Source organism: Salmo trutta, chromosome 21 (genome assembly GCF_901001165.1).
Source record: "Salmo trutta chromosome 21, fSalTru1.1, whole genome shotgun sequence".
Taxonomy (NCBI): domain Eukaryota; kingdom Metazoa; phylum Chordata; class Actinopteri; order Salmoniformes; family Salmonidae; genus Salmo; species Salmo trutta.
Genome location: NC_042977.1, coordinates 885,463 through 1,029,641, shown reverse-complemented (window position 1 = coordinate 1,029,641; position 144,179 = coordinate 885,463). Strand labels below are relative to the sequence as shown.

At 43.1% G+C, this 144,179-nt stretch overlaps 1 protein-coding gene across 1 annotated transcript; it reads left to right on the top strand.

Annotated features, from left to right (window-relative positions):
- The first annotated feature begins 33,411 nt into the window (after window positions 1–33,411).
- mycb (MYC proto-oncogene, bHLH transcription factor b) lies at window positions 33,412–36,913 on the top strand. The gene is made up of 3 exons (XM_029703933.1): window positions 33,412–33,554; window positions 34,047–34,704; window positions 35,198–36,913. Exons 1-3 carry the CDS (start codon window positions 33,441–33,443, stop codon window positions 35,746–35,748), a joined length of 1,323 nt encoding a protein of 440 aa, XP_029559793.1. The 5' UTR covers window positions 33,412–33,440; the 3' UTR covers window positions 35,749–36,913.
- Window positions 36,914–144,179: the final 107,266 nt, after the last annotated feature.

Below are 144,179 nucleotides of genomic sequence, written 5' to 3'. Positions count from 1 at the left end.
TCCCACTGTATATTCAGTCAACACATATATTTTAAGAATATCATGGAATATAATTGAACATTTTAGTTTCTCTTAGAATAAAAACCTTAGTGTAACAGTTTTAGCAAGTAATACTGACGAGTAGTAACAAAAAATAAGTGGATTTTTCCAGGTGTGCGTGCAGGACAGAGGAATAGCAGTTCTTAAACTATTGTTCTACATTCTATCACCTTCTTCATCCTCACCATTCAGTTCATTGAAATTCAATTTTGAAGTCCTGCACAATTATCAGTTTCTATTTGGTTTATGTCGCCCATTCATTGTCAGTTAGAGACACATTAGCGCCTTGGGACCCAAAAGCATAATCAGTGCTCTAACTCCCCCTTGCGCTGGTCTGGAGCAATGAAGTAGTGACCCAGGGTACCGGACTAAACGACAAATGACCTCTAAATCCACCAGCATAATCTCAAAACCTTAAGTTGAGCAACCACTGTGTGTGTATATATATATATATATATATATATATAAATATATAAATATATAAATACAAAAAATAAAGAAAAACCCTTGAATAAGTAGGTGTTTCCAAACTTTTGACTGGTACTGTGTATATATATATATATATATATATATATATATATATATATATATATATATATATATATATATATATATACACAGTACCAGTCAAAAGTTTGGAAACACCTACTCATTCAAGGGTTTTTCTTTATTTTTTGTATTTTCTACATTGTAGAATAATAGTGAAGACATCAAAACTATGAAATAACACATATGGAATCATGTAGTAACCAAAACAGTGTTAAACAAATCAACATTTATTTTATATTCAAAATTCTTCAAAGTAGCCACCCTTTGCCTTGATGACAGCTTTGGGATGAATTGGAACACCAACTGCGAGCCAGGCCAAATCGAAAAACATCAGTGCCTGATCTTACTAATGCTCTTGTGGCTGAATGGAAGCAAATTCCCAAACATCTAGTGGAAAACCTTCCTAGAAGAATGGAGGCTGTTATAGCAGCAAAAGGGGGACCAACTCCATATTAATGCCCATGATTTTGGAATGAGATATTTGACGAGCAGGTGTCCACATACTTTTGGTAATGTAGTGTATTTCCGCTTGAACATCAGTTATGGAACATTTCAGAACTATACCTCTGAAAAATGAACTGTGACTAAAACTCATCTGGGATATCCTTTCAATGGTGCTATCTAACACCTCACACCCTTATTGTTAATTAGGAGGGTACCCTGACGGGTACTCCTTGTAACTGTCATTCCAAAAACAAAATCCAAAATCTCATCTACAAAGTCTTGGAAGACTGATGGAGGATTCATCAACCCCTACGGCATGACGAGATACTCATAATGCCCTGAGGTCGTACTGAACGCCGTCTACCACCAGGTGGTAAGCACTCCTGAGATCTAGTTTGGTGAAGAAGCGTGCCCCATGCATTGACTCAATCGCCGTGGCAATAAAAGGTAGCGGGTAACTGTACCTCACCGTGATCTGATTCAGGCCTCGGTAGTCACGGGCGCAGATCTCCCTCCTTCTTCTTCACAAAAAAGAAACTCGAGGAGGCAGGTGAAGTGGAGGACCGAATGTACCGCTGACGCAGGGATTCGGAGACATATGTTTCCACCGTCTCAGTCTGTGAGAGGGGATATACGTGACTCCTGGGAAGTGCAGCGTCTACCAGGAGATTTATTGCACAATCGCCCCATCGATGGGGTGGTAATTGAGTCGCCTTCTTTTGGGAGAAAGCGAGAGCCAAATCGGAGAGCCAAATATTCTGACTTGGAAACCGTGTTTTAGTACAAAGAGAGAGAAAGTAAACATGGAGTCGACTCGTGCACGCACCTCAGTCTCATAGTACTCTGACCGACCACTATCCAAACGCGCTAATGTTTTTCAGCCAGGGCCTGCAAAGCCACCATTCAGCTTTTTGCCGCCTTCTGAGAGCCCTTGGGAGCCGTAGGAAGTGTCACGTAACAGTAGAGATCCCCTGTTCTGGATAGAGATGATCAAGGAGGCCAAGAAATGGTCAGACAGGGTACTTCCTGTACAGAATCTTCTCAGGTTTTGGCCTGCCAAATGAGTTCTGTTATACTCACAGACACCATTCAAACAGTTTTAGAAACTTTGGAGTGTTTTCTATCCAAAGCTAATAATTATATGCATATTCTAGTTTCTGGGCAGGAGTAATAATCAGATTAAATCGGGTACGTTTTTTATCCGGCCGTGAAAATACTGCCCCCTATCCATAACAGGTTAAATACACAACCAATGATTGAGGGAATTGAAACCAGGTGTGAGGAAAAACAAGATAAAACACATGGAAAATGAAAAGTGGATTGATGATGGCAAGAAGACCAGCGACGCCAACCGCCGAGGGCCGCCCGAACAAGGAGAGGACCCGACTTCGGCGGAAGTCGTGACATGAAGTGCATAGTTAACTGCTCCATTTTTGCAAAACGTATAATAGTGTTGTTTGAAAGAATCTGCAGTCTCTTTTCCCTTTGATTAGAATTACCACAACAATTGGTGACGAGGATGGGACGCTTACTGATCATTCCCGAGGAGACCGAGGCTAACTGCACGCACGTGCTACAGTAGACGTGGCTCAGGGTGCCCACACTCCAATTAAGAGCAGCAAAAAAGGGACCCGTCTCGGACCGGCAGGGAGTGTCAGTGAGTGGATACGCCATTCCGAACCTAGGAGTTAAGGGTGAGACTGATTTTCTTAAACAAAACCTCCAATTAGGGAAAGTTCACTTTTAGAAAATCCTGTTCTAGGAACAGGTCACGTGTGTTAGAGATACTAGGAAAAAGTCCTGATGAAAGCGATTCCAGAATAAGATCCTGAGGTAGAGATACCAGGACAATGTCCTGAAGTGATATACCATGGGTTACAATCGTAAGATGTAAATGGATGAGATAGCAAGACAGGGTCCTGATAAAAGTGTTCCAGGACAAGGTCCTGAAGAAGTTCGAAAATATTCCTGCAGGTTAGAAAAACATTGTAAAAAACAATTAATGAGTCAGTGTACTGGTAAAACAGTTGGTTATGATTGGGAAACCAGAAATACATTTTAACCCTACACGGAAATGTGCATATCAACAACCATGTGGGTAGAACATTTACAATTACATAGAGTAATAAAAACAAAGTTCAATGAAGAAGAAATTACTCTTTTTAAATTATAAGAAAGGAAGAAGTTCCTAACCAAATACTATTTGTTTTGTGTGTTTGTTTTTGTTTCCTGAGTGTGTGTGTATTGGCAAGAGATTTATTTTATGGACAGTCAATGGACCCTCATTTTGGTAATATGTGTTGTCAACAACAGTGATATTTGAAGCGTGACACAATACACTTCAGTATTTTTTTCTATTAAAAGGCACAAATACCATAACTACTCTCTTGGGAATTGGGTATCACTACCTTGGAAAATTGTTAAAATTGGCAAATATTAAAACCGTGAATGAGAAAATCAAAACTCTAGACACCGTTGAGTGATGTGCAGAAATAACCGTCATAAAAAAGGTAAACTAGAGCAAAGCCATAGAGGCACTAAAAGAAGCGCAAAAGCATTCTACCAATTCGGCTCGAATATGGGAAAAAATCTAATCATGGATAGAATTGGGCAGCCTTTCCCTGCTGATGTAAAATTCCAATCGAATAAAGAATTCAGAGATGCTATTGTGAGTTGGCACAATGACATAGAAGAAAAATCAATACACCAACGTTTTGATGACAGCGTTCTATCGGCAAAAAAAGTAAAAACTATAAAACCAAAATTAGTAGCAATCAGCATAACCCCACTAGCCATAATATTTGTGAAATAAATTGAGTGTGTAGTATGCTTATTGGTCTTTTAAGATACAAATGCATTGATTATGACAGATGTTAAGAAAATGTTGAGCAATGTTATAAAGTAATGACTTTCCAATAAGTTACGTTATACATTATGTTGGCTGACAATTTGTTAATTATGCTATCCTTATGAACGGCATAGTGTATCATCACAGCAGTATGAACCGGGAATATATGTTAGCTAGCTACCTAAGATTAGTTGGCTACTAATACATCAAACTAGCTAGTATATTAACTATATGCTAACTACCTTGATTGTTCACATCATTTTTAGCTTGGCTAAATGGTATAGTCGTTGCACGTTCTCAATGGACATTGTTAATTCGAGTGCTTCGTAAATTCACTCTGGCTATCTGCTCCGATTTCAGAGCACTCTCGTCAATGTACCAGAGCGCACATTAACCGTTGAATTTACGAAGGCTCAACATCCATTGAATATGGCCGGTGTCAATAAACGTCAGGGGAAAAGAACGTCATTAAATTGGTACCAGCAACACAGTTAGTCACCAACGCTTTTGGATAACATGAAAAAAGCCTAACCAGCTCTGCTAGGGTGAGTAAAATAGTCAGAGTGAGCTGTTTGTCTGGAAGTAGCTAGCAAGCTAGCCAACTTTAGCCATTTAGCTTGGATGCTTGACTGCCTTTGTGACCCACCCTGCTTCTTGGCCAGAGTGGGCAGTGTGTGCTCTGAACGGTCTGAATTTACACACACACTGTTTGAACACAGCTGCAAAAACACTGGGTATGTGAATGCTTTGATGGCAGCTGAAAAATACTGAAGCATAGTGTTTGGGGAAGTTGGTCATTGGAAAAGTGAGTGTAGGGGCAATAGATCTCGAAATTAGCAAAATTTACCTCATGAAAGGTATTATACTTAGTGGGGACAAGGGCAGAATCGATCGCGATATGACTACTACCCATGTCTTTGAACATGGGACCAGTAACATTGATTTTGGGGTTGGATAATCCTTGCGAGAATCAAAGACAGTGGATTCTAAAAGGTAACATTAAAATTGGCAGTATATATGGGCGAGAGCATGAACAATGTTTACAAATAGTCCAACTTTGTATCACATCGCGTTGAAACAATCGTTAAGGATGTACATTTGAGGGTTCTCTGTTCAGACAGTATGTAGTAAATTTGTTAATGCCGTAAAAAGACAAAGTAACTCATATGCCAGACATCGCCACATTCGTAAACTATTTGGCAGAGCAGGGTCACAAAGCATCATATGGGAAAGTACAACCAGCGAAGCAAGAGATGACATATTTGGGGGTTTTCGATTTCGGAAGTCACAAAGCACATTACACGTGATCGAGTAGAAACAATGCATTCTTTGGCACGACCAAACACTCCTCGCAGACTCAGGAAAACCCTAGGGGTTTTAATCCTGTGAGACCTTTTATTTTGTCTTATTCTGAATAGATGTATAGAATTGATGAAAGGGAGGAGGGGTCACAAGAAGACAAAAACAGTTAATGAGTGGAGGGAGGACAGTGGCCTCCCTGTGAACAGAAGTTATCATGTTTGTTTTGACTGTAATTGAACAGTTTTTGTTCACCTGGTAAAGTAAGTTAATAGAAAAGTAAGAATTTCGAAATTGAATTGTTTTGACTGATTAAGATTTAGCAAAGTGAAAACAAACTAAATGTTTGTTTTCTCTCCCTGTCAAATGTTTCCAGAGGTTGTTGCCTCCGAAGAGCAGTTAGTGAAATTCTGCAGTTTTATAAGCATAAATGTATCCGGATCCGGCTGTAAAAGGAGCTCCTAGATAAGTAAGGCCTGGCCATTTCTTTGTTTGTTTTTGCCCTACGTTTTACCACACACACCAACATGCACACACAACCCACTGGTTCTGAATATTTGTTAGGTGTGGTTAATACCGTGTTTGATTTATTGCGTACGCAGAATGATGGAAATGTTTGAAATGTTCTTAATGGGGTCGAATGACCTTTGTTCCTGGTGAGGCCCGATCACCCTCACTAGAAAGACTGAAGACATTGGGTGAGATTTAAATGGACTACGCAAACACTAATAATTAAGAAGAAGTTCATAATGCCTTTTCTCTCATGCCTTTTCTTTTCTCATGCCTTTTCTCTCAGGAGTGTGATATTAGTCCACGTGGAGTGAGCATGGAGAGATTCTGTCCCATCTTCTCTCATGCTGCTGGTGTACTGGTGGGAAAATGGACAAGACATAATGGACTGTAAAGGACAGTGGTGGCTCAGGTGAGAGACATTATCTAGGGTCATCCACTTTGAACATGTGCCATTGGGAGGAAGAACTGAAACACTATCTGAAGAAGAACATGAAGAAATGCCAGAAAAAGTGTGCCGGGAAAGAGGGGGTGGTCAACCATGCCCGTAATTGATTTAGGTTTATCCAAAATTGTTTTTTGGGGGTATCAGGTTGATTGTGGAGTTGTGCACACTGTGAAATATATGGTAATTTAGACTAAGAATGCATTGAGGAGTTTACATACACCTTAGCCAAATACATTTAAACTCAGTTTTTCACAATTCCTGACATTTAATCCTAGTAAAAATTCCCTGTCTTAGGTCAGTTAGGATCACCACTTTAATTTAAGAATGTGAAATGTCAGAATAATAGTAGAGAGAATGATTTATTTCAGCTTTTATTTCTTTCATCACATTCTCAGTGGGTCAGAAGTTTACATACGCTCAATTAGTATTTGGTAGCATTGCCTTTAAATTGTTTAACTTGGCTCAAATGTTTCGGGTAGCCTTCCACAAGCTTCCCACAATGAATTTTGGCCCATTCCTGCTGACAGAGCTGGTGTAACTGAGTCAGGTTTCTAGGCCTCCTTGCTCGCACACAAATTTTCAGTTCTGCCCACCATTTTCTATAGGATTGAGGTCAGGGTTTTGTGATGGCCACTCCAATACCTTGACTTCGTTGTCCTTAAGCCATTTTGCCACAACTTTGGAAGTACGCTTGGGGTCATTGTTCATTTGGAAGACCCATTTATGACCAAACTTTAACTTCCTGACTGATGTCTTGAGATGTTGCTTCAATATATCCACATCATTTTCCTGCCTCATGATGCCATCTATTTTGTGAAGTGCACCAGTCCCTCTGGCAGCAAAGCACCCCCACAACATGATGCTTCCACCCCCGTGCTTCACAGTTGGGATGGTGTTCTTCGGCTTGCAAGCCTCCCCCTTTTTCCTCCAAACATAACGATGGTCATTATGGCCAAACAGTTCTATTTTTGTTTCATCAGACCAGAGGAAATGTCTCCAAAAAGTACGATTTTTGTCCCCATGTGCAGTTGCAAACCGTAGTCTGGTTTTTTTATGGCGGTTTTGGAGCAGTGGCTTCTTCCTTGCTGAGCGGCCTTTCAGGTTATGTTGATATAGGACTCGTTTTACTGTGGATATAGATACTTTTGTACCTGTTTCCTCCAGCATCTTCACAAGGTCCTTTGCTGTTGCTCTGGGATTTTTTGCACTTTTCGCACCAAAGTACGTTCATCTCCAGGAGACAGAACGCGTCTCATTCCTGAGTGGTATGACGGCTGCGTAGTCCCATGGTGTTTATACTTGCATACTATTGTTTGTACAGATGAATGTGGTACCTTCAGGCGTTTGGAATTTGCTCCCAAGGATGAACCAGACTTGTGGAGGTCTACAATTTTTTTTCTAAGGTCTTGGCTGATTTCTTTTGATTTCCCCATGATGTCAAGCGAAGAGGCACTGAGTTTGAAGGTAGGCCTTGAAATACATCCACAGGTACACCTCCAATTGACTCAAATGACGTCAATTAGACTATCAGCAGCTTCTAAAGCCATGACATCATTTTCTGGAATTTGCCAAGCTGTTTAAAGGCACTAAACTTAGTGTATGTAAACTTCTGACCCACTGGAATTGTGATACAGTGAATTATAAGTGAAATAATATGTCTGTAAACAATTGTTGGAAAAATTACTTGTGTCATGCACATAGTAGATGTCTTAACCGACTTGCCAAAACTATAGTTTTTTAACAATGAATTTGTGGAGTGGTTGAAAAACGAGTTTTAATGACTCCAACCTAAGTTTATGTAAACTTCCGACTTCGACTGTATCTGTCATTCCCACAAGTGATGAAAATAGTTAATATTGGGAATTTAAGAGGAATATAGTGTTTGTAAATGTACATTCTAACTGTGGATGTATGCTAATTTGAGGGTCTGATAGACTCAACGTGGAGCACTGAAGACTGTCATTCCAAACGTGGAGCACTGTCATTCTAAATTTAGGTTGTATAACATTGATAGTATTTTTTTTTAACCATGTTATAAGAATTATAATATTAAAGCGCATCAATACATATGGCTTTCTGGATGATACAGTACAATTGACTTGAACATTTTTTAGTATGTTAATAACTATATATGGAATGATTTATATGCAAATATATTTGTAACAGGAGGCCACATCACTGGAAGGGAAGTTCGCTGTAGTAGTAGCATCACATCTCCTGCAGAGGGTGCCAAATGATAGGTGACCATTGCTGTACATTCATACCCCAGGGTGAGGGTAACTTGACTATTGTAGTGGAACATCTGAAAATGCTTAGCGGTGATCTCGCAAATGAACACCAACCAGACAACGATTGGAATCATTTACATTTACATTTAAGTCATTTAGCAGACGCTCTTATCCAGAGCGACTTACAAATTGGTGCATTCACCTTATGATATCCAGTGGAACAACCACTTTACAATAGTGCATCTAAATCTTTTAAGGGGGGGGTTAGAAGGATTACTTTATCCTATCCCAGGTATTCCTTAAAGAGGTGGGGTTTCAGGTGTCTCCGGAAGGTGGTTATTGACTCCGCTGTCCTGGCGTCGTGAGGGAGCTTGTTCCACCATTGGGGTGCCAGAGCAGCGAACAGTTTGGACTGGGCTGAGCGGGAACTGTGCTTCCTCAGAGGTAGGGGGGCCAGCAGGCCAGAGGTGGATGAACGCAGTGCCCTTGTTTGGGTGTAGGGCCTGATCAGAGCCTGAAGGTATGGAGGTGCCATTCCCCTCACAGCTCTGTAGGCAAGCACCATGGTCTTGTAGCGGATGCGAGCTTCAACTGGAAGCCAGTGGAGAGAGCGGAGGAGCAGGGTGATGTGAGAGAATTTGGGAAGGTTGAACACCAGACGGGCTGCGGCGTTCTGGATGAGTTGTAGGGGTTTAATGGCACAGGCAGGTAGCCCAGCCAACAGCGAGTTGCAGTAATCCAGACGGGAGATGACAAGTGCCTGGATTAGGACCTGCGTCGCTTCCTGTGTGAGGCAGGGTCGTACTCTGCGAATGTTGTAGAGCATGAACCTACAGGATCGGGTCACCGCCTTGATGTTAGTGGAGAACGACAGGGTGTTGTCCAGGATCACGCCAAGGTTCTTAGCACTCTGGGAGGAGGACACAAGGGAGTTGTCAACCGTGATGGCGAGATCATGGAACGGGCAGTCCTTCCCCGGGAGGAAGAGCAGCTCCGTCTTGCCGAGGTTCAGCTTGAGGTGGTGATCCGTCATCCACACTGATATGTCTGCCAGACATGCAGAGATGCGATTCGCCGCCTGGTTATCAGAAGGGGGAAAGGAGAAGATTAATTGTGTGTCGTCTGCATAGCAATGATAGGAGAGACCATGTGAGGATATGACAGAGCCAAGTGACTTGGTGTATAGCGAGAATAGGAGAGGGCCTAGAACAGAGCCCTGGGGGACACCAGTGGTGAGAGCGCGTGGTGCGGAGACAGATTCTCGCCACGCCACCTGGTTGGAGCGACCTGTCAGGTAGGACGCAATCCAAGCGTGGGCCGCGCCGGAGATGCCCAACTCGGAAAGGGTGGAGAGGAGGATCTGATGGTTCACAGTATCAAAGGCAGCAGATAGGTCTAGAAGGATGAGAGCAGAGGAGAGAGAGTTAGCTTTAGCAGTGCGGAGAGCCTCAAGTGACACAGGGAAGAGCAGTCTCAGTTGAATGCCCAGTCTTGAAACCTGACTGATTAGGATCAAGAAGGTCATTCTGAGAGAGATAGCAGGAGAGCTGGCCAAGGACGGCACGTTCAAGAGTTTTGGAGAGAAAAGAAAGAAGGGATACTGGTCTGTAGTTGTTGACATGGGAGGGATCGAGTGTAGGTTTTTTCAGAAGGGGTGCAACTCTCGCTCTCTTGAAGATGGAAGGGACGTAGCCAGCGGTCAAGGATGAGTTGATGAGCGAGGAAATGGCCTGGAGAAGAGAGGAGGGGATAGGGTCAAGTGGGCAGGTTGTTGGGCGGCGGCCGTCACAAGACGCGAGATTTCATCTGGAGAGAGAGGGGAGAAAGAGGTCAAAGCACAGGGTAGGGCAGTGTGAGCAGGACCAGCGGTGTCGTTTGACTTAGCAAACGAGGATCGGATATCGTCAACCTTCTTTTCAAAATGGTTGACGAAGTCATCCGCAGAGAGGGAGGAGGGGGGGGAGGGGGAGGAGGATTCAGGAGGGAGGAGAAGGTAGGAAAGAGCTTCCTAGGGTTAGAGGCAGATGCTTGGAATTTAGAGTGGTAGAAAGTGGCTTTAGCAGCAGAGACAGAAGAGGAGAATGTAGAGAGGAGGGAGTGAAAGGATGCCAGGTCCGCAGGGAGGCGAGTTTTCCTCCATTTCCGCTCGGCTCACTCTGCCCTGTTCTGTGAGCTCGCAGTGAGCCGTCGAGCCACGGAGCAGGAGGGGAGAACCGAGCCGGCCTGGAGGATAGGGGACAGAGAAAATCAAAGGATGCAGAAAGGGAGGAGAGGAGGGTTGAGGAGGCAGAATCAGGAGATAGGTTGGAGAAGGTTTGAGCAGAGGGAAGAGATGATAGGATGGAAGAGGAGAGAGTAGCGGGAGAGAGAGAGCGAAGGTTGGGACGGCGCAATACCATCCAAGTAGGGGCAGAGTGAGAAATGTTGGATGAGAGCGAGAGGGAAAAGGATACAAGGTAGTGGTCGGAGATTTGGAGGGGAGTTGCAATGAGATTAGTGGAAGAACAGCATCTAGTAAAGATGAGGTCAAGCATATTGCCTGCCTTGTGAGTAGGGGGGAAGGTGAGAGGGTGAGGTCAAAAGAGGAGAGGAGTGGAAAGAAGGAGGCAGAGAGGAATGAGTCAAAGGTAGACGTGGGGAGGTTAAAGTCACCCAGAACTGTGAGAGGTGAGCCATCCTCAGGAAAGGAACTTATCAAGGCGTCAAGCTCATTGATGAACTCTCCAAGGGAACCTGGAGGGCGATAAATGATAAGGATGTTAAGCTTGAAAGGGCTGGTAACTGTGACAGCATGGAATTCAAATGAGGAGATAGACAGATGGGTCAGGGGAGAAAGAGAGAATGTCCACTTGGGAGAGATGAGGATTCCAGTGCCACCACCCCGCTGGCTCGATGCTCTAGGGGTATGCGAGAATACGTGGGCAGACGAGGAGAGAGCAGTAGGAGTAGCAGTGTTATCTGTGGTAATCCATGTTTCCGTCAGCGCCAGGAAGTCTAGGGACTGGAGGGTGGCATAGGCTGAGATGAATTCAGCCTTGTTGGCCGCAGACCGGCAGTTCCAGAGGCTGCTGGAGACCTGGAACTCCACGTGGGTCGTGCGCGCTGGGACCACCAGGTTAGAGTGGCAGCGGCCACGCGGTGTGAAGCGTTTGTATGGCCTGTGCAGAGGGGAGAGAACAGGGATAGACAGACACATAGTTGACAAGCTACAGAAGTGTTGTTTCTTGTATTATTGTCTCTTGTGTCTTTAGAGAACTGTTTCACTTTGATATCCTTTTTCTTCTGTCCTGATTTTCTCTTTCTTTTCTTCTGTTAACTAGATATTCTTTGTTATTCGTTTGGATGGGTTCAGTCATTATTTGGTGTTAACTAAGATATTGTAGCTCCCTTATCTTTTGATGCTTATTCTTCCTTGTGTTAAGAAATTGTGCAGCAAAGCCGTTGAGACTATTCTTACCATGCCATTACTGACCCCTGAAGGAGACGCCTCAGAACCCCATTTACCTGATTTATTTCCTATGTCTGATTACATGTCTGATGAAGATGATAATACATAGCACCAAGGTAAAAACATTGAGTTAATGGTGCAGCATGTCCATAGGCTCATGGCGGGGGTTATGTGAATGCTGCTCCCAAGGTAGAGTTAAGGGCCTACCGTCATGGTGGCCCTGTGGCAATATGGACAGTCTCAACGAAGCAATTGCCTTGTGTGTGGTGATAAAGTATGTATGGATGTTTAATTCATATTTCCTTTCCGCCTTCTGAGAATGAATTGCACTATGTGAAGGTTTGAAACTCAATGACAACAGAGGTATTTTACGATTGTAATGGACTAGGCCAGTTTTGTTGCTTCTTTAATCAGCTGTGCTAACATAATTACAAAAGGGTTTTCTAATGATCAATTAGCCTTCTAAAATGATAAACTTGGATTAGCTAACACAACGTGCCATTGGAACACAGGAGTGATGGTTGCTGATAATGGGCCTCTGTACGCCTATGTAGATATTCCATAAAAAATCTGCCGTTTCCAGCTACAATAGTCACAACATTAACAATGTCTACACTGTTTTTCTGATCAATTTGTTGTTATTTTAATGGACAAAAAATGGCTTTTCTTTCAAAAACAAGGACATTTCTAAGTGACCCCAAACTTTTGAATTGTAGTATATGTGAAAATGTTCTTATCTGCTCCTACATCCCAAGACATAAACTACTGCCAGAATACATGTAATGCACTCAGAAATATCACATCTCTGTTGGAGATGCAAAAAGCACAAAGGAACCCTATTACATATGCTGTGGTTCTGTGACAAAGTTACACTGTTGTGGGATAATGTACAGTATGTGCTATCATTTCATTGTGTCTAGGAATTCATCTCCATGATTATGTCTGTACGGGAAATATTGTTAATCAATATCAGAGAATGTTTTGTAATCTAGGTCTGATTGCGGGTCGGGGGTCTCTGACTTTCCTAGTTCCGACTGGTTCCGAGCAGCATTTTTCTGAGAGGCAGAAGGTTCATTTACATTTTTGTATGATTGTGAACAAGTGCAGGCATGTTATTGTATGTGTTCTATAGTGGATTTTTATTTTTTATAGATTTTTTTGTTTAATATTTTTGTTTACAAAAAATATAAAAGGCGAAAGACTTGGGGGGTATCATTCTGAGCCCTGTTTCTTAAAATCATCTTCAGGCTGAGTTTATTGTTAGAACCTTCGTAGGAGCATTGTTAAATATTCGAGCTGTTTCCCAAAACTATCGTTATAAACGTTGCACTTGAAAACGCTAGTAATCTAATGCCCCATTTACATTGTGATGTATTTCATTACGGCGTATGTCATGTTGACGGAGTCTTTCCCGACTACACCCTACTACACTGTGTAGTGTTTGTAACGTCAGAGATCACATTTATTTTTATGTCAGGAGAGTGCCCAGCCAGAAATAATCAGACACCCATTTTTCAAGCTAGCATATAATGTTACAAAAACCCAGAAGACAGCTAAATGCAGCACTAACCTTTGATGATCTTCATCAGATGACACACCTAGGACATTATGTTATACAACACATGCATGTTTTGTTCAATCAAGTTCATATTTATATCAAAAAACAGCTTTTTACATTAGCATGTGACGTTCAGAACTAGCATACCCCCCCGCAAACTTCCGGGGAATTTACTAACAGTTTGCTAAATTACTCACGATAAACGTTCACAAAAAGCATAACAATTATTTTAAGAATTATAGATACATTACTCCTCTATGCACTCGATATGTCCGATTTTAAAATAGCTTTTCGGATGAAGCACATTTTGCAATATTCTAAGTACATAGCCCAGCCATCAAGGGCTAGCTATTTAGACACCCGGCAAGATTAGCCTTCACCAAAATCATATTCACTATAAGAAAAATGGTCTTACCTTTCCTGTTCTTCGTCAGAATGCACTCCCAGGACTTCTACTTCAATAACAAATGTAGGTTTGGTCCCAAATAATCCATCGTTATGTTCCATCAGCGACGTTTTGTTCTTGCGTTCTAGACACTATCCGAATTGTAAATCACGGTCGTGCGCATGGCGCATAACGTGACAAAAAAATTCTAAATATTCCATTACCGTACTTCGAAGCATGTCAACCGCTGTTTAAAATCAATTTTTATGCAATTTATCTCGTAGAAAAGCGATAATATTCCGACCGGGAATCTGCCTGTCTGTAAATAGAGGGAAAAACAGAAAGGCGGGGGCGGGCAGTGCTCGAGCCTAAGCCCTTTGTCCTCTGATAGACCACTTAGCAAAAGCGCTCGTGTGTTTCAGCCAGGGCTTTGAATTACGTTTTTGGAAGAGATGTCAAAGAAAGCAAATAAATGGTCAGACAGGCCACTTCCTGTAAAGGAATCTCTCAGGTTTTTGCCTGCCAAATGAGTTCTGTTATACTCACAGACACCATTCAAACAGTTTTTGAAACTTTGGAGTGTTTTCTATCCAAAGCTACTAATTATATGCATATTCTAGTTTCTGGCCAGGACTAATAATCAGATTAAATCGGGTACGTTTTTTTATCCAGCCGTGAAAATACTGCCCCCTAGCCATTATAGAAGGTGATGTGCAGGAACTACAATATTTCAGTGATATTTCTGCTGTGTGCAGCCTTGACGGATCCCATGGGATGATGCAGCACACTATGCTGATAGGCCTATTCTTTTCCATGTCATAGCCCTATTTGGACGTTATTACTAGAGACCTTGGTTTTGTAATTATTATCCAAGCATATGTGTAATTCCAGAGGACGATTCACACAGGACTCATTTTTCCAAACTGCCCCCTATAATTATAATTTTGTTTGAATTGACTTTTATGACGGAAGCCTGGAGGTTTTTATTGTAGGCGTGAAGTTATTTCAACATCATGTCTAGACGATAATAGGCTACACTGATAACTCGTGCTTGGCAGCTAAACGTATAGGTCTTCCCATAATATTTAAATTGATGAAGTGTGATCATAATCATTCTCTTAGTGATCCATCCATAGTATACGTCCTTCCTAATAACAATGCCCCACATCCTGCTGATTTGAACTGCTGAACCGTATTTGCACATGGCTGTGTTAATGGATGAGAAAGTGAACTTGCCATTTCCAAAAAGTTTAGCGGGGATGCTGCTTTGCGATCTATTGCCTAGGACAGGGCTCTCCAACCCTGTTCGTCGAGAGCTACCATCCTGTAGGTTCTCTCCAACCCTAATCTAGCACATTGGATTCAATAATTAGCTGTTTGATAAACTGAATCAAGTTAGTTACAACTGGGGTAGGAGCGAAAACCTACAGGAAGGTAGCTCTCCAGGAACAAGGTTGGAGAGCCCTGACCTAGGACATCAATAGCCAGCCAGGGTTTCCTATAGGCAAAACATTTTATTGGAAATTTAGCCCTAATTAAACGGATGCATTTGGCGATGTTCAACTTGAAACCTTACAAATAAAGACTGCAGTCAGAGTGCATGCAGTATTACTGCAGTATGCTGCCAATACTGCATCCAAAATAAAACTGTTTTTTTTCCTGTCATTTTGCAGTATAACTGTAGACCAAATGCAGTATGCTGTAGTTATTCTGTAATTACTGTGTCCAAAATACCACAGTTGACTGCAGTTACTGCACTTTTACTGCAATTTCAAAACGGCAATCTTTTCTTGTAAGGGAATTCACATTTAACATACTTTTAGTGAATTTACAACACAAAGCTAGATACAGATTACAAAGCTATTGCCTATGTGCGCGGTTCTGGCTGTCTCTCTGCCTGCCCCGATCCTCTCTCTCCTTTGCCTGCTCCTCTTTCTCTTTTCTATTAAAACCGCTAGTGTGTAGAATAGTTCAGCCTACTCATTGATAGCCCCTACTTTAGTGAACTTGCGTGAGACATTGCAAGCCAAGAAATTGCGAAATACACCATTGCGATAGCCTTCATATTTTGATTACCGATGCACGGTTCTGAATGTCTGCCTGGTGGCGGACATGGTTAGCTGTGCCCCTCCCCTCCCATCTCTCTCAATTCAATTAAATTCAATTCAAGGGGCTTTATTGGCATGGGAAGCATATGTTAACATTGCCAAAGCAAGTGAAGTAGATAATATACAAAAGTGAAAGCTCGCTCTTTCTTTGCTGTGAAAGATGCGAGAGTTTGTGTTCTCGAAGTAGACTACAGAAAAAAGTGTCCTACTGTCACGTGTGCTCCCTCTCCAGCCTCTAGGTCACCAGGCTGCTCGTTAGGGCGCACACCTGTCACCATCATTACGTGCACCTGCGTGTCATCAGACTCACCTGGATTCCATCCCTTCCCTATATGTATCACTCCCTTTGGGCCCTTCCACAGGCGTCATTGTTTCTGTGTCATGTCTGTGTGTTGTTCGTGGTTTCTTGTTTTGCATTATGTTACGTTTGTTTTGTGTTTTGATTAATAATATTCGATGATGACATTTCTCTAAAACAGGCTATATGTGCACCGTAGGCTAAGTTATGAAGGGGACAGCGACCAAATTATTAGGGTGAGGCACAACAGCTTACTACACAACATACACTTAGTATTACTTTCTTAGCTACAGTATACAAATCTCCCTGGCATATTACATAATTTGTGAAGCAGAATACAATACATTTTTGGACTCACCTTGTTGTGCTGTGCCTCCTTGAACAGGAAGGTGGCATGGCAGTCCTTCTTGTGGGCAAATTTTGTCATTAAAGTCTGGCATTGTCTGGATTTATGGTGCCTTCAAGGCAACTGGGAACTCTGTGTCACGACTTCCGCCGAAGTCGGTTCCTCTCCTTGTTCAGGCGGCCCTCGGCGGTCGACGTCGCAGGTCTTCTAGCCATCGCATATCCACTTTTCATTTTCCATTGGTTTTGTCTTTGTTTCCCACACACCTGGTTGTCATTTCCCAATTACTGGTCATGTATTTTACATGTAGTTTCCCCCATGTCTTTGTGTGTGATTGTTTGTTGTTCAGGTCGGTACGTTTCCGGCTGTTTTTTCCGGGTGCTGTTTTCACCCGTGCTTTGTGGCAACCGTTATTGTTTGCACATTGGTAATGTTACTTTGTGCTATTTCTTAAGTAAAGTGCATTGTTCACTCATCTCTGCTCTGCTGCGCCTGACTTCATGCACCAGCTACACCCACTGCCTGACAGAATCAGCAGGAGCAGGTACCCCTGTTATTGGTGTCGAGGAGCGCATCCAGGAGCAAGCGGTGATGCTCCATCATCTCGGCACCACAATGGACCGCGTCCTACAGACTATGGATCGCTGGGAAAGAAAGGGAGGTCCTTCAGCGCCTCCGCCAGCTCAACCATGGTCTCCACTACTCGCCCCTCTTTCACCCGGTCCCAGTGGGATTCGTCTTGCCCTCCCTAGGAAATATGATGGGACGGCTGCACAATGTCAGGGTTTCCTATTACAGCTGGAGGTCTACCTAGCAACTGTCCACCCGGCGCATTCGGACCGAGAGAGGGTGTCCGCCCTCATCTCATGCCTCTCAGGGAAAGCCCTGGAGTGGGCCAACGCCGTGTTGGGAGAAGGAGATGGGGCGCTGGACCACTTTGAAGATTTCACCCGATGCTTCTTCGACCACCCGTCTGACGGTAGAATGTCTCGTGCATCTGAGGCAGGGGACAAGGAGTGCCCAGGAGTTCGCTCTGGACTTCCAGACCCTGGGATGGAACGACAGGGCCCTGATCGACCACTATCGTTGCAGTTTGCGCGAGGACATCCGTCGGGATTTGGCCTGCAGGGACACCACCCTCACTTTTGACCAACTGGTGGACCTGTCCATTCGGTTGGATAACCTACTGGCTACCCGTGGACATCCAGATCGGGGTCTGTCGGTTCCATCCCCCAGCACCACTGCTCCAACGCCCATGGAGCTGGGAAGTGCTGTGCTTAGGGAGACCGGAGGAGGTTCTGGGGAGGTTCCTCTGGGAGTCGAGGCAGCAGGCAGGGCACTCTCGCGTCACCCCAGGTGAGCCGGCACCATGCTCACCCAGAGCTCTCTGTTGCCCACATGTTTTTGAAAATTACTTTTCCTGAGTTTTCCCCGCATTCCCAGCATAGGACGATCGTTGATTCAGGTGCAGCTGGGAATTTCATTGACAGATCATTTGCCCATAAATTAGGGATCCCCATTGTTCCAGTGGATATGCCCTTCCCAATTCACGCCCTAGACAGTCGACCATTAGGGTCCGGGTTGATTAGGGAGGTCACCGCGTCCCTGGGCATGGTGACGCAGGAGGGTCATAAGGAGAGAATCAGTCTCTTCCTTATTGATTCTCCTGCGTTTCCTGTGGTGCTAGGCCTACCCTGGTTAGTCTGTCATGATCCCACTGTTTCGTGGCAATGGAGGGCTCTCACGGCGTGGTCACGAGAGTGCTCGGGGGCCCACATGTCACCCTCCTCTGGTCATCCTAGTATCAGTCGGATGGTGCGCTGTCTTAGTGGGAAGTACTGGTGGCCCACTTTGGCTAAGGACGTGAGAGTTTATGTTTCCTCCTGCTCGGTGTGTGCCCAGTGCAAGGCTCCTAGGCATCTGCCCAGAGGAAAGTTACAACCCTTACCCGTTCCACAACGGCCGTGGTCACACCTGTCGGTGGATTTCCTGACCGATCTTCTTTCCTCACAGGGTAACACCACGATCCTGGTCGTTGTGGATTGTTTTTCTAAGTCCTGTCGTCTCCTCCCTCTGCCCGGTCTCCCTCCGGCCCTACAGACTGTGGAGGCCTTGTTTACACACGTCTTCCAGCACTACGGGGTGCCTGAGGATATAGTGCCTGATCAGGGTCCCCAGTTCACGTCGAGGACCTGGAGGGCGTTCATGGAACGTCTGGAGGTCTCGGTCAGCCTTACCTCGGGTTTTCACTCCGAGAGTAATGGGCAGGCGGAGAGAGTGAACCATGATGTGGGTAGGTTTCTGAGGACTTATTGCCAGGACCGGTGGGGGAGTGGGTGGAGTTCGTGCCCTGGGAAGAGATGGCCCAGAACTCATTCCGCCACTCCTCCACTAACCTATCCCCCTTCCATTGCGTATTGGGGTACCAGCCGGTAATGGCACCTTGGCATCAGAGCAAGATCGAGGCTCCTGCGGTGGACGACTGGTTCCGGCGCGCGGAAGAGACATGGGACACCGCTCATGTTCACCTTCAGCAGGCCGTGCTGTGCCAGAAATCCAGCGCAGACCGTCACCGCAGTGAGGCCCCGGTGTTCGTACCGGGGGACCGGGTCTGGCTCTCGACCAGAAACCTGCCCCTCCGCCTGCCCTGCCGGAAGCTGGGTCCGTGGTTTGTGGGGCCATTTAAAGTCCTGAGGAGACTAAACGAGGTATGTTACAGGTTACAGCTTCCCCCCGATCACCGTATTAACCCCTCGTTCAATGTGTCTCTCCTCAGGCCGGGGGTGGCTGGTCTGCTCCAGGAGTCTGAGGTGCAGGAGGTTCCTCCGCCCCCTCTGGACATCAAGGGGGCCCCGGCGTATTCAGTTCGATCTATACTGGACTCGAGGCGTCGGGCAAGGGGCCTTCAGTACCTCGTGGAGTGGGAGGGGTACGGTCTGGAGGAGAGATGCTGGGTTCTGGTGGAGGACGTGTTCGACCCTTCTATGCTGCGGGAGTTCCACCGTCTCCGTCCGGATCGCCCTGTGCCTCGCTCTCCGGGTCGGCCCCGAGGCCGGCGTCGGCGCACTGCTGGAGCTGCGCGTCAAGGGGGGGTACTGTCACGACTTCCGCCGAAGTCGGTTCCTCTCCTTGTTCGGGCGGCGCTCGGTGGTCGACGTCGCCGGTCTTCTAGCCATCGCATATCCACTTTTCATTTTCCATTGGTTTTGTCTTTGTTTCCCACACACCTGGTTGTCATTTCCCAATTACTGGTCATGTATTTTACCCTCTGTTTCCCCGATGTCTTTGTGTGTGATTGTTTGTTGTTCAGGTCAGTATGTTTCCGGCTGTTTTTTTCCGGGTGCTGTTTTCACTCGTGCTTTGTGGCAACCGTTATTGTTTGCACATTGGTATTGTTACTTTGTGCTATTTCTTAAGTAAAGTGCGTTGTTCACTCATCTCTGCTCTCCTGCGCCTGACTTCATGCACCAGCTACACCCACCGGCTGACACTGGAAAAAAAACAAGCTCAAATCATGACGTCAGTGATCTCTAGAAATAGGGCCAAGTTACCGACTTGGAATTCCGAGTCAGATGACCATTCAAAACTTATTTTCCCAGTCGGAGCGCGTTTTTATCAGAGTTCCCAGTTGTCTCAAACTCACTGAAATCTGAGATTTCCCAGTTCAGAGTTTCCAGTTGTTTTGAACGCGGCAGAAGTCATGCTGGATTGACAGCATGGCCAATGTATTCAACCTTTTCTGGCTTATGGTGTTGCATGTTAATGTTTATCCTTTTAAGATTGAAAAAGTGACCATTAAACTTAGACTTGCAGATCACACCTTATCCACTGAATAGCAGGCTAGTGATTGCTTTGCAAAGCTTGCAGTTAGCCACTGATTCCTTCCAAACCACTCGTTGTTGATTTTGCAATTTCCAACTAGTTGTGTAATGTTTTTGTCCAATGGGCAATAAGGACCGGTATGTTTTATCTATAATTTATCTTCATATGACAAGGATTGAAAAGGATTTGCCAGTACAGTGGCTTGCGAAAATATTCAACCCCCTTGGCATTTTTGCTATTTTGTTGCCTTACATCCTGGAGTTAAAATGGATTTTGGGGGGGTTTGTATCATTTAATTTACACAACATGCCTACCACTTTGAAGATGCTAAATATTTTTTACTGTGAAACAAACAAGAAATAAGACAAAACAGAAAACTTGCATAACTATTCACCCCCCAAATTCAATACTTTGTAGAGCCAGCTTTTGCAGCAATTACAGCTGCAAGTCTCTTGGGGTATGTCTTGGCATATTTAGCTACTGCGATTTTTGCCCATTCTTCAAGGCAAAACTGCTCCAGTTTCTTCAAGTTGGATGGGTTCCACTGATGTACAGCAATCTAAGTTCTACCACAGATTCTCAATTGGATTTATGTCTGGGCTTTGACTAGTCCATTCCAAGACATTTAAATCTTTCCCCTTAAACCACTCAAGTGTTGCTTTAGCAGTATGCTTAGGGTCGTTGTCCTGCTGGAAGGTGAACCTCCGCCCAGTCTCAAATCTCTGGAAGACTGAAACAGGTTTCCCTCAAGACTTTCCCTGTATTTAGCACCATCCATCATTCCTTCAATTCTGTCCGGTTTCCCAGTCCCTGCCGATGAAAAACATCCCCACAGCATGATGCTGCCAGCACCATGCTTCACTGTGGAGATGGTGTTCTCGGGGTGATGAGAGGTGTTGGGTTTGCTCCAGACAAAGTGTTTTCCTTGATGGCCAAAAAGCTACATTTTAGTTTTATCTGACCAGAGTACCTTCTTCCATATGTTTGGGGACCACGTGCCTTTTGGCGAACACCAAACGTGTTTGCTTATTTTTTCTTGCCACTCTTCCATAAAGCCCAGCTCTGTGGAGTGTACGGCTTAAAGTGGTCCTATGGACAGATACTCCAATCTCCGCTGTGGAGCTTTGCAGGTCCTTCAGGGTTATCTTTGGTCTCTTTGTTGCCTCTCTGATTAATCCTCTACTTGCCTGGTCCATTCATTTTGGTGGGCGGCCCTCTCTTGGCAGGTTTGTTGTGGTGGCTTATTCTTTCCATTTTTTCATGGATTTATTGGTGCTCCGTGGTATGTTCAAAGTTTCAGATATTTTTTTATAACCCAACCCTGATCTCTACTTCTCCACAACTTTGTCCCTGACCTGTTTGGAGAGCTCCTTGGTCTTCATGGTGCCACTTGCTTAGTGGTGTTGCAGACTCTGGGGCCTTTCAGAACACGTCATGAGATCATGTGACACTTAGATTGCACACAGGTGGACTTTATTTAACTAATTATATGACTTCTGAAGGTAATTTGTTGGGCCAGATCTTATTTAGGGGCTTTATAGCAAAGAGGGTGAATAAATATGAATGCAGCACTTTGCCGTTTTTTATCTTTTATAATTTTTTTAAACAAGTAATTTTTTTCATTTCACTTCACCAATTTGGACTATTTTGTCCATTACATGAAATCCAAATAAAAATCCATTTAAATTACAGGTTGTAATTCAACAAAATAGGAAAAACGCCAAGGGGGATGAATACTTTTGCAAGGCACTGTAGATTGTCAACTTGATTCATGGTGATGACTGCTTGTCTAGCTAAGATTTTGAACGTATGATGTTGACATAATCATTTTATCTGTGGCCAATGACCTTGAGCCTTCTTGGATAGGCACTTCTAATGTAAATTTATGGCAGCACCCAATGGGCTTGAATTTCCGAGCTCTCCCCGTTGATTTTGGGGTGACATACTGAGCCCTGAACACTGAGCCAAACTGAGCTATGCTGAAACACCTGCATTTTGGAGCTGCCTTACTCAAGAAAGCAAAAAAGGGGCCATATTTGTATATGTCTTTATTAAATCAATGATTATTTTTTTAAATTGCAAACTGATATGCCAAAAATAAAATGCAAAACAGGCAACAAATGTATTTTATATTTTAGCTAAACAGGTGGGGGTCAAAACAGGTGGCCACTCGACCCTGTTGCCTTATTTCATGACTAAACATGGGATCTGTCTATCCCCCCACATTTTGGATGGTGTGAAACCTACTTGGTGAAACCGGAGGTGATGGTACTGGGGTGGGGGCGATTAGTGAAATGCACAGGCTGTTCCTAGAAGAATCTAAGAGGGAGCCAGAAAAGTCAAGTGAGTGTGGGTCCAACTGATGATCAAGCATTAGGGAGCTGAGGTAATCAGATATAACATCCAAATGGGGGGCAGTGTACATTTGAGAGGCAGCAGTCCAAAATGGGGTGAGAAAAGACACCTCCTTGACCTCAGGAGACTTTCCAGAGATTTTAAGGGTTGGGATCCATTACAAAACAATAACTCAATGCAACAGTGGCCTTTTCAGTCCTTAGGTTGCAGTTTGTACGGACGTGTAATACTTCTTCTATAGCTTGAGAGGGCTAGCATTTCACTTAGAATGCAGCAATATGTTTTTCAGCCCTTTAATGGAGATTCAAACTATTCTTACACTCTATGCATCCATTTTTCATTAAATTTCAATGTCTTTAAAAGGACTTCTTTGAAAACTAGATATATTATGTATTTTTCATCCAACTTATTAAAATATACTAGGTAATAAATGAAAGAAAATCAAACAATAACTGGGGCTTTATCTCATAGAGGAAATAGATAAAACAGAAGAAAATAAACTGCCATAAACAATCATATCCCAAGGACAATGTTTGTTTATTTTTTTAACTGTCAGTCTCATTCTGCAAAATGCATCATTTTGGTTAATAGAACAATACAATGAATAAACTGACCAGGTGAAAGCTATGGTCCTTTATCAGTGGCAACCTGTCATCCAGTACCCATATTTCCACGGCTATATTCATGTGGATAAACAGTGCCTTCGGAAAGTATTCAGACACTGACTTTTTCCACATTTTGTTATGTTACAGCCTTATTCTAAAATGGATAACATTTTCAGAAATCATTCAGCAATCTACACACAATACCCCATAATGACAAAGTAAAAACAGTTTTCTTTACATTTTACAATTTTATAAAATATGAAAACGGATATACCTTATTTAAATAAGTATACAGACCCTTAGCGATGAGACTCAAAAATGAGCTCATGTGCATCCTGTTTCCATTGATCATCCTTGAGATGTTTCTACAAGTTGATTGGAGTCCACCTGTGGTAAATTCAATTGATTGGACATGATTTGGAAAGGCACACACCTGTCTATATAAGGTCCCACTTGTGACAGTACATGTCAGAGCAAAAATCAAGCCATGAGGTCGAAGGAATTGAGTGCCGAGACAGGATTGTGTCGTGGCACATAAATGGGAAAGGGTACCAAAACATTTATGCAGCATTGAAGGTCCCCAAGAACACAGTGGACTCCATCATTCTTAAATGGAAGAAGTTTGAAACCACCAAGACTCTTCCTAGAGCTGGCCGCCCGGCCAAACTGACCAAGAACCCAATGGTCACTCTGACAGAGCTCCAGAGTTCCTCTGTGGAGATGGGAGAACCTTCCAGAAGGACAACCATCTCTGCAGCACTCCACCAATCAGGCTTTTATGGTAGAGTGGCCAGATGGAAGCCACTCCTCAGTTAAAGGCACATGACAGCCCCCTTGGAGTTCGCCAAAAGACACCTAAAGACTCTCAGACCATGAGAAACCAAATTCTCTGGTCTGATGAAACCAAGATTGAACTCTTTGGCTTGAATGCCAAGCGTCACGTCTGGAGGAAGCCTGGCACTATCCCAACGGTGAAGCATGGTGGTGGCAGCATCATGCTGTGGGGATGTTTTTCAGCAACAGGGACTAGGAGACTAGTCAGAATCGAGGCAAAGATGAATGGAGCAAAGTACAGAGAGATCCTTGATGAAAACCTGCTCCAGAGCACACAGGACCTCAAACTGGGGCGAAGGTTCAACTTCCAACAAGACAACCACCCTAAGCACACAGCCAATACAATGCAGGAGTGACTTCGGGACAAGTCTCTGAATGTCCTTGAGTGGCCCATCCAGAGCCTGGACTTGAACTTTTCGATCATCTCTGGAGAGACCTGAAAATAGATGTGCAACGACAATCCTCATCCAACCTGACAGAGCTTGAGAGGATCTGCAGAGAAGAATGGGAGAAACTCCCTAAATACAGATGCGCCAAGCTTGTAGCGTCATACCCAAGAAGACTCGAGGCTGTCATCTCTGCCAAAGGTGCTTCAACAAAGTACTGAGTAAAGGGTCTGAATACTAATGTTATTTTTTATGTGCACCAAAAAATAAAAAACTGTTTTTGCTTTGTCATTATGGGGTATTGTGTGTAGATTGATGAGAGAGAAAAAAACAATTTAATACATTTTAGAATAAGGCTGTAACATAGCAAAATGTGGAAAAAGTGAAGGGGTCTGAATACTTGTTGAATGCACTGCATTTTCATAATGCTATGATCTTGTGAAGGCTGGCTGAATTTTGGCAGAGTATGTTCTTTTATCTCAGCATGTCTACAGATTCTCCCTGTTTTTGTTTGCTTGGAAATGTTGATACTGTTAACAGAAAACTCTGTAACCAAGCATTTCTAGCGGCTAAGAAATGCATTGCCATTAATTGGAAGGTTGGTTATCCTCTCACAATGTCACAATGGATGGCAGAAATGTTATGTATCACTCAATCTGATTTATTACAAGGGTATACCTTGCAACTTTCACAAGGTCTGGGTTCCTAATATTGAATAGCCTACTGTATGACAAAAGGGGTCTGTATTGAAAACATTAGATTTTTTGAGTCGAGCAGTCACAAATATATATATTTTTTCATGGCACACGAGACACCTGTGTGATTTGCGCCTGTCTCAGTGGACTAATCCATTGAGGATGCCACAGGGATGCCACGTTCCAAGATTATGGGGATTGTGGCTCAGATGCACAAGGCACGTCTCTCTCCAACTCTCTCCAAAATGTGCTCTCTCCCACCATTTCATGGGTATTCATTGTTTCATAACTTCTTATGGATCAAATCCCGTTAACGGGATCGATTTGACAACATCCGGTGAAATGGCAGAGCGCCAAATTCAAAAAAATTATTACAAATATTTAACTTTCATACATTCACAAGTGCAATACACCAAATTAAAGCTGAACGTCTTGTTAACCTGTTAGGGACGGATAAAAACGTACCCGATTTAATCTGGTTACTACTCCTGCCCAGTAACTAGAATATTCATATAATTATGAATATTCTCAGTCTTCAATAAACAGAGGCAAGAAGAACAACACCTTGTCAGACAGGCCACTTCCTGCATGAAATCTTCTCAGGTTTTGGCCTGCCAAATGAGTTCTGTTATACTCACAGACACCATTCAAACAGTTTTAGAAACTTTGGAGTGTTTTCTATCCAAAGCTAATAATTATATGCATATTCTAGTTTCTGGGCAGGAGTAATAATCAGATTAAATCGGGTACGTTTTTTATCCGGCTGTGAAAATACTGCCCCCTATCCATAAAAAGTTAACGTGAATAATCGATAAAATTTAAGACGTTTTCAATACCGGAGGAAAACAAAGAAAGCGCGTTCCAGGTCGCGCGCATCAAAACATTAGAGAGCCCTAGGCTGGACCCTCGTTCTGGACAGCCGTACTTCTCTAAAGAAAAACATCAACCAATTTCTAAAGACTGTTGACATCTAGTGGAAGCTATAGGAACTGCAAGCATATTTCTATTAAAACGGGCTTACCATAGAAATAATGGAAAACAGATTGACCTCAAAGTTTTTCTCTGGATGGATTGTGCTCGGGGTTTCGCCTGCCAAATCAGTTCTGTTATACTCACAGACATTATTGAAACAGTTTTAGAAACTGTAGAGTGTTTTCTATCCAAATCTACCAATTATATGCATATCCTACGTTCTGGGCCTGAGTAGCAGGCAGTTTACTTTGGGCACTCTTTTCATCCGGACATGAAAATAGCGCCCCCAAGCCTAGAGAAGATAACTTCATTGTGTGCATTGTTTGCTGTGTCTATCAATTCCCCATTACATACATCACCAGTAGTAGCCTATTTACCGTTCATTTCCATAATTTCTAATCTGCAATTTTTGTTAGGTTATGGTAATTTCTGTTAATGCATTCAACATATTATTATTATTAGTCATTTACCATTCATTCTCATTGTCGGAGTGGACATGTGTTTTGCAGAACTCACAACCTATACTACTAGAAGTGAGGAACAAGTTTTTGTTTATTTTATTACATTTACGAGTTTTATCAATTTATTCATCGTCTTTTGTTTGAAATGCTCCTGTCAATGTTGAGTAAGGACGTGCACCTGATTACGCATATAGAGGAGCACTAGTTTACCTGGCCTGTGCGCAATTGTAGGCCTATAAATGTGACCTGTTTCAGGAAACTAGGCCTATGTCGCCATCTGAACAGAAACCTTTTTTTTATTATCAAAATGCGTTTTTAGAGCAGAAATGCCTTCTCAAACATGTGAACTTTCATGTGCCTTTACTAACAAACTTGTACGCCATCTGTAAATGAGAATACAATTGTTAAATTACGAGCCTAGTTAGTTTAGCCACAGAAAAAGCCAGGAACCTTCCCATTAGCCATGATTGGCTGAGATAATGAGTGGGCTGGACATGCCGAGAGATGAGTTTGGATTGGTCTGCCATATAGCACGCTTCTGTCTATCTGAGCTTGTCAGTATGTCTAGGTAATCCTCTCTAGCATGGCTTTCTTTTTATGTATTGCATGGTAAAACTGCATAAGCCTAATGTCAAGTTAAAGTGTACTGTTAGCTTGCTAATGTTATGGAGAAATAGAGATTGAGAAAACAACTGGCTTCGGATTACATCTTCAAACTAAGGGCAATCATGGCATTCGGCAGGAGACGCGTCTATCGATGATGTATATGGGTTATTCTAGCTAGCTACATTTTCAGATATTACACGTTTTTAATTTTGACAAAGTGGTTTAATTTCAAGTTAAAGTGTACTGTTAGCTAGCTAACGTTAGCTGGCTGGCTCGCTAGCTAACGTTACGTGTATGATATTATTATTCGTATCTCAGACCCATTTGCTTGACTAGTTATAGCCTAATGTTAGCTAGCTAGCATTGAACCTGTTTGGTTAGCTACCTGCAGATGCATGCAGGGTAGTAACGTCATGAGTTGGTATTATGGTTTGGGGGTGGCAGGTAACCTATTGGTTAGAGCATCGGACTAGTAACCGAAAGGTTGCAAGATCGAATCCCCGAGCTAACAAGGTAAAAATCTGTTGTTCTGCCCCTGAACAAGGCAGTTTAACTCACTGTTCCTAGGCCGTCATTGAAAATAAGAATTTGTTCTTAACTGACTTGCCTAGTTCAATAAAGGTAAAATAAATAAACTGTTTAGCTAGCTACATAGCTTAACAAAATATTCCACTATACAAGTATACATTTCAATAGAATGTCACTGCAACAACTGTTGATAGACGTACTAGCGGGTAAATTCCCGCTGGCTATCTACTCCGATTTCAGACCACAGGTAAGATAGTCTAGCTAACTACATTTTCAGATATTACACATTTATAATTTTGACAAAGTGGTTTCATTTCAAGTTAAAGTGTACTGTTAGCTAGCTGGCTCAATAGCTAATGTTACGTGTATGATATTATTATTCGTATCTCAGACCCATTTGCTTGACTAGTTATAGCCTAATGTTAGCTAGTTAACATTGAACCTGGTTGGTTAGCTACCTACAGATTCATGCAGGGTAGTAACGTCATGAGTTGGGACTATGGTTCAATGTTTACCAACCTAGTTAGCTAGCTACATGTGTTATCAAAAGACTCTCATCTGAGTGTGCCAGATCACAGAATAACTGATGCATTTACGAATGCTCAACATGGCCGGTGTCAGTAAACATTGGCAAAAAAAGCATAATTAAATTGTTGCCAGCAGCACATTTCCAGTCACCAACGCTCTGGATAACATGAAAACAGCCTAACCAGCTCTGCTCGGGGGAGTAAAACGGTCAGAGTGGAGTGTTCTCTCATGATGTGTCTGGAAGCAGCTAGCAAGCTAGCTAACTTTAGCTTGGGTGCTTGACTGCCGTTGTGAAGTCAGAACGCTCGGATCAACACTACTCCTCGGCCAGAGCGTCCAGTGTGCGCTTGATTGCTCCGAGAGTAAAACACTCTGAATTTACGAACGGACAATCTGACAGCACAGTCACCAGCGCTCTGGATAACGTAACAGCCTAACCAGCTCTGCTAGGTGAGTAATGTTCAGTAAGCTGTTCTCTCATTTGTGTCTGGAAGTAGCTAGCAAGTTAGCTTGGCTGACTGCTTTTTTATTTTTTTATTATAATTATGAACAAAACAAATACAAAAACAGAAATATACAAACAAGAGTACATAAACCTAACAGACTATTACATATTAAGATACATTTTCAATTTGTTAAAAAGTTTTATGGTACCTATTGCTTTTTTGTTTTTACACTTAATGATCATTTCAAAATAATATTTAAATTCTATCTTAAACAATGTGAAGAGGGGTTTGTTCTACGCCCACTTCATTTTATGGATAAAGAATCTGCCATGACAAATAAACAAATTAACAATGAAAGTTAAATCAGGGTCCATATAATTTGGATCAAAATAAAACATAATATCAGAGTCTTTCAAATTAACATTAGTAGTAGTTTATTTTAAAATACAATTTTTTAGCTCATTACAAAATCTTATGACATAAGAAAATACACATTTGTTATCAATAGCTATTTTGAATCTGTGTATAATAAAGGTATTGACTGCTGTTGTTAGTACAGAACGCTCGGATCAACCGTTAAAGAGATGGGTGGGGCTAAAGTTTAAGAGGGTGTGAACAATGCTGAATGGGTGTAGACAAAGGAGGGCTCTCCAGTAGTAGTACCAAAACATTCAAAGGCCATTTTCTCAAAAGTGAGTTTACAAGTTTATCAACTTTCAAAGAAAAATGACTTTCCTATTGTTCCTCAAATGCAGGGGCGAAAATCTGATATCAACTTTGGAGGGGACAATTACATGAAATTTTCTCAAGAGCAATTCCTGAGGGGGACACCAAAAGTAGTGCTGTAACACATAGCCTACATTGTAATATGGTAAATGTATATTGAGGAACTAAAGAAATAATGTGTTTGCCGTACTCCTAACTACCGGTACCCAAAACTACACAACTAATCACAACAGCAATACCATTGCCTTTAACAAATCTTAGTTCAGTCACCAGTTTAAGTTGAGAGTGGGGGTATCCATGGCATTTTCCAATTATGTTCCTATTTTACAAGTCAAAAAAATTGAGAACCTTTCATAATGTTGCCAAACAAAGACTCAACAAACTTACCTGAGACTCCCTGTCTCTGCCAGTCTGTCCCTGCATATCTGTCCCCAACTCTGCTGTCTGTGTGCCATCTGTTGCCTGCTCTGCCTAATGACATCATTGTGAAACATTTCCATTAGAATTTCATTTCTTTCTTATGAACATTTTATCAACTAGTCTTTGAGATATTAGGCTACTAGGGTTCTTACTATGCATTTTGGTGTATTGAAAAATACTCTGATGTCCGTCTTTTATTTTTCTGCCATTTTTCTACCTGGCTGGCTGGCTGGCTACACACACAGTGTGTAGGTTATTTACAGTAGGAGATGGGCTTCTATCATCTTCAATCATTCTATTTGGGCTTCGATCTAAAAGGTAGCTAGCAAATGTGAAACGGATTAAAATGACAAGAGTTGACAGCTGTATGAGTTCACCATTTACACAACATATGCTGCAACCTTTTGTAATTTTAATAGTTTGTTTCATATTGGCTGGCTTCCAACAATAGCTGAATTTGCAAAGCTAGTGAGCACCAATTCAGTTTCAGTGGTGTTTGCTATAATCTTTCCTACCCGGGTTAAATAAAGGTGAAATAAAATAAATAAAAGTTTCCTTGCGACAATTTAGCTTTTGCAACGAGACCATTAAATATATTTCAGACAATGGTAGAAGAGAGTGTAGTTCTGTTCCGTTTGGATTTCAGTTTATCGCTAACCTTATCACAGGGACTTTAAAGCACTAACTTACATCATCTGCATGCTGATCTTGGAATAAATTGACGATAGCAAAGATTGCATCTTTGACGACGCCACAAATGGAATAGGTACTAGCTAGCTTAATAGTTAATATTTGCGCGCTAGCTCTGCATATTCAGCTAGTGTGTGTGTGCGATTGACTGGATTAACCTCACGTCAGTTACATGCATTGAGTGCCTTTCAGACAGTAGATACCACCTCTCTGTTACCTAGCAAGCTAAGGAACTGGCAGTGGATCAAACCATTGTGAGGCAAAGGGTGGGGGGGTCGCAATCTTTTGAAACTTAAAAACGCGCTATTAAGTGTCTATAATCAGCACAATTGCTTTCATAGAGTATTATTAATATTATTTAAATTACATAGTTATGTTTCAGTGATATATTGGGGGGGACAAATCATATTTTTCCCAGGATGGGGGGGTCGTGTCCCCCCCTTCTCCCCTGGGATTTCCGCCACTGCTCAAATGTAGTGTATGATATACCATTTTGTAGCTCGGAGTCTCTACTTTTATCCAATGTAAAAACACCATTTGAAATTTTCTTACATAAGACCGATTTTTGAGCAGGTCGGTCACAAATGTGCCAATCTGGGGATGTCTGATTGTCTTAACTCACCACCACTAATGAGCTGTGGAGTATTTTTTTTTCACCTCAAACAGCAAGTAAACAAACTCTGTTTTTAGAATCAATTGAGAATGACAATAGGCCCTCAAAATGTTGGCTATTAATTACATAGTTGGCAATGGCAATAAAAGTTACTTTTAGATTTGTGTAATTTTCATTTAGATTTAGATAGAATGTAGATTAACCACAGACAATGATTTTGACATACAAAGTCTATTATAGATTAAATTAAACTGTTCCACGAAAATGTGCATATGAAAATCATAACTGACACGCAGATTGGTAGAAATGTTAAGATAAATTGGCCCTCTAAATGGAAAAGGTTGCCAATCGCTGGTGTAGCCTATTACCTACAACTTCAGAAGCATAACGGCAGAATCTGTGAAGACCAGCAGCAGTGGGAGGAGGGTTCGGAAGAGGTTTTTTTCTTCTTGTTAGGCTATCTTGATCTCTGGCTCCCTTTGAGTCATTTGAGAACTTGTTTTAACTTGCCTACCTGGTTAAATAAAGGTGAAATAAAAAAATACATTTGTGTGTCTTCATTATTTAATAAAATAGTGTGCTTAAAGCATCAGTTCCTTTTATTAAAAATACAAGTTTAAAAATGTTGACCAATCGATTGGTCGAAAGAAAAGACTGCTCTTGGTAAAGTAAGACTTTTGGTTTTCGGTCGGGGACAGCCCTAGTAGAAATGCAGGAAATGAGTTGTAGATGCCCAAAAAAGGGAGGACCCAGGTTATGTCCTGCCCACTTCTAAAACCAAAGTTGTGTCCCTGGTAGCAGGGAATCTAGATCTAGGGGCAGTGCTTCGAAAGGAAGGCGGTAGTGCTGCACTTAGCTATCTGCTACGTCTTTATTTATTTAGCCTATGTCTGCATGTGTGTTTGTGTAATGTGTCCCTGATTTACTGCACTAAGCCAATCTCCTTACAACTTGGGAAATTGGGGATATCACTTTTCACCAGCTGAGGGAGCAATTGCTCAATAGTTCAGTTCTCCCAGTGCACTCTGTTACTAGGCGTGGGCACATCGCAGGATTGTCAAGGTTATCATATAATTCAGCAAAATTCCCCGTAAACCACTGATGCTGACAGGAATGTGCATTATGTTGTCTTTTTTACTTTAAAAAAACGACAATGTTGTACAATTACAACAAGTATTTAATATATACAGCAACTGAATTAGTCCTACAAACATTATATTACATTAAGTTTGATTCATTCTAGTCTATGAATGTGAATCATTCCATTTATTCTATGAATACAGTCTATAGCAGATAAAAGATCATGTTTCAAGAATGTATATTGCAGTCTTCAAATTTCACAGTGGCTTGCACCCATAGTAAAGGCATAACGTTTTCACATTCAATGCAAACGTTCATCATTGACATTTCACCATTGGCTTTTCTACATGTAAGCTACTAGTTAGGTCCAAGTGTGAAGGAAGCCATGAGTGAAGTTTTGTGACAAATAAACAGTGCACCATGATGCCCTTATTTGAGCCAGCTGACATATATTAACGTGGTTTCTTGTATCTACACAAGGTTATTTATTAATTTCATTAATTCAAACAAAATACGATCGTGTTACTCATATTGTTAAAACTCCCTTTAAAATCAATGACGTGTACAAAAAACGCTTAGATTCAAGATAAATATCAAAATAAAACACTGACTCCGTTCAATTGAATTAGAATTTGGAGGTACACACTTGGCTGAAAGATGTCTGCAGGAAACGGTGAGCGAGTTTTCCCGGAACACCCACCGCTGCATCATTTACTCCCATTCTCAGGTCTCGTCTGTGGAGCGACGCTGTTACTGCGGTCACAGTGTATGAATCCGCCCTGCGAAATAGTTCCACAAATAGCAGCGCCATTGCGTTAAAAGTCTTCATCCTTTATATTAAATCAAACACATACTCCAATTATATAAAGTTGAGGGATAATTTCTATTGTGTAAAATAATCCCCATATGTAGTGTTTATGTTACTACGCAATGTGCATTTGGCGGGAAAGAGCGCCTGGGTTCGGCGGAGTGAGAAACTAAATGCGTAGTATTAAAACCCGCGGGAGCAGCTGTTGTTAATCTTGCAGTCAGCAGGGTGTTATAGACACACACACTGCATAGGGTCTAAGGACTTCGCCCACTTCACATTGGCTGTTTTATTTCGTCCTGCTTGTGGTGTCACTGCTACGGTAAAAATATGCTTTATTCCTTTTAATGGTTGTTAATGTTGCAGTCAGCAGGGTGTTATAGACACACACTGCATTGGGTCGACTTCTCCTGCCACTTTCACTTCACATCGGCTGTTTTATTTCGTCCTGCTTGTGGTGTCACTGCTACGGTAAAAATATGCTTTATTCCTATTAATGTTATTTATTTTTTTGACAGTTTTGTACAAACTGGTCAATAAATTGAAATTTGACGTTATAGTCAAATGCTAGACTTTTCTAGCTAACTATCTCTCGGCTAATATTATGGCTTCTCACTGTAAAATGTAATGTCGAACTGGACTGTTAACTGCGAAATCGACTCATGAAATGCCGGGTGCTTTTTTTTTTTTTTTTTTTTTTTTTTTTTTTTTTTTTTTAATTGACAGCGTCTCCTTTGGCATGCATTGGATTAGCTTCCTAGTTCAATGTTAGTTGTTGCTGAACTCTTGGAATGGGTTCATCCAAATTGACATTTTAAATGTATGGATTTTGCAATTCAATAATTGACCAACATCCGAGGCTCGACATGGGCTGTTAAATGAACTGATAGCTAAGGTTCTCACATGCTAGAATCTGAAGCAGATCTAAACATTACTAATTTATTTTCTCCCACTTTATTACAGGCAGTCACAATGCCGCTAAATTCAAACATGGCTAGTAAAAACTATGATTACGACTATGACTCGGTCCAGCCCTACTTCTACTTCGACATTGAGGAGGAAAATTTCTATCACCGGCAACAGAGCCAACTCCAACCCCCTGCTCCAAGCGAGGATATATGGAAGAAATTCGAGCTGCTGCCGACACCACCGCTTTCTCCCAGCCGGAGACCGTCTTTATCAAGCCTCTTCCCTTCCACTGCAGACCAGCTGGAGATGGTCACGGAATTTCTCGGGGACGACGTGGTGAACCATAGTTTCATTTGTGATGCGGACTACTCCCAGTCTTTTCTCAAATCTATCATTATCCAGGACTGTATGTGGAGCAGTTTCTCGGCTGCCGCTAAACTGGAGAAAGTAGTGTCCGAGAGACTAGCAACGCTGCAAGCGAGGAGGGACTCTAGTGCGACCGGGGAAGCTAGTACAGTAACCAGCACAAATCCAAACTTGAATTACCTGCAAGACCTGAACAACTCCGCATCGGAATGCATTGACCCTTCTGTGGTGTTGTTCCCTTACCCGGTTGCCGAGAACCCTAAACACACACAGACTACAGCGTGTGCCATGGCATTGCCTTTGGATACCCCACCAAACAGTGGTAGCAGCAGCGATAGCGATTCAGGTGTGTATTAGCGCCACATGTTAATGCTGTAATTAAATTATTCATAGCTGGACTGCATATCGCTTGCAGAAAGATAATACTCATATTGTGATAACATGCATAAATTAGAATTGCGTTGTGGTTTGCATTAATACTCTACAATGCGAGTACTGCTTTTAAGTGGTGCATGGGGTTTGCCATGTCACTGGTTTTTGCTTAAAGGAGCTGTCTCCCTCAATTTCCAAGCGTGGGGGGGGGGGGGGGGGGGGGTTGGCCATTGCACCCACCTTGTGCAGCAATGCTCAGCAGAATGGTGGAGTTCATTTTGTGTTACCGGGTGGGTGGAGATTTCAGCTAAAGACCAATGGAATGGTCTAAAATTAGCAAACTCCGCCCACCCGGGGAACTGGGCCATGAAAACGAACTCCACCATTGAGGGGCAGGGAGCCAAAGTCATCAAATGGATATGGTGATGTAGTTCACATGGATAATAAATGCTTGCTTTTTTTCACAGAAGAGGAAGAGGAGGAGGAGGAAGAAGAGATTGACGTGGTGACAGTGGAAAAGAGAAAGTCTGTAAGGAGGTCAGACTCGCACATGTCTAGCAGCACACACCTCTGCCCCCTTGTCCTGAAACGGTGTCACGTCAACATCCACCAACACAACTACGCCGCTCACCCATCGACGAGGAGCGAGCAGCCCGTCAAGAGGATTAAATTTGAGAGCAGTGGGAGAGTACTCAAGCAAATCAGCAACAACCGCAAGTGCTCGAGTCCCAGAACGTCAGACTCTGAGGATAATGACAAACGCAGGACTCACAATGTGCTGGAGAGGCAAAGGCGAAACGAGCTGAAGTTGAGCTTTTTTGCATTACGGGACGAGATCCCGGACGTAGCGAACAATGAGAAGGCAGCCAAAGTGGTCATACTCAAAAAGGCGACAGAGTGCATTTTCAGTATGCAAATGGACGAGCAGAAACTGTTATTGTTGAAAGAGCAGTTGAGGAAAAAGAGTGAACAGTTGACAAGCAGACTAGAGCAGCTAAGGAACTCTCAGCAAGTTTAATGAATGAAAGGATGCCATGTTTTTATGCCTCAAGTAACTTCCTGTGTAGTAGTGGTGGTGCATGCAAATGCAAAAATGACTCGTTATCACAGGTATCGGCCAGACACCTGGGCTGGAATCAGAATTATTTTTTTTCACTGCCTCACTTGAACTTTCTAGGGGTTATCAATTTCTTATTTAAGTATTTTATTTTTATTGATGAAAGGTTCTGCACAGTTGTCTACCTTAATGCTTTTGTATGTTTTGTACATAATTCTTGAATGTATTGATCTCACAAATACATTTTTATAAATCACGTATGACTGGAGTCACGTGTCCTACCTTGAAATTAGAACTTAATTTGCATTAGATAGTCATCAGCATGGCTGCTTACACTGACCACTTTCACACAAAGTCCTAGCGGCCTCATGCTAGCTGGCCTTTCGCCAACCCTTTAAGGTCAAAGCTCCATTTCACTGTACATGTCTGCTTAGGTTTACTGCACACAGGCATGTGCATGATGTGCTTAAGGCCTTCCCACACTGTACGTTCGTGTCTAATGATCATTACCTATCACACTGACACCGGTTTCCCGATAGAACATAGGCTTACGAGTGTTTTTACCGATGCATTGTTTCTACAACAGCTGCCGTAACATGCGTCTTAATTGAATGAAATTTATTTCAATATGATTTTTGAAATGGGCTTGTAGCTTACTATATTCAAATTTTTATGCAGAAATCTCGGTTTTCATTTGAGGCATACTTTTATCCTTTCCTTGTTTTGTAACAATTGTAAAGACTGGCAACCTTTTTTGTATTTGTAGTCAATTTTGTTCTGAAGTTATTGGCGGTCAGACATGTTTAGCGGAGATCGTGTATAAAATTACGAGGAAGGGCAGAAAAAGATCTAACGATGCGCCTAACTGTTCTAAATAACGAGCGTTCTCAATAGTAACTTCAGTGCTTTTGGGAAACCGGGCCCTGGCCAGATTTGTACGATTTCTGCTTACAACATGTCAACCGACGTAGGCTGGCTACGTCAACTGGGCGTCTCAAGCATGGCATCGAAGAACAATCTGTTTGTTTGAGAAACCAGCATGGTGTCATTTCTGTGTTCCTATTGGTCAGTCACAGGGATCATCTTGTAATGCCAGCCACACTATACAATAAAGGCTCAACATTTCTAACTGTCAGAACTTTGTCGGAGCCTATGACCACACGTAGTGGTAATTAATCAACAAACCAAGACCCTTGCTGTGTCTGAATACCTGTACTAGCGTACTGCATACTATGTACTCATCGCATACTTTTTAGCACGTACCATTTGGTAAAAAGTATACCAAATTCAACAGACCTGCATCACATTTACCAGTCTGACAATAGATCATTTCTAATTTGATTAATCTAAACTCAATAGAAATGCAGTTATAGGCCTACTCAGTATTCCTATCACATTCTATCTATACTGTAGTGCATATAGCCCGTCTATCCTATTTAAAAAGGACTGAATACATTAATAGTTTGAATTCAACATATTTAGAGAAACCGAAGTGCTGAATACTTTGCTTTCTAGTACACACCAACTGTTCAACTCTCAAAAGGGTATTGCACAGAAAAACGTGTAGAGTGGGGGTGCATAGCAAATTCACATCTGCTGAACGGCAACAAAACTAAAGCACCAATCATTGGGAACAAGATCAGAATGACAGCTAAGGCTTGCTCCATAAATGAAATAGGTAGCCTAGCCTACAAAACTAAACCAATCCATATGTTCAAATCAAAAGGTCTGATTAAGTTGACATCAATAACACTGCCGTATTCAGCTCCCCTGTGCTGATGAAGGCCAGGAGAAAAAAAAAACACTTCAATGACAAAACAGAGATCCGCTTTGGGCAAACGATGCAATACTAGTGGTCATTTTAAGGAGAACAAAAACTACATTAGCCTACATTTGAACACGACTGCAGAAGCTTTGCTATTCAGCATCTTCTCAAATAAGTAGCCTGGTTTTGTTTGGCTACTTGAACTAGTCACTCAGCCCACCTCTTCCAATGCATTGCGGAAAAGTGTGCATCAAATTCTACTAGATGAAGAGCTGAAATGAGTAACATCCTGGCATTTAAACCATAGTAGGTTTAAAAAAAATATCACATACTATAAAACATTATTTTGGCATGCTGAGAATGCAACAAGCGTGATTGCGTTATTTCCCGCTACTGGTTGGTATCGGTAGCACATCCCCATATCTAATGATCAGCTGTTGTCAAAGCCTAAATTGGTATGACATCCGGGCATTTAAAGTATACTTGATTTTCAAAATGTTGCATACTATTAAACTTTTTTAGCATTCTCAAACGGCCTACTATTTAGGATGCAGGTATGGGTATTCGCACGGCTCCTGTCACACTGAACAAGCCAAGCTATCCGACAATCATTTATGACCTAAGAATTTGGCTACACTCAAGTCATTTTAGTGTCTTTCAGTTTAGAATCTTGAATGACATGTACGCTACAAATTATTTTGTAAAGCAAACTAAACTGAACAAAAATATAAACGCAACATGTAAAGTGCACCATGTTTCATGAGCTGAAATAAAAGATCCCAGAAATGTTCCATATGTACAAAAAGCTTATTTCTCAATTCTGTGCACTGTTGTCTACATCCCTGTTAGCCCTTTTGTGGCCCAACCATGGCTGCGCCCCTGCCCAGTCATGTGAAATCCATAGATTAGGGCCTAATGAATTTATTTCAATTGACTGATTTCTTTTTATTAACTGTAACTCAGCAAAATCTTAAAAATTGTTGCATGTTGTGTTTATATTTTTGTTCAGTATACATTCACTTGAATTGTATACTTGGCAGTTTGAATGGGAGATCTTATCTGGCAGTAGTTTGACACCCCTCCTCTTCCCTTTCCCTCATACCCCAGTCCCAGTGTCTCTGCTATTCCTCCCCAGCTGGCAATGTTTTGGAGATTACTTATCCTTACGTCAGGTGCTTGTCCTACTTCTCAGACTGCCACGAGAACTCAGGAATGTCTGAAAAAACGCTGAAAGGCTGAGTCATATTTCTGTTTTAGTCAAGTATCTCCCCTAGCGCCATTTCTCATTTTTAAAAGCCACAAATACAGTCTGTGTTTGGATTATAGTTCATCTTGAGCAGTAAAATGCAGTGTTGTGTTCGATACCATCTAAAGCGAGAACCGATTCAAGACCGGAGCAAATCGAGTCAGAGTCAAGACCGAGACCGGGAGTGGGACAAAGGGTCCGAGACCAAGTAAAGACCGAGACAAGAAAAATGTGAGCCCAATTCAAGACCATGATTGTAATTTTGTCAAATCACCACCATAATAAGAGTTCAAAGTATTTCTGTGTTCATATTTCGGAACAACATATGGATTCTTTAGACATTCAGAACAGTAAAAAAATGAATGCTGAGGGAAAATAGAGCCATTCTACAAATGATTACTAACCCAAACACAGTGGGGAACAATGGGCCTTTTACTCCTTCAGAGAAGGGCTAAGGATTTATAAAATAATAATATAATGATATTTTCAATTATGTTCTGATTTAATGTCTTCAGGAAAGGGTTATTAACACTGAAGAATTTATAGATATTGGCAATTTTCATGTTTTCATAAATTCTTGGAATGTTTGGGAATGACGTAATATTAAGGCTTTTGTGAAAATTCTATAGTAATATAGAGTGGGAAAGCGGCCTTGCGTTTGGACAATTTAAAATACACTGCTGTAAATAAAACTGAATAAAAACATCTGTCTTGTCCAGGGCTGGATTCTACACAGACCGGTGCGCTATAGCCAATCAGAGCTCCAGAGGCCTTTATAGAAACATGCGATTTGTCACAGGTCTGCCATCTTTGAACTGGACTGTGTGTTTACAGGCAGTTGCAACAGCGTGACTTTAGATCATTAGAACGCATTCGACCAAATCCACAAAATACACCTGAATGGATTTCTGCAAATATGTAAACACGACGGGAGTCCTCTTACATTTGGGAACTTTACAGTCCTATTGATCAAACAACCATGAAAAGGCAGGCTCTCTCTCCCTCTGTTATGCACATCAACAACAACAAGATCAACAACTAATGCTAGCCAGAGCATTATGAGCTAAAATCTAACAAAGGAACATTAGATAAACACTCTCAAACTTTTTCAGCTAGTTGGCCATCAAAATCGCACTGATAAACAATGGGGAATTGTAGCCTCCACGTCCTTCTGTAGCTTGCCTGCCAATGCATGCTTGTCCCAACCAACCACCCAAGCTAACTGGCTAAAGTTGGCTAGCTTGCTACCTAGCTACTTCAAGACACAAACGATAGAACACCTCATTCTGACCATTTTCCTCGCCGTAGCAGAGCTGGTTAGGCTGTTTACATGTTGTCTGGAGAGTCCTTGACAAACTATTACTTTTTTTGCCTATGTTTGCTGATACCGGTCATATTCAGCGGCTGTTGCACATTAGTAAATTCAGCAGTTCTGTGCTCAGAAATCTCAGAATATAGCGATAGTGAATTTGCGAATCCAAGAGATACGCTAACTGGATAACAGTCGTTGAAGTTCTTTCTATCTAACCAAATGACAGCTGCATCTCTAGCTGTGTATAGCCACCGAAAACGACAGCAGGGGAAAAAGTCACTCACACACTCCTCCAATGGCATGACATGACATCCTCCTAGCATCTAGCTAGCTAACATTAGGCTCTGTGTTTTTAGCTTGCTGAAAGTATTCAGACCCCTTGACTTTTTCCACATTTTGGTCACAATACAGCCTTATTCTAAAATGAATTAAATTTTTTCCCCTTATCAATCTATACACAATACCCCATATTGACGAAGCTATAAAATAAATAAATAAAACTGAAATATCACATTTACATAAGTATTCAGACCCTCCACTCAGCACTTTGTTGAAGCACCTTTGGAAGTGATTACAGCCTTGTGTCTTCTTAGCTATGATCTTACAAGCTTGGCACACCTGTATTTGGGGAGTTTCTTTCATTCGTCTCTGTAGATCCTCTCAAGCTCTGTCAGGTTGGATGGGGAGCGTTGCTGCACAGCTATTTTCAGGTCTCTCCAGAGATGTTCGATCGGGTTCAAGTCCGGGCTCTGGCTGGGCCACTCAAGGACATTCAGAGACTTGTCCCGAAGCGACCCCTGGGTTGGCTTGGCTGTGTGCTTAGGGTGGTTGTCCTGTTGGAAGGTGAACCTTCACCCCAGTCTGAGGTCCTGAGCTCTCTGGAGCAGGTTTTCATCAAGGATCTCTCTGTACTTTGCTCTGTTAATCTTTCCCTCGATCCTGATTAGTCCCCACAGCATGATGCTGCCACCACCATTCTTCACCGTAGGGATGGTGCGAAGTTTCCTCCAGATGTAATGCTCGGCATTCAGGCCAAAGAGTTCAATCTTGGTTTCATCAGACCATAAAATCATGTTTCTTGGTCTGAGAGTCTTTAGGTACTTTTTGGCAAACTCCAAGAGGTCTGTCAAGCGGCTCTTTTCCCCCAATTGATCAGTTTGGCCGGGCGGCCAGCTCTAGGAAGAGTCTTGGTGGTTCCATACTTCTTCCATTTAAGAATGATGAAGGGCACTGTTTTCTTGGGGACCTTCAATGCTGCATACATGTTTTGTTACCCTTCCCCAGATCTGTCTCTTGACACAATCTACGGACAATTCCTTCGACCTCATGGCTTGGTTTTTGCTCTGATATGCACTGTCAACTGTGGGACCTTTTATAGACAGGTGTGTGGCTTTCCAAATCATGTCCAATCAATTGAACAAGTGGACTCCAATCAAGTTGTAGAAACATCTCAAGCATGATCGATGGAAACAGGGATGCACCTGAGCTCAATTTCAAGTCTCATAGCAAAGGGTCTGAATACTTATGTAAATAAGATCTGTTTTCTAAAAACCTGTTTTTACTTTATGGGGTATTGTGTGTAGATTGATAAGGATTTTTTGTTATTTAATCCATTTTAGAATAAGGCTTTAACGTAACAAAATGTGGAAAAAGGAAAGGAATCTGAATACTTTTCGAATGCACTATATATATATATATATATTATTTTTTATACCTAAAGGGGTCCAACAATTTAAAATCAAATATCTAAATGATCCATAGTATGAACGTTTTAAAACATTTCCATATGTCAGCTTATACCCCCCACCCTACTTTCAGTTGAAGTCGGAAGTTTACATACACCTTAGCCAAATACAATTGAACTCAGTTTTTCACAATTCCTGACATTTAATCCTAGTAAAAATTCCCTGTCTTAGGTCAGTTAGGATCACCACTTTATTTTAAGAATGTGAAATGTCAGAATAATAGTAGAGAGAATTATTTATTTCAGCTTTTATTTCATTCATCACATTCCCAGTGGGTCAGAAGTTTACATACACTCAATTAGTATTTGGTAGCATTGCATTTAAATTGTTTAAATTGGGTCAAATGTTTCGGGTAGCCTTCCACAAGCTCCCCACAATACGTTGGGTGAATTTTGGCCCATTCCTCCTGACAGAGCTGGTGTAACTGAGTCAGGTTTGTAGTCCTCCTTGCTCGCACACGCTTTTTAAGTTCTGCCCACAAATTTTCTATAGAATTGAGGTCAGGGCTTTGTGATGGCCACTCCAGTACCTTGACTTTGTTGTCCTTAAGCCATTTTGCCACAAATTAGGAAGTATGCTTGGGGTTATTTTCCATTTGGAAGACCCATTGGCGACCAAGCTTTAACTTCCTGACTGATGTCTTGAGATGTTGCTTCAATATATCCACATAATTTTCCTGCCTCATGATGCCTTCTATTTTGTGAAGTGCACCAGTCCCTCCGGCAGCAAAGCACCCCCATAACATGATACTGCCACCCCCGTGCTTCATGGTTGGGATGGTGTTCTTCGGCTTGCAAGACTCCCCATTTTTCCACCAAACATAACGATGGTCATTATGGCCAAACAGTTCTATTTTTGTTTCATCAGACCAGAGGAAATTTCTCCAAAAAGTACGATCTTTGTCCCCATGTGCAGTTGCAAACCATAGTCTGGCTTTTTTATGGTGGTTTTGGAGCAGTGGCTTCTTCCTTGCTGAGCGGCCTTTCAGGTTATGTTGATAAAAGGGCTCGTTTTACTGTGGATATAGATACTTTTGTACCTGTTTACTCCAGCATCTTCACAAGGTTCTTTGCTGTTGTTCTAGGATTGACTTTCACTTTTCGCACCAAAGTGCGTTCATCTCTAGGAGACAGAACGCGTCTCCTTCCTGAGCACTATGACGGCTACGTGGTCCCATGGTGTTTATACTTGCGTACTATTGTTTGTACAGATGAACGTGGTACCGTCAGGCATTTGGAAATTACTCCTAAGGATGAACCAGACTTGTGGAGGTCTACAATTTCTTTTCTGAGGTCTTGGCTCATTTTTAAAAATTTCTTTCTCATGATGTCAAGCAAAGAGGCACTGCGTTTGAAGGTAGGCCTTGAAATACATCCACAGGTAACTCTCCAATTGACTCAAATGACGTCAATTAGCCTATCAGAAGCTTCTAAAGCCACGACATAATTTTCTGGAATTTTCAAAGCTGTTTCAAGGCATAGTCAACTTAGTGTATGTAAACTTCTGACCCACTGGAATTGTGATACAGTGAATTATACATCTGTCTGTAAACAATTGTTGGAAAAATGACTTGTGTCATGCACAAAATAGATGTCCTAACCGACTTGCCAAAACTATAGTTTGTTAACAAGAAATGTGTGGAGTGGTTGAAAACGAGTTTAAATGTCTCCAACCTAAGTGTTTGTAAACTCCCGACTTCAACTGTATGTAGAAAAACTCAATTTTATTTAGCCTTTCTAGGGATCTTTTGTTTTTCAACCAGATTGAGACATGAGAGAGCTGTAGAGGAACTTGATTCTGAAGTATTACATCTTAAATGACCAGACTGAATCATGACTGTGGTAACATCTCATCCAAAAATTGACAAGTGAGAGATGTTCTGATGCACCACTTGGTGTGCATCTCAATAGTGTAAGGGGGCCTCCTCTCGTTGTCTCCTTTCCTTCATCTGCAGTCCACACTGACATGTAAGTACTTGGCTGGTATAATGATGACACTGTTTGGCAGGTGTACGCCAATTCTCCTGCCATATCGCATTGGCCTATTTTGTGTTTTCGGATCAGTGCAGGTGAGGTGGACAGGGGGACACGAGGGAGGTAAAAACCACTATACACTATTGAGATATAGCCTGCCTTAGTCTTAATATCTGAAATTGTCTGAATATGGAAAAAGTACAGGTGCAATGCGTCATCGCCAAATTGCACCTTGTGATAATTGCTTTTTCGTGAATATCAACTTACATAGGGGTGTAATCACGCATGATTTTGTTTCAGATGTAATACAATTATTGGCCAGATAAAAATGTATGCAGACATTCAGTTGTCTTGAAATGTCATAAACTTTCCATTTATGAAAGAAAGGGATTCAATTAACCTCAAATTGAGCTTACAGGGCATCACAAATGGTAAAAGCTCAGATGTTTTGACTAAAAGAGGAACAGACTGAGGATACTTAGCCTACAATACATGCCAAGTTTCCCAGAGAAATTAAGTTAGTTTTGGTAGTTGTCACCTCCCATTAAGGTAGGGAATGATTGGTACACACCAGGTTATCCGTTGTTACATCATCAGGGCACTTACAGTCGTGGCCAAAAGTTATGAGAATTACACAAATATTAATTTTCACAAAGTCAGTTTGTATGATGGCAATTTGCATATACTCCAGAATGTTATGAAGAGTGATCAGATGAATTGCAATTAATTGCAAAGTCCCCGTGTGCCATGCAAATGAACTGAATCCCCCAAAAACATTTCCACTGCATTTCAGCCCTGCCACAAAAGGACCAGCTGACATCATGTCAGTAATTCTCTCATTAACACAGGTGTGAGTGTTGAAGAGGACAAGGCTGGAGATCACTCTGTCATGCTGATTGAGTTTGAATAACAGACTGGAAGCTTCAAAGGGAGAGTGGTGCTTGGGATCATTGTTCTTCCTCTGTCAAACATGGTTACGTGCAAGGAAACTCGTGCCATCATCATTTCTTTGCACAAAAAGGGCTTCACAGGCAAGGATATTGCTGCCAGTAAGATTGCACCTAAATCAACCATTTATCGGATCATCAAGAACTTCAAGGAGAGAGGTTCAATTGTTGTGAAGAAGGCTTCAGGGGCGCCCAAGAAAGTCCAGCAAGCGCCAGGACGTCTCCTAAAGTTGATTCAGCTGCGGGATCGGGGCACCACCAGTACAGAGCTTGCTCAGGTATGACAGCAGGCAGTGTGAGTGCATCTGCACGCACAGTGAGGCAAAGACTTTTGGAGGATGGTCTGGTGTCAAGAAGGGCAGCAAAGAAGCAACTTCTCTCCAGGAAAAACATCAGGGACAGACTGATATTCTGCAAAAGGTACAGGGATTGGACTGCTGAGGACTGAGGTAAAGTCATTTTCTCTGATGAATCCCCTTTTGAAAGTTTGGGGCATCCTTAAAAAAGCTTGTCCGGAGAAGACAAGGTGAGCGCTACCATCAGTCCTGTGTCATGCCAACAGTAAAGCATCCTGAGACCACTCATGTGTGGGGTTGCTTCTCAGCCAAGGGAGTGGGCTCACTCAAAATTTTGCCTAAGAACACATCCATGAATAAAGAATGGTACCAACACATCCTCCGAGAGCAACTTCTCCCAACCATCCAGGAACAGTTTGGTGACGAACAATGCCTTTTCCAGCATGATGGAGCACCTTGTCATAAGGCAAAAGTGATAACTAAGTGGCTTGGGTAACAAAACATCAATATTTTGGGTCCATGGCCAGGAAACTCCCCAGACCTTAACCCCATTGAGAACTTGTGGTCAATCCTCAAGAGGTGGGTGGACAAACAAAAACCCACAAATTCTGACAAACTCCAAGCATTGATTATGCAAGAATGGGCTGCCATCAGTCAGGATGTGGCCCAGAAGTTAATTGACAGCATGCCAGGGCAGATTGCAGAGGTCTTGAAAAAGAAGGGTCAACACTGCAAATATTCACTCTTTGCATCAACTTCATGTAATTGTCAATAAAGCCTTTGACACTCATGAAATAATTGTAATTATACTTCAGTATTCCGTAGTAACATCTGAGAAAAATATATAAAGACACTGAAGCAGCAAATTTTGTGGAAATTAATATTTGTGTCATTCTCCAAACTTTTTGCCACGACTGTACAATATGTACTTGATGTGCATTCAATGTAATATCCACAACTTGGGAGTACACATTTTCTCAATTGGCAAGTTCCAATCTGATTGCTTCAGTGGGGAAGATTTCACTTTGGGGGCACCACCACAGCGCTAATATGTTGTGGGAATCCCTAGCGTGGTAAAACCTTGAGTGGCTGGACCTGGACGGTGGTCCTGGACGGTGGTCCTGGACGGTGGTCCTGGACGGTGGCTCTGAGTCTCGACCCATGATGGTATATGGGGAGTGCAGCACTCATAAATATGCCCCTCATAGCGTGATGCGGCTATTAGATTGCCTCGTTAAGAATTTGACAAGGGATTTACGATGCTCAAGGCCTGTGGTAGCAGGCACAGGGATAGCCCCTTTCCCCCTCCTCTCTTTCTTATGGGCCTGTAGGACGCCCCTTATTAGGTTGAGCTCAATTCTGATGTTATGGCAGATTAGTCATGACTGAAGAACCACCGAACAACCAACAGGCTTGTAGATTGTTTGAATTTCGGCCAAAGGGGATGGAACATGTTAACAACGTTGACACAGACCAATATCTATTTTATTTTCTGAAATATGATTTCAAATGCATTTTTTTACCCTTACAACTGATTCTTACTAGTGCTATTTGTTTCTTAGGACAATCTGCTGAACGTTGTGATAATACAAACATGAAATATTGAGTCTGTAAAAATGTTTTATAAAAAATGAAGCATTCAGTCAAGTTGATTTACAAGGTGGACATTGGTCAGTGTCATTTCACAAGAAGGATACCCCAGTTCTCTCACTTTCCTTTTCCCTGATGTATATGTGTTGCCTACCCCAGAGGGAAGATGCCCCATATCCCCTATTCACAATGTATGAATATTACCTTTTTGCATGCTTTTACAATCATTCGACACTGTTCACTTCACCATAAGATTGATCACTGAGGTGACATTGGGTGTGCATCCTATCAAACCCTCAACTCTATTTTGAATTGCCTACGCTGGGATTTCGAAAATGAGGTCATATGTGGCGACCCTTGTCCACACATTGTGAAATGTTGTTTGTCTTGCTTCTCTGTGTGCGTGTGTGTGTGTGTGTGTGTATGTATGGTCTGTTTTGCCCGTCTGTTTCTGCTTTATGTTATGCCTCACTCTGTGTAAACAGCCTGTAACAGCGTGTGTGTGTGTCCCATAGACGTCATTACTCACGGGGCACAGACAGTGTGGCTAAGCTGGGGCAGGTGGTGTCCCTAGACAGTTTGCGATTGGAAGCCAGCTGCACATTTTGATTTGTCTCCGTCAGATGACAGAGGAAATCAGAGGGGTGATGGGGAAGAATCAAGCAATGTCTTTCATTTAGAAAGTCAGTCAAGTGGTCAGTTAGGTTGCCAGTTCAAACTGCCGTCCCTTCATGGTGTTTATCCCAGAGTTTGAGTAATATGAAAGTTCGGCAACACACACAGCTTTAAAAATTAAGGCTTCAGTAAAAAGAGGATGTGAATTATACCGTCTGTGAATCAACATACCAGGGTCAAGAGAAATTAAATGTCTTGTTGTTTTGTTGATCCTTTAGGGCAGTGTTTCCCAACTCCAGTCCTGCAGTACCCCCAACAGCACACATTTTTGTTGTAGCCTCGGATAAGCAAACCTCATTCAACTTGTCAGCTAATCACCAAGCCCTCAATGAGTTGAATCAGGTCTGTTTGTTGGGGGCAACAACAAAAATGTCTCCGTTGGGGGTCCTCGAGGACTGGAGTTGGGAAAGACTTGTTGTATTCTCTGAACCACCGAAAGCTTTGGGGTTTTTACTGTTACCGACTGAATAAACAAAACAAATCTCTAGCTTTGACCCAGCCATTTGACAATGACCCAACAATAGTAACCCGTGATTTAGGAACTACTGCTTTCTGTTGTTGTAGTGAACTCGTGTACATCACCACAGGGTAACTGTTAGGGTTAGGGTCCTTTTTTTCTCAATTTCCGCCTGACTGACGTGCCCAAAGTAAACTGCCTGTTGCTCAGGCCCTGAAGCCAGGATATGCATATAATGGTACCATTGGAAAGAAAATACTTTGAAGGTTGTAGAAATGTTAAAATAATGTAGGACACTATAACACAATAGATATGGTAGGAGAAAATCCAAAGAAAAACCAGAGCCCATGCTCTTACAATGGAAACTATAGGGGCATACTGAATTCTCACTCCCAGGATGCAATTCCTATGGCTTTCATAGCGTGTCAGCAGTCTATGTTCAAGGTTTCAGGCTTGTAACTTCCAAAACGAATAAGAATAATGAGTTTTAGTACAGGGACACAGTCTTGGAAATGTGTGTTTTGGTGCGGGATGAAGACAAGACACAGCTGCTAAAATTGGTTTCCTATTGAACGTACTTCTTTCCGTATGAAATATTATAGTTTGATTACATTTTAGGGTATCTGAGGAGTCAATAGAAACATATTTCGACTTGTTGAAACAAAGTTTAGGGGTACATTTTCGGATTCCTATCTCTGCATGTTGAACGAGTGGATTACTCAAATCGATGGCGCCAACTAAACTGACTTTGGGATATAATATAGGAATTTTATCTAACAAAATGACACTACATGTTATAGCTGGGACCCTTTGGATGACAAATCAGAGGAAGATTTTCAAAAAGTAAGTGAATATTTAATCGCTATTTGTGAATTTATGAAACTTGTGCCGGTGGAAAAATATCAAACAATTGCATGACATGCTTTCGCTGTAATGGCTACTGTAAATTGGACAGTGCAGTTAGATTAACAAGAATTTAAGCTTTCAACCGATATAAGACACTTGTATGTACCTAAATGTTTAATACCCATAATTTTTATCATTATTTATTTGAATTGCGCGCCCTCCAGATTCACCGGAAGTTGTCCCGCTAGCGGGACGCCTAGCCCTAAAAAGCTTAGGTAAACTAACATAAAACTTTTTCCTCAGCCATATACAGTACGTGCCATGTGTATAGGCTGTGAGCTGAGTTTAATGTACACACACTCAACTACCCAACACAGACGTAAAATGTTTACCTGTTCCTAGAGTCATCCAAACTAAGATGTGCTGTGTTGGCAGTTTGGCCTCAGCATTACTACACGTAGGGCTCTATGAAATCCATGTTGTGGAGAATGTGGACAGAATCACAGAATCCAGAAATTAAAATGGAATTCAACAATACAAAAAAAAACAGTTTACTTTCTAGGAAATTAACTACATCTATTGAACTTATTAAAAAAAACATTAATTTGACCAAGTGAATAATAGACATGATCAAAATGCATCAGTGATTTGTATTTTCATGCAACAATCTGAAAAGGCACAGGAATGCCCCTGTCTGTGTGTATATGTGCAGTGCGCGCTAGTCTTTGTGTAGCAGTTAGTGATAATGATAATGATAACCCACTGGGAACAGTGGGTTATCAATTCAACATCTATTCCACATTGGTTCAACGCAATTTCACTGAAATGACATGGAAACAACGTTGATTCAACCAGTGTGTGCCCAGTGGGAACCGTTTACTAGTGGAGATGGAAAGACTTTCCCAAAAACCTTCTCAATTAAATGTTAACTACAAAGTAGCCTATGCTTACCTAGCAGAATGATATCATGATTATTTGCATCCATTGGCCATTTTGTTTGCAAACTCTGCAATCACATGAGCGCTATAGCAACACCAATTAACCAAATAATGGGCTTCTTCTTCTTCGGTTTAATGGCGGTCTGTGAACAAACGTTTAAGTTTCATGCTGCCGCCTGCTGTGCTAGAGTGTGCAATCAATCATGGTTTGCCACATTCTGTACTACCAAGAAAAATAAATAAATTCCTACTAACTGCTAACAAACCCTCCCCCAAACCCCATCCAACCTCTTCAAACTTTATCATGCTGAGACAATCCATCCTTAGGATTATTCAGCATTTCCAAAATCATGTCATCTGTTACCCCTAATAACTCCGTTGTCATATCCACAATAATCTTCAACCTGGCATTTCTGCTTTCCACAATGCGAGTCATGTTGATAACCTTTCCAATGAAAGCAATGAAGTCAATTTTATTTGCTGTCAAAGTGTCCTTTGACACAGCACATTAACTGGAACAAGTTTTCTGAACAGGCCTAGAAAACATGTCAGGACTAGTAGAAGCACCAGTTCTGACAGTAGATCCACTTACTACAGGAGCAGCCATAGTAGCTCCATCAGTCTGACAGTAGATCCACTTACTACAGGAGCAGCCATAGTAGCTCCATCAGTCTGACAGTAGATCCACTTACTACAGGAGCAGCCATAGTAGCTCCATCAGTCTGACAGTAGATCCACTTACTACAGGAGCAGCCATAGTAGCTCTATCAGTCTGACAGTAGATCCACTTACTTCAGGAGCAGCCATAGTAGCTCCATCAGTCTGACAGTAGATCCACTTACTACAGGAGCAGCCATAGTAGCTCCATCAGTCTGACAGTAGATCCACTTACTACAGGAGCAGCCATAGTAGCTCCATCAGTCTGACAGTAGATCCACTTACTACAGGAGCAGCCATAGCAGCTCCACCAGTCTGACAGTAGATCCACTTACTACAGGAGCAGCCATAGTAGCTCCATCAGTCTGACAGTAGATCCACTTACTACAGGAGCAGCCATAGCAGCTCCATCAGTCTGACAGTAGATCCACTTACTACAGGAGCAGCCATAGTAGCTCCATCAGTCTGACAGTAGATCCACTTACTACAGGAGCAGCCATAGTAGCTCTACCAGTCTGACAGTAGATCCACTTACTACAGGAGCAGTCATAGTAGCTCTACCAGTCTGACAGTAGATCCACTTACTACAGGAGCAGTCATAGTAGCTCCATCAGTCTGACAGTAGATCCACTTACTACAGGAGCAGGCATAGTAGCTCCATCAGTCTGACAGTAGATCCACTTACTACAGGAGCAGCCTTAGTAGCTCCATCAGTCTGACAGTAGATCCACTTACTACAGGAGCAGCCATAGTAGCTCCATCAGTCTGACAGTAGATCCGCTTACTACAGGAGCAGCCATAGTAGCTCCATCAGTCTGCCTAGTAGTTCCACCAATCTGTCTTACAGCCTCTGCATATGATACATCATGATTGTTTCTATATCTCTGGGCCATTCTATACTCTCTCTGTACCTGGCATCCACCAAATGCTGCACTACGTTCCCCCCCACAATTACATCACTTAACCTTCACATTGCTTCCACTGTCACCGTAATCATGTTCCCCTCCACACATCTTTTCTTTCCTTTTCACTGAACAGCTACATGGCCCATTCTTTGGCATTTAAAACACCGCAATGGGGATGGGACAAATTCTCTGATATTGAAACGAAGGAATCCTATCTGTACTTTTCCAGGAAAAACCTTCTAAAACCTCAGCAGCACATCAATAAGCATTTACTTATTTTTTATTTAACAGGGCAAGTCAGTTAAGAACAAATTGTTATTTACAATGACGGTCTACACCGGCCAAACCCGAACGGCGCTGGGCCAATTGTGCGCCGCCCTATGGGACTCCCAATCACAGCTGGTTGTTATACAGCCTGGATTCGAACCAGGGTGTCTGTAGTGACGCCTCCAGCACTGAGATGCAGTGCCTTAGACCGCTACGCCACTTGGGAGCCTGTATTTGACCCTCTTTCCTACTGCTCAACCTTTTGGCCTCTATCACCTTCACATTTTCTTCAATATCATCTATGGATATAGATATTGGGACCCCAGAAATGACTCCCCTTAACTTTGTAGAAGCTGCAGGGAGACGGCTTTTGATCTTCTTTCCATTGAGAGTTTTCATTTGACGGATCTTCCCCTGCTGAGCATGGCTAGCACTAAATATTAGCAGTCTACCATTTCCAATGAACCGGGCTAGTTTGACATCACCTATTTCTTTCTTTTCGTCATTGGTTAATGGGATAGGGTGCAGATGCGCCCCTGTGGTCACATCAAACACCATCACAACGTTCCACTCCGACACATCATTGATCTGGTTCCCATGGCCTCTCTTTTTCCAATTAATTTCCACTACAGACCATTCAGGTCCTTGACCCTCATCCTCCCGACCTATATCATCAGAACTATCATCCATATTGATCGCATTTCATCACAGCTGTTGCTTCTCCAACCTTTTCTCCATATCCTCCATCGCTACACTAACTGCGTATATTTGTTTCTTTCTGGTGTGCACTTGCATTAAAGGGTAACTACACCCAAAAATTGAAATGCTTAATTCTTTTCCAAACTTCAAAATTGTCTCCTGAAGTGGTTTAAACTTGTTGTGGACATCCAATTTAGTTGTTTTTCTATTAATGAAAGTGTTATTTTCAGAGCAAAAACCTGGGAAAACTGTGAAGAAAGGAAACCTGGAAAAAAACCCCGGAGAAAACAAAATGTTGGGAAAAACTAAACTGAATCAGGCAAAAAATAAAACAGATTTTATAGGGCCCTATACAGTGAGGGAAAAAAGTATTTGATCCCCTGCTGATTTTGTACGTTTGCCCACTGACAAAGAAATGATCAGTCTATAATTTTAATGGTAGGTTTATTTGAACAGTGAGAGACAGAATAACAACAAAAAAATCCTGAAAAACGCATGTAAAAAATGTAAAAAAATGATTTGCATTTTAATGAGGGAACGTCATTGGCAAACTTCATCTGGACGCCAACGCAGCAAGTGCAGTGTATATTTACATACCCCGCTGTCCTGCTGTCTGGGTGTGTGCGTATGCGTGTACACATGACCTCTGGTTACCCCTGGCAGCAAGGAGTCAGTACAGTGAGCCAGAACTGGAGTTGAGGAACACGAGGCTTTCGTAGAAAGCATGCCGGCACTGTGCTAATATGCTAATATCAGAGGGGCATATCCTCTTCCACCCACAACGTGTCTACCCACCTGGGGCTATTCTTTCTCCACAGCCATAGTAGGGACAACAAATCTGTGACAGTTATCATTCCCCGTTTAGTGTCTTTCCTTCTTCTTTATCTTTCCCTCTCTCTCTGTTTCTCTCTCTCTCTGTCTCTCTCCTTCTTCTTCTTCTTGAGCCCATCTCAAACATTGGGGAGCAGACCCAGACTCTGTCAGGGTGACAGCAGGTGTCCAGGGAGTCCCTGGTCTCTCTTTCCTTTGAGCCTTGAATATGTCCCTTTCTGTCAGAAGAAACCTGGACTAGTCCCACGTAACCCCACGGGATGACCTTTATGATGCCCCCCAAAACACACACACACACACACACATAAAAATTATATGCACACATACACACCCTGTTGACCTCTAAAAACACCAAAGCTGTACCCCTGCCAAGAGTTACACACACTTCACACACTTAACATTTTCATTGAAACAGAGACCAGGAAAAGGGATTGCCTTGTAAGGATATTTGGGTTTTGAAACCATGTATAGTGCTTTCAGACTTAGTACATTATATGCTAAGCCTTATAAAGGCTGGCACATGCTTAGAATAAGAAAAGGGTTTCCCCTCTCTCTTCATATTCTGTGCAGTGGCTAAATCAGTTCAACACAATTAAAAAATATCGTAATAATGGCATAGCAGGTTTAGCAGGTGGTCAACCAGGTCCAAGTCAGGAAATTGTTTTAAATACAGTGCCTTCAGAAACAAAATGTAGTTGTTTTACAGCCTGAATTTAAAATGGATTAAATTGAGATTTTGTGTCAATGGCCTACACACAATACCCATTAATGTCAAAGTGGAATTATGTTTCTAGATATTTTTTTTTAACTAATTAAAAATGAAAAACTGAAATGTATTGAGTCACTAAGTATTCAACACCTTTGTTACGGCAAGCCTAAATAAGTTCAGGAGTAAAAAGGTGCTTAACAAGTCACATAATAAGTTGCATGGACTCACTCTGTGTGCAATAATAACGTTTAGCATGATTTTTGTATGACTACTTCATCTCTGTACCCCACACATACAATGATCTGTAAGGTCTCTCAGTATAGCACTGAATTTCAAATACAGATTCAACCCCAAAGACCAGGGAGATTCTCCAATGCCTTGCAAAGAAGGGCACATATTGGTAGATGGACAAACATGTAATAAAAAGCAGACATTGAATATCCCTTTGAGCATGTTGAAGTTATTAATTACACTTTGGTTGGTGTATCAATACACCCAGTCACTACAAAGATACAGGTGTCTTCCTAACACAGTTGCCGGAGAGTAAGAAAACCGCTTAGGGATTTCACAATGAGGCCAATGATGGCTGTGATAGGAGAAAACTGAGGATGGATGAACAATATTGTAGTTACTCCACAATACTAACCTAACTGACAGAGTGAAAATAAGGAAGCCTGTACACAATACAAATATTACAAAACATGCATCCTATTTGCAATAAAGTAAAACTGAAAAAAATTTGGCAAATAAATGACCTTTATGTTCTGAATATAAAGGTGCTATGTTAGGGGCAAATCCTACGCAACACATCACTGAGTACCACTCTTCATATTTTCAAGTATGGTGATGGCTGCATCATATTATGGGTATGCTTGTCATCCGCAAGAACTCGTTTTTTGGGGGGGATAAAAATAAACGTAATAGAGCTAAGCACAGGCAACATCCTAGAGGAAAACCTGGTTCAGTCTGCTTTCCACCAGACACTGGGAGACAGTCACCTCTCTGCAGGACAATTACCTAAAACGCAATGGCCAAATATACACTGGAATGGCTTACCAAGAAGACAGTGAATGTTCCTGATTGTCAGAGTTACAGTTTTGACTTAAATCAGCTTGAAAATGTAGGGCAAGACTTGAAAATGGCTGTCTAGCAATGCTCAACAGCCAACTTTAAGAGCTTGAATAATTTAAAAAAGAATGTGTAAATATTGTAGAATCCAGGTGTGCAAAGTTCTAGGAACTGTACCCAGAAATACTCACAGCTGTAATCCCTGACAAAGGTGATTCTAACATGTATTGACTGAGGGGGTTGAAGATTTATGTAATCAATATACACTGCTCAAAAAAATAAAGGGAACACTAAAATAACACATCCTAGATCTGAATGAATGAAATAATCTTATTAAATACATTTTTCTTTACATAGTTGAATATGCTGACAACAAAATCACACAAAAATAATCAATGGAAATCCAATTTATCAACCCACGGAGGTCTGGATTTGGAGTCACACTCAAAATTAAAGTGGAAAACCACACTACAGGCTGATCCAACTTTGATGTAATGTCCTTTAAACAAGTCAAAATGAGGCTCAGTAGTGTGTGTGGCCTCCATGTGCCTGTATGACCTTCCTACAACGCCTGGGCATGCTCCTGATGAGGTGGCGGATGGTCTCCTGAGGGATCTCCTCCCAGACCTGGACTAAAGCATCCGCAAACTCCTGGACAGTCTGTGGTGCAACGTGGCATTGGTGGATGGAGCGAGACATGATGTCCCAGATGTGCTCAATTGGATTTAGGTCTGGGGAACGGGCGGGCCAGTCCATAACATCAATGCCTTCCTCTTGCAGGAACTGCTGACACACTCCAGCCACATGAGGTCTAGCATTTTCTTGCATTAGGAGGAACCCAGGGCCAACCGCACCAGCATATGGTCTCACAAGGGGTCTGAGGATCTCATCTCGGTACCTAATGGCAGTCAGGCTACCTCTGGCGAGCACATGGAGGGCTGTGCGGCCCCCCAAAGAAATGCCACCCCACACCATGACTGACCCACCGCCAAACCGTTCATGCTGGAGGATGTTGCAGGCAGCAGAACGTTCTCCACATCGTCTCCAAGCTCTGTTACGTTTGTCACATGTGCTCAGTGTGAACCTGCTTTCATCTGTGAAGAGCACAGGGCGCCAGTGGCGAATTTGCCAATCTTGGTGTTCTCTGGCAAATGCCAAACGTCCTGCACGGTGTTGGGCTGTAAGCACAACCCCCACCTGTGGACGTCGGGCCCTCATACCACCCTCATGGAGTCTGTTTCTGACCATTTGAGCAGACACATGCACATTTGTGGCCTGCTGGAGGTCATTTTGCAGGGCTCTGGCAGTGCTCCTCCTGCTCCTCCTTGCACAAAGGCAGAGGTAGGGGTCCTGCTGCTGGGTTGTTGCCCTCCTACGGCCTCCTCCACGTCTCCTGATGTACTGGCCTGTCTCCTGGTAGCACCTCCATGCTCTGGACACTACGCTGACAGACACAGCAAACCTTCTTGCCACAGCTCGCATTGATGTGCCATCCTGGATGAGCTGCACTACCTGAGCCACTTGTGTGGGTTGTAGATTCCGTCTCATGCTACCACTAGAGTGAAAGCACCACCAGCATTCAAAAGTGACCAAAACATCAGCCAGGAAGCATAGGAACTGAGAAGTGGTCTGTGGTCACCACCTGCAGAACCACTCCTTTATTGGGGGTGTCTTGCTAATTGCCTATAATTTCCACCTGTTGTCTATTCCATTTGCACAACAGCATGTGAAATGTATTGTCAATCAGTGTTTCTTCCTAAGTCGACAGTTTGATTTCACAGAAATGTGATTGACTTGGAGTTACATTGTGTTGTTTAAGTGTTCCCTTTATTTTTTTGAGCAGTGTATATTCGTCTTTGGATTTTCATACATTTTTTACAAACGTCAGAATTGTTCTTCCACTTTGACATTACAGAGTATTTTGTGTAGATCGTTGACAGGAAATTACAATTAAATACATTTTAATCCCACCGTGTAACAGAACAAAATGTGGAAAAGTCAAGGGTTGTGAATACTTTCTGAAGGCACTGATCTCTTGTAGTCTTCATCAGACTTTGTCTTGAAGGGGAGGGTCTGAAAATAAATGTAGTCCTGCTTGGTGGCATTTCGTGAAGGCTCCATGTGATACTGATCACACTATATGTTTTTGAGTGTGTAGATGTGGTTGTCCTTGTTCGATAGAGCCATTGAATGTCTTTCAGCGATGTTCCTATCAGCGGATTCATTGCTAAGTATACAAGCTGACACATTTTTTCCAGTTTCTGGAAGATTACAACTGGTAAGGGGTGGTGCTTTGTGCCCCGTCCCAAGGCTGGCTTTTTGAAAAGGGAGGCGAACACTAATAACACAATCCTTTGGGCAGAACGGAAAAAACTGTGGCTTCAAGTGATTCCTCTCATCAACACTAATTCAAAGATGGTGAATTTTATATGCTACCTGTTGACATTCAACTATACATGTTTCAACCGGAATATATCGAATAGGATTCAAAACAAAGACTTCGATTTAGCTAGAATGTCACGACTTCCTCCGAAGTCGGTCCCTCTCCTTGTTCGGGCGACATTCGGCGGTCAACGTCACCGGTCCTCTAGCCATCGCCGATCCACCTTTCATTTTCCATTTGTTTAGTCTTGTCTTCCCACACACCTGGTTTCAATTCCATCAATTACATGTTGTGTATTTAACCCTCTTTTCCCCCAATGTCCTTGTTCGGTATTGTTTATTGTAAGTGCTTGTGCACGTTATGTCTGGTGTGCGTCAGGTTTTGTACCCATTTATTGATTGTTCTGTTTTCCGGTGGGTTTTTATTATTAAACTGCGCCGTTGGAAACACAGTTTTTGCTCTCCTGCGTCTGACTTCTCTGATGCCAGTAAGCACCCCTTACAGAATACCGGACCAAACGTATGGAGTCAGCAGGAGCAGGTACCCCGGGTATAGGGGTGGAGGAGCGCGTCCGGGAGCATGCAGCAATGCTCCACCATCTTGGAACCGCCATGGACCGCGTTGTCCAGACAATGGACCGCTGGGAGAGACAGGGAGTTCTCCCAGCGCCTTCACCAGCACAGCCGGGGTCTCCACTACGCGCCCCTCCTTCTCCTGGTCCCAGTGGGATTCGTCTCTCCCTTCCCCAGGAATACAATGGGACGGCTGCGAACTGCCAGGTGTTCCTCTTGCAGCTGGACTTGTACCTGACAACCATCCACCCCGCTCCTTCGAGCTGTGAGAGGGTGTCCGCACTCATCTCGTGCCTCACCGGGAAAGCCCTGGAGTAGGCCAACACCGTGTGGAGAGCGGGAGATGTGGCATTGGACCAGTTTGAGGAGTTCACGCGCCGCTTCCGGGCAGTCTTCGACCACCCGCACGAGGGTAGAGTGGCGGGTGAGCGCCTCTTCCATCTGAGGCAGGAGACGAGGAGCGCCCAGGAATTTGCCCTGGAGTTTCGGATCCTGGCTGCCGGCGCGGGATGGAACGACAGGGCCCTGATCGACCATTATCACTGCAGTCTGCGTGAGGACGACCGTCGGGAGTTGGCCTGCAGAAACACCACCCTCATGTTCGACCAGCTGGTGGACCTGTCCATCTGGGTGGATAAACTGCTGGCTGCCCGCGGACGTTCAGATCGGGGTCTGTTGGTTCTATCCCCCCGCACCCCCTCTCCGATACCCATGGAGCTGGGAGGGCCGGTGCGCAGGGAGACCGGAGGGGGTTCCAGCTCGTGCACCATCTGTGGCCTCAGAGGTCCCACTGGGTTGGTTCCTATGGGTATCAAGGCAGCAGGCAGGGCACTCTGGCGTCACCCCAGGTGAGCCAGCACCATTCTCACCCAGAGCCCTCTGTCGCACATATGTTTGTTTATGTCACTTTTTCTGAGTTTCCCCTGCATTCCCAGCATAAGGCGCTCGTCGATTCAGGCGCAGCTGGGAATTTTATAGATAGATCGTTCGCCCATAGTTTAGGGATCCCCATTGTTCCCCGTGGCTGTGCCTTTCCCCGTTCACACCTTAGTTAGCCTCTTACATCTACACGTTCCGCTAGCAGAACGTCTGCTCCAATATCCAATGATGGGCGGGGCGCGAAATTCAAACTCCTCTAAATCCGAAAACTTACACTTTTCAAACATATGACTATTTTACAGCTATTTAAAGACAAGACTCTCCTTTATCTAACCAAACTGTCCGATTTCAAAAAGGCTTTACAGCGAAAGCAAAACATTAGATTATGTCAGCAGAGTACCCAGCCAGAAATAATCACACAGCCATTTTTCAAGCTAGCATATCATGTCACATAAACCCAAACCATATCTAAATGCAGCACTAACCTTTGATGATCTTCATCAGATGACACACCTAGGACATTGTGTTATACAATACATGCATGTCTGTTCAATCAAGTTCATATTTATATCAAAAACCAGCTTTTTACATTAGCATGTGACGTTCAGAACTAGCATTCCCACCGAACACTTCCGGTGATTTTACTAAATTACTCACGATAAACGTTCACAAAAAGCATAACAATTATTTTAAGAATTATAGATACAGAACTCCTCTATGCACTCGATATGTCCGATTTTAAAATAGCTTTTCGGATGAAGCACATTTTGCAATAATGTAAGTACATAGCCCGGCGTTACAGGGCTAGCTATTTAGACACCCTGCAAGTTTAGCCTTCACCAAAATCACATTTCCTATAAGAAAAATGTTCTTACCTTGCTTGTTCTTCATCAGAATACACTGCCAGGACTTCTACTTCAATAACAAATGTAGGTTTGGTCCCAAATAATCCATCGTTATATCCAAACAGCGACGTTTTGTTCGTGCGTTCTAGACACTATCCCAACGCTAAATCTCGGCCACGAGCATGACGCAAAATATGACAAAAAATTTCTAAATATTCCATTACCGTACTTCGAAGCATGTCAACCGCTGTTTAAAACCAATATTTATGCAATTTATCTCGTAGAGAAGCGATAATATTCCGACCGGGAATCTGCCTGTCTGTAAACTGAGGAAAAAACCGAAAGCCGGGGGCGGGGCGTGTCACGCGCCTAAGGCTTAGACCATTGAGTGACCACTTAGCTTTTGCTCTCCTTTGTTTCAGCCAGGGCTTTGAATTACGTCATTCCTGTTTTTCCCGGGCTATGAGACCTCATTGGAGACGTGTGAATTGTCACGTAAGAGCAGAGATCCTTTGTAAACGATAGAGATAATAAAGAAGGGCAAGAAATGTTCAGACAGGGTACTTCCTGAACAGAAGCATCTCAGGTTTTTGCCTGCCATAGGAGTTCTGTTATACTCACAGACACCATTCAAACAGTTTCAGAAACTTTGGAGTGTTTTCTCTCCAAAGATAATAATTATATGCATATTCCAGTTTCTGGGCAGGACTAATAATCAGATTAAATCGGGTACGTTTTTTATCCAGCCGTGAAAATACTGCCCCCTAGCCATAACAGGTTAGTCAACCATTAGGGTCAGGGTTGATCAGGGAGGCCACCGCTCCTCTGGGTATGGGGGTCACAAGGAGAGAATTAGTCTCTTCCTTATTGACTCTCCTGCGTTTCCCGTGGTGCAAGGCCTACCCTGGTTAGTTTGTCATGACCCCACTGTTTCTTTCCCACAGAGGGCTCTCACAGGGTGGTCGCAAGAGTGCTCGGGGAGATGTTTAGGGGTTTCCGTTGGTGCTACAACGGTGGAGAGTCCAGACCAGATCTCCACCGTGCGCATTCCCCATGAATATGTTGATTTCTCCAAAAAGAAGGCGACTCAATTACCACCTCATCGACGGGGCGATTGTGCGATAAATCTCCTGGTAGACGCTGCACTTCCCTGGAGTCACGTGTATCCCCTCTCACAGGCGGAGATGGAGGATATGGAAACATATGTCTCCGAATCCCTGCGTCAGGGGTACATTCGGTCATCCACCTCACCCGCCTCCTTGAGTTTCATTTTTGTGAAGAAGAAGGAGGGAGGTCTGCACCCGTGTTTTGACTATCGGGGTCTGAACCAGATCACTGTGAGGTATACAGTGAGGGAAAAAAGTATTTGATCCCCTGCTGATTTTGTACGTTTGCCCACTGACAAAGAAATGATCAGTCTATAATTTTAATGGTAGGTTTATTTGAACAGTGAGAGACAGAAGAACAACAAAAAAATCCTGAAAAACACATGTAAAAAATGTTATAAATTGATTTGCATTTTAATGAGGGAAATAAGTATTTGACCCCTCTGCAAAACATGACTTAGTACTTGGTGGCAAAACCCTTGTTGGCAATCACAGAGGTCAGACGTTTCTTGTAGTTGGCCACCAGGTTTGCACACATCTCAGGAGGGATTTTGTCCCACTCCTCTTTGCAGATCTTCTCCAAGTCATTAAGGTTTCGAGGCTGACGTTTGGCAACTCGAACCTTCAGCTCCCTCCACAGATTTTCTATGGGATTGAGGTCTGGAGACTGGCTAGGCCACTCCAGGACCTTAATGTGCTTCTTCCTGAGCCACTCCTTTCTTGCCTTGGCCTGTGTTTTGGGTCATTGTCATGCTGGAATACCCATCCACGACCCATTTTCAATGCCCTGGCTGAGGGAAGGAGGTTCTCACCCAAGATTTGACGGTACATGGCCCCGTCCATCGTCCCTCTGATGCTGTGAAGTTGTCCTGTCCCCTTAGCAGAAAAACACCCCCAAAGCACAATGTTTCCACCTCCATGTTTGACGGTGGGGATGGTGTTCTTGGGGTCATAAGCAGCATTCCAACCTCCTCCAAACACGGCGAGTTGAGTTGATGCTAAAGAGCTCCATTTTGGTCTCATCTGACCACAACACTTTCATCCAGCTGTCCTCTGAATCATTCAGATGTTCATTGGCAAAATTCAGACGGGCATGTATATGTGCTTTCTTGAGCAGGGGGACCTTGCGGGCGCTGCAGGATTTCAGTCCTTCACGGCGTAGTGTGTTACCAAGTGTTTTCTTGGTGACTATGGTCCCAGCTGCCTTGAGATCATTGACAAGATCCTCCCGTGTAGTTCTGGGCTGATTCCTCACCATTCTCATGATCATTGCACCTCCACGAGGTGAGATCTTGCATGGAGCCCCAGGCCGATGGAGATTGACAGTTCTTTTGTGTTTCTTCCACTTGCGAATAATCACACCAACTGTTGTCACCTTCTCACCAAGCTGCTTGGCGATGGTCTTGTAGCCCATTCCAGCCTTGTGTAGGTCTACAATCTTGTCCCTGACATCCTTGGAGAGCTCTTTGGTCTTGGCCATGGTGGAGAGTTTGGAATCTGATTGATTGATTGCTTCTGTGGACAGGTGTCTTTTATACAGGTAACAAACTGAGATTAGGAGCACTCCCTTTAAGTGTGCTCCTAATCTCAGCTCGTTACCTGTATAAAAGACACCTGGGAGCCAGAAATCTTTCTGATTGAGAGGGGGTCAAATACTTATTTCCCTCATTAAAATGCAAATCAATTTATAACATTTTTGACTTGCATTTTTCAGGATTTTTTTGTTGTTGTTATTCTGTCTCTCACTGTTCAAATAAACCTACCATTAAAATTATAGACTGATAATTTCTTTGTCAGTGGACAAACATACAAAATACTTTTTTCTCTCACTGTAGTTACCCGCCAGCGCTCATAGCCACAGCGATTGAGTCAATGCACGGGGCGCGCTTCTTCACCAAACTAGATCTCAGGAGCGCTTACAACATGGTGCGTATCCGGGAGGAGACGAATGGAAGACGGCTTTCAGTACCACCTCAGGGCACTATGAGTACCTCGTCATGCCTTACGGGTTGATGAATGCGCCATCAGTCTTCCAGGCCTTTGTAGACGAGATTTTCAGGGACCTGCATGGGCAGGGTGTAGTGGTGTATATTGACGACATTCTGATATACTCCGCTACATGCGCCGAGCATGTGTCCCTGGTGCGCAGGGTGCTTGGTCGCCTGTTGGCATGACCTGTGCGTCAAGGCTGAGAAGTGCCTGTTCTTCCAGCAGTCCGTCTCCTTCCTAGGGTACCACATTTCCACCTCAGGGGTGGAGATGGAGAGTGACCCAATTTCAGCTGTGCGTAATTGTCCGACTCCCACCAAGGTAAAGAAGGTGCAGCGGTTCTTAGGGTTTGCCAACTACTACCATAGGTTTATCCGGAGTTTTGGTCAGGTAGCGGCTCCCATTACCTCACTGCTGAAAGGGGGCCCGGTGCGTTTGCAGTGGTCGGCTGAGGCGGACAGGGCTTTTGGTCACCTGAGAGCTCTGTTTACCTCGGCTCCCGTGCTGGCCCATCTGGATCCCTCTTTGGCCTTCATAGTGGAGGTGGACGCGTCTGAGGCTGGGATAGGAGCTGTGCTCTCTCAGCGCTTGGGTACGCCACCGAAGCTCCGCCCCTGTGCCTTCTCGAAGATGCTCTGGCCGGCGGAGCGAAACTATGATGTGGGGGACCGGGAGCTGTTGGCTGTCGTCAAGGCTTTGAAGGCGTGGAGACATTGGCTTGAGGGGGCTAAATACCCTTTCCTCATCTGGACTGACCACCGCAATCTGGTGGACATCCGGGCAGCGAGGAGACTGAACCCTCGTCAGGCAAGGTGGGCCATGTTTTTCACCCGTTTTGTGTTTACCCTTTCCTACAGACCAGGCTCCCAGAACGTAAAGGCAGACGCATTGTCCCGGCTGTATGACACAGAGGAGCGGCCCATGGATACCACTCCCATACTCCCTGCCTGGTGGCGCCGGTAGTGTGGGAGCTGCACCAGCTGTTATTTACAAATATACACAGACCGCCACCCCTTGTCTTACCAGAGGCAGCTGTTCTATCTTGCAGATGGACCGAAGACCCAGCCAGCTGTATGTTATCCATGTCGTCATTCAGCCACTACTCGGTGAAACATAAGATATTACAGTTTTTAATGTCCCGTTGGTAGGATAATCCTGATCGGAGCTCATCCATTTTGTTATCAAATGATAGCATGTTGGCTAATAGGTCTGATGGTAGAGCGGGATTACCCACTCACCATCAGATCCTTACAAGGCACCCCGACCTACATCCCTGATATCTCCGTCTCTTCTTCATGCGAATGAGGGGGATTTAGGCCTTGTCAGGTGTCTGAAGTAAATCCTTTGCGCCCAACTCGTTAAAGAAAAAATATATTTCGCTGTCCTGAAGCTCTTTTCGGTCATAAGAGACATTGGCAGAAACATTATGGACAAAACAAGTCACAAATAACGTGAAAAAACACACAATAGCAGAATTGGTTAGAAGCCCGTAAAATGGCAGCCATCTCCTCCAGCGCCATCTCAACACTACTTGTTTTTGTAAGAAGCTGAATGCACCGAGTCTGTTTAAAATACTAGCACACAGCTCGGACACCCATGCATACCCCACAAGATATGCCACCAGCGGCCTTTTTACAATCCCCTTGTCCAGAACATACTATGGGAGGTGCGAAGAAGAAAAAGAATAAATAATTAAGGAGCAGGGAACAGTCCATGACTAGGGTGGCTGGAGTAATTTTGAATTATATAAAGTGAGTGTGGAAGAGGTGAAAAAATGATTGTCTATCAATAATGACAAGCCACCAGTGTCTGACAACTTGGATGGAAAATTACTGACGATAATAGCAGATGATATTATCACTCCTATTTGCCATAGCTTCAATCTAAGCCTATTAGAAAGTGTGTGCCCTTAGGCCTGGAGGGAAGCAAAAGTAATTCCCCTACTGAACTTTTTGAGGATCTAAAGACATGCCAAATCTTTTCAGTCTCCCGAGGGGGAATAGGCGTTGTTATGCCCACTTCACAATTGTCTTGGTGTGTTTGGACCATGATAGTTTGTTGGTGATGTGGACACCAAGGAACTTGAAGCTCTCGACCTGTTCCCCTACAGCCAAGTCGATGAGAATGGGGGCGTGCTCAGTCCTCCTTTTCCTGTAGTCCACAATCAGTCCACAACCTACCCTTACCACCTGGGGACGGTCCGTCAGGAAGTCCAGGATCCAGTTGCAGAGGGAGGAATTTGGTCCCAGGGTCCTTAGCTTAGTGATGACCTTTGAGGGTACTATGGTGTTGAACGCTGAGCTGTACTCAATGAATAGCATTCTCATTTGTGGTGTACGGCCAGCTGGATAAGACTCTTCCAGAAGTGGCGTAGGGCTCGTAGACCTTAACCACCAACTGTTTGGACCTCTTGCAGAAGATTTGCTGGTACTACACATCTCCTGGAAAGACATGGTTATGGTGTTACCATTTGACACTTTTTGTGGAAGGGACTTAGGGCAACATGCATTTGTTGGTAAAGGTGTCAACTGATTGGGACCGAAGTGTTTAATGACAGACTAGTGTATTGTTTATTGTAGGGACATTGGGAGCTGCTTTTGAGAGAAGATCAGTCAACAAAGTGAATGGGCTGAGGGGCTGCAGAAGGTGTGAAATGTCTTAGGAGGGCAGGTTTTACACAGTATGTATTATTGTGTATGGGCAATTGAGGAGAAATGGCACCTTTCAATCCATTCTCATACACAACAACACATTTACTGTCTCTAAGTGCAACCAAAACCCCCTTCCTCATCTCAAAGACCTGTCTGTAAACCTCCCCAGACCACTGACTTTGACATATCATTCTTGTCTATAGTAGCATGGCATTTTTGTAGACGTATCTATTGTGTTTTTAGAATCTGCAGAGCAAAGAATGAGGTGATTGTGTCATTACTGTTGTAGTCTTGATTTTATACCTTTCAGTGTCCCTCGTTTTTGTCCCACAATCTAGTTGTGCTCCATAAGTGCAAGGTGTGTCCCTTCCCTCATGTGTGTGTACCCAAAATGCCCCGCTTTGGGGTATTTTTCAGCAGGGCCTGTGGAATGACTCCAGAACCTGAGTTTTACAGAAAGAAAAGGTAAAAAGAGAAGAGGGGTAGACTAAATTGATTACATGTCTGTAAGGTATTCTGTAGTCCTAAAGTTCTCTAACCACCTGTAACCCCATAACACAAACACAACCCATACAAACACTACCCAATTCATGTTTGTCATGCATTTAGCTATCTTGGCAGTCAGCTTGTAAATATTCTTGCTAATTTACCTTCACATTGTGCAGAGTTTGGGGTTGGAAACACATGCTGGTGGAATCAAATTATGTACCACCTTCAACAAAACACACAACAATACAATTTAACCACCCCACTAATTGTATTGATCTCAATTAGACTGGCTAGCTTAGCATACCTAACATGGACATTTCAATATTGTCAGCTTGCTGTTAGCTTGTTAGTGTCACTAAATATGCAGCAAGATTGCCTGCCAGTTAACCAACCATAGACGATTTATTCACATTCATCATTACTAATAACACACAGAGAGTGAGTTAGCTAGCTATATTGACAATTCAATGTTTAGTAATGGAGTGCTTTCCAGACAAGGTGGAATAGATGGCTACCGGGTTGAGTATTCTTTATTTGCTACCATTTGCTAGTTTGCGTTAGAATTAACTGTTTTCATGGTTGAGGTCAAGGTCATAGGCTAACCAGTGGAAATCCATAGCTTGAATGCTGACTGGTAGTTTTACCTCTGCCGCTGACTATAACGCCATACTGTGTAAACCAAGAGTATTTGAAAGAGATTTTTCTAAGTATTGGGCTGGGAAAAAAGCTTGCTCACCTATGGTTTCCCCAGAGACTGTAACTCATTCTGGAATAGTACCCCAATAGAGTTGAGACGGCTAACTGATGGCTAACGGTGAAGGTCACACAATCGCTTCCCTCTCCCCTCCTCCATCTTAAAAACCTGTTAGGGACAGACGTTCTGCTAGCGGAACGCCTCACCAATATCCAATCGTATAGCATGGCTGTAACGGTTGTCATCGGGAATGGAGGACCAAAACGCAGCAGGAATGTGGATGCTCATCTTATTATTTATTTGAAATAACGAGAACACCAAAATAACAAAATTAAGAACGCACGAACAACAAAACAGTCTTGTCAGGCTCACACAGGCAAAACAAGAAACAATCTCCCACAAACACTTAACCAAACACATACCCATATATAGGACTCTCAATCAGAGGCAACTAGAAAACACCTGCCTCCAATTGAGAGTCCAACCCCAATAAACTAGACATAGAAATACAAAAGACTAGAGACCACATAGAAAATACAAACCTAGAACATAACCCCAAAAACCCGGAAATAATAAATCAAACACCCTACTACATAAAACCCCACCCCGAACCACATAAACAAAATATCCTCTGCCACGTCCTGACCAAACTACAATAACAAATAACCCTTATACTGGTCAGGACGTGACAGTACCCCCCCCCCCCCTAAAGGTGCAGACCCCGGATGCACCTCATAAATAAACAACCCCCCCCCCAAAAAAAATCCCCCTAAACTAAAGGGAGGGAAGGGGGGGTGGCTGCCGTCACCGACGGCACTTGTGCTACACCCCCCCTCCCCAACCCACCTATACAGGAGGTGGTTCTGGCTCCGGCCTACTGTCCTCCAGAATGCAGACAGACTTGCTCAGTTTCGGGCCATAGGCAGACTCCCATCGTTCTGGATCGTAGGCAGACCTCTTCCGTTCCACACTGTAGGCAGACTCCTTTGATACACAGTTAATCATAACAGACTTACTCAGTTCCGGATTGCTGATAGACTCCTTTGGTTCCGGGTCATAGGCAGACTCACCCGGTTCTGGGTCACAGGTCATAGGCAGACTCACCCGGTTCTGGGTCACAGGCAGACCGCTTCGGTTCCAGGTCGCAGGCAGGCTCCCTCGGTTCCGGGTTGCAGGCAGACTCCCTCGGTTCCGGGTCGCAGGCAGACTCCCTCGGTTCCGGGTCGCAGGCAGACTCCCTCGGTTCCGGACTAGACACTGTTGCCGGATACTCTGGACTGCACACTGTTGCCGGATACTCTGGACTGCACACTGTTGCCGGATACTCTGGACTGCACACTGTTGCCGGATACTCTGGACTGCACACTGTTGCCAGATACTCTGGACTGCACACTGTTGCCGGATACTCTGGACTGCACACTGTTGCCGGATACTCTGGACTGCACACTGTTGCCGGATACTCTGGACTGCATACTGTTGCTGGATACTCTGGACTGCACACTGTTGCCGAACTCTCGAGGCTGGGCTGACGCACTGGAAGCCTGATGCGTGGTACTGGTACTGGATGTGCCAGTCTTGGGACACGCACCTCAGGGCTAGTGCGGGGAGCGGGAACATGCCTAGTCGGAGTGGGTTGACGCTGATGCGTGGTGCTGGTACTGGAGGTACCAGCCTGGGAACACACACCTCAGGGCTAGTGCGGGGAGCGGGAACAGGCCGAGTCGGACTGGGTTGACGCACTGGAAGCCTGACGCGTGGTGCTGGTACTGGAGGTATCAGCCTGGGAACACGCACCTCTGGGCTAGTGCGGGGAGCGGGAACAGGCTGAGTCGGACTGGGTTGACGCACTGGAAGCCTGATGCGTGGTGCTGGTACTGGAGGTATCAGCCTGGGAACACGCACCTCAGGGCTAGTGCGGGGAGCGGGAACAGGCCGAGTCGGACTGGGTTGACGCACTGGAAGCCTGATGCGTGGTGCTGGTACTGGAGGTATCAGCCTGGGAACACGCACCTCAGGGCTAGTGCGGGGAGCGGGAACAGGACGAGTCGGACTGGGCTGATGCACTGGACCGTAGAGGCGTACTGGCGGTCTCAAGCGCAGAACTGGCATCGCTCTTACTGGCTGGATGCCCACTTCCCCCTGGCAAATGCGGGGCGCTGGTATTGCGCATACCGGCCTAAAAATACTTGGCCTCGCCACAGTACCCATTACCCCGAGTGCTAAACTTGCTGGGTGTCTAAATAGCTAGCCTTGACGGCTGGGCTATCTACTTAGAATATTGCAAAATGTGCTTTCACCAAAAAGCTATTTTAAAATCGGACATATCGAGTGCATAGAGGAGTTTTGTATCTATAATTCTTAAAATAATTGTTATGTTTTTTGTGAACGTTTATTGTGAGTAATTTAGTAAATTCACCGGAAGTTTGCGGGGGGTATGCTAGTTCCGAACGTCACATGCTATTGTAAAAAAGCTGGTTTTTGATATAAATATGAACTTGATTGAACAAAACATGCATGCATTGTATAACATAATGTCCTAGGGTTGTCATCTGATGAAGATCATCAAAGGTTAGTGCTGCATTTAGCTGTGGTTTTGTTTTTTGTGACATTATATGCTAGCTTGAAAAATGGGTGTCTGATTATTTCTGGCTGGGTACTCTGCTGACATAATCGAATGTTTTGCTTTCGCTGTAAAGCCTTTTTGAAATCGGACAGTGTGGTTAGATTAACGAGAGTCTTGTCTTTAAAATGCTGTAAAATAGTCATATGTTTGAAAAATGGAAGTTTTCGGATTTTAGAGGAGTTTGTATTTCGCGCCACACCCATCATCGTCCCACCTACGTAACAGCCAGTGGAATCCTGTGGCGCGTTATTCAAATACCTTAGAAATGCTACTTCCATTTTTCAAACATATGACTATTTTACAGCATTTTAAAGACAAGACGCTAGCGGAACGTCTAGATGTAAGAGGTTAAAATACATTTTTATGCAATTTTTCTCGTAAAATAGCGATAATATTCCAACCGGGCGACGTTGTATTCGTTCAAACACTGAAAGTAAAACATGGAGTCGTCTCGTGCACGCGCGCTCCAGTGTCATTGTTCTCAGAAGGACCACTCACAAAAACCCCTGCTGTTTTTGCCCAGAGACTGGAGAGCTCTTATTCCACTTTCTGGCGCCTTCCTAGAGCCAATGGAAGCCTTAGAAAATGTCACGTTACAGCAGAGATGCTGTATTTTTGATAGAGATGCCCTAGAAGGAGAACAAATTGTCAGACAGGGCACTTCCTCTATAGAATCTTCTCAGGTTTTGGCCTGCCATATGAGTTCTGTTATACTCACAGACACCATTCAAACAGTTTTAGAAACTTTGGAGTGTTTTCTATCCAAATCCACTAATTATATGCATATTCTAGTTTCTAGGCAGGAGTAGTAACCAGATTAAATCGGGTACGTTTTTTATCCGGCCGTGAAAATACTGCCCCCTATCCCAAACAGGTTAAAGCTTCCGCATGCATCAGTTCGGCTGGCGCCTAGCCGAACCAAATTAGTGTGCTCGCATACCTTCGACCTTCGCTTGAAAAACAAGAAAAAAGCAGCAACAGTATTGTTTGTCCATCTTGAGATGCCCTAGCCAGTATACTCTCCCTCAAAATAGTCAGAATTAATCGAAGTTAACTGAAGAAATCTGGCATTAATTTTGATGTTTTTGCAGAGGAATCTTTGTTGTGCAATATAACTAGGATGTTTGGTGCATTATTTCTCAAGTGAAAAACATGTTGTCTATAGTTGAATGACACTAAAAACTTAACCTGTCTGGGGTATGTGGGACGATTTCGTCCCACCTACGTAACAGCTACTGGAATTCCAGTGGCGCGATTTTTGAATCGTTAGAAATACTATAACTTCAATTTCTCAAACATATGACTATTTCACAGCTATTTAAAGACAAGAATCTCGTTAATCTAACCCCACTGTCCGATTTCAAAAAGGCTTTACAACGAAAGCAAAACATTAGATTATGTCAGCAGAGTGCCCAGCCAGAAAAAATCTGACACCCATTTTTCAAGCTAGCATATCATGTCACATAAACCCAAACCACAGCTAAATGCAGCACTAACCTTTGATGATCTTCATCAGATGACACACCTAGGACATTGTGTTATACAATACATGCATGTCTGTTCAATCAAGTTCATATTTATATCAAAAACCAGCTTTTTACATTAGCATGTGACGTTCAGAAAAAGCATAACCACCGCAAACTTCCGTTGAATTTACTAACAGTTTGCTAAATTACTCACGATAAACGTTCACAAAAAGCATAACAATTATTTTAAGAATTATAGATACATTACCCCTCTATGCACTCGATATGTCCGATTTTAAAATAGCTTTTCGGATGAAGCACATTTTGCAATAATCTAAGTACATAGCCCGGCATTACAGGGCTAGCTATTTAGATACCCACCCAGGTCAGCCTCCACCAAAATCAAATTTCCTATAAGAAAAATGTTCTTACCTTGCTTGTTCTTCATCAGAATACACTGCCAGGACTTCTACTTCAATAACAAATGTTGGTTTGGTCCCAAATAATCCATCGTTATATCCAAACAGCGACGTTTTGTTCGTGAGTTCTAGAATGCTTTTTCACGGTCCCGCGCATGGCGCGTTGGCTTGTCAAAAATGTCTAAATATTCCATTACCGTACTTCGAAGCATGTCAACCGCTGTTTAAAACCAATTTTTATGCCATTTATGTCGTAGAGAAGTGATAATATTCCGACCGGGAGTATGCATTGAGCCTAAACAGCCGAATAAAATTTCTCCTCAGAAGCGACTCATGCACGCGCATCATTGAAAGGTCCTCCGAGCAGCCACTTACAAAAGGCGATAATATGTTTCAGCCTGAGGCTCCCTCGTAAACCTTCAGGTATTTCCCGGGCTCTGAGAGCCTATCGGAGCCCTGGGAATTGTCACGTTACAGCTAAGATCCTTACTTTTCAATAAAAAGAGGTAAGACGCACGACTCCTTGTCAGACAGGGTACTTCCTGCTTGAAACCTTGTCAGGTTTTTGCCTGCCATAGGAGTTCTGTTATACTCACAGACACCATTCAAACAGTTTTAGAAAATTCAGAGTGTTTTCTATCCAAACCTGAACAATAATATGCATATTCTAGCTTCTGAGTTGGTGTAGGAGGCAGTTAAAAATGGGAACATATTTTTCCAAAATTCTCAATACTGCCCCCTAGCCCAGACAGGTTAATTGAAGAATCCCTACTGTTGACCAATAACAGACAAAGGGGCGTAGACTTTGGCTTTCAAACTTCAGATTGTCTAGAGAAAAACATTTGTGTGCACAAACAGCAGAAAAAACCCTTGCCGAAGGCCAAAACTAACAAAAATGAAGCACTACCTCTCCCCAGGGAGGATTTGTTTTGCTCTTGTCCCCCCATCTCCTCCCTCCTCTCTTTGACCCCTGACCATCCCTCATGTGTAAAGGAGAAGGAGATTGCTGGGCCATCTGGACAAAAAAACGATACGATCACCACCTGATTCCTGTCATTGGTTGTCTCCCTCCCTTCCCTACTCCCTCACTTCTTCACCCCACACACATCCATCCCTCCCTCCCCTACTCCCTCACTTCTACAGCCCTCCTCCCCATCCCCCATGAATAGAGGGAGAAATCTATTTTCTTGAAGTGTAACTTTAAATGTTACTATCTCTCTCTTTCATTTCCTTGTTTCCTCATGTGTGTGTAGGAGAGAGGGCGTGTCCCATTACACTCCCACCCACAAAAAAGTCACCCCAGAGTCACTCCCACCCACAGAGTCCAAAATGTCACTCTCTTCCTAATGGCACATTTCCTTACAGGATTTACCACAGTGTTTTATCCAAAAGGCTCAGACTACGAGGGCCGGCACCTGTGTCTCACTGGGCCATTGCTCCGGTGGACCTGCTCCCACCACTGGTACTTTTCAGCTGGCATTTCAAATCAAACTTTATTGGTCACCTGCGCCAGATACAACATGTTTACCTGAAAGTGAAATGCTAATTTAAAGTCCTTAACCAACAGTGCAGTTCAAGAAAGATTTAAGAAAATATTTGCCAAATAAAGAAAGTCAAAATAAATAAAAAGTAACACAATAAAATAACATTAACGAGGCTTATACAGGGGGTACCGGTACTGAGTCAATGTGCGGGAGTACAGGTTAGTTGAGGTAATTTGTACATGTAGGTAGGGGTGAAGTGACTATGCATAGATAATAAACAGCGAGTAGCAGCAGTGTACAAAACAAATGGGGGAAGGGAGGGGGTCAATGTAAATAATCTGGTGGCCATTTGATTAATTGTTCAGCAGCCTTATGGCTTGTGGGTAGATGCTGTTAAGGAGCCTTTTGGTCCTAGACTTGGCGCTCCGATACGCTTGCTGTGCGGTAGCAAAGAAAACAGTCTAAGACTTGGGTGACTGGAGTCTTTGACAATTGTATGTACTTTCCTCTGACACCGCCTAGTATATAGGTTCTGGATGGTAGGAAGCTTGGCCCCAGTGAATACTGGGCCGTACGCACTACCCTCTGTAGCGCCTTCCGGTCAGATGTCAAGCAGTTACCATACCAGGCGGTGATGCAACTGGTCAGGATGCTCTCGATGGTGCAGCTGTAAAACTTTTTGGGGATCTGGTGACCCATCCCAAATCTTTTTAGTCTCCTGAGGGGGAAAAGGTGTTGTCGTGCCTTCTTCACGACTGTCTTGGTGTGTTTGGACCATAATAGTACGTTGGTGATGTGGACACCAAGGAACTTGAAACTCTCGACCCACTTCACTACAGCCCGTAAATGTTAATGGGTGCCTGTTTGGCCCGCCTTTTCCAGCTCCTTTTTCTTGCTCACATTGAGGGAGAGGTTGTTATCCTGGCATCACACTGCCAGGTCTCTGACCTCCTCCCTATAGGCTGTTTCATCGTTGTCGGTGATCAGGCCTACCACTGTTGTGTTGTCCGCAAACTTAATGATGGTGTTGGAGTCGTGCCTGTCCATGCAGTCATGAGTGAACAGGGAGTACAGGAGGGGACTGAGCACACACCCCTGAGGGGCCCCAGTGATGAGGATCAGCGTAGTTTCCTACTCTTACCACCTGGGGGCAGCCCGTCAGGAAGTCCAGAATCCAGTTGCAGAGGGCAGTGTTTAGTCCCAGGGTCCCAAGCTTAGTGATGAGCTTTGTGGGCACTATGGTGTGAACGCTGAGTTGTAGTCAATGAACAGCATTCTCACATAGGTGTTCCTTTTGTCCAGGTGGGAAGGGCAGTGTGGAGTGCGATTGAGATTGCGTCATCTGTGGATCTGTTGGGGCGGTATGCAAATTGGAGTGGATCTAGGGAATCCGGGAGGATTCTGTTGATGTGAGCCATAACCAGCCTTTCAAAGCATTTCATGGCTACCAAGGTGAGTGCTACGGGGCAGTAATCATTTAGGCTGGTTACCTTAGTGTTCTTGGGCACAGGGACTATGGTGGTCTGCTTGAAACATGTTGGTATTACAGACTCAGACAAGGAGAGGTTGAAAATGTCAGTGAAGACACTTGCCAGTTGGTCAGCGCATGCTTTGAGTACATGTCCTGGGAGTCCGTCTGGCCTTGCAGCCTTGTGAATGTTGACCTGTTTAAAGGTCTTACATCGGCTGTGGAGAGTGTAATCACAAAGTCGTCCGGAACAGCTGATGCTGTCATGCATGTTAAAAGATTACTTGCCTCGAAGCGAGCGTAGAAGTCATTTAGCTTGTCTGGTAGGCTCGTGTCACTTGGCAGCTCTCGGCTGTGCTTCCCTTTGTAGTCTGTAATATTTTACAAGCCCTGTCACATCCGACAAGTGTTGGAGCCAGTGTAGTATGATTCGATCTTAGTCCTGTGTTGACGGTTTGCCAGTTTGATGGTTCGTCAGAGGGCACAGCTCCTGAGTGGCGCAATGGTCTAAGACACTGCATCTCAGTGCAAGAGGCGTCACTGCAGTACCTGGTTCGAATCCGGGATGCATCACATCTGGCTATGATTGGGAGTCCCATAGTGCGGTGCCCAATTGGCCCAGCGTCATCCGGGTTTGGCCGGGGTAGGCTGTCATTGTAAATAAGAGTTTGTTCTTAACTGACTTGCCTAGTTAAATACATTTTAAAAAACAATTAGCGGGATTTCTTCTAAGCTTCTGTGATAGTGTCCCGCTCCTTGAAAGCAGATGCTCTAACTTTTATCTCAGTGTTGATGTTGCCGGTAATCAATGGCTTCTGGTTAGGGTATGTACGTACAGTCACTGTGGGGACGACATCATATATGCACATATTGTGAAGCCAGTGACTGATGTGGTATACTCCTCAATGCCATCGGAGGAATCCCAGAACATATTCCAGTCTGTGCTAGCAAAACAATTATTACAATGATATTTTTTTAAATTATTTTTTTATTTCACCTTTATTTAACCAGGTAGGCAAGTTGAGAACAAGTTCTCATTTACAATTGCGACCTGGCCAAGATAAAGCAAAGCAGTTCGACAACATACAACAACACAGAGTTACACATGGAGTAAACAACATACAGTCAATAATACAGTAGAAAAAAAAATATATATACATATTGATTCTTAAAGAATATAAAACTTATAATTGCCTCTTGAGCTTAGTTTAACTGTCGTACCCCATCAGAAACCAAAATATGAGCTTGTTTTACTAGGTATTTTTGTAAACAGTGTAAATGTAAACAAACGCTGTATAGCCTCAACATGATTAAAACCATAATTTTGATATCATGGATGGTCAGTCCTTGCATCGATAGCTCTGTCTATAAATTTCCGAATGGTTACATTTCTAGAGGCCCATCCCTCACCTTTCTACCAAAACAGAGGCTGGGTTGCCACTTTGTTATTTTTTCAGTTGAGGATTCTAGCTTCAAGGTCAGACGAAAGGGGGTTTGTTGTCTCTGACAGTAGGAATGCTGAGATTTCCCACACTCTTCTGTGTGGGAAAGAAACAAACACACACACAGGCTGTGGTCATCATCACCCAAAATGATGTCTCAAATCTGACACCTTTAAGTGCTTGTCAAGCAAGCATACAATGGTTTAGCCTAGACTTTGATATGTGTTCCTTTGTCATTTTGGTAGGGGACCACTGGGCCATGGGGTTGTGTGTGTGTGTGTGTGTGTGTGTGTGTGTGTGTGTGTGTGTGTGTGTGTGTGTGTGTGTGTGTGTGTGTGTGTGTGTGTGTGTGTGTGTCGGTGTGTGTGTGTGTGTGTGAGTAGGGGTGTTGCCATTGAACATATGGGCTTTGTTGGGGGGAGGTGGGAATGGGGTGGTGGTTATGGCACCCCAGCTTCTCCCTTTGACACCTCACAGTCTATGTCAATATGCCTGCCCTGAGGCTAACGTCCCCCATTTATATGCCAAGCAGACGCCTGAGCAGATCTACCTCAGTAACTAAAAAGTAAGGCCTCGTAATGGTGAGATGGGCATGGGTGAGGGGGATAGACTTAACGAAACCAGAGGGAGACTAGTTCAAATCCCCAGGAGGCTATAGGAAGATGTTGTGTCTGATCCCCAGCGGGCTATAGGTAGATGTTGTGTCTGATCCCCAGGGGGCTATAGGTAGATGTTGTGTCTGATCCCCAGGGGGCTATAGTTAGATGTTCTGTCTGATCTGTAAGGGGGCTATAGGTAGATGTTCTGTCTGATCACCAGGGGTCTATAGGTAGATGTTCTGTCTGATCCCCAGGGGGCTATAGGTAGATGTTCTGTCTGATCTCTAAGGGGCTATAGGTAGATGTTCTGTCTGATCCCCAGGGGGCTATAGGTAGATGTTCTGTCTGATCCCCAGGGGGCTATAGGTAGATGTTCTGTCTGATCTCTAATGGGCTATAGGTAGATGTTCTGTCTGATCTCCAGGGGGCTATAGGTAGATGTTGTGTCTGATCCCCAGGGGGCTATAGGTAGATGTTCTGTCTGATCCTCAGGGGGCTATAGGTAGATGTTATGTCTGATCTCTAAGGGGCTATAGGTAGATGTTCTGTCTGATCTCTAAGGGGCTATAGGTAGATTTTCTGTCTGAGCTCTAATGGGCTATAGGTAGATGTTCTGTCTGATCCCCAGGGGGCTATAGGTAGATGTTCTGTCCGATCCACCAGGGGGCTATAGGTAGATGTTCTGTCTGATCTCTAGGGGGCTATAGGTAAATGTTCTGTCTGATCTCTAGGGGGCTATAGGTAGATGCTCTGTCTGATCTCTAGGGGGCTATAGGTAGATGTTCTGTCTGATCTCTAAGGGGCTATAGGTAGATGTTCTGTCTGATCCCCAGGGGGCTATAGGTACAGTGAGGGAAAAAAGTATTTGATCCCCTGCTGATTTTGTACGTTTGCCCACTGACAAAGAAATTATCAGTCTATAATTTTAATGGTAGGTTTATTTGAACAGTGAGAGACAGAATAACAACAAAAAATTCCAGAAAAACACGTCAAAAATTGTATATATTGATTTGCATTTTAATCAGGGAAATAAGTATCCCTAGCCACGTCCTCAGAGCATGCGTAGACCAGCTGGCTGATGTGTTTACGGACATATTCCACCTCTCTCTTTCCTAGTCTAATGTCCTCACATGCTTCAAGCTGGCCACCATTGTTCCTGTACCCATGAAGGCAACGGTAACTGAACTAAATCGCCCCGTAGCACTCACTTCTGTCATCATGAAGTGCTTTGAGAGACTAGTCAAGGATCATATCACCTCCACCTTACCTGTCACCCTAGACCCACTTCAATTTGCTTAACGCCCCAATAGGTCTACAGACGATGCAATCGCATTCACAATGCAAACTGCCCTATCACATCTGGACAAGATAAATACCTATGCAAGAATGCTGTTCATTGACTATAGCTCAGCATTCAACACCATAGTACCCTCCAAGCTCATCATTAAACTTGAGGCCCTGGGTTTTAATCCCGCCCTGTGCAATTGGGTCCAGGACTTCCTGACAGGCCTTGCCAGTCTCCAGACCTTAATCCCATAGAAAATCTGTGGAGGGAGCTGAAGGTTAGAGTTGCCAAACGTCAGCCTCGAAACCTTAATGACTTGGAGAAGATCTGCAAAGAGGAGTGGGAAAAAATCCCTCCTGAGATGTGTGCAAACCTGGTGGCAAACTACAAGAAACATCTGACCTCTGTGATTGCCAACAAGGGTTTTGCCACCAAGTACTAAGTCATGTTTTGCACCTATTGGGGCAGTAAGCATGTTTTAAAATGATAGACTGATCATTTCTTTGTCAGTGGGCAAACATACAAAATCAGCAGGGCATCAAATACTTTTTTCCCTCACTGTATTCACGGTTTCTGGTTAGGGTAGGTTATAATAGTCACAGGATGTACAACATCTCCTATACACTTCTTTATAAACTCACTCACCGAATAAGCATATACGTCAATATTATTCTCTGAGGCTACCCGGAACATGTGATCCATGTGATCAAAGCAATCTTGAAGCGTGGATTCCGATTTGCCGAAAGGAGGGCAGTGTAGGACATTGTATGCATCGCGGAAGTTAGAGTAGCAGTGATTCAGTGTTTTACCAGTGCGAGTTCTGAAGTGAAAATGCTGATAGAATTTAAGTAGTTTGTTCTCAGATCTGCTTTGTTAACATCCCCAGCTACAATAAACGCAGACTCTGGATATATGGTTTCCAGTTAGCATAAAGTCCAGTGAAGTGCCTTGAGGGCCGTTGTGGTATCGGCTTGTGGGGGGATATGCATGGCTGTGACTATAACAGAGGAGAATTGTCTTGGGAGATAACACGGTCGGCATTTGATTTTGAGGAATTCTCTGTCAGGTGAACAAAAGGACTTGAGTTCCTGTATGTTGTTACAATTACACCATGAGTCGTTAATCATGAAACATACACCCCCACCCTTCTTCTTCCTGGAGAGATGTATTTTCCTGTCGGCGTCATGCACGAAGATTCCAGGTGGCTGTACCAACTCCGACAGCATATCCCGAGAGAGCCATGTTTCTGTGAAACAGAGGATGTTACAATCCCTGATGTCTCTCTGGAAAGCAACCCTTGCCCTAATTTCGTCTACCTTGTTAACTAAAGACTGAACATTAGCGAGTCATATACTCAGAAGCGGTGGGTGGTGTGCGAGCCTCCGAAGTCTGACCAGACGACCGCTCCGTCTACCTCTTCTCCGGCGGCGTTGTTTTGGGTCAGCCTCTGGAATGAGTTCAAATGCCCTGGATGGTTCGGACAAAGGATCCACTTCGGGAAAGTCGTATTCCTGGTCGTACTGCTGGTGAGTTGACGTACTTTCACGCAAGTGTAATTTCAGGTTACATGTATTGGATTTGGTCACTGCATTTGTTTCACTGTTTCCCTTTGCGTTCCAATCTTTTTCTGTGTATTTACAACAATTTACTTGAACCCTCCATGTGGACTACATAATACTGTCATACTCATAACATCATAGATGTCATAAAGTCATGACAACTGACTTTACAATGTCATGACTCAATCCAATAAAATCACGTCAGTTTGTTAGCTTTAAACTGAGACAATAATCTTGTTAATGACATCTGTTATGTTACGAATATGACAGTCTTGTGTAGTTACAGTGCCTTCGGGAAGTATTCAGACCCCTTGACTTTTTCCACATTTTGTTACGTTACATCCTTATTCTAAAAATGATTAAATAAAACAAATCCTCAGCAATCTACACACAATACCCCATAATGACGGGTTTTTAGGTTTTTAGACATTTTTACAAATGTGTTAAAAAAAACAGATACCTTATTTAAATAAGTATACAGACCCTTTGCTATGAGACTCGAAATTGGGCTCAGGTGCATTCTGTTTCCATTGATCATCCTTGAGATGTTTCTACAACTTGATTGGAGTCCACCTGTGGTAAATTCAATTGATTGGACATGATTTGGAAAGGCACACACCTGTCTATATAAGGTCTCACAGTTGATAGTGCATGTCAGAGTAAAAACCAAGCCATGAGGTTGAAGGAATTGTCAGTAGGGCCCAGAGACAGGATTGTGTCGAGGCACAGATCTGGGGAAAGGTACCAAAATAATTCTGCAGCATTGAAGGTCCCCAAGAACACAGTGGCCTCCATCATTCTTAAATGGAAAAGTTTGGAACCACGAAGACTCTTCCTAGAGCTGGCCACCTGGCCAAACTGAGCAATCTGGGGAGAACGGTCTTGGTCAGGGAGGTGACCAAGAACCCGGTGGTCACTCTGACAGAGCTCCAGAGTTCCTCTGTGGAGATGGGAGAACCTTCCAGAAGGACAACCATCTCTGCAGCACTCCACCAATCAGGCCTTTATGGTAGAGTGACCAGACGGAAGCCACTCCTCAGGAAAAGGCAGATGACAGCCTGCTTGGAGTTTGCCAAAAGACACCTGAAGACTCTCAGACCATGAGAAACAAGATCCTCTGTTCTGATGAAACCAAGATTGAACTCTTTGGCCTGAATGCCGAGCCCCACGTCTGAAGGAAACCTGGCACAATCCATACGGTGAAGCATGGTGGTGGCTGCATCATGATGTTGAGATGTTTTTCAGCGGCAGGGACTGGAAGACTAGTCAGGATTGAGAAAAAGATGAATGGAGCAAAGTACAGAGAGATCCTTGATAAAAACCTGCTCCAGAGCTCTCAGGACCTCAGACTGGGGTGATGGTTCACCTTCCAACAGGACAATGACCCTAAGCATATAGCCAAGACAATACAGGAGTGGCTTCAGGACAAGTGTCTGAATGTCCTTGAGTGGCCTGGCCAGTGCCTGGACTTGAACCCAATCTAACATCTCTGGAGAGACCTGAAAATAGCTGTGCAGCAAAGCTCCCATCCAGCCTGACAGAGTTTGAGAGGATCTGCAGAGATGAATGGGAGAAACTCCCCAAATACAGTTGAGCCAAGCTTGTAGCGTCATACCCAAGAAGACTCAAGGCTGTAATTGCTGCCAAAGGCCGTTCAACAAAGTACTGAGTAAAGGGTCTGAATACTTATGTAAATGTTATATTTAAAAAAAGAAATCTCATAAATTGCTTTATCATTATGGGGTATTGTGTCTAGATTGATGAGAAGAAAAAAACAATTCATTACATTTTTGAATAAGGTTGTAATCTAACAAAATGTAGAAAAAGTCCTTATAACACAAGATTCAAGTAAAGGTGTTACCAAATTTAAATATGTTGTCATGTTAACTATTTCAAACAGCATCAACAGTAAAGAAAGAGTAACATGATCCAATTAGGATGTTATTACAATTGTGCTAAAGTGAAAAATAATAACAAATAAAAACAAATTGATATTTCTTTTCAGCAAAATTACTTGCTTAGGGGAGAATCCTTAACACTTTCCTGACAGTAATACTTTTTTAGAGCTCAAATCAGAGGCTACTCTTCTTTTATATTACAAACATGGACATACTGAAAGCTTCTCAGCGTATCCTCTGCACAATCCAGTTTGTCAAAGTCTTCACAGATTTGAACTGACACTGTGTCTCCGGTCACATATGTTAAATCTGGATGGTATTTGATATATCCAGTGTGTGTGTGGATGCTGGTAGACACAGTTTCCGGGCTTAGAAGCTGGAGCAGTGATTTTATTCCATTAGAAGCGTAGCAGCAGAGAGAATCAGTTATCCGCTGGGGATGCAAGAGGATGTTTGAGTTGGATATAAAAAAGCCCTTCATTCCAAATGCCCTCAGGAACTTGAACTAGTCTGACTCAGTGACACACACACACACACACACACACACACACACACACACACACACACACACACACACACACACACACACACACACACACACACACACACACACACACACACACACGCTCACAAGGTAATGCTCACTTCAAGACAATCACAAAGACGGTCAGATACAGACACAAATAACACACTCCCTCCATTGACTCAGCCACACACACAACCACACAAACACACAGAAAGAGCCTAATCAGTTTAAGTCCATTAGAGGAGCCATTTGGCATAATTGATCTGCCTCACTCATTTTCCTCGAAACTTCCGCCCATGCAATCATGACTAATTGAGAAGGAAGGCCTCTGTGGGCCTTTAAGTGACTGTCTGTCTCTGCTTGTGTGTGTGTGGATAAGTGCACAGAGGGCATTGAGAGTAGTTGAGTAGCATTGTGTGTGTGTGTGTGTGTGTGTGTGTGTGTGTCTGTGTAGTGGACTGAGGGCATTGACAGTAGTTGACAGTAGCATGGTGTGTGTTCAATGTCAGGCTTATGGCGGCTTGAAGCGCCACTCTGTCGATCGATGTGCGTGCATGTGCAAGGGCGCAGTCGGTTTTTTTTGTCCGCATCGTCGTTGCGTTCCACCCAGAGAGGAAGTCTGCCTTGTGTAGTTTATATCCACTAGGGGGCTTGGGGAGCCAGAGTAGCTTACCAAGCAAGAGGGTGCAAGGCACTGGCTGTAGCTAGCAACGACATTTGAACTTCCGGATCCGGTGTTACATGGGTTTTTGTTTACAAATACTAGCTAGCTAGCTACATGTCTGTTTATTCTGGTGTTCTTTGCTTTAGGAAGTTACTTTTTAGCCACATAAGCAGAAAAAAACATGTCTCTATGAATTGCAATGGCTAGAGCTTGAACCGCAAGAGCTGGAAATGCTCTTAATACTCAGGAGGAGAAGAACAAAAAACAAGTAAATGGCAAGTTCATCCACTGAACACTACAAGAGGGGACGATGGAGAATACACGTCTCTTGTCCAAGTATTGACGAGCAAAGAAATACTTCAACACTTTCGGATGCCAGTTGCCAGATTTGACAACTTGCCCCTCACATCTCGCACGAGAGAACTTACAGCGTGCCAGTAAGTGCTGCAGAAAGGCTGTCTGTGACCCTTCGGTTTTTGGAGAGTGGTAGCACACAGCAAAGTATTGCTTTAAGTTTTATGCTAGGAATCTCGACAGTATGTGCTTTCGTCACGGAAGTGTGCCAGGCTATCTGGATCAAATTAAAATCAAACTGTATTGGTCACATACACATATTTAGTAAATATTATTGCAAAATGCTTGTGTTCCTAGCTCCAACAGTGCAGTAGTATCTAACAATTCAGTAAAATATATAAATATTAGGACGAGCAATGTCGGAGTGGCATTGACTAAAATACAGTAGAATAGAATACAGTATATACATGTGAGATGAGTAAAGCAGTATGCAAACATTGGTAACGTGGCCAGTGATTCCATGTCTATGTATATAGGTCAGGAGCCTCTAAGGTGCAGGATTGAGTAGCCGGGTGGTAGCCGGGTGCAACCACAGACACTACACCACAGACACTGACAGCACAGAGTCATCATCAAGGTACATCCACCCTTCGGTTATTGACCACTCCACACCCACTGGGGACCTGCATCCAGGAGAGTGGAAACAGGTGGTACAAGGGGACACCAGCTTCCTGGACCGAAAAAACATCTCGCAGACAGGGCAACCAGAGTTTCTGTAGATGTACACAACAACCTCAAGGACTACTTCCTCACACCAGCTGGTCAAGTGTCTTTCCAGGATGCTGCTTTCCAGGATGCAGGATGTCGCAGCTGTTTTACGGGCTCCTGACCAATTCTGCTATTTTTTTTTTCTTTTTTTTTACCCCTGCACATCGACTTGGTACTGGTACCCTGTGTATATAGCCGAGTTATCATTATCATTGTGTTTTTATTATAACTTTACTGTTAGTTGTTTTATTTTTCTATTATTTCTCCTTTTTATTTCTCTCTGTTGTTAAGGGCCCGCAAATATGCATTTCACAATTAGTCAACAAATTTTGTTTGCGAATCATGTGACGAATAACATTTTAGTTGACAGTAAATGTTCAGTTCCTCTGCTAGTTTGTACCACTACTGGTGTTCATGTGTTTAGTTAAGTGTATAACCATTTAAGTTTGGTCCTGACAAATGGTCCCTCTCAAATGGCACCCTATTCCCTGGTCTAGAGCCCTAAGTAGTGCACTATAAAAGGAATAGGGTGTCAATGGGGATATGTCAAAGGGGATATGTGGTTTATAGGTATTGGGTCTAATCAATAAAGCACTGTGTGCAGCATATAAGAGGCATGCTTTTTTTCTTCTTTCATCCAGCAATTGCACCATTGGGATGTGCATCTATTTGATATTCCCACGGGGGGCCAGCACAGAAAAAATAAAAAAAATGTATGATATGTATGAAATTGTATGAAATGTATGCATTCACTACTGTAAGTCGCTCTGGATAAGAGCGTCTGCTAAATGACTAAAATGTAAATGTAAATGTAAATGATATTTTAACCTCCTTAAACCATCTTGAGTAACAGAGGTTGTTTCACTGAAGTATGTGTATGTGTCACGACTTCCGCCGAAGTCGGCTCCTCTCCTTGTTCGGGCGGCGTTCGGCGGTCGATGTCACCGGCTTTCTAGCCATCGCCGCTCCATTTTTCCATTGTTCCATTTGTTTTGTCTTGTTCCCTGCATACCTGGTTTTCATTCCCAATCAACCTGCATTTATTTATTCCTCTGTTCCCCTCCATGTCTTTGTGGGAAATTGTATTTGTTACGTGTTTTCGTATGTATGCTCCAGGCTGGGTTTTTCCCGTTTTTTTCCGTGGTATTTCACGAAGGTTGTGTATTGTAACTATTGCTCATTTTTGTGACTGTTTCGCGCCTTACACTTTTTCTTTTGGCTGGAGGTTTTGACGCTGTGGCGTCCGTCTGTTTTATTGCCTCTACCCAAATAAAGTGTCCGCCTGTTCACAACTCTCTGCTCTCCTGCAACTGAGTTCTCCACCAGTAGCGCTCACCGTGACAGTATGTACTATATATCTAACTCTGACCGGGTGACATACTGTGGGATTTAGGCCCCCTTAAATGAAGGGGTTTATTTGATTTCTGCTGGAGTATTTATTCTGGATTTACAGATGTGTTTCTTAGAGGGATAAAGCAATAGGAATAGAGAGGAAATTAGGCTGCATCACAAAAACAACAGGAAACTAGAATATACATTAGACTCCAGCTCACAGGGCAAGTGGGATGTTCTGGCTGCTTATCTTCCATCAAGGAATTAGATTACAGGATTATAATACAAACAGACACACACGTACACACATTAGTGACGCATGGGTCAGCTGTTTGTTCACCAGCACCTGACCGCAATTGCTAATAACCCATCCACAACCGCCCGACTATTTGTGATAAAATGAAAATCTAGGCCCTAACCCACGACTATAGAAAATGTGCTGTACAATCAGAACGATGACAGGCCTTTTTTAAAAAAGCCTATGTTTCTGTTTATAATATCCAACATTTGGGTAGGCTATTTTTTTGACAACTTGTCAATAATTAATACATGCAGCTTCTCTTCTGACATTACTTGTTGTCTTATAAGACTAAATAAACCCTTGCTCACCGATAGAATGAATGCTTCTATCTAGTTCACATCAGTAAAGTTTATTTTTCGCTTTCATCTTTTATCTCTGCTTCTCTCTGGCAGCAAAGCAGTTTTGTGACCTGGGAGAAAATAAAAATTTTCCGTTTGTCTAGTTAAGGAAATAAAAAGGTATTAAACAAATCCAACATGTTTCTGATGTTTCGATATTTCAGTTCGGCTTGGATGCATATTTAATGTGGTTGAAATACTATCAGCTTTTATGATTATGACAGATGGTCCCTAACCGCACATTAATTCTCTCAAGATGCTGAAAGAAATGCATCACATTTCTCCACTGTTGTTCCCATGTCAAAATGTACATTTGGTGTATCATTTTATTGTAAGAAATGCTTCATTCTGCAAGGGTTAATATTAAGGCTAAGTGAGCTGTTATAGACCTAGTCAGTGTCCAGATTTCAGTTAGGCTGCTATTCCATTTAACCCATCTGAACAATACAGTTCCCTTGACATGCCATTTTGAAGTCCCCATCTTGTGACAGTCGAATTTGTATAGCGCCTCACAATCATCACACATAACATAGAGGAGAACTCCATAACATAGCCGGCACTCCTCTTTTACCATTTCACCAAATTTTTTACATTTAGCATACTGTTCGGGCATTCCCTTCTACTTATTTTCAACTCTCCATTTTGCAGCTTTTATCTTATTGAATTAAACTCTGACATTGTCCTTTTTGCCTCAGTGGAATGACGTTAAAGAGATAAACTCAGCAAAAAAAGAAACATCCTCTCACTGTCAACTGTGTTAATTTTCATGAAACAACGTGTAAATATTTGTATGAACATATTAAGATTCAACAACTGAGACATAAACTGAACAAGTTCCACAGACATGTGACTAACAGAAATGGAATAATGTGTCCCTGAACAAAAGGGGGTCAAAATCAAAAGTAACAGTCAGTATCTGGTGTGGCCACCAGCAGCATTAAGTACTGCAGTGCATCTCCTCCTCATGGATTGCACCAGATTTACCAGTTCTTGCTGTGAGATGTTACCCCACTCTTCTACCAAGGCACCTGCAAGTTCCAATTCTGGTGGGAATGGTCCTAGCCCTCACCCTCCGATTCAACAGGTCCCAGACGTGCTCAATGGATTGAAGTCCGGGCTCTTCACTGGCCATGGCAGAACACTGACATTCCTGTCTTGTAGGAAATCACACACAGAACGAGCAGTATGGCTGGTGGCATTGTCATGCTGGAGGGTCATGTCAGGATGAGCCTGCAGGAACGGTACCACATGAGGGAGGAGGATGTCTTCCCTGTAACACACAGCGTTGAGATTGCCTGCAATGACAACAAGCTCAGTCCAATGATGCTGTGACACCGCCCCAGACCATGATGGACCCTCCACCTCCAAATCGATCCCGCTCCAGAGTACAGGCCTCGTTGTAATCTTTCGATGATAAACGTGAATCCGACCATCACCCCTGGTGAGACAAAACCGGACTTGTCAGTGAAGACCACTTTTTTCCAGTCCTGTCTGGTCCAGCGACTGTGGGTTTGTGCCCATAGGTGACGTTGTTGCCGGTGATGTCTGGGGAGGACCTGCCTTACAACAGGCCTACAAGCCCTCAGTCCAGCCGCTCTTAACCTATTGCGGACAGTCTGAGCACTGTTGGAGGGATTGTGTGTTCCTGGTGTAACTCGGGCAGTTGTTGTTGCCATCCTGTACCTGTCCCGCAGGTGTGATGTTTGGATGTACCGATCCTATGCAGGTGTTGTTACATGTGGTTTGCCACTGCGAGGACGATCAGCTGTCCGTCCGGTCTCCCTGTAGCGCTGTCTTAGGCATCTCACAGTACGGACATTGCAATTTATTGTCCTGGCCACATCTGCAGTCCTCATGCCTCCTTGCAGCATGCCTAAGGCATGTTCACGCAGATGAGCAGGGACCCTGGGCATCTTTCTTTTGCTGTTTTTCAGAGTCAGTGGAAAGGCCTCTTTAGTGTCCTAAGTTTTCATAACTTTGACCTTAATTGCCTACCGTCTGTCAGCTGTTAGTGTCTTAACGACCGTTCCACAGGTGCATGTTCATTAATTGTTTATGGTTCATTGAACAAGCATGGGAAACAGTGTTTAAACCCTTTGCAATAAAGATCTGTGAAGTTATTTGTATTTTTACAAATTATCTTTGAAAGACAGGATCCTGAAAAGGGACGTTTCTTTTTTTGCTGAGTTTACTTTGGGATTTTGGCAATGAAGCCTTATCTACTTCCCCAGAGGCAGATGAACTCATGGATACCATTTGTATGACTCTGCATCCCATATGAAGGAAGTTAGATATAGTTTCGCCAGCCAATGCTAACTAGCATTAGCACAATGACTGGAAGTCTATGTTAACTACTAGCATGCTAGCAGTTACCATAGACTTCCTGTTGTTGCGCTAACACTAATTAGCAATTGCACTAACGCTAGTTAGCAACTTCTTTCAAACTGCAAGCAGAGAAATAAAAAGTATATTCACGAGTTAATTTGACTCAGGGGAAGTAGATAAAGAGCTTCATTGACAAAATCCTGAAGTATCCTTTTGTCTTTTTCCGCTCAAGTTCCCAAAAGCATTCGGGATGAAGCTGGTGAAGAGCAACTGTAGAAACGTGCAGTCGACTGCAGTCAAAACTTCATGACCTTTGATCACATAGTTTTTGTAAGTTCATGTGGTCGGAGAACTTTTATCCCCGTAATACAAAACACCTTGATTTGACAAAAGTTATCTGCTAAAATGTGCCCATCGACTTCCACAAACATATAGTATGCAGACACAAGCACACCCACACAAAGTGAGTGAAGACACACCCCAACTACATACACAAAATCCTCATGGAAACCTCCTATGTTTTTTAAAATAAACATATTTCCAGCAGTTTCTATATGATTCAGACAGCGAATAAATGATTAACACATACACTACCCCCAAACACACTCACCCTGAATACACTCACTTCCTGCACAGTCCAAGCCCATAACCCACATAGAGAAGAGTTCAAATGAGTGCTACCCCCTCCCCCTCCCCAATGCTTCAGCCCTAAGGCAGAGTCAACATGACTTCCTGTTAGTCAGCTCTTTCTTGGCCGGGCCAGACTATCATTGTTTCCAGGTCGGAATCATGGTGAATGTCACACAGCGCACCGACAGCTGATCTCTCCCCTGGGGTCAGAGACGTCCTCCAGAGATTTTTTTTAACTTTTTGGACACAACTTCAAACTTCAAGGAGTAGGGCATTCAAGGAGTTGGTCTGACGGTAATCTGTGATGTCATCGACCTCCCCCTTTTCTAGAGGAACAATAAAGGAGCAATAAAAAACAAAAGAGGAAAGGTCCACCCCCCCATTTGTGCTAACTCATTACATACCTGGACCTCCTATTGCGATGTGCCTTTTGTTAAGCAAATTAGGTGAAAAGGAGACTGGAGTTCCACTTTAAGGTCAGAAAACATATCACATTTAAAATTCAGCATTCAGGGAATGTTGAGTCTTGCTGTCCTAACAGTGAACACATTTAACGACGTGTCTAAGATATAGGATCACACATTACAAGATTCTGGGACTGAGACAAACATAATCCTCATGCACTGGGGGTCCCAAATACATAACATAACTTAACAGCAGAAAAATATATTTAGCCTATATATACAGTACCAGTCAAAAGTTTGGACACACCTACTCATTGAAGGGTTTTTCTTTATTTGTACTATTTTCTACATTGTAGAATAATAGTGAAGACATCAAAAACTATGAAATAACACATGGAATCATGTAGTAACCAAAAACGTGTTAATCAAATCAAGATATATTTCATGTTTGAGATTCTTCAAAGTAGCCACCCTTTGCGTTGATGACAGCTTTGCACACGCTTGGCCTTCTCTCAACCAGCTTCATGAAGTAGTCACCTGGAATGAATTTCAATTAACAGGTGTGCCTTGTTAAAAGTTAATTTCTGGAATTTCTTTCCTTCTTAATGCGTTTGAGCCAATCAGTTGTGTTGTGACAAGGTAGGGGTGGTATACGGAATATAGTCATATGGCAATGTCATGACGTTGCCCTGTTGGGGGAGGTTTATGACCCCCATGAATGCCTTTCCCCCTTTTCTCTCCACTCTACAGAATTGTCTCTTGGAAAGCCCTTTGTTAACATAGAGAGAGTATGGTGACATAAAATGGTTGATAAAATAATAATATTTCTATCCAACCAGTTGAACGTGTCCGTTGGTACTTAAAGAATATGATGTCAGATCAGTTGTTGTCTGGGACATTATGTCTGATGATTGGACGACATAAATTGTATCTTGGAAAGTCTACACATGTAATTGATGTAATTGATGTGCAATTTTAATGTTGAATATGAATCTATTTGTGAAAAGATTAAATGTAATTTAGGCTTCTAAATGAGAGAATAGTTTTCATAAGTAAACTATGCTCACTCAGTGGCCACGCCCAAGTGGACGGACATTGGTTGAGAGGAGACAAACATACCGTTCTCTTCTCCAGTATAAAAGCCCCCGTGACCCAATTCACATCAGACTAAGCAAACCCCAGCGTGAACTGTGGTTACAAATGGTTGACTATCCACTCTACATAATGAAATTTACATGAAACCAGATAACGTGGAGGTGACGATCACCACACTGGAAGGATGAATTTCTACTAGACTAGTCAGAATACAGCGTGAGCTGATTATGGCAAAATTGAACTCTTACTCACTAAAGAAGAAGTGATACATCCTAGAAGTCAAATTATCAGCTGCAGCTGTAAACGTATGTGGCCTAGGAAAGGACAGACAATCTCCTATGAGAACGACAGGGTACTTCAACGTATCCACACTACGACTATAAAGATTCTTCAAAGGACAATGGCGATCTCTGCTTGCCAAACCAGTCTTCCATCTTCAACCAATCTATCGAAGCGCAGCTCAGGGTATATATATTTCTTGCATTTTCCTTTTCTGAATGGGCGGTTATTAGAATGCAAAAGATTTTATGAATAGCATAGCTTCTCAAGGTCCGATAGAGATCCAACCTCCTTTGTACCTCAGTCTTACAGCTCTTTCATTCAAACCCAGCCCCCTTTCTTTGTGCAACCAGCCGCCATATTTGTTTCGTCCGCTAGGGACTTTTTCTTTTATGACATGATTAGTAATCGATGTATGATCCATCTTGTGTATATGTAATTCTGTGTGATTATTTAGGTATTTAGTAAATAAATAATTAAGCACATTTTTGTATTGCTGATTCAACTTGTTAGCCAGGTTCGTGAAGATAACCAAGAATTTTACGACGATCAGATGAGACTGATATTAGGTAAAGAATAATTAATGATTGACTGCTATTGATATTAAAGATCTTCAGATCTTTAACCTGTTGGGGCTAGGGGGCAGTATTGACAATTTCGGAAAAAATATGTGCCCATATTAAACTGCCTCCTACTCAAACTCAGAAGCTAGGATATGCATGTTATTAGTAGATATATGGATAGGATAGGATATGGATAGAAAACACTCTGAAGTTTCTAAACCCGTTTGAATGGTGTCTGTGAGTATAACAGAACTCATATGGCAAGCAAAAACCTGAGAGAAATACTACCAGGAAGTGGAAATCTGGATGCATGGGCTCCGTTCAAGTCATTTCCTATTGAATACACTGTGATGTAGTAATAATTGTGCACTTCCTACGGCTTCCACTAGATGTCGACAGTCTTTATAAAGTTGTTTGAAGCTTCTACGATGAACAGACACCGAATGACAAGGAGGGGAAGTTGTTGAGGCAGGGGGTGACATCACTTCTTGGGGCGCGTTCACGAGCGAGGATCCTCCTGTTCCAAAACCTTTTTCAAGACACAGGAACCGTCCGATCGGGAAACAGTGGGTTAACTGCCTTGCTCATGGGCAGAACGACAGATTTTTACCTTGTCAGCTCAGGGATTTGATCCAGCAACCTTTTGGTTAGTGTCCAAACACTCTAACCACTAGGCTACATGCCGCTGAGGAACACCACAGGAAAGGAAAACCCAGAGTTACATCTGCTGCAGAGGATAAGTTAATTCGAGTTAGCTACACCTCAGATTGCAGCCCAAATAAATACTTCACAGAGTTCAAGTAACAGACACATCTCAACATCAGCTGTTCAGAGGAGACTACGTGAATTAGGCCTTCATGGTCAAATTGCTGCAAAGAAACCACTACTAAAGGACCCCAATAAGAAGAAGAGACTTGCTTGGGCCAAAAAAACACGAGCAATGGACATTAGACCGGTGGAAATCTGTCCTTTGGTCTGATGAGTCAAAAGTTGAGATTTTTGGTTCCAACCGCCGTGTCTTTGTGATACACAGAGTAGGTGAACGGATGATCTTTGCATGTGTGGAGGAGGTGTGATGGTGTGGGGGTGCTTTGCTGATGACACTGTCACTGATTTATTTAGAATTCAAGGCACACTTAACCAGCATGATTACCACAGCGATACGATTACCACAGCGATACGCAGCGATACGCCATCCCATCTTGTTTGCGCTAAATGGGACTATCATTTGGGACTATCAACAGGAAAATGACCCAACACACCTCCAGGCTGTCTAAGGGCTATTTGACCAAGAAGGAGGGTGATGGAGTGCTGCATCAGATGACCTGGCCTCCACAATCACCAGACCTCAACCCGATTGAGATGGTTTGGGATGAGTTGGACCGCAGAGTGAAGGAAAAGCAGCCATCAAGTGCTAGGCATATGTTGGAACTGCTTCAACACTGTTGAAAAACATTCCTCATGAAGCTGGTTGAGAGAATGCCAAGAGTGTGCAAAGCTGTCATCAAGGCAAAGGGTAGCTACTATGAAGAATTTCAAATATAAAAAATGTTTATGGTTACTACATGATTCCATGTGTCAGTTCATAATCTTGATGTCTTCACTATTATTCTACAATTTAGAAAATAATAAAAATAAAGACAAATCCTTGAATGAGTAGATGTGTCCAAACTTTTGACTTTTACTGTGTACAGTTGAAATCGGAAGTTTACATACACTTAGGTTGGAGTCATTAAAACTCGTTTTTCAACCACTCCACAAATGTCTTGCTAACAAACTATAGTTTTGGCAAGTCAGTTAGGACATCTACTTTGTGCTTGACACAAGTAATTTTTCCAAAAATTGTTTACAGACAGATTATTTCACTTACAATTCACTGAATTACAATTCCAGTGGGTCAGAAATGTACATACACTAAGTTGACTGTGCCTTGAAACAGCTTGGAAAATTCCAGAAAATGATGTCATGGCTTTAGAAGCTTCTGATAGGCTAATTGACATCATCATTTGAGTCATTTGGAGGTGTACCTGTGGATGTATTTCAAGGCCTACAATCAAACTCAGTGCCTCTTTGCTTGACATCATGGGAAAATCAAAAGAAATCAGCCAAGACCTCAGAAAAAAAATTGTAGACCTCCACAAATCTGGTTCATCCTTGGGAGCAATTTCCAAACGCCTGAAGGTACCACGTTCATCTGTACAAACAATAGTACGCAAGTATAAACACCATGGGACCATGCAGCTGTCATACCGCTCAGAAAGGATACGCGTTCTGTCTCCTAGAGATGAACGTACTTTGGTGCGAAAAGTGCAAATCAATCCCAGAACAACAGCAAAGGACAGTGAAGATGCTGGAGGAAACAGGTACAAAAGTATCTATATCCACAGTAAAACAAGTCCTATATTGACATAACCTGAAAGGCCGCTCAGCAAGGAAGAAGCCACTGCTCCAAAACTGCCATAAAAAAGCCAGACTACGGTTTGCAACTGCACATGGGGACAAAGATCGTACTTTTTGGAGAAATGTCCTTTGGTCTGATGAAACAAAAATAGAACTGTTTGGCCATAATGACCATCGTTATGTTTGGAGGAAAAGGGGGAGGCTTGCAAGCCAAATAACACTATCCCAACCATGAAGCACGGGGGTGGCATCATGTTGTGGGGGTACTTTGCTGCAGGAGCGACTGGTGCACTTCACAAAATAGATGGCATCATGAGGAAAGAAAATGATGTGGATATATTCATGCAACTTCTCAAGACATCAGTCAGGAAGTTAAAGCTTGGTCACAAATGGGTCTTTCCAAATGGACGATAATCCCAAGCATACTTCCAAAGTTGTGGCAAAATGGCTTAAGGACAACAAAGTCAAGGTATTGGAGTGGCCATTACAAAGCCCTGACCTCAATCCTATAGAAAATTTGTGGGTAGAACTGATAAAGCGTGTTTGAGCAAGGAGGCCTACAAACCAGACTTACACCAGCTCTGTCAGGAAGAATGGGCCAAAATTCACCCAACTTATTGTGGGAAGCTTGTGGAAGGCTACCCGAAACGTTTGACCCAAGTTAAAACATTTTAAAGGTAATGCCAACAAATACTAATTGAGTGAATGTTAAGCTTCTGACCCGCTGAGAATGGGATGAAAGAAATAAAAGCTGAAATAAATCATTCTCTCTACTATTCTGACATCTCACATTCTTAAAATAAAGTGGTGATCCTAATTGACCTAAACAGGGAATTTTTACTAGGATTAAATATCAGGAATTGTGAAAAACTGAGTTTAAATGTATTTGGCTACGGTGTATGTAAACTTCCGACTTCAACTGTATATGTATTTGTGTGTGTATGTCTAGCTATCTATCTATGTTCTTAATCAGTATAAAGGAGGAAATGTTGCTTACTTTTTGAGCGAAATCCAAGCTGTAATGCATCTTGATGTCTTTGTTTGCTGGTTCAATAGGGCCCCCCAGAGACAACTGCAGGGTCTTGATAGGTCTGCCCTGGGCTAAGTGCTGAGAGTTGTGGGGCAGCAATTTTCTCCACAGATTCCTAAAGGAATACAGCCCGACTACACGTACCTCTGGAAAATACAGAGCTAACATTAGGCTGTAACTGGCAATGCAAATTACTTTCTGAGATAATATTACTACACAGATCATACACATGATGTTAGCTGGTGAGCCAGACATCTAACGTCAGCTAGCTAGCTAACAGTACGCTTTAACTTGTGGTATTTTGTTGAGACATGTAGCTAGCTAGCTAGCTAGCTAAACAATGATCTATAATCCCAACCCATACAGTAATAGCAATAGACGCCGATTGTCATAGCTAGCTGAAGTTAACCAAATAGGTTCAATGTTAGCTTGTTAGCTAGCTAACATTAGGCCATAACTACCAATGCAAATGGCTTTCTGAGATAATATTAATACACAGATCATACACATAATGCTAATGTTAGCTAGAGAGCCAAATCAAAATTAAATCAAATTTATTTATATAGCCCTTCGTATATCAGCTGAAATCTCAAAGTGCTGTACAGAAACCCAGCCTAAAACCCCAAACAGCAAGCAATGCATGTGAAAGAGGCACGGTGGCTAGGAAAAACTCCCTAGGAAAAACTCCCTAGAAAGGCCAAAAACCTAGGAAGAAACCTAGAGAGGAACCAGGCTATGAGGGGTGGCCAGTCCTCTTCTGGCTGTGCTGGGTGGATATTATAACAGAACATGGTCAAGATGTTAAAATGTTCATAAATGACCAGCATGGTCAAATAATAATAATCATTGTAGTTGTCGAGGGTGCAACAAGCACGTCCGGTGAACAGGTCAGGGTTCCGTAGCCGCAGGCAGAACAGTTGAAACTGGAGCAGCAGCATGGCCAGGTGGACTGGGGACAGCAAGGAGTCATCATGCCAGGTAGTCCCGAGGCATGGTCCTAGGGCTCAGGTCCTCCGAGAGAAAGAAAGAAAGAGAGAAAGAGAGAATTAGAGAGAGCATATTTAAATTCACACAGGACACCGGATAAGACAAGAGAATACTCCAGATGAAACAGACTGACCCTAGCCCCCCGGCACATAAACTACTGCAGCATAAATACTGGAGGCTGAGACAGGAGGGATCAGAAGACACTGTGGCCCCATCCGATGATACCCCCGGACAGGGCCAAACAGGCAGGATATAACCCCACCCACTTTGCCAAAGCACAGCCCCCACACTACTAGAGGGATGTCTACAACCACCAACTTACCGTCCGAAGACAAGGCCGAGTATAGCCCACAAAATCTCCGCCATGGCACAACCCAAGGGGGGGGCGCCAACCCAGACAGGAAGACCACGTCAGTGACTCAACACACTCAAGTGACGCACCCCTCCCATGGACGGCATGGAAGAACACCAGTAAGTCAGTGACTCAGCCCCTGTAATAGGGTTAGAGGCAGAGAATCCCAGTGGAAAGAGGGGAACCGGCAAGGCAGAGACAGCAAGGGCGGTTCGTTGCTCCAGCCTTTCCGTTCACCTTCACACTCCTGGGCCAGACTACACTTAATCATAGGACCTACTGAAGAGATAAGTCTTCAGTAAAGACTTAAAGGTTGAGACTGAGTCTGCGTCTCTCACATGGGTAGGCAGACTATTCCATAAAAATGGAGCTCTATAGGAGAAAGCCCTACCTCCAGCCGTTTGCTTAGAAATTCTAGGGACAATTAGGAGGCCTGCGTCTTGTGACCGTAGCGTACGTGTAGGTATGTACGGCAGGACCAAATCGGAAAGATAGGTAGGAGCAAGCCCATGTAATGCTTTGTAGGTTAGCAGTAAAACCTTGAAATCAGCCCTTGCCTTAACAGGAAGCCAGTGTAGGGAGGCTAGCACTGGAGTAATATGATCAAATTTTTTGGTTCTAGTCAGGATTCTAGCAGCCGTATTTAGCACTAACTGAAGTTTGTTTAGTGCTTTATCCGGGTAGCCGGAGAGTAGAGCATTGCAGTAGTCCAGCCTAGAAGTAACAAAAGCATGGATTAATTTTTCTGCGTCATTTTTGGACAGAAAGTTTCTGATTTTTGCAATGTTACGTAGATGGAAAAAAGCTGTCCTTGAAACAGTCTTGATATGTTCTTCAAAAGAGAGATCAGGGTCCAGAGTAACACCGAGGTCCTTCACAGTTTTATTTGAGACGACTGTACAACCATCCAGATTAATTGTCAGAATGAACAGAAGATCTCTTTGTTTCTTGGGACCTAGAACAAGCATCTCTGTTTTGTCCGAGTTTAAAAGTAGAAAGTTTGCAGCCATCCACTTCCTTATGTCTGAAACACAGGCTTCTAGCGAGGGCAATTTTGGAGCTTCACCATGTTTCATTGAAATGTACAGCTGTGTGTCATCCGCATAGCAGTGAAATTTAACATTATGTTTTCGAATGACATCCCCAAGAGGTAAAATATATAGTGAAAACAATAGTGGTCCTAAAACGGAACCTTGAGGAACACCGAAATTTACAATTGATTTGTCAGAGGACAAACCATTCACAGAGACAAACTGATATCTTTCCGACAGATAAGATCTAAACCAGGCCAGAACTTGTCCATGTAGACCAATTTGGGTTTCCAATCTCTCCAAAAGAATGTGGTGATCGATGGTATCAAAAGCAGCACTAAGATCTAGGAGCACGAGGACAGATGCAGAGCCTCGGTCTGACGTCATTAAAAGGTCATTTACCACCTTCACAAGTGCAGTCTCAGTGCTATGATGGGGTCTAAAACCAGACTGAAGCGTTTCGTATACATTGTTTGTCTTCAGGAAGGCAGTGAGTTGCTGTGCAACAGCTTTTTCAATTTTTTTTGAGAGGAATGGAAGATTCGATATAGGCCGATAGTTTTTTATAATTTCTGGGTCAAGATTCGGCTTTTTCAAGAGAGGCTTTATTTCTGCCACTTTTAGTGAGCTTGGTACACATCCGGTGGATAGAGAGCCGTTTATTATGTTCAACATAGGAGGGCCAAGCACAGGAAGCAGCTCTTTCAGTAGTTTAGTTGGAATAGGGTCCAGTATGCAGCTTGAGGGTTTGGAGGCCATGATTATTTTCATCATTGTGTCAAGAGATATAGTACTAAAACACTTTAGTATCTCCCTTGAGCCAAGGTCCTGGCAGAGTTGTGCAGACTCAGGACAATGGAGCTTTGGAGGAATACCCAGATTTAAAGAGGAGTCCGTAATTTGCTTTCTAATGATCATGATCTTTTCCTCAAAGAAGTTCAAAAATGTATTACTGCTGAAGTGAAAGCCATCCTCCATTTGCGAATGCTGCTTTTTAGTTAGCTTTGCGACAGTATCAAAAAGAAATTTCGGATTGTTCTTATTTTCCTCAATTAAGTTGAAAAATAGGATGATCGAGCAGCAGTGAGGGCTCTTCAATACTGCACGGTACTGTCTTTCCAAGCTAGTCGGAAGACTTCCAGTTTGGTGTGGCGCCATTTCCGTTCCAATTTTCTGGAAGCTTGCTTCAGAGCTCGTGTATTTTCTGTATACCAGGGAGCTAGTTTCTTATGACAGATGTTTTTAATTTTTAGGGGTGCAACTGCATCTAGGGTATTGCGCAAGGTTAAATTGAGTTCCTCGGTTAGGTGGTTAACTGATTTTTGTCCTCCGACGTCCTTGGGTAGGCAGAGGGAGTCTGGAAGGGCATCAAGGAATCTTTGGGTTGTCTGAGAATTTATAGCACGACTTTTAATGCTCCTTGGTTGGGGTCTGAGCAGATTATTTGTTGCAATTGTAAACGCAATAAAATGGTGGTCCGATAATCCAGGATTATGAGGAAAAACATTAAGATCCACAACATTTATTCCATGGGACAAAACTAGGTCCAGAGTATGACTGTGGCAGTGAGTAGGTCCAGAGACATGTTGGACAAAACCCACTGAGTCGATGATGGCTCCGAAAGCCTTTTGGAGTGGGTCTGTGGACTTTTCCATGTGAATGTTAAAGTCACCAAAAATTAGAATATTATCTGCTATGACTACAAGATCCGATAGGAATTCAGGGAACTCAGTGAGGAACACTGCATATGGCCCAGGAGGCCTGTAAACAGTAGCTATAAAAAGTGATTGAGTAGGCTGCATAGATTTCATGACTAGAAGCTCAAAAGATGAAAACGTCATTGTTTTTTTTTTTGTAAATTGAAATTTGCTATCGTAGATGTTAGATACACCTCCGCCTTTGCCGGATGCACGGGGGGTATGGTCACTAGTGTAACCAGGAGGTGAGGCCTCATTTAACACAGTAAATTCATCAGGCTTAAGCCATGTTTCAGTCAGGCCAATCACATCAAGATTATGATCAGTGATTAGTTCATTGACTATAACTGCCTTGGAAGTGAGGGATCTAACATTAAGTAACCCAATTTTGAGATGTGAAGTATCACAATCTCTTTCAATAATGGCAGGAATGGAGGAGGTCTTTATACTAGTGAGAGCCAGCCACCTAACTTCAGATAGCTAGCTAACAGTAAGCTTTAACTTGCAAGGAAAACAACTTTCTGACAAAATTAGAAACGTATAATATCTGAAACTGTAGCTAGACTATTACCCGTATACACGGATTAACGTTTCACGGCAGACTTCAACCCCTTTCATTAAATAAGTGTCATTTCCGTTTTGTTTGTACAGCTTGTTTGGCATGTTTTGTCAAGTCACTCTGGTTGAGAGCGGTAGCAACACATTTGCAATTCTCCTGGCAAATGTTATATCCTTAAAAAACTGCAGTAGAAAGGATTATCTACACATTACGAGCAGCTTATTTTATAGGCATAAAACGGAAGACCAATCCGAAACGCATCTCTCGGTATGTCCAGCCCATACTTTTAAAATTCCACCTTTCCAGAAACAAGTCTCTCACCGTTGCTGCTTGCTATAGACCACCTTCTGTCCCCAGCTGTGCCCTGGACACCATATGTGAATTGATTGCCCCCCATCTATCTTCAGAGCTCGTGCTGCTAGGTGACCTAAACTGGAACATGCTTAACACTCCGGCCGTCCTACAATCTAAGCTTGATGCCCTCAATCTCACACAAATGATCAATGAACCTACCAGGTACAACCCCAAATCCGTAAACAGGCACCCTCATAGATATCATCCTGACCAACCTGCCCTCCAAATACACCTCTGCTGTTTTCAACCAGGATCTCAGCGATCACTGCCTCATTGCCTGCATCCGTAATGGGTCTGCAGTCAAGCGACCACCCCTCATCACTGTCAAACGCTCCCTAAAACACTTCAGTGAGCAGGCCTTTCTCAATCGACCTGGCCTGGGTATCCTGGAAGGATATTGACCTCATTCCATCAGTAGAAGATGCCTGGTTATTCTTTAAAAGAGCTTTCCTCACAATCTTAAATATCACCCATTCAAAAAATGTAGAGCCAGGAACAGATATAGGTTCACCCCAGACCTGACTGCCCTTGACCAACACAAAAACATCCTGTGGCGTACGGCATTAGCATCGAATAGTCCCTGCGATATGTAACTTTTCAGGAAGTTAGGGACCAATATACACAGGCAGTTAGGAAAGCAAAGGCTAGCTTCTTCAAACAGAAATTTGCATCCTGCAGCAAAAACTCCAAAAAGTTCTGGGACACTGTAAAGTCCATGGAGAATAAAAGCACCTCCTCCCAGCTGTCCACTGCACTGAGGCTAGGAAACACTGTCACCACTGATAAATCCACAATAATTGAGAATTTCAATAAGCATTTTTCTACGGCTGGCCATGCTTTCCATCTGGCCACCCCTACCCTGGTCAACAGCCCTGCACCCCCCACAACAACTTGCCCAAGCGTCCCCCATTTCTCCTTCACCGAAATCCAGATAGCTGATGTTCTGAAAGAGCTGAAAAATCTGGACCCCTACAAATCAGCAGGGCTAGACAATCTGGACCCTATCTTTCTAAAATTGTCAGCTGAAATTGTTGCAACCCCTATTACTAGCCTGTTCAACCTCTCTTTCGTATCGTCTGAGATCCCCAAAGATTGGAAAGCTGCTCCCCCTCTTCAAAGGGGGAGACAATCTAGACCCAAACTGCAACAGACCTAAATCTATCCTACCCTGCCTTTCTAAAGTCTTCGAAAGCCAAGTCAACAAACAGATCACCGACCATTTCTAATCCCACCATACCTTCTCCGCTATGCAATCTGGTTTCCGAGCTGGTCATGGCTGCACCTCAGCCACGCTCAAGGTCCTAAACAATATCATAACAACCATTGATAAGAGACATTACTGTGCAGCTGTATTCATCGACCTGGCCAAGGCTTTCGACTCTGTCAATCACCACATTCTTATCGGCAGACTTAACAGCCTTGGTTTCTCAAATGACTGCCTCGCCTGGTTCACCAACTACTTCTCAGACAGAGTTCAGTGTGTCAAATTGGAGGGCCTGTTGTCCGGACCTCTGGCAGTCTCAATGTGGGTGCTCCGAGGAAGTATGGAACACCGCGCACACCCGTCTCCAGCATGTCGTCCTCCGGCAGAATGACCTCCCCCTCCCAAAGAGGGGGGTACTGTCACATCAGTCTTCGCTTTACATTTACATTTACATTTAAGTCATTTAGCAGACGCTCTTATCCAGATCGACTTACAAATTGGTGCATTCACCTTATGATATCCAGTGGAACAACCACTTTACAATAGTGCATCTAAATCTTTTAGGGGGGGGGGGGTTAGAAGGATTACTTTATCCTATCCCAGGTATTCCTTAAAGAGGTGGGGTTTCAGGTTTCTCCGGAAGGTTGTGATTGACTCCGCTGTCCTGGCATCGTGAGGGAGCTTGTTCCACCATTGGGGTGCCAGAGCAGCGAACAGTTTGGACTGGGCTGAGCGGGAACCGTGCTTCCTCAGAGGTAGGGGGGCCAGCAGGCCAGAGGTGGATGAACGCAGTGCCCTTGTTTGGGTGTAGGGCCTGATCAGAGCCTGAAGGTATGGAGGTGCCGTTCCCCTCACAGCTCCGTAGGCAAGCACCATGGTCTTGTAGCGGATGCGAGCTTCAACTGGAAGCCAGTGGAGAGAGCGGAGGAGCTTTGGCTCCCCCTCCTGTCCAGCTCAGGCGTTCGGCGTCGCCGGCCTTCTAGCTGCTGCCGAACCTACTGCTGGCAAACGCCCTTCACTCATCAACCCCGGACTTGTCTTGTCATCATTACACACCTGGTTCCAATCCCCACTCTATCTCTGTATACATACTCCCTCTGCCATTTGCGTTTGTCAGTCATTGTTAATGTTACTTGTTTTCCTGAGAGGAATCTCTCCTATGTCCTGAGTACTTTATATTTTGCACTTTGGGTTCACCCTGTGCCTTTAGATTATGAAGCTATATTTTGAGCACAAACAGCGTTTGGGTTTCATCCCGCTTTGATTTATGGTGCTTAAATAAATTGAGTAGTTCTAAACCTACGACTGCTTCCTCCACTCTACACTAGTGACAGGTGTGAATACTTTCTGAAGGCACTGTATGTGACTATATGCATACAAATATATGTAAATGTTTCTTACAGAAGAAATATGATAAGCATATTCATAACTATGGTAAAAATTGATAGGGAACAGTTGGAGATTATGAGGAAATTATTAGAGCAAAGTTGAGGACACATTTCACCTGACACAAGACTGAATCCAAACATTACACTGATTTCATGTGCATTTTAAATTACTGTAATTTCCTCTGCATTTGTTGATATCAAAATCTGAAAATATTATGGATACGTTCAGTAACATTCTAAATAATATTCCTGGAAAATTTTGGGTAGGTGCAACATAAGACAAAAAAATTTACTAACTGGAGTCTCCAAATGGCCAAACACCAAAGTATGCAGATCTATCCTAAGTAATTACAATGTACTTTTATGACTCAAACAAGTCAACTATAAAGTGTTTTTTTTTTAGCTCTCCCACACTGTTAAAAAAACGGGTTCCAAAAGGGTCTTTTGGTTGAACCCATAGGAGAACCCCTTTTGGGTCAAGGTATAACCCTTTTGGGTTCCAAGTAGAACACTGTGGAAAGGGTTCTTCAAAAGTTTCTGCTATGGTGACTGCCGAAGAACCCTTTTAGGTTCTAGATAGCAGCTTTTTTTCTAAGAGTGTACCTGAGCCGTTGAGGAACTAGAGTAAGCACACTTGAAAATGTTTTGTTTGGAACACAAGCCTGCACCCCGGCCATTACACAATTACTGTTGTTTACGCAATCCAAAAACAGTTCATTATAAATCGCAATCTGGGTCAGGTGGGAATAATTTGAAACTTGTTCTATTGTCAACATCACTAGTTAAGTTATAAAATATGCTCTTACAGTGTTGGACAGGGCAATTCAGAGAAACAGATCATACTTTTGGTGAGCATAAAAAGGAGTCATGCATGCATTCAGGTGCGTGTTTCGAAATGAATTTTCTTTTTTTTCTGTTTTCTGTTTTCTGTTCAGAACAACCCAGGGTTTGACGCCATGTCATCTTCTAACTGTATATCACACATAATAATCGTAAATGTTGACACTGTACTGTATATGACATGAGTTTTATGATATGGAAATGTGAAGTGCACATTTGGACTCATGGGTGTTTGGCTTGCTTGAGTAACATCAAAGTGGTATTTATTATAATCCTCAACATGTCATCTTTGAAATACACCGAGTCCTCGTAATTTACTGCCCTTTTCTCAATCAGACAACAAAACATTTGCAAAAGTAGCCCTATTTGCGGGGGGATGGGGGCAACTTCTTGTTGCGTGCGTCGCTCAAATTCAGAATGTCTGTCAGTCAAAACTCATAAAACGCTGTGAAACGCAGAGCCCGAGCTCTGACATAATTTATAGCCTGTTACTGAACGGCCACTGCGTTCTAATTTAGACGCTTATCAGTGCCATTATCTTTACATTTTATATTGTACTATTTTTTTACCCGCTTTTTCTCCTCAATTTTGTGATACCCAATTGGTTAAGATCATCGCTGCAACTCCCCAACGTACTTGGGAGAGGCGAAGGTTGAGAGCCATGCATCCTCCGAAACATGACCTGCCAAGCCGCACTGCTTCTTGACACTTAACCCAGAAGCCAGCCGCACTTATGTGTCGGAGGAAACAGTCCAACTGAAGACCGAAGTTAGCTAGCAGGCGCCCGGCCCACCACAAGGAGTCACTAGACCACAATGAGCAAAGGAAATCCCTCCGGCCAAACCCTCCTCTAACCCGGACGACGCTGGGCAAATTCTGTGCCACCCCACGGGGCTCCCGGTCACACAGCCTGAGATCGAATCCAAGGCTGTAGTGGTGCCTCAGCACTGCGGGCAGTGCCTCAGACCGCTGTGCCACTCGGAGGCCAAATCTGACATTTTCAACCCGTATACGGGTACAAGTGTAAAGGGCTACCCTAACCTAATATTCCAGTAATACTAACCTAACCAGTGTAAGGCAGCAGCACAGCCACTCCTGAAGCATAGCGGTAACAAGAGCAGATACAGCAGTCATCATCTATTTTGGGAATCTAGAGCAAGCTTAGGTCAGGCTGACATGACACTGTATAAATTGGACCCGTAACCCAGCAAATGTTGAACATTTGACCCTGTATTCAGTTTCCTCTGCTGTTCGTGTAGCAGAGAGTCAATATGTCATCCTGTGCACTGTAAATACAACTATTCAATGCTGGAAACTTATATTGACTTGAAAAGCGATTCACCTGGCGATCAGATGCATTTTTTTGACAAGGCAAAGGAAGTGTCTGGTGTCTCATAACAGCGCATATGAGATCATTCCAAAACAATGACTTATGTAAGACAGTAGTTGACTCATGGTAAGGAAATGTACATGTTTATATATACTGCTCAAAAAAATAAAGGGAACACTTAAACAACACAATGTAACTCCAAGTAAATCACACTTCTGTGAAATCAAACTGTCCACTTAGGAAGCAACACTGATTGACAATAAATTTCACATGCTGTTGTGCAAATGGAATAGACAACAGGTGGAAATTATAGGCAATTAGCAAGACACCCCCAATAAAGGAGTGGTTCTGCAGGTGGTAACCACAGACCACTTCTCAGTTACAATGCTTCCTGGCTGATGTTTTGGTCACTTTTGAATGCTGGCGGTGCTTTCACTCTAGTGGTAGCATGAGACGGAGTCTACAACCCACACAAGTGGCTCAGGTAGTGCAGCTCATCCAGGATGGCACATCAATGCGAGCTGTGGCAAGAAGGTTTGCTGTGTCTGTCAGCGTAGTGTCCAGAGCATGGAGGCGCTACCAGGAGACAGGCCAGTACATCAGGAGACGTGGAGGAGGCCGTAGGAGGGCAACAACCCAGCAGCAGGACCGCTACCTCCGCCTTTGTGCAAGGAGGAGCACTGCCAGAGCCCTGAAAAATGACCTCCAGCAGGCCACAAATGTGCATGTGTCTGCTCAAACGGTCAGAAACAGACTCCATGAGGGTTGTATGAGGGCCCGATGTCCACAGGTGGGGGTTGTGCTTACAGCCCAACACCGTGCAGGACGTTTGGCATTTGCCAGAGAACACCAAGATTGGCAAATTCGCCACTGGCGCCCTGTGCTCTTCACAGATGAAAGCAGGTTCACACTGAGCACATGTGACAGACGTGACAGTCTGGAGACGCCGTGGAGAACGTTCTGCTGCCTGCAACATCCTCCAGCATGACCGGTTTGGCGATGGGTCAGTCAGACCTCATGTGGCTGGAGTGTGTCAGCACTTCCTGGAAGAGGAAGGCATTGATGCTATGGACTGGCCCGCCCGTTCCCCAGACCTGAATCCAATTGAGCACATCTGGGACATCATGTCTCGCTCCATCCACCAACGCCACGTTGTACCACAGACTGTCCAGGAGTTGGCTGATGCTTTAGTCCAGGTCTGGGAGGAGATCCCTCAGGAGACCATCCGCCACCTCATCAGGAGCATGCCCAGGCGTTGTAGGGAGGTCATTCAGGCACGTGGAGGCCACACACACTACTGAGCCTCATTTTGACTTCTTTTAAGGACATTACATCAAAGTTGGATTGATTATTTTCGTGTGATTTTGTTGTCAGCACATTAAACTATGTAAAGAAAAAAGTACTTAATAAGATTATTTCATTCATTCAGATCTAGGATGTGTTATTTTAGTGTTCCCTTTATTTTTTTGAGCAGTGTATATGTCTTTTTTAAATAAACACAAATTGAACTGCAATGCATAAAACATTTATTCCATCCTGTCTTTGCTTTCACAGACACCAGAACAGCTAGTTTGGAGTTCATTTTAGAATGGAGTGCATGTTAGGATTGCAAGCTGAATGTGTTCATCTTGTGTGAAATTTTCATTAGAGTGCCACTTTTTCTTATTTCTTATTCCCCTCCAAAATGCAACATAGAGGAGGGTATTAATAGAGTAATTATTAGGGGAGAGTTTCCATAGATTAATAAAATATAACCACTGAGGGACCACTGAGGGATGTTGAGATCACTGCTATGATCCAAATATACAGTTGTCCCTAAACTACCTTCCTAGGAGTTTGGCTCCTCAGACCCCACCTTCCATGGAATCTATACACCAGCTTCCCCTCACCCTCCTGGGCTTGCCTCCCCAGCCATCCAACCTTCACTCTTACGGTTCTCTTCTCCCTCTGACCTTCACTCTCCAACAACCCCCCAGAGAGTAGCCCGAAACCTTGGCTGGTCACGGACCAACGCTTTTCTCACCAGGGTGACAGGGGTCGTGAACTCTGTGACCTTGCCACAATCCCTGGGTGACCCTCAATGAACTCTGACCTTGACTTTGGCTTCGAGATAGACTTGAAAAGAAAGTACCTCCCCCTCGTTCTGTCTGTCTGCTCTCAGATGAAAAAAACGCCAAGGGAAGGGGAGTATGAACTAAGATTTGTTGGTCTTTAGTCAGTGATCCTTCACTTATGTTCTCCTATAGCTAAAACCTGTTGGAAGCAAATTATACTGTTTTCTGGTTAAAGTCCATATTTGCACTCTTCTGCTTCAGGCAAACTGACCTTCCAAAGTTCAGTGTCACTGTGGTCAAACTGCACAAATCGAATCAAATGTTATTTGTCACATGCTTTGTAAACAACAGGTGTAGACTAACAGTAAAAATGCTTACTTACAAGTCCTATTCTAACAAGGCAGAGTTATGGATAAAGATTTACAAAAACAATAATAGAAATAGTGGCACGAGGAATAAATACACGGTGAATAACGAATAATGACTACTGTATATATTTATTTATTTTATTTTTATTTAACTAGGCAAGTCAGTTAAGAACAAATTCTTATTTACAATATACAGGGAGTACCACTACCAAGTTGTGCAGAGGTACGAGGTAAGTGAGTTAGCTACACTATATATACAAAAGGATTTGGACACCCCTTCAAATTAGTGGATTTGGCTATTTCAGCCACACCCGTTGCTGACAGGTGTATAAGATTGAGCACACAGCCAAGCAATCTCCATAAACAAACATTGGCATCAGAATGGCCTTACTGAAGAGCTCAGTGACTTTCAACGTGACACCGTATAGGATGCCACCTTTCCAACTAGTCAATTTCTGCCCTGCTAGAGCTGACCTGGTCAACTGTAAGTGCTGTTATTACGAAGTGGAAACATCTAGGACCAACAATGGCTCAGCGGCAAAAGGGTAGGCCACACAAGCTCACAGAACGCGAACGCCCCGTGCTGAAGAGTGTAGCGCGTGAAAATCGTCTGTCCTCGGTTGCAACACTCACTACCGAGTTCCAAACTGCCTCTGGATGAAACGTCAGCACAAGAACTGTTCGCCGAGAAATTCATGAAATGGGTTTCCAGGGCCGAGCAGCCACACACAAGCCTAAGACTACCATGCACAATGCTAAGCGTTGGCTGGAGTGGTGTAAAGCTCGCCGCCATTGGACTCTGGGTTTGGCGGATGCCAGGAGAACTCTACCTGCCCGAATGCATAGTGCCAACTGTAAAGTTTGGTGGAGGAGGAATAATGGTCTAGGAGTGTTTTTCATGGTTTGGAGGAGGCCCCTTACTTCCAATGAAAGGTAAATCTTAACTCTACAGCATACAATGACATCCATTCTTTTCCTGCACTCTGAATGACCATTAAGCACATGGAATTGGATATTTCAAGGCACATTTCAAACCACCTTAATAGGTGGGGTGAAGTCAGATACAAATCTGATTCCTGACCATGCGACTTGTGTCTTAATGGTCAAATCTGATTTATTTGTCCTCAAGCGGTTTTTAGACTGTAATTTTGCATATCTTGTTGCTTGCTAGCTACTTTGTTGGAAACAGGAGGCAAAGGGCTGTGAGACGTACACTACTGTTAAAAGTTTGGGGTCACTTAAAAATGCCCTTGTTTTTGTAAGAAAAGCTAATTTTTTTGTCCATTAAAATAACATCAAATTGATCAGAAATACAGTGTAGACATTGTTAATGTTGTAAATGACTGTTGTAGCTGGAAATTGCAGATTTTTAATGGAATATCTACATAGGCGTACAGAGGCCCATTATCAGCACCCATTACTGCTGTGTTCCAATGGCACATTATGTTAGCTAATCCAAGTTTACTATTTTAAAAGGCTGATTGATCATTAGAAAACTCTTTTGCAAATATGTTAGCACAGCTGAGTGACGTACTGATTAAAGAAGCAATGAAACTGGCCTTCTTTAGACTAGTTGAGTATCTGGAGCATCAGCATTTGTGGGTTCGATTACAGGCTCAAAATGGCCAGAAACAAATAACTTTCTTCTGAAACTCGTCAGTCTATTCTTGTTCTGAGAAATGAAGGCTATTCCATGTGAGAAATTGCCAAGAAACTGAAGATCTCGTACAACGCCGTGTACTACTCCCTTCACAGAACAGCACATACTGGCTCTAACCAGAATAGAACGAGGAGTGGGAGGCCCCGGAGCACATTGAGAAAGAGGAAAAGTACATTAGAGTGTCTAGTTTGAGAAACAGACGCCTCACAAGTCTTCAACTGGCAGCTTCATTAAATAGTACCCGCAAAACACCAGTCTCAACGTCAACAGTGAAGAAGCGACTCCGGGATACAGGCCTTCTAGGCAGAGTTGCAAAGAAAAACCCATATCTAAGACTGGCCAATAAAAATAAAAGATTAAGATGGGCAAAAGAACACAGACACTGGACAGAGAAACTCTGCCTAGAAGGCCAACATCCCGGAGTCGCCTCTTCACTGTTGACGTTGAGACTGGTGTTGGTGTTGAGACTGGTGTTGTACTAGGAAGCGTTGCAGCTGCACTCTCGAGGTGGGTTGTGACCAATGTAACTCCTCATCTTTTCAGGATCCATCTGGATGTTGCCTGCAGCTATGATTTACCCCAGGAAGGAGATGGTGGTGTGATGGAATTCGCATTTTTCTGCTTTAATGTACAGCTGGTTCTCCAGAAGATGCTGGAGGACTTGTCTGACATAGAAGACATGTTCTTGAGCTGAGTGGGAAAACACGAGAATGTCATCAAGGTAGGCGAATACAAACCGGTTCAACATGTCCCGGAGAACGTTGTTTACCAGGGCCTGGAACACAGCAGGAGCATTGGTCAGTCCGGCCATCACCAGGTATTCGTAGTGCCTGCTAGCTCATCGGAGGTCATAGCAAGATTTCTTATAAGCATCCGAATTAGTGTCCGCTCCTTGAAAGTGGCAGCTGTAGCCTATTGTTCAGTGTGGATGTTGCCTGTTATCAATGGCTTCTGGTTGGGGTATGTACGGTCACTGTGGTGACTGATTTGGTAAACTCCTCAATGTTATCGGATGAATCCCGAAACATATTCCAGTCAGTGCTAGCGTAAAAGTCCTGTAGCTTAGCATTCACTTCATTGGACCACTTCTGAATTGAGCACGTTACTGGTACTCCCTGTTTGAGTTTTTGCTTGTAAACATGGGGATATGATTATGGTCTGATTTGTGTGAGGGCCTTGTATGAGTTTCTGTGTGTGGAGTAAAGGTGATCTAGAGTTTTTTGTCTCTAGTTGCACAGGTGACATGCTGGTAAAAAAAATGAGGTAAAACGAATTTCAGTTTCACTGCATTAAAATCACTGGTGATGAGAAACTTATGGCTTTATACATCTTGTTGAATGCGGTCTTAGTGTGGTGGTAAATAGAGAGCCACGAGAAATATAGATCAAAACTCGTCGTAAATAGTTTATCATGAGGTATTCTAACTCAGGGGAGCAGAAACTCTTTGTACATACAGCACCAGTCAAAAGTTTGGACAGACCTACTCATTGCATGGTTTTTCTTTATTTTACATATTCTACATTGCAGAATAAGACTGAAGATATCAAAACTATGAAATAACACATATGTCATCCTGTAGTAACCAAAAATGTGTTAAACAAATTATGTATTTTATATTTGAGATTCTTCAAAGTAGCCAAACTTTGCCTTGATGACATATTTGCACCCTCTTGGCATTCTCTCAACCAGCTTCATGAGGTAGTCACCTGGAATGCATTTCAATTAACCGGTGTGCCTTGTTAAAAGTTAATTTGTGGAATTTCTTTCCTTCTTATTAATGTGTTTGAGCCAATCAGTTGTGTTGTGACAAGGTAGGGGTGGTATACAGAAGATAGCCCTATTTGGTAAAAGACCAAGTCCATATTATGGCAAGAACAGCTCAAATAAGCAAAGAGAAACAACAGTCCATCATTACTTTAAAACATGAAGGTCAGTCAATCTGGAAAATTTCAAGAACTTTGAAAGTTTCTTCAAGTGCAATAACCATCAAGCGGTATGACGGAATTGGCTCTCATGAGGACCGCCACAGGAAAAGAAGACCCAGAGTTACCTCTGCTGCAGAGGATAAGTTCATTTGAGTTACCCGCCTCAGAAAATGCAGCCTAAGTAAATGCTTCACAGCGTTCAAGTAACAGACAAATCTCAACATCAACTGTTCAGAGGAGACCGTTTGAATCTGGCCTTCATGGTCGAATTGCTGCAAAGAAACCACTACTAAAGAACACCAATAAGACGAAGAGACTTACTTGGGCCAAGAAACATGAGCAATGGACATTAGACTGGTGGAAATCTGTGCTTTAGTCTGATGAGTCCAAATTTGAGAATTTTGGTTCCAACCGCCGTTTCTTTGTGAGACGCGTAGTAGGTGAACGGATGGTCTCTGCACGTGTCATTTCCACCGTGAAATATGGAGGAGGAGGTGTGATAGTTTGGTGGTGCTTTGCTGGTGACACTGTTGGGGATTTATTTAGAATTCAAGGCACACTTAACCAGCACTGCTACCACAGCATTCTGCAGCGATACGCCATCCCATCTGGTTAGCACTTAGAGGGACTATCATTTGTTTTTCAACAGGACAATGACCCAATACACCACTAGGCTGTGTAAGGGCTATTTGACCAAGAAGGAGAGTGATGGAGTGCTGCATAAGATGACCTGGCCTCCATAATCACCTGTCTTCAACCCAATTGAGATGGTTTGAAGTAAGTTGGATCGTGGAGTGAAGGAAAAGCAAGTGCTCAGCATATGTGAGAACTCCTTCAAGACTGTTGGAAATGCATTCCAGGTGAAACTGGTTGAGAGAGGGGGCATATTTACTCGCTATGATTTCCCTGTTAAAAGAGGTTTGTTTTCTGTTGTCCTTTGCAGAAGCTTGAATTGTTTATCGTGTGCGTTCGTTTCCTGAGGTAGTTTTCGAAACTTAATGTTAGATATTTTTTAAGTGTACTGTGATCCTGCGGCTACTGTTTTTCAGTAAAGTATTATGTTTACCCTTAACGACTGTTTCCTAATCTGGTCTCTTTTCTGCACCTTTGTCCAACCTCACCACATGACAGCAAGCTTCTACCTTAACATGGACCCAGCAGAGATCACCCAGATCCAGAATGCTACAACCCACCAAGGAGCACTGCTGGGGCGGGAGCAGGAACAACTCTCCCAAATATCAGAGACCCTCTGGGCTCTTACCGATTCCCTCCAACCACTGCCCAGCCCCAACCCAGGAGGAGCCAGTGCCCAAGTCTTACCGCCCAGTGCTACAGGCGACGCCGTAGTTCCTACAGGGGAGGATGCCCCCGGGAGGATGCAAGGGGTTCCTCTCTCAGTGGTGTCATGTCTTTGGCTATGCCAGATTAAGTGATATTTCATGCTATTCTATAAAATCCTTTCTCTGTAATTAATATTACCTGATTAAGCTAATCATGTAAATGTAATTAACTAGAAAGTCGGGGGACCACGGAAGAACGTTTATAGAGCTGTTATCCTCTTATGGCTAGGGGGCAGTATTTTCACGGCTGGATAAAAAACGTACCCGATTTAATCTGATTATTAGTCCTGCCCAGAAACTAGAATATGCATATAAAACACTCCAAAGTTTCTAAAACTGTTTGAATGGTGTCTGTGAGTATAACAGAACTCCTATGGCGGGCAAAAACCTGAGACGGTTCTGTTCAGGAAGTACCCTGTCTGACCATTTATTTGCTTTCTTTGACATCTCTTCCAAAAACTAAGGATCTCTGCTGTTACGTGACAATACCCACATCTCCAATGGGCTCTCAGAGCCCGGGAAAAACAGGAATGACGTAATTCAAAGCCCTGGCTGAAACAAAGGAGAGCAAAAGCTAAGTGGTCAATCAGTGGAGTAAGCCTTACGCTCGCTCGCGACCTGCCCCGCCCCCGGCTTTCGGTTTTTCCCCCAGTTTACAGACAGGCAGATTCCCGGTCGGAATATTATCGCTTTTCTACGAGATAAATTGCATAAAAATTGGTTTTAAACAGCGGTTGACATGCTTCGAAGTACGGTAATGGAATATTTAGAATTTTTTTGTCACTTTCTGCGCCATGCTCGTGACCGTGATTTAGTATTCTGATAGTGTCTAGAACGCACGAACAAAACGTCGTTGATGGAATATAACGATGGATTATTTGGGACCAAACCAACATTTGTTATTGAAGCAGAAGTCCTGGGAGTGTATTCTGACGAAGAACAGGAAAGGTAATAACATTTTTCTTATAGGAAATGTGATTTTGGTGAAGGCTAAACTGGTTGGGTGTCTAAATAGCTAGCCCTGTGATGCCGGGCTATGTACTAGAATATTGCAAAATGTGCTTCATCCGAAAAGCTATTTTAAAATCGGACATATCGAGTGCATAGAGGAGTAATGTATCTATAATTCTTAAAATAATTGTTATGCTTTTTGTGAACGTTTATCGTGAGTAATTTAGTAAATTCACCGGAAGTGTTCGGTGGGAATGCTAGTTCTGAACGTCACATGCTAATGTAAAAAGCTGGTTTTTGATAAAAATATGAACTTGATTGAACAGACATGCATGTATTGTATAACATAATGTCCTAGGTGTGTCATCTGATGAAGATCATAAAAGGTTAGTGCTGCTTTTAGCTGTGGTTTTGTTTTTTGTGACAATGTATGCTAGCTTGAAAAATGGGTGTCTGATTATTTCTGGCTGGGTACTCTGCTGACATAATCTAATGTTTTGCTTTCGCTGTAAAGCCTTTTTGAAATCGGACAGTGTGGTTAGATTAACGAGAGTCTTGTCTTTAAATAGCTGTAAAATAGTCATATGTTTGAGAAATTGAAGTAATAGCATTTCAAACGTTTTAAAAATCGCGCCACAGGATTCAACTGGCTGTTACGTAGGTGGGACGAATTCGTCTCGCTGGTCCCATAGAGGTTAAAAGAGGTGTGTTTTCTGTTGTCCTTTGCAGAACCTTGAATTGTTTACCGTGTGCGTTCGTTTCCTGAGGCAGTTTTTGAGATTTAGTGTTTGTTGTTTTTTTTCAAGTGTACTGTGATCCTGCGGCTACCATTCCTCAGTAAAGTATTATGTGTATCCATAACCACTGATTCCTCGTCTCGTCTCTTCTCTGCACCTGGGTCCAACCTCACCATGTCACACTGCTGAGGAACCATCAAAATGGCTGGCTAGCCTATCTTCAAAGAAGTATCTTCAAGAGTGAATAGAAGGAAAATCAACTCTGTAGTTCTGTTAAGGACTACATGACAAGTCACCGGATACCAGACAACTACGAAGAAGGACAACAGTAGAAGAGTTGTTGGAACCATTTCGGACAATCAAAGCCTTACAAGCGTGGCGCGAAAAGGCCCAACACCGTTTCCATGGCTGCACCATTCACCAAGAAATCCCCAGGCATTTCATGTAAATACATTCATGATTTCTTGTTCAAAGCGGGCAGCGGTTCGTGTGCAAACTATTTAATTATTTTGCGTAAGAGTAGTTTCTGAATGTGGCAATGTTGAGTGTCTCTGTCCCTCTCGCTCCCTCTCCATTTCTTTAGCCTGTTAGGGCTAGGGGGCAGTATTTACACGGCCGGATAAAAAACGTACCCGATTTAACCTGGTTACTACTCCTGCCCAGTAACTAGAATATGCATATAATTATTGGCTTTGGGTAGAAAACACCCTAAAGTTTCTAAAACTTTTTGAATGGTGTCTGTGAGTATAACAGAACTCATATGGCAGGCAAAAACCTGAGAAGGTTTCATGCAGGAAGTGGCCTGTCTGACAAGGAGTCGTTCTTCTTGTCTCTGTTTATTGAAGAGTGGGGATCTTAGCTGTAACGTGACACTTCCTACGGCTTCCATAGGCTCTCAGAAACCGGGAAAAAGTTGAACGATGACGAGGCAGCCTCAGGCTGAAACACATAATCGCCTTTGCCAAGTGGCCGATAAGAGGACAAAGGAATTAGGCGCGTGCCCGATTAGACCCCGTGCTGTATTTTCTTTCGGCTGTTTACCTAATTGCAGATTCCCAGGCGGAATATTATCGCTTTTTTTACGAGAAAAATGGCATAAAAATTGATTTTAAACAGTGGTTGACATGCTTCGAAGTACGGTAATGAAATATTTAGAAATCTTTTGTCACGAAATGCGTCGTGCGCTTGACCGTTATTTACCATTGGGATAGTTTCTTGAACGCACGAACAAAACGCCGCTGATGGAACATAACTATGGATTATTTTGGACCAAACCTACATTTGTTATTGAAGTAGAAGTCCTGGGAGTGCATTCTGACGAAGAACAGGAAAGGTAATCAAACTTTTCTAATAGTAAATCTGACTTTGGTGAAGGCTAAACTTGGTGGGTGTCTAAATAGCTAGCCCTGTGATGCCGGGCTATCTACTTAGAATATTGCAAAATGTGCCTTCACCGAAAAGCTATTTTAAAATCGGACATATCGAGTGCATAGAGGAGTTCTGTATCTATAATTCTTAAAATAATTGTTATGCTTTTTGTGAACGTTTATCGTGAGTAATTTAGTAAATTGTTAGTAAATTCATCGGAAGTTTGCGGGGGGTATGCTAGTTCTGAACGTCACATGCTAATGTAAAAAGCTGTTTTTTTTATATAAATATGAACTTGATTGAACAAAACATGCATGTATTGTATAACATAATGTCCTAGGTGTGTCATCTGATGAAGATCATCAAAGGTTAGTGCTGCATTTAGCTGTCTTCTGGGTTTTTGTGACATTATATGCTAGCTTGAAAAATGGGTGTCTGATTATTTCTGGCTGGGTACTCTGCTGACATAATCTAATGTTTTGCTTTTGTTGTAAAGCCTTTTTGAAATCGGACAGTGTGGTTAGATTAACGAGAGTCTTGTCTTTAAATAGCTGTAAAATAGTCATATGTTTGAGAAATTGAAGTAATAGCATTTCTAAGGTATTTGAAAATCGCGCCACAGGATTCAACTGGCTGTTACGTAGGTGGGACGATTTGGTGCCACCTGCCCTAGAGAGGTTAGCAAGCATCCATGTTGTCATTCTGCTAGGCACCTGTTTTCAGCATATTACGTCTCCAGTCAATAACCGGTGCAGAGTGTGTGTGTTTATCCTGTGTTCCCATTTAATTAGCTAGCAATTAAATAATTCAACCAATTTTTGTAGTACTGAATCATAAATGAGGCTCGGGTTTATGCAGATGCAAGGCAGTTACGATTGTTCAGAATGGTGATATGATATGAGGTTATGATTAATACGTTTCTAGGTAAAGACCTTTTAGAGTTTCATTTGGGAGATGGTAACTCTTTAAAGAACCGCTCTCGTGGTGCCCCAGATCCTAATGAGTTAATTGTTACATGATTCATTTAATTGGGTAACAATTAAACAGTTAGTTAATTAAATAAGTCTTCAGATTGATGTTAAAGTCAAGTCACAACACAGTTATACATACTATATACATTTTACGGACACAGGATAGTTTACAATAGTTATCTTTTGTTTATTTTTAGTCAGCTCCACTCAACCCTCTGCAATCAACCCATCTCAACCCCGCCCATTGATTTCAATTTCTGACATGTTCTGACATTTTTTCAACTGTGCTGTGATGTTTCACAAAAGTTCTGAACCTTTTTATTCTCATAGATTCTACATGTTGTAAATGAAGGATAACCATTTTTGCTAAGAGTATTATTAACCGATTGACTATGGCTTTTTAAAATGCAATTCTTCAACCATTCCTGAACTTGCAACCAAAAACAAGCTACATATGGACAGTACAAAAACAAATGATCTAATGATTCTGTCTTTTCACAACAAAATTTGCAGAGCTGGAATGGTTGTATCCCCCATAAACAGTGGGAAGAACAAGTATTTGATACACTGCAGGTTTTCCTACTTACAAAGCATGTAGAGGTCTGTAATTTTTATCATAGGTACACTTCAACTGTGAGAGACGGAATCTAAAACAAAAATCCAGAAAATCACATTGTATGATTTAAGTAATTAATTTGCATTTTATTGCGTGACATAAGTATTTGATCACCTACCAACCAGTAAGAATTCCGGCTCTCACAGACCTATTAGTTTTTCTTTAAGAAGTGCTATCTATCTGTATTGTTAGTCCCTCTATTTCCTTTGTTAATTTGAACTCTTTTGACCTAAATTGCTTTTGTTTTAAAGATGAGTATTGAATTGCATGGCCTCTAAAGAAACATTTAAAAGTGTCCCGTACAATAAGGGAATCTGCTGTACCTATTGCATGTAGTAGAAAGTCGGTTATACATTCTTCTATCCTGGTTAAAAACAAGTTGTTATCCAATAGGCTTTGATTACATTTCCAATATCCTCACCAACGTGGAAATTCTGTCAGAGTAATGTATATGCCAATTATTTGATGGTCCGACCGCAGAATGACATAAGAAAGTAGTCTAGACGACTAGCTTGATTAAGCCTCCGCCATGTTTATCTCACTAGGTCAGGATATTTAAACCTCCATTTATCCACTAGTTCTATTATATTCATGATTTCCTTAAGTGCATAAGGGTGATAGTTTGTAGTGTGATTACCTTTTACGGTCCATTGAGGTATTTAAAACCGTATTATAGTCTCCCACAATAATAATAGTCTTGTATTGCTTGTAAGCTTGGTAAATTATTATATATAATTTCAATTAAGCGTGGATCATCATTATTTGGACCGTATAGATTAATGAGTCAAATCTGATTATATTCCAATAACATATTTAAAATAATCCATCTACCTTCCAGATCTGTTTGAACAATTTGCACATTTCGATCAAAATGTTTGTTAATTAATATCATCACTGCTTTTGAGTTTTTTTGCCCATGGGAGAAGTATTTTTCGCCCCCCCCAGTCCTGTCTCCACACAACTTCATCTAAAATAGTTGAATGAGTTTCCTGTAAACAATAGATATTATATTCGTTCTCTTTTAGCAAGGAAAATACTGATTGGTGCCACCCACAGAACAGAAGCAGATTAACTGCCAAAAGCATTTCCCACGCACTCACCTCGATTGGATTGTATGCAGTTATTAAAAAATGTATCTATAAAAAAATCTTGCATGTCTTCATTTATTTTCACAATTAATGAATATGCGTCATAATGTTGGTAGTTCATACAAAGGATTGTTATCTATAACCAGGATTGGCATTACAATTTTTTTTGGCAAGCAATCATCATTTTGGCAAACAATTATTGTGATTCCTGGTCTGGAGTAAGCAGAACGTCCAGAGTCTCATAAAAGTAGAAATGTTCATCCAAATTGAGGTTAGTGATCGCAGTTCTACCGTCGCTCATTAGCTAGATGATAGGTGAATGACATTCCGCACATGGTTAATTGATAGTAGGAGGAGGAGTGACAGGGCATTGTGCTGTTGATTAAACCCATTATGAACATAACAATAAGGTTCCTGCTGTGCTAATGATAAAGAAGGCAATGTTAATGTTTTACTACTGAATGAAAGTTAATGTAAGATGGGACATTCAGACCAGCCTTAATTATTGAACTTTTTTTAAACTCCATTAGAATGAGGAGGGAAGCAGGGTGGTAGCTCCACCCCCTTCTCTCTGCAAGGTTCGGGCAAATCTATGGGCCAAATGTCCCCTCCCCTTACCAAATTCGATTGATACAAGTAAATGCTAAATTTTGATTTGTCCAAATGATCAGTGATGAAAACTCAGGGGACTAGAACAACATTTCTCGTTAGGCATCACATCCCACAGTCTGTTGATAGATGCTATGATACCATTTATGTAATGTGCACCTGTCCGTGAGTGATTATCATCAAAGTTTTTTTCCTCAAGCATTTACAATGACTAATGGAGGAATATTCCACACATTGATATAGTTAGCATACCCCAAAGAGGAGAAATGTCATAATATTATACATCCAAATATACAGTATCATGAGTATACCAAACATTAGGAACACCTTCCTAATATTGAGTTGCACCCCCCCCCCCCCCCCCCTTTGCCCTCAGAACAGCCTCAGTTCATCGGGGCATGGACTCTACAAGGTGTCGAAAGAGTTCCACAGGTTTGCTGGTCCATGTTGAATCCAATGCTTCACACAGTTGTGTCAAGTTGACTGGATGTCATTTGGGTGGTGGACCATTCTTGATACACACAAGAAACTGTTCAGCATGAAAAACCCGGCAGAGTTGAAGTTCTTGACACAAACTGGTGTGCCTGGTCCCTACTACCATACCCCGTTCAAAGGCACTAAAATCTTTTCTCTCGTCCATTCACCTTCTGAATGGCACACATACAGAATCCATGGCTCAATTGTTTCAAGATGTCGAAATCCTTCTTTAACCTGTCTCCTCCCCTTCATCTACACTGAATTAAGTGAATTTAACAAGTGACATTAAGTTATCTCAACTTTCACCTGGTCAGTCTAAGTCATGGAAAGAGCAGGTCTTCCTAATGTTTTGTATACTCAGTGTATATGGCCTCTACATTATAATAACAGGCCTCCACTCTCTTTCTATTAGCAAAAACCACACAGTGGACGAGTGGGAGCTTCCTTTGGAAAACTTGAACAGAATAATTTCCCCTGTCTCTCCCCACTCTGTGCTTTCCATTTCCTATGGGTGTTTTGGTAGTGGGAAGCCTGCTCATATTTGGAGCTGTTTTTTTCTGCATGCCAGCTCACTAACAATGGCCCATCGTTCGTGTGGAAATAAAAGCATCTTAACCCTTGGCAAAGTGCCATTATTATTCAACCCATTTTGGCCTTTATTTTTAGGCAGACCCTATTCCTGTGTCTGGTAGCCTACTGTTAAAAAGCCTAGATGACAGACAAACTATAACTGTATGGCGTAAATGGCTTGAAACAAATCAAAAGGTTTGATATTCAGTCACGATCTGATGTCATGTGTAAATAGAATGTGCTTGTTCAAAGGCAAATTTTGATACAAACCGGAGTAAACTTGGCAACCGATAGTGAGTTGGCAGAGGGCAGCCGTCCACACCCATCATCAGAAGCCATGGACATAAAAACCATCTGTTTTCCAAATCAAAATCCACAATTGTGTTGAAGCACTAGTTTATATAGTACCAGTCAAAAGTTTGGACACACCTACTCATTCAAGGGATTTTCTTTAGTTTAAATATTTTCTACATTGCAGAATAATAGTGAAGACATCAAAACTATGAAATAACAGATACGGACTCATGTATCATGTATCAAAAAGTGTTAAACAAATCTAAATACATTTTATATTTGAGATTGTTCAAAGTAGCCACCCTTGCCTTGATGACAGCTTTGCACACTCTTGGCATTCTCTCAACCAGCTTCATGAGGTAGTCACCTGGAATGCATTTCAATTAACAGGTGTGAATTGTTAAAAGTTAATTTGTGGAATTTATTTCCTCAATGCGTTTGAGCCAATCAGTTGTGTTGTGACAAGGTAGGGTTGGTATACAGAAGATAGCCCTATCTGGTAAAAGACCAAGTCCATATTATGGCAAGAACAGCTCAAATAAGCAAAGAGAAATGATAGTCCATCATTACTTTCAGACATGAAGGTCAGTCAATCCAAAACATTTCAAGAACTTTGAAAGTTTCTTCAAGTGCAGTTGCAAAAACCATCAAGCGGTATGATGAAACTGGCTCTCATGAGGACTGCGACAGGAAAAGAAGACCCAGCGTTACCTCTGCTGCAGAGGATAAGTTCATTTGATTTACTAGCCTCAGAAATTGCAGCCCAAATAAATGTTTCACAGAGTTCAAGTAACAGACACATCTCAACATCAACTGTTCAGAGGAGACTGCGTGAATCAAGCCTTCATGGTCAAATTGCTGCAAAGAGAAACCACTACTAAATGACACCAATAATAAGAAGAGATTTGCTTGGGCCAAGAAATACGAGCAATGGACATTAGACCGGTGGAAATCTGTCCTTTGGTCTGATGAGCCCAAATTGTTGTTATTTGGTTCCAACCACCCTGTGAACGGATGATCTCCAAATGTGTGGTTTCCACCATGAAGCATGGAGGAGGTGTGATGGTGCTTTTCTGGCACACTTAACCAGCATGGCTACCAAAGCATTCTGCAGCGATATGCCATCTCATCTGGTTTGGGCTTAGCGAGATTATCATTTGTTTTTCAACAGGACAATGACCCAACACACTTCCAGGCTGTGTGAGGGCTATTTGACCAAGAAGGAGAGTGATGGAGTGCTGCGTCAGATGACCTGGCCTCCACAATCACCCGACCTCAACCCAATTGAGATGGTTTGGGATGAGTTGGACTGTAGAGTGAAGGAAGAGCAGCCATCAAGTGCTCAGCATATGTTGGAACTCCTTCAAGACTGTTGGAAAAGCATTCCAGGTGAAGCTGGTTGAGAGAATGCCGAGAGTGTGCAAAACTGTCATCAAGGCAAAGGGTGGCTACTTTGAAGAATCTTAAATATAAAATATATTTGTTTAACCCTTTTTTGGTTACAACATGATTCCAAATGTGTTATTTAAAAGCTTTGATGTCTTCACTATTATTCTACAATGTAGAAAATAGTAAAAATAAAGAAAATCCCTGGAATGAGTTGGTGTGTCCAAAAAAAAGAAGAAAAATGTGTTGTTATATTGAACCTTTATTTAACTAGGCAAGGCAGTTAAGAACAAATTCTTATTTATAATGACAGCCTAGGAACAGTGGGTTAACTGCCTTGTTTATGGGCAGAACTACAGATTTTTACCTTGTCAGATCAGGGATTCAATCTAGCAACCTTTCGGTTACTGGCTCAACACTCAACCGCTAGGCTACCTGCCGCCCTTTTGACTGGTACTGTATGTAAAAACGCTGTTCATTGACTACAGCTCAGCATTCAACGCCATAGGCCCCTCTAAGATTGATCTCGGTTACCCAGACGTACAATTCCCACGAAAGTTATCACTTCTCGTTTAACTTCTGGGGGAATGACATTAACAATTGTAATTTCCATTGTGCGAAGAAAGGAAGCAAAGTCTCCTGCCTCGCAAAAGGAAACTCTCGGCCAAATCCCTCCCTTCCACCAATTTCACCCGTGTTTATGATTCGTGTGGACATGCGCGAAGCAGTAATCATGGAATAAGGCTGTTTTCAACACAGCTATTTCGAATCTTAGCAGTGTCCATTCCATCCCATTGTTTAAATGAAGCCACTGGAACAGTTGTGCAATTTTTACTGACAAAGGGGACGTTTTAGCACGCTTGCCAACTGCCTATAGCAAAAGAATAATATTTCAAGTGCTGTATGGATAAAAGTTAATCAAACAACCATGTTCAGCAAGCGGTTGATAGGACTGGCAGTGGACGAAGTGCACACTGTTGTTCACCGATAAGTCTACATTTCAGACAAACTCATGGCTAGCCATTGACATTGCAGCTAGCTAGCTTATCATTCATCCTACTTTACTATTAACTGGCCAGTTCTGTCAGGCAGCTTTAGATGCAAGGGAAAACAAATATATTTGCTAGCTATCCATCTTATTAATGAAGTTGAGAAAATGCCATTAACTAGTTAGCTAGATTGAACTGCTGGGGGAAAGTTAGCTAACGTTAATTTCCAGTGGACTGTAGCTAGGTTTCTAGAAAATAACTAGCTATATAATTGCTAGTTCTATTTTAAAGAGTAGTTACTGACTATTGAACACTTTTTGTCAAAATACTTTGTTCCCCTGCCTGTTTACTGATGCATCTGACACTGAAAAAGCTGATTAGGCTTGTGCACATATACCTGAGTGTTTCAATAGTTAGCTAAGTTACTGACTGACTAGGCTAATTCTTATGCATGTTGCATTTCAGGTGGAGAGGGAGTTTGATCACAGAAAGCAGCTGACAGACCAGGGCCCGTATTCACAAAGCATCTCAGAGTAGCATTATTACTGATTTCAGATCAGTTTAGCCATTTAGATCACAATGAATATGATTACCGTAATTTCCGGACTATAAGCCGCAACTTTTTTGCCACACTTTGAACCTTGCGGCTTAAACAATGAAGCGGCTAATATATGGATTTTTTTCCGCTTTAAATTTTTTCTCTAAAAAAAAACACATTCTGTGACGTGCTCAGTTTTTTGGCGGCATGAAGCTTTCATTAGACCAATGAAATTGCCGAACGGGTTAAGGTCAAACAACTTTTTTGTTTACTGTTTAGATTAAATCGAGCTCAAACTTCTCATCATTCTGATTACGGTAGTCATTTTGTCACCCTCATCATGGCAAAGACACGGAGAAATGCATATGATGCAGCTTTCAAGTTGAAGGCAATTGATCTGGCTGTTGGAAAAGGAAATAGAGCTGCTGCACGGGAGCTTGGTCTTAATGAGTCGATGATAAGACGTTGGAAACAGCAGCGTGAGGAATTGACTCAGTGCAAAAAGACAACTAAAGCTTACTGCTAAATTTTTTCTTTTTTGTTACAAGCCGTGTTTTGTTAAAGCCTATTTATTTTTGTTACAAGCCGTGTTTTGTTAAAGCCTGTGTAAAGTTCATTTGTTTTAATGTACCGGTAGGCACCTGCGGCTTATAGACATGTGCGGCTTATATATGTTCAAAATAATACTTTTTTAAAAATTAAGTGGGTGCGGCTTATATTCAGGTGCGCTCAATAGTCTGGAAATTACGGTAGATTGACAAGGGGGAGCTGGTCCTAAATCGCTATTCCTACTCTGAAGACACTTTGGGAATACGGACCCAGGAATAAAGCTATTTCCCAATACCTTCCACATTTCACCACAGCACCCTAGAGGTATTACAGTCAATGCTTATGAAATTGAAATAAGTGCATTTTCATATAAGGGAATCAGGCCACTGCCTGCCGTGACATGGGCCTGGATGGTGACACATCAAGTTGCCTGACTGAGTACTGGGGCCTTCAGTGCAACCGGAAGCAAGGGCCTTACCTGGGAGCACAGCAACAGTCTCTCTCTCACAGCCATTCTGTCAACATGGATTATATGTAACCACTCAAATTCATACAAAGTACTACGTGCAAAAGCACTGACTTATATTCACTTTGTCCATTTAGACCATTATTCAATCTTGACTGGGATATGCAATATATTTTAGTTGACATGCCTGTGACCTGCCCGCTTGACCCTATCCCCTCCTCTCTTCTCCAGACCATTTCCGGAGACCTTCTCCCTTACCTCACCTCGCTCATCAACTCATCTTTGACCGCTGGCTACGTCGCTTCCGTCTTCAAGAGAGCGAGAGTTGCACCCCTTCTGAAAAAACCTACACTCGATCCCTCCGATGTCAACAACTACAGACCAGTATCCCTTCTTTCTTTTCTCTCCAAAACTCTTGAACGTGCCATCCTTGGCCAGCTCCCCTGCTATCTCTCTCAGAATGACCTTCTTGATCCAAATCAGTCAGGTTTCAAGACTGGTCATTCAACTGAGACTGCTCTTCTCTGTGTCACGGAGGCGCTCCGCACTGCTAAAGCTAACTCTCTCTCCTCTGCTCTCATCCTTCTAGACCTATCGGCTGCCTTTGATACTGTGAACCATCAGATCCTCCTCTCCACCCTTTCCGAGTTGGGCATCTCCGGCGCGGCCCACGCTTGGATTGCGTCCTACCTGACAGGTCGCTCCTACCAGGTGGCGTGGCGAGAATCTGTCTCCGCACCACGTGCTCTCACCACTGGTGTCCCCCAGGGCTCTGTTCTAGGCCCTCTCCTATTCTCGCTATACACCAAGTCACTTGGCTCTGTCATATCCTCACATGGTCTCTCCTATCATTGCTATGCAGTCGACACACAATTAATCTTCTCCTTTCCCCCTTCTGATAACCAGGTGGCGAATCACATCTCTGCATGTCTGGCAGACATATCAGTGTGGATGACAGATCACCACCTCAAGCTGAACCTCGGCAAGACGGAGCTGCTCTTCCTCCCGGGGAAGGACTGCCCGTTCCATGATCTCGCCATCACGGTTGACAACTCCATTGTGTCCTCCTCCCAGAGTGCTAAGAACCTTGGCGTGATCCTGGACAACACCCTGTCGTTCTCAACTAACATCAAGGCGGTGACCCGATCCTGTAGGTTCATGCTCTACAACATTCGCAGAGTACGACCCTGCCTCACACAGGAAGCGGCGCAGGTCCTAATCCAGGCACTTGTCATCTCCCGTCTGGATTACTGCAACTCGCTGTTGGCGGGGCTCCCTGCCTGTACCATTAAACCCCTACAACTCATCCAGAACGCCGCAGCCCGTCTGGTGTTCAACCTTCCCAAGTTCTCTCACGTCATCCCGCTCCTCCGCTCTCTCCACTGGCTTCCAGTTGAAGCTCACATCCGCTACAAGACCATGGTGCTTGCCTACGGAGCTGTGAGGGGAACGGCACCTCCGTACCTTCAGGCTCTGATCAGGCCCTACACCCAACAAGGGCACTGCGTTCATCCACCTCTGGCCTGCTCGCCTCCCTACCTCTGAGGAAGTACAGTTCCCGCTCAGCCCAGTCAAAACTGTTCACTGCTCTGGCACCCCAATGGTGGAACAAGCTCCCTCACGACACCAGGACAGCGGAGTCAATCACCACCTTCCGGAGACACCTGAAACCCCACCTCTTTAAGGAATACCTAGGATAGGATAAATTAATCCTTCTAACCCCCCCTTAAAAGATTTAGATGCACTATTGTAAAGTGGTTGTTCCACTGGATATCATAAGGTGAATGCACCAATTTGTAAGTCGCTCTGGATAAGAGCGTCTGCTAAATGACTTAAATGTAAATGTAATGTAAATGAGGTGTCTGATATTCATGAATAAAAATATATTCACCCTGGAAATGAAATGGAAATGAAAATGGAAATTTTAATCATAAACTCTAAGTGCTGTCTTGATGTTAAAGTTACCACAGAAGGAAAAATATATACACAATTCAGACAAATGTGCCAAACATTCTATGAAAAAGTATTTTTTTGTAAACTAACAATTGAAAATAAAAATGTGTTGTTTATATGAAACTTTTATTGCATTTGGTCATCCCCAAAATGTGGCCAAGAAAAAAAGTTAGTAAGTTAGTTGAATGATTCTACAGGGAACTGTTTGCGGATAGCTGACAATGGGTGGCAGGTTTTTGGATGTGTTGCTCTGGAGTTCTATAGACCAGAAGACTCACCTAGGGATAGGGGGATGGACACATGTTAGTTTTTATAAAAGTCTGGTAGACTATTACAGGCATAGAGCATGACTTTGAGCTTGAGCTAGTACATTCAATTCAATCCAACCAGTGCCCCTAAATAATATGCATTGAAATCACACGGGCAGACTGCCATAGTGAAGGAGATTTACAGAGTGCTTCAAGTATACTATTATGAGTGGAGCTTACTTGTCTGTGCTCTGGAGAGATCACAGGTAGATGGTCAGAAGGCTCTGGAGGTCCTTGAACCATTCTGTCTATGTAGCACTTGGAGAGAGACAGATAGAGGTGGTGAGTTTGCTTGAAATAGAGCCCTCACCCCTGACCTCCCACTGGCCCAGGGCCTCCTGCCGAACCCTCTAACCACAGTCTCTCTGACGGGGAGTTACTCCAGGATTATACATAGAGCCCTCACCCCTGACCTCCCACTGTCCCAGGGCCTCCTGCCGAACCCTCTAACCACAGTCTCTCTGACGGGGAGTTACTCCAGGATTATACATAGAGCCCTCACCCCTGACCTCCCACTGTCCCAGGGCCTCCTGCCGAACCCTCTAACCACAGTCTCTCTGACGGGGAGTTACTCCAGGATTATACATAGAGCCCTCACCCCTGACCTCCCACTGGCCCAGGGCCTCCTGCCGAACCCTCTAACCACAGTCTCTCTGACGGGGAGTTACTCCAGGATTATACATGTGTATGGTGCATAGGGCTTATCCACTCATGAGTGGAGAATTAGTACTCTTGTAATAATATCATGTAATGTAAAGGAAAACAATATCATAACTTACTGACACGGAGTGCTCCAGGTTCCTGCTGGTAGCAAGCTTTAACCTGGATGCAGATAGACGCCGACATTCTACAAGGCAGGACATTTATCTTCTTCAGGCTCCAAAGAATCAGATGATAAACCTGCAGAGATCAACTAAATAAAATGGTACCTTTATTTAGGATTCATGTATCAGTTTGCCAAGTTCATGATTCATGTCTGTAAATTACAACAATAGAGCTGATTTAAAAATATGACATGCCATCCAAGTGAATTTTGTTATGGCACCACGTCTCATCTCACTAACAATTGCTACCTCGACTTATTCCATCATGACATCATCATGCTCCTCCTTATTTTACTGTAGTTAGCAAGCTGTTAACTTCGATACCTGTGATTGTTCAAACCTAATTTTGCACTCAAACTGCTTCAAATATGGTGATGTCGGAATAAGAAGCGTAGGTAGTTAGCTAGCTAAGTGACGACTCTATTAATTCTATAAGTATCAAAACTATTGCTTAAGTGGGCTACACCTCTGAGTTATAGCTAGCTGGCTATTGGGATCTAGATAACGTGAGGTAGCTAGTCAACATGCATCGCTTCTGACACATGCCACGATCTTTCTTGCTTTACATCTGACAGATATAGCTACCGTAGGTAGCTAGATAATAATGGTTTATAATAATTGCAGTTTACTTCGTTATCTGGCTAACTACATGAACAACTGACACAGTCTGGCTGTAAAATGCTAATGTAGCTAGCTTGACACTCACTCAGCTTACCATGTTAGCTTACCATGCTTTTCAGGACAACTCGACATTTCTCTTGCCAATCCCGAGTGACTCCTTGCCTACTCCCGTCTCTCGGTCTTCTAGGTTCAATACTATGGCTTTAGACATTCCAGTGCCTTATTGTCAAAAAGCAACCCACTCATTACACAGCCACCTGGTACAATCAATGGCTCAGTGTTCCAAAGCTGTTCTCCGGCACAGCAGCATCGCTTTAATGAAAAATGTCCGATGTCAACAAAAAAAAGTGACATATATTGATACATTTATGTACTACAAATTATTGCTGTGGGGGTGCTAATGTGAAACATTTAACGAAAATATAAATGTGGAACGATCGATCCGTCTTTAGTGTTTCCCTGAGGGTACAATGACTACTGTGCACATGACCCCAGTTTAAGCACCACCTAATCCTGATTCATCCAAATAATCAATGAAAAAAAAAAAAAAAGAGAAACTGCAGCTGCTTGTAATCACATAATTCTATGTGAGCATTGACAGATTCTCGCCGTTTACACGTGAATCTGTCCACCAGAGATTACTCCATAATCAAGTTCAGGATCCTGGGACTGAACACCTCCCTCTGCAACTGGATCCTGGAATTCCTGACGGGCCGCCCCCAGGTGACATCCGACATGCTGACCATCAAAACGGAGGCCTCTCAGGTGAGCATGCTTAGTCCCCTCCTGTACTCCCTGTTCAACCACAACTGCTTGGCCGCACATTACTCCAACATCATCAAGTTTGCTGATGACACAACGGTGGTAGGACTGATCACGGATGACAATGAGGCAGCCTATAGGGAGGATGTCAAAGACCTGGCAGTGTGGTGCCAGGACAACATCCTCCGCCTGAATTTCAGAAAAACAAAGGAGCTGATCAAGGACTACATGAAACGAAGGAGCGAGCACGCCCCTATCCACATTGATGGGGCTGTAGTGGAGCAGGTTGAGAGCTTCAAGTTTCTCGGTGTCCACATCACCTAGGAATTAACATGGTCCACACACATCCACACAGTTGTGAAGAGGGCACGACAGTGCCTCTTCCCCCTCAGGAGGCTGAAAAGATTTGGCATGGACCCTCAGATCCTCAAAAGGTTCTACAGCTGCCCCATTGAGTGCATCTTGACTGGCTGCATCACCGCTTTGTATGACAACTTCGAGGCAGTCGACCGCAAGGCGCTACAGAAGGTGGTGAGTATGGCCCAGTATATCAATGAGGCCGAGGTCCCTGCCATCCAGGACCTTTATATCAGGCAGTGTTCAAAAAAAGCCCCCCAAGTCATAGACTGTTCTCTCTACTACCACACAGCAAGCAGTACCAGTGCACCAAGCTTCTACCGCCAAGCCATAAGACTGCTAAACAAGACTGCCAAATAGCTACACAAATGGCTACCAGGACGACCTGCATTGACCCTTTTTTGCACTAACTCTCTTGTTCTGACTCGATGCACACACACTGGACTCTACCCACACACTCACACATACTTACACTGACACCCCAACACACGCGCACACACACACACACACACAGACTTTCACACTCACCACCTGCGCTTCTGCTACTGTCTATTATCTATCCTATTGCCTAGTCACTTTACCCCCTACCTATATGTGCGTAGCTACCTCAATTTCCTCATACCCCTGCACATCGATTCGGTACTGGTACTCCCTGTATAAAGCCATGTTATTTTTACTCGTTATCGTTATTCACTTTTCACTGTGTATTTATCCCTTGTCACTAATTCTATTTTTTGGATCTTTATCTTGAACTGCATTGTTGAAAAAGGACCCATAAGTAAGCATGTCACTGTTAGTCTACAGCTGTTTACAAAGCATGTAACAAATACAATTTGATCTGATTATTTAATTCTCTCTTTCATACTATCTCTCTTTCTGTAATTCTCCGTTAATGTTCCTGTCGCTCTCTCTTTACTCTCCCTCTCTTTTACTTCTCTCTCCCTTTAAATACTTTATTTTCTGCACTTGGCTGTTCTCTCAGAACATACTGTGAATGCCAATGAGAGAGACAGAGAATCTTACGAAGTTGTGGGGGGGAAAAGCTGAAAACCTTGAGAGTTTTAAATAAATAATGTCTGTCTCCAGTAAATAAGACCTGTAAAACAATCGAGGACTTCAGATTCAGTGGATGGGGAAGCGGGTTGGTGAAAAATGTCTGCTCCGTGCCAAGCCCCAACCCAAAGGCCGTCTGGCAGCAAAGCTTAACACCCTCTTTACCGTAAACAGCCTTGAATCCTGTCGGCCATTCCAACAATGCGGCTGTCTCGGTGCCAACCCTCCTAGGCCAGAACCCTCCACCATTTATGACTATAAACCCACTTAGATGATAGTCATTGCTTGACTAATACAATGACTCTTCTTACTCATTTTTGAGTAATACAGAGAATCACACAAACAATGTTCATCTTTAAAGAGTTTTAACAAAAAAGTTACCAAATATTGAGGTCAAGAATGATGTCAATGAAATAGGTTGGTAGTTTGTTTAAAAGATTAAGGAGGCGTTTCTGGTTGAATGTTTCTCAGAAATGTGGACTTCAGACAATAGCCTGCAACAATGAGAAAGTAACTCCACATTCTTGGCCGCCCATGCACAAACTTTGGCAGAAAACACCAGCTAAAGTCGGGTTCATTTCCAGTTGATGTTTTCATCACAGAAAAGATGAGTAGGCCCGTGATTTTTGCTGTGAGAGAAAACAGAAATATTGTTAAAGACAAAAATACTGAACACATAGGCCTAGTGAGACAGAAGATGGGCCTTAATTGGTACAACATACTTCTCAGTAACAATGTACTTTTTAAAAAGTGCTGATGGTACTTCTGACAGCATGCCACCCAAAATGTAATGTGTATGAAATGTTGATTTTATTTAGATTACAACAATACAGAAAGTATACTATTTACAAGATGGCACTAACATACAGGGTTGCACTGTTCCTTGCTCCTAGCCAACTTTGCACAATTCTTTTATTTTATTTTAGTTATTTCTTGAATTATTTGCTCAAACAGTTTTTTTGCACTATTACCTACTGCCAGAAATAACTTTGGGAAATTAGATCGGCAGTCACTGACCAGCATTTAGACCAGAAATGCGACTTTCCTGAATTGGATACTTTGTTTGTACCCCTTAAGGCATTTCCACTCATCCGAGGGGAAGCTCCAAGACGCCACCGATGAAGAGGAATAAGGATTGGGATTTTAGTCCGACTCAGGAGATGTGCATACCATCCACAGCTTCCAAGTATATTACTCGCTAATGTTCAATCCCTGGACATTAAAGTAGACAAACTCAGGGTGGGGATCTCCTTCCAGAGAGACATCAGGGACTGTAACATACTCTATTTCACGTAATCATGGCTCTCTATGGATATACTGTCCGTGTCCATACATCACACAGACAAAAACTAAGGCGGGGGTGTATGTTACGTGATTAACTACTCATGGTGTGATTATGGTAGCATACAGGAACTCAAGTCCTTTTGTTCTCCTGAACTGGAATAACTCACTATCAAATGCTGACCATATTACCTCCAGAGAGAATTCTCGTCGGTCATCGTCATGGCCGTGTATATTCTCTTTCAAGCTGACACTGCGATGGCTCCCAAGGAACTACACTGGACTTTGTGCAAACTGGAAACTGAATGTCCTGAGGCCGCATTTCTTGTAAATGGTGACTTTAATACAGCATATCTGAGGAAAATGCTACCAAAGTTTTATCAACACATTGCCTACACTACACAAGAATTCTTAACCTCCCCTGCCCTCCCTTGGGCAAATCGGATCACACCCCCATTCTGCTCCTCCATTTCTATAGGCAGAAACTTGAACAGGAATTACCCGTGGTAAGGACTGTTCAACGTTGGCCTGACCAAATGGAATCTAAACATTGTTTTGATCACGCGGACTGGGATATGCCAGGGTTGCCCTTGAGAATAACATTGATGTATACACTGACTCGGAGACTGTGTTCATCAGGAACTGCATACTGGATGTTCTTCCAACAGTGATGATTAGAACTTATCCAAATGGAAAACCGTGGGTAGATGGCAGCATTTGAGCAAAAGTGAAAGCATAAACCACCACATTTAACCATGGCAAGGTGACTGGGAACACAGTCCAGCTATTCCCTCCATAAGGCAAACAGTCCAGCTATTCCCTCCATAAGGCAATCAAACAACAAAATATCAGTATAGAGACAAAGTGGAGTCGCAATTCAATGGCTCAGACACGAGACTTATGTAGCAGAGACTCCAGACAATCACGGATTATGAAGGGAAAACCAGCCACGCCGCGGACTCCGACATCTTACTCACGGACAAGCTAAACACCTTCTTCGCCTGCTTAGATGAAAACATAGAGCTGCCGATGTGGGCCACCGCCGCTCAAGAGGACTGTGAGCTCTTGTTCTCCGTGGCCAATGTGAGTAAGTCATTTAATCATTTTAACCCACTCAAGGCCACCAGCCCAGACGGCATCCCTAGTCGCATCCTCAGAGCATGTGCAGACCAGCTGGCTGGAGTGTTTACAGACATATTCAATCTCTCCCTATCCCAGTCTGTTGTCCCCACTTGCTTCAAGATGTTCACCGTTGTTCCTGTACTCAAGAAAGCAAAGGTAACTGAACTAATCGTCCAGTAGCACTCACTCCTGTCATAATGAAGTGCTTTGAGAGGCTAGTTAAGGATCATATCACCTCCACCTTACCCGACACCCTAGACCAGAGGTGGGACCAAGTCATTGTTTTACAGGTCATAAGTAAGTCTCAAGTCTTAGCACTCAAGTCCCAAGTCAAGACAGGCAAGTCCGAGACAAGTCTCAAGTCAAGACCGACAAGTCTCAAGTCCTAAACTTTGAATTTCAAGTCCTTAACAAGTCATAATGTGCTCTTCACCAAATGTAATACAATTTCCTATTTTTAACAAGAGTAATAGTTAGTATATTACTTTTACACAAATCATGAATGCTTTTAAAAATAGATATATTTATTACCTTCCAAATAAACTTTATATTTCCATGGAAATACATGGGTAGCCATGAGAAAGAAGGTATCAAGTCAGTTCGAGTCAAAAAGTTAAAGTCCAAGTTAAGTCACAAATCATTGGTGTCAAAGTCGAGTTGCAAGTCATCATATTTGTGACTCGCGTCTGACTCAAGTCCAAGTCATGTGACTTGAGTTCATACCTCTGCCCTAGACCATTGGTTCCCAAACTGTGGGGGTGCTTCTTCTAACCAATAACTTCTTACTACATATAATAATATGATTAAGTTAGACTTTGGTTTTGAATGTAAAGATATATCAGAATTCCAGTCATTACAATAAATGATAGGCAAGTCACTTAAAACTTGGCTTGGGGGCAGTATTTTGACGTCTGGATGAGAAGTGTGCCCAAAGTAAACTGCCTGTTACTCCGGCTCAGAAGCTAGGATATGCATATAGAAACCACTCAAGTTTCCAAAACTGTCAAAATAATGTCTGAGTATAACAGAACTGATATGACAGGCGAAAACCTAAGAAATCCATCCAGGAAGTGGGATATTTTTGATGTGTGTGTAGTTTTCAATTGAATGCCTATACAGTATGTGTTGGGTTAGGATCCAGATTACAGTTCCAATGGCTTCCACTAGATGTCAACAGTCTTTAGACATTGTTTCAGGCTTGTTTTCTGAAAAATGAGGAAGAATGAGACCATTTTCTCAGTGGACTGTAGAATGAACCAGAGCTAGTTTGCGCGCATGACCGATTGCACGCCCTTCGTTCTTTTTCCTTTCTATTGAATACGCTATTGTCCGGTTGAAATATTATCGATTATTTAGACAATTGACAACCTGAGGATCAATTATAAACATAATTTGACATGTTTCGACGAACTTTACCGGTACTATTAGGATGTATTCGTCTGCATGTTTTGACCGCCATTGAGCCAGTGGATTTCTGAACAAAACGCGCCAACAAAACGGAGTTATTGGGAAATAAAGAGGAACTTTATCGAACAAAACAAACATTTATTGTGTAACAGGGACTCTTGTGACTGCAACCATATGAAGATCACCAAAGGTAAGTGATTAATTGTAACTCTATTTCTGACTTTCGGGACTCCTCTACTTGGCTTGAAAATGTTTGTATGCTTTTGTAAGCGGGGCGCTGTCCTCAGAAAATTGCATGGTATGTTTTCGCCGTGAAGCCTTTTTGAAATCTGACACAAAAGTGGGATTAACAATTGTATCTTTTATGAATGTTTATTATGAGTATTTCTGTATTTTAAATTTGGCGCTCTGCAATTTCACCGGATGTTGTCGAGGTGGGTCGCTAGCGGAACGCCTGCGCCAGAGAGGTTTTAAGAACAAATTCTTATTTACAATGATGGCCTACCCCAGTCAAACCCTAACCTGGACGACACTGGGCCAATTGTGCACCGTCCTATGGGACTCCTAATCACAGCCAGTTGTGATACAGCCTGGAATTAAACCAGGGTCTGTAGTGACACCTCTAGCACTGAGATGCAGCACCTTAGACCGCTGCACCACTCAGGAAGAATAGATTAGCCAAATTGTTTTACCTGAGCATAACCCCAAAACTAAGCACCTATTAGTCAGCCCTACTCTGTTGTTTATGATTTGTTGTCATGGAGGACTGATTGGGCTCATTGATTTGAGTTGAAAAATAAATGCTGTGCTTATTTAACTATGTAAGTCAGAAAATAACAAATTCTTATTTACGACGACAGCCTAGGAACAGTGGGTTAATTGCCTTGTTCAGGGGGAGAACAACAGATTTTAACTTGTCGGCTCAGGGATTCAATCTAACAACCTTTCGGTTACTGGCCCAACGCTCTAACCACTAGGCTACCTGCCACCCGGGATGCTTTGAGCACTACTGAAAAGTGGTATTTACGTACATGTGAAAAATGAATGCGCTGAATTTGCTAAAGGCCTGTCGTTTACCTTCTTGTTGGTGACACATTGATATATTGATAATAAGTGCACCTGTTTAAAGGACAAATCCACAGATGAAACAATAACAAATGGATGCCCCGCCTCTGTTTTGGTAAAAATCTGAGGAATGGGCCTGGATAAATGTAACCACTGGATGTATCAACTACAGATTGCCCTTTTCAGTCTATCAAAAGTGTCCGAGTCTGAGCATGTGTCCATTAGGCCTGTGGATTTTTTTTTTATCAGCATGAATTAGATTGAGCAGTAAAAGCTCCACTGTTATTCCGTAGGCTAGGATCCACACTATGCATCTGTTGCAAGAGCGCATTTTTCACTGGCTGTCCACTAGTTTCAAAAACAATGATTGATAGGCAGCTTAAACTTCTAGAATTCAAACATTGTTGGGTTAAAATACACATGTATCCACAAAAACCACAATCCGTAAGGCGCAAATAGCTAAATGAGAGAGCAGCAGGGTGATTCACATCTATGCACTATGTAGATATCAATAATAAGATATATCCTTACCGCCGTAGACTACACAACTGCTGTCATCCTTACCTCCAAGTATTTGTTTAAGTTGGATAATCTTTGGATGCCGACAGCAGTCGCACAATTGGAAGACCATAGCTTGGGCTGTAGCCTACAAAAGCCTATTCCTGCTCTTTTCCCGCGATCCATCAAACACATTTGGTGTGTCATCATAGTGGTCTCTGACTTGTGGTCAGACTCGCTGAGGTGGAACAAATTTAAACTTGCGCCTTTTCCAATGCTAATTTGAATGTCATTGAGAAAACAGAAGTGTCAAAGATTTTTTTCCCAATCATCCTTTCTGAATTTAAAAGTAATCCTCAAAGCAATAATCTAGTTTTTTAAAAGTATCAGTAATCTGATTACAATATTTTTGCTTGTAACGTAACGGATCACAGTTACCGGATTTTTGTAATCCCTTACATTTAATTGATTACATGTAATCCGTTACTCCCCAACCCTGCACTGCACACTGCTCTATCCCATCTGGACAAGAGAAATACCTACAGTAAGGGTCAAAAGTTTGGACACACCGACTCATTTCAGGGTTTTTCTGTATTTTTACTATTTTCTACATTGTATAATAATAGTGAAGACATCAAAGCTTTGAAATAACACACATGGAATCATGCAGTAACCAAAAAAGTGATAAACAAATCAAAATATATTTTATATTTGAGATTCTTTAATGTAGCCACAGTTTTGCATGCTCTTGGCATCAGTGGTGGAAAAAGTACCCAATTTGTCATACTTAAATAAAAGTAAAGATACCTTATTAGAAAATGACTCAAGTAAAAGTGAAAGTCACCCAGTAAAATACAACTTGAGTAAAAGTCTAAAAGTATTTGGTTTAAAATTTACTTAAGTATCAAAAGTAAAATTATAAGTATAAATCATTTAAAATTCGTTATATTAAGCAAACCAGGCGGCATGATTATTATTATTATTTTTTAAATTTACGGATAGCCAGGGGCACACTTCAACACTCAGACATAATTTACAAACTAACCATTTGTTTTTAGTGAGTCTGCCAAATCGGAGGCATTAGGGATGATACATGTGTGAATTAGACAATTTTCCTGTCCTGCTAAAAATTAAAATTGTAACTAGTACTTTTGGGAGTCAGGGAAAATGTAAGGAGTAAAAAAGTACATTATTTTCTTTAGGAATGTAGTGAAGTAAAAGTTGTCAACAATATAAGTAGTAAAGTACAGATACCCCAAAAAATGACTTAAGTAAAAATACTTTAAAGTACTACTTAAGTACTTTCCACCACTGCTTGGCATTAACTCAACCAGCTTCATGAGGTAGTCACCTGGAATGTAGGTATGCCTTGTTAACCGGTGTGCCTTGTTAAAAGTTAATTTGTTGAATTTCTTTCCTTCTTAATGCATTTGAGCCAATCAGTTGTTGTGACAAGGGTGGTATAGAGAAAATAGTCCTATTTGGTTAAAGACCATGTCCATATTATGGCAAGAACAGCTGAAATAAGCAAAGAGAAACTACAGTCCATTATTATTTTAAGACATGAAGGTCAGTCAATTCAGATCATTTCAAGAACTTTGAAAGTTTCTTCAAGTGCAGTCGCAAAAACCACCAAGCGCTATGATGAAACTGTCTCTCATGAGGACCGCCACAGGAAAGGAAGACCCAGAGTCACCTCTGCTGCAGAGGATACGTTCCTCAGAGTTACCAGCCTCAGAAATTGCAGCCCAAATAAATGCTTCACAGAGTTCAAGTAGCAGACACATCTCACCATCAACTGTTCAAAGGGGACTGTGTGAATCTGGCCTTCATGGTCGAATTGCTGTAAAGAAACCACTACTAAAGCACACCAATAAGACGAGGAGACTTGCTTGGGCCAAGAAACACGAGCAATGGACATGAGACTGGTGGAAATCTTTCCTCTGATCGGATGAGTCCAAATTTGAGATTTTTGGTGTCTTTCTGAGATGCAGAGTAGGTGAACGGATGATGTATGGTTCCCACCATAGAGCGGTGGAGGAGGAGGTGTGATGGTGTGGGGGTGCTTTGCTGGTGACACTGTCAGTGATTTATTTAGAATTCAAGACACACTTAACCAGCATGGCTACCAAAGCATTCTGCAGTGATACGCCATCCCATCTGGTTAGCACTTAGTGGGACTATCATTTCCAGGCTGTATAAGGGCTATTTGACCAATAAGGAGCGTGATGGTGCTGCATCAGATTACCTGGCCTCCACAATCACCTGACCTCAACCCAGTAGAGATGGTTAAGGATGAGTTGGACTGCAGAGTGAAGGAAAAGCAGCCAACAAGTGCTCAGCATATGTGGGAACTCCTTCAACACTGTTGGAAAAGCATTCCAGGTGAAGCTGGTTGAAAGAATGCCAAGTGTGTGCAAAGCTGTCATCAAGGCTACTTTGAAGAATCTGAAATATATATGAAATATTTTTGGTTAATACATGATTCCATTTGTGTTATTTCATAGTTTGATGTCGTCACTATTATTCTACAATGTAGAAAATAATAAAAATAAGGAAAAACCCTGAGTAGGTGTGTCCAAACTTTTAACTGGTACTGTATGTAAGAATGCTGTTCAACTACAGCTCCGCTTTCAACACCATAGTGCAATCCAAGCTCATCACTAAGCTCAGAAACCCACCCTGTGCAACTGGGTCCTGAGCTTCCTGAAGGGCAAGGTAGGAAACCGCACCTACGCCCTACAATGGTGCGTTCTCAGCCCCTTCCTTTACTCCCTGTTCACCCATGACTGAGTAGCCATGCACGTCTCTAACTCAATTATTAAGTTTGAAGACAACACAACAGTGATATGCCTGATTATCAATAACGACAAGACAGCCTACAGGGAGTAGGTGAAGTCCCTGGCTGAGTGTTGCCTGGAAAATAACTTCTCTCAATATCAACAAAACAAAGAAACTGATCGTGGACTTCAGGAGACAGCAGACGTTCCCATCCACATTGACGAGGCTGCAGTTGAGGTGGTGAAAAGCTGCAAATTAATCTGCGTGCAGTTCATTGACAACCTGAAATGGTTTATCCACATACACCGTGTGTTGAAGATGGCGCAACAACGCCTCTTCAACGTCAGAGACTGAAGAAATTTGTCTTGGCCCCTCACAAACTTCTACAGATGCACCATTGAGATCATCCTGTCAGACTGTATCACCTCCTGGTACGGCAACTGCACCATCCTCAACCACAGGGCTCTCCAGAGGGTGGTGTGGTCAGCCTAACACATCACCTGGGGCACACTGCCGGCCCTCCAGGACATCTACAGCACCCAGTATCACAGGAAGGCCAAGAAGATCATCAAGGACCTCGAGCCACTAGAGCTATGGCCGTTACTAATCTAGAAGGCAGAGACAGTACAGTTGCATCAAAGCTGGGACCGAGAGATTGAAAAACAGTTTCTACCTCCAGGCCATCAGTCACCACTAGTCGGCTTCCACACGGTATTCAACCCTGCACCTTAGAGACTGCTGTCCTATATACAGTACATAGTCAATGAACACTTTTCACTGTAATAATGGAACACTGGTCACTTTAAAAATATTTATTTACTGTTTTACCCACTTCATATGTGGGTAAAACAGTGCCTTTGGAAAGTATTCAGCCCCCTTACATTTTTTCCACATTTTGTTACGTTACAGCCTTTTTCTAAAATAGTTTTTCCCCCTTCATCAATCTACACACAATACCCCATAATGACAAATCAAAAATATCACATTTACATAAGTATTCAGACCCTTTAATCAGCACTTTGTTGAAGCACCTTTGGCAGCGATTACTGCCTCGAGTTTTTCAGCAAGGATCTCTCTGTACTTTGCTCTGTTCATCTTTTACTTGTTCCTGACTAGTCTCCCAGTCAATGCCGCTGAAAAACATCCCCACAGCATGTTGCTGCCACCACCACGCTTCACCGTGGCGTGCTAGGTTTCCTCCAGGCGTGACGCTTGGCATTCAGGCTAATGAGTTCATCAGACCAGACAATCTTGTTTCTCATGGTCTGAGAATCATTTAGGTGCCAATGCCCTTCTCCCCCGATTGGTCAATTTGGCCGGTAGGCCAGCTCTTGGAAGAGTCTTGGTGGTTCCAAACATCTTCCATTTAAGAATAATGGAGGCCATTGTGTTTCTGGGGACCTTCAATGCTGCAGACATTCTTTAGTACCCTTCCCAAGATCCCTTCCCAAAATCCTGTCTCTGAGCTCCACGCACAATTCCGTCAGAGATGTTGGACCATTCTTGATACACATGGGAAACTGTTGAGCATGAAAAACCCAGGTCTTGCAGGTCTTGACACACTCAATCCGGTGTACCTGCCACCTACTAACATACCCGGTTCAAAGGCACTTAAATATTTTGTCTTGCCCATTCAACCTCTGAATGGCACATATACACAATCCATGTCTCAATTCTCGCAAGGCTTGAAAATCCTTCTTTAACCGGTCTCCTACCCTTCATCCACACTGATTGAAGTGGATTTAACAAGTGACATCAATAAGGGATCATAGCTTTCACCTGGATTTATCTGGTCAGTCTATGTCGCTGTTTTGTACTCTCAGGGTATATTTATATTCCGCACTCTGACATTGCTCATTCTAATATTTTCATATTTCTTAATTCCTTTCTTAAAATGTTGGGAATTTGAGTATTGTTTTATATTGTTAAATACTTTTGTGTATGTAGTATATGTGGACACGCCTTCAAATTACTGGATTCGGCTATTTCAGCCACACACGTTGCTGACAGGTGTATGAAGTCAAGCACACAGCCATGCAATCTCCATAGGGAAACATTGGCAGTAGAATGGCCTTATTGAAGAGCTCAGTAACTTTTAACGTGGCACCGTCATAGGATGCCACCTTTCCAACAAGTCAATTTCTGCGCTGCTAGAGCTGCCCCTGTCAACTGTAAGTGTTGTTATTATGAAGCGGAAACCTCTAGGAGCAACAATGGCTCAGCCGCGAAGTGGTAGGACACACAAGCTCACAGAACGGGACCACTGAGTGCTGAAGCACGTAGCGAGTAAAAATCGTCTGTCCTCAGTTGCAAAACTCACTACCGAGTTTCAAACTGCCTCTGGAAGCAACATCAGCACAAGAATTGTTCGTTGGGAGCTTCATGAAATGGGTTCCCATGGCTAAGCAGCCGCAACAAGCCTAAGATCACCATGTGCGATGCTAGCATCGGCTGGAATGTTGTAAAGCTCGCCGCCATTGGACTCAGGTGCAGTGGAAATGCGTTCTCTGGAGTGATGAATCACGATTCACCATCTGGCAGTCTGACGGACGAATCTAAGTTTGATGGATGCCACGAGAACGCTTCCTGCCATAATGCATCGTGCCAACTGTAAAGTTTGGTGGAAGAGGAATAATGTGTCACGCCCTGATCTGTTTCACCTGTGCTTGTGATTGTCTCCACCCCCCTCCAGGTGTCGCCCATTTTCCCCGTTATACCCTGTGTATTTATTCCTGTGTTCTCTGTTTGTCTGTTTGTCTTGTTTGTCAAGTCAACCAGCATTTTTCTCAGCTCCTGCTTTTCCCCAGTCTCTCTTTTTCTCACCCTCCTGGTTTTGACCTTTGCCTGTCCGGACTCTGAGCCCACCTGCCTGACCACTCTGCCTGCCCCTGAGCTTGCCTGCCATCCTGTATTGTTGCCCCTACTCTGGATTACTGACCTCTGCCTGACCTGACCCTGAGCCTGCCTGGCGTCCAGGCCATGGCCGAACATCACGACTTAGCTTTGGACGTATTGCGGGAGCAATCACCCCGGTTTACAGGGAACCCACTTACCTCCCCAGAGCGCTACGATGGAGATTCCAGAACCTGCCAGGCCTTTCTCTCCCAGTGCTCCCTCGTTTTTGAGCTGCAGTCTTCCTCATTCCCTCGGACTGCTCGAGGATAGCGTACATAATTATGCTGATGTCCAGGAGGGAACTCGCCAGGGACACGGCAGCATGGGAGCAACAATCTGCCATCTGCTGCAGTCTGCAGGTATTCGTGGCAGAGGTGAGAAAAGTTTGAGGCTCCGATGTCTGGGATTGAGGCTGTTGAGGTTACTCCAGCTTCGGCAGGACTCCCTCAGTGTGGCAGAATACTGCACGCTAGCCGTGGAGGGTGCCTGGAACCCAGAAGCACTCTTCGACACGTTCCTGCACGGACTATCTGAGGAAGTAAAGTACAAGCTTGCAGCCCGGGAACTACCGATGGATCTCGACTCACTCATCGCTTTGACCATCCGGATTGATGGACGGCTACGGGAACATAGGAGGGAGAAGAGGTCTGATTGCAGTTCCAATCGCTCATTCAAGGATCCCATCTTGTATCTGATGGACTCCGGAAGTCCCCGGGCATCTACGTCCCCGAGAGGATCCTAGCTTACCTGAGTTCCTCCAAGAGCTTCCGAAGATGGCCAATTTACCTCTTCCCAAGCCGATGCAGCTCGGCAGCGCTAGGCTGTCTCCAGCCGAACGTGTACACAGACTTAACACCTAGAGTTCTCTGTATTGCGGTACTGCCGGTCATTATGTGTCTACCTGTCCCTTCAAGAGACCTAACTCTTTGGTAGGAATGAGTACTCTGGTGGGTCCTAAGGACAATTTAGCTTCTCTCCCTACTCGCCCCCCTCTCCATGCCACCCTGCTGTGGGGCGACCAGTCCAAGTCTCTCCAGATACTCATTGACTCAGGGGGCCAATATAAGTCTTATGGACGCTACCCTGGCATCCAAGCTGGGCATCCCCACTCAACCCCTCTCCATTCCCATGGCTGTTTGAGCGCTGGACGGCCGCTCTATAGGCCGGCTCACCCACCATACCACCCCCATCAACCTACGAGTGTCGGGGAACCACAATTCCTGCTAATTGCACACTCATTGCCTGCCCAGGGACGTCTTCCTGCGGGCCTGGAAATTTCCCCGGACCTCTCCGCCAGCCCCGCGGAGACCAGGACATCCGGGAGGGGTTCAGTAAGGCCCTGGCCACTTTGCTTACGCAGCACCGACCGATATCCAAGAGGGTCAAGCCAGATGCGCTGGCACGCCGCTATAGCCCTGCGGCTAAACTCCCTGAAGCCAAGACCTTTCCCCCCGGCTCCAAGATTGTTAGCCCCTCTGCTATTCGTCCTCTATTGCCCCGTACCCTCCGTATACTTCCTACCTTTTCTGTGTCTAGAATTAAAACCATGTCTCACAGCCCTTTGTCTCCTGCTTCCAGACTCTGAGCCCGCCTGCTTGACCCCTGAGCCTGCCTGCCGCTGACCCTGAGCCTGCCTGCCACCCTGTACCTTTGCCCCACCACTCTGGATTATCGACCCCTGCCTGCCTTGAGCTGTCGTTTGCCTTGACCTGCCCCGGTTGCTGTAATAAACATTGTTACTTCAGCACAGTATGCACTGGGGTCTTACCTGAAACATTATATAATGGTCTGGGGCTGTTTTTCATGGTTTAGGCTAGGACCCTTAGTTCCAATGAAGAAAAGTTGTAACGCTACAGCATGAAATTACATTCTAGAGGATTCTGTGCTTCCAACTTTGTGGCAACAGCCTTTCCTGTTTCAGCATGACAATGCCCCTTTGCACAAAGTGAGGTCCATACAGAAATGGTTTGTCGAGATCGGTGTGGAAGAACTTGACTTGACTGCCCAGAGCCTTGACCTCAACCCCATCAAACACCTTTGGGTTGAATTGGAACGCCGACAGCGAGCCAGGCCTAACCACCTAACATCAGTGCCCAATCTCATTAATGCTCTTGTGGCTGAATGGAAGCAAGTCCCCAAAGCAACATCAATTGAAAGCCTTCCCAGAAGAGTTGAGGATGTTATAGCAGCAACGGGGGGACCAACTCCCTATTAATGCCCATGATTTTGTAATGAAATGTTCGACCAGCAGGTGTCCACATACTTTTGGTCATGCAGTGTATTACTGCACTGTTGTATTTAGGAACAGAAGCATTTCGCTACACCTTCGATAACATCTGCAAAATATGTGTACGCGACAATTTTAATTGATTTGCTTTACTACGGAAGCATAAGACTGGCTGATAAGATTCAACCAGAGCTGTGCACACACTGACAGCCATAGTCAAGGTTGCTTTCGAAACTGGGGAAGAGAATTCATTCCCGCTCGCCCTGCCCCTGTCAGAGATTGGCAAGCCTGACATCATGCACATGCAAACTCACATCTTGGAAAGCACCTGCCATCTATTCCAAGCCAATGGGACATGCTATAGGATATTTCTAGGCCTGGCAGTGTACAGATAGTGCCTGCATCTCACTGCTCCCCACCCCCAAGCCCACCCAACCCATTGACCCCCCCCACCCTCCCACTGAAGCAACACCTGTCACGCCAGGGGTATCAGCTCATGTCTACATTTGTATACGTTAATTTATGGGTGCACAGCTGTTGGCTGGAGTCAGTTAGCCACTTGTGACGACCCCTCACCTCCTGGGAGAGAACGGATCTGTAACCATAAGCTCTTCACATTTCATTGTTTCATAAAATCTCACACAGAATTGTAAGGATGATTGTTGCTTTTTGTGGGACTAGCATCAGTCAATCAATCAACCAATCATTCAATCAATAAACTAATCAAGCAATAGCTGTGAGGTCACTGTCTTCTCCTTCTCAGGTGTCTGCTTGTGTCATAAATGTTCCGCTAGATTTAGATGAGGCTTAAGTCAGTGATACACATACACTTATCGCAATATTAAACCAGTCTTGGTATATTAAGATGTTGTACAGTAAGACAAAAAACAGTCAGTCTAACCCTTGTTAACTGCTGGTGGAATTCAGTACAAGACTGAGGTACTAAGAGATTACTCGTGCAATTGTGGACCTGAAGTAGATATATTTGCAGGCACATTCTGTATTTTTCGACCATTTTCTGTTTCCTCTGGTGAGATCAATATTTAATTGATTTGAATACAGATTTGATCTAAAGGCTTGCCTTCTGAAACACACTTGATTGCCTTAGATATTGACTCCTATCACCTGGTGGCAATATCTATATCTTCTTTGTTCCAATTGCACATTGATTTCATAATATGCCAATGCTGACAGGGTACCTGATCAAATGCACTTAACCCAATCTTAGATAATGTAGCTGGGGCCATCACGTGTCCATCACCGTGCAAGATATTTTGGGAACGGCTTTGGTTCCATCTGTTTTATGCTGTAAATATTGAATAAAAACGTTGGTCCTGCTTTGAGTTTCTCTCCGGGACATGTGCTGCACTTCTCAGAGCGAGACATTCCCGGAGGAGTCTTGTTAGTTCAGGTTCTTGGAAACTCGAGGACAGTGAAGTGTTTGCCCTATCGTAACCCTGGCCAGCCCGAAATCGGAATCTCGGCGACAGCTGCGGCCGAGGGAGGGAAAGGAGATCAACGAGCAGTTCTTTAAACAGAGGCTCCTAACAGGCTGGGAGCTCAGCTCATGGGTCTTGGATTCACAGCAGAACCCAATCCCCCTGGTCCATCTGCAAGATTGCCTTTCTTAGTTCCAATGCCCTGGAGACAGCACCTTGGTTTTCCAGGCAGTAGCAGCCTGATTTACACTATAGGGCCGACCTTAACCACAACATTGACCTTTTCTAACACTGTTCTAGCAGCTATGGTGGATAGGTAATCAGGCCAGCCCAGAACAGCTCAACTTGGCTGGGTTTGGCTCAGTAGTGGGAACACCCCCCCCCCCCCAATCTTCTATATATTATAGTTTCCCAACAGGGGCTGAATGAAGGGATGGAATGAAGCAAAGGAGTGTAAATGCACATGAACTCCATTCATGTTCTTTTTATACAGTGAATAATGTTTGCACATTTAAACCGTTCATCTCTTAACCACCTTGTTTTAGCATTATAATCCTGTTAGCAGACTGACATTTATTGGGATGAGTCGTGTCCTTGAGGCAGAACTGAGCGATTTCCACTAGATGGGCCCGCTGCAGAATCAAAATTGGCTTTGTTGTAAAAATGTGGGACATTTCTTTTTAAGTGTGAGATTAGGGTTAGGCATTAGTGTTAGCAGTGTGTTTAAGGTTAGGGTTAGAATCATATTTTAAGGCTTTGTGGCTGTGCCAGCTAGTGACCCCTCTGCTGAGCTGCCTCCAGAATAAGATTAATGATGAAAAACGCTGACCTGAGGTTATCAACCTCCCCAACCCCCTTGCGTTGAGTGATGGTCGGACACTGATGTATGTCAAATCGGGACAGACGGCCATCGCCCACGTCCAACTAACAGTAACGATGAGGACTGTGGGTGATGGTTAGCCACTGACCTTTTCTGACCGATCATCTGTCCTATGTGTAGTGTACCCTATCAGAGAATCGTGGAGTTTAGTAAGAGCTACGAATAAACATAGCTTTTTCGGGGTTGCAGTAAGAGCTATGGATAAACCTAGCTCTTACTGCAACCCATAAAATATCCATGACTCTGATTTTTGTAACACAAATTTCTGCATTTCTATATTTAAGATGTTTTAAAATACTATTATCACCTTGGCTGCTGCAGGTTCATTCACCTCAGTCCATCTACAAACTCATAGCCTATTAGCTATATAATTGTAATGTTATACCCCCAAAAGGGGGGAAATATGAGAAATGATTCACACTGACACGTAGCATCAGTGACTGTTCAGTCAGTTATAATAATGAATTGCATAAAATCATCAAGTCTTTACATATC

Coding starts and splice junctions, on each gene's coding strand:
- mycb (XM_029703933.1), top strand. CDS start 33,441: ATGTTGCAGTCAGCAGGGTGTTATAGACACACACTGCATTGGGTCGAC. Junction 33,555..34,046: donor CTTGTGGTGTCACTGCTACG/GTAAAAATATGC, acceptor ACTTTATTACAG/GCAGTCACAATGCCGCTAAA. Junction 34,705..35,197: donor CAGCAGCGATAGCGATTCAG/GTGTGTATTAGC, acceptor TTTTTTTCACAG/AAGAGGAAGAGGAGGAGGAG.